The 137351-nt window shown below is 40.0% G+C and overlaps 1 protein-coding gene across 11 annotated transcripts; it reads left to right on the top strand.

Annotated features, from left to right (window-relative positions):
* The first annotated feature begins 15956 nt into the window (after positions 1-15956).
* Positions 15957-80241, top strand: UBE2U (ubiquitin conjugating enzyme E2 U). 11 transcript variants are annotated; one of them, XM_034966611.4, is made up of 10 exons: positions 15960-17066; positions 18593-18674; positions 19729-19821; positions 23678-23775; positions 27746-27863; positions 33795-33843; positions 45509-45597; positions 54483-54564; positions 73451-73545; positions 79885-80240. In XM_034966611.4, the coding sequence occupies exons 1-10, from the start codon at positions 17001-17003 to the stop codon at positions 80067-80069; spliced, it is 957 nt and encodes a 318-aa protein (XP_034822502.1). In that variant the 5' UTR covers positions 15960-17000; the 3' UTR covers positions 80070-80240. The 11 variants fall into 11 exon arrangements, with proteins under 11 accessions (XP_057154669.1, XP_034822502.1, XP_054973840.1 ...); XM_055117865.3 differs by lacking the exon at positions 73451-73545 and adding an exon at positions 50506-50605 and having other exon boundaries at positions 79885-80226; XM_055117870.3 differs by lacking the exon at positions 79885-80240 and adding an exon at positions 50506-50605.
* Positions 80242-137351: the final 57110 nt, after the last annotated feature.

The raw sequence follows: 137351 nt of genomic DNA, 5'->3' as shown, positions 1-137351 counted from the left end.
TGTCATCTCCTATAACAGTGCCTTCTTCCGGAATTCCTCCTGAGGGATCTGCCTGAGGCTGTTTACAGTTAACTTTTTGTTTTTAATAAGTAGAAGGAGTACAATCTAAAATAACAATCAAAAGTATAGTACAGCAAGTACATAAGCCACTAACATAGTTGTTTATTATTATCAAGTATTATGTACTATACATAATTGTATGTGCTATACTTTTATGCGACTGGCAGCACAGTACGTTTGTTTATACCAGCATCACCACAAATGCGAGTAATGCATTGCACTCACAATGTTACGATGGCTATGACATCACTAGGTGATAGGAATTTTTCAGCTCCATTAGTATCTTTTGGGACTACCATTTTAAATGTGGCCTGTTGTTGACTGGAATGTCATTATGCTGTGTGTTACTGAACTGAATTCTTATCTAATAATGCTTAAGAGAAAGTCCTCTCTTTAAAATTAGATGGGACGTTACTTACACTTTGAAAAAGGACAGTATCTTGACATCCTGAAATAAAGATAATTCAGAGAATATTCAATTTGAAGGAAAGCAGTTTTAAATGTCAATCTTCATGGACTTGTGCTCCCAGTTGTAAATCCAAACACACACAAAACAACAGAACTACCTACACAAAGCCATAGATTAATGCTTAAGCTCTGCCCAACCGTACGGGCATATGGACCTTGCATCAGAAATAGGTCCAGGACAGACCCCATCCTATGGCAGGTGCTCCTTACCTACTGCAGTCCTTGGGCATTAGAAAAAAATTAGTCCAGTTATTACTTGGGCCTATTTTAACACAATTCCCTGAAAGGCTTCTTTTGGGTCTACATGCATTAAAAATCACTTAAAAGGGACTGAAACTCCCTAATGGCATAACCTAGGTAGTTTACCAAGAGTCAGTCTAGTAAGACTAAAACTAATATTCAGACAAAATGACAGTTTAGGACTTATTTTTCATTCCAGAGTTCACTGGAATTGACTTTAACTGATCGATTTCAAATAGATCAATTCCAAATTGGCCAATGTTGATTGTATTGGTCAGCTTGGCTGCAGTGATAACTCCAAAATCTCAGTGGCTTGCCTTTCAAGAGCAAATGATTATTTCTCACTCATGTCTATCAGCAGAGTTGGTCTGCTGCAGTGGCCCTGTCTCCAGGTCTCTGAAGGACAAAATGTTCTCATGACAGAGGAAAACAGCAAGAGCAGAACTGAAACACAAGCACTCAAAAACTTCTGTGCAGACAAGTCAGATGTCACATCCTCTCAGTCAACACAAATTCTAAGGCCAAACCTGACTGCAGGACATGGACATATCTCCACCTGCGGAGAGGTACAGACAGTTGTATAGTCATAAGCAGGAATATAGAATCTTCTTGCAGGGAAGGAAGTGAATAGTTGGGAACAATAATATGATCCCCCAGGCAGCTGAATCCCTGAGTGAATAGAGGCTGTGTAGCAAACCCAGGTGGAAGGAAAATGGCTGTGCTTTAGTCAGGGGTAGGTTGAGGCGGCCTTCTGGTACAGCATGAATCAGCAGGTTTGGAGCACAGGTGCACACCCCCGCATGTTATGTAACCATGCCACGTGAGGCGCATTAGGTGATTACCCATGTGAGCTCGTGCTTGGCTCAGAGCCGCTATTGTCTGTAAAATCTCTAACTATACTGCTAATGCTGTACATACAGCTCACTCATGCCCAGAAAGAGAGTAAAGCCATGTCGAAGCTCTAAAATTCCTCGAGTGTTTTTCCAGCTACCTGCCACTCACCCTTCAACTCCCCTCGGACTTCAATTAGAACCTGATAATTGGCGTCACAAACAGGATCCTGAGGTGAGTGAGCCTTTTGTCCCTTCTGATTCTGGGTCGGCCATGTGGCCGCAACATGGGTTGTGGTACCCGGTGGCAGCTGTGCTGCTCAGACAGGCTCCAGTGGAAGGAAACCTGGGTGGCAGTAGATGGGTCTGCCACGAGCATGGAGAAGGTGCTGAAGCAGTGGAAGCACAGAACACCAAGAAGGAGCAAGCTTTTGCCCGCAGAGTTGGATGGGCATTTTTGACTGTGCTACAAGAAGTACACACCCAGTCCCTGAGGGATGCAGCACAGGTCAGGGCACTCCAGGCACAGGCGGGTCACCTAACACCCGGCTACACAGCTCAGAAAAAGAGTTAGAAGCTGCCGTGAATGGGGACTTCTAGGTGCAGGCGGGGCATTTGGAGGCTGGCTACAGAGCTTGGAAAAGTAATTCGAGGCTGCTGTGAATCCAGGCCTGGGTCTGTTGTCTCGGCTGGAGACCCCCCACTTAGTCTGATACCAACGAGGAAGAACCTCTGTTGTGGGCTTGCCCAGTGGTTCATCAGAAGGTAGTTCATGAAGAGCCATTGCGGCCCCAAGGGCAGGCTCAGGGACCCCCCCCACCATAACACAACATACTTCATATACTGCTTGTACCCCAACTGAGTTGCAGGAATTAGGCAAGCAGTGCCACGGCATCCAGGGCAAACTCTGCCCACATAGATGCTTTGTTTGTGGAATGAGGGAGCAGGTAGTATCTCCTATTCCACGTCTGAGATGGAAAAGCTGGTCTGTATCATGACTCACCCCTCCCTCTGTCAGCAGCTGCAAGTAAGTAGGTGGTTGGCACAAGGGCAAGGTGACCACACCCTGACTGAGTGGCTAAGGGCAGCCATATGGACTGTGTGGAATGATGCCGGTGAAATACCCAAAACCATGAGTAAATGGCAGTCGTATACTGATTTGGTGCAAGTCATCTGGGAGATGGGTATGCAGCAGGCTATGTTTGGCCTGAATACCCAGGGGCCAGATGATGAAAGTTTCACCTCCCACATGAGGGATCTCTTATTGAGTTCTGCCCCACTGAGTGCCTTTGGCTTCCTAGCTGCTGTCTTCACTCGGTACATAGAGCGCAGCGTACATGAAGTGACCACTGCTATGGCAGGTCTCAGGCAAGCTGAAGACCATCCACAGGACTGAGGGGTCTGTGCCATAAAGAAGGGGAAGATGCTCCACCTGAAGGGTGCCCCACCATGGAGAAAAGGGCCCCAATGAGTGACACACACAGATGTGGATAGATTTGATTTTGGCCAGGGTTGACTGAGGGAAAATCCATAAGCAGCCCAATGAAGGACTCTTAACTTTGTGGAGACAGTTGTCTCCGGAGCAGCAATTCCAGAAAATGTCCAAGGGGGAGAAGGACATTGCTGTGTGACCCAGTCCTGCCCAGGCACTTCAGCTTAAAGACTACTTGCTGCAACCAGGCAGAAATGTAGAGGCTTTTCTCTTTGATCAGGGAACTGGCCAAGGTGCCCAGCCTGGGGGGACACCAAACAACCAGAGGCCACATGTGGAATTAGCGATCCAATGTACAGCGGGTGCCAGCACTGGTGGATACTGGCGCCGATGGCAGCCTTGTTTATAGGAACCCAAATAAGTCTCTGGGCAAACCTGCTTACATTGATGGTTATGGAGGCTGGTCAGTGAAAGTGAAACCTGTATCTCTGCACCTTGGCATTGGCCGTTTGGCTCTCCGTTTACATACTGTGTGTATCTCTCCCACATCTGAATACATTCTGGGGGTGGACATTTTACATGGCCTGGTGTTACAAAGTATGGCCGCGGAATTCAGGCTCTGAGTGCATGTGGTGAAGCCAGTGCTGCATGGACATACGCATCACCAGCCTCAGGTCCTACCACAACCCCAGTGGGTTACTTCCACCCGTCAATACCATTTGCTGGGTGGGCATACAGAGATAACTGAGACAATTAAGATGCGGGAGGAGGTGCAGATAGTGCGTGGCACCCACAGCCCCTACAATTCTCCAGTGTGGCCAGTTAGAAAGCCTGATGGAACTTGGCAGATGGCGGTGGACTATCAGGAACTGAATAAATTAACACCCCCTTTGCATGCAGCTGTACCATCAATCATGGATTTGATGGACCATTTGACGATGGAACTGGGACAGTACCACTATGTAGTGGACTTGGCCAATGCATTTTTCTCCATAGAAATCGCTCCAGAGAACCAGAACAGTTCACCTTCTTGTGGAAAGGGCAACAGTGGACTTTTACAGTGTTGCCACAGGGCTATGTGCATAGCCTCACCATATGTCATGGTCTAGTTGCCATGGATTTAGCCACCTGACAATGTCAGAAGGGGTCTGCCTATTGCATTATATTACTGATATTAGGTTAACCTCTGATTCTCTTGCAGATTTAGAAGCAGTGATGCCCCTCTTGCAGCAACATTTGGCAGCATGTGGTTGGGCTGTCAATGAATCCAAGGTCCAAGGGCCTGGATTATCTGCCAGATTCTTGGGAGTTATCTGGTTGGGTAAGACAAAGGCCATCCCAGAGGCTATTATTGATAAGATTCAGGCATATCCCTGGCCCACCACGGTGAAGCAGCTGTAAACTTTTGTGGGACATTGTTGTGGGATATTGTTGGACATCTGTGCCCCATTTAGCTTAGATGATAAAACTGTTGCATGGTTAATAAAAAAAGGGACCTACTTGGGATTGGGATGATGCAGCTGAGACCACCTTCCTGGCAGCCAAATGGGCTATTCAGCAGGCACAAGCCCTACAGGTAGTTGACCAGGGGTGCCTGTTTGAGTTGGTATGCATGTGACCACAGATGGCTTCAGCTGGGGCCTGTGGCAGCACGTGGAGTGCTTGAGAACGCCAGTAGGCTTTTAGTCCTAACTATGGAAGGGAGTTGAGCTCTGGTATTCCTTCATAAAGAAACAGCTAGCAGCTGTGTATGCCACCTTTCAGGCTTGTAAGAGTGTGACAGGATGGGCTGCAGTCATCATGCAGATGACTTACCTAATAGCAGGATGGGTACATTCATGGGTAATGACCTCCTGGACTGGGATGGCTCAGACAGCCACTTTGCCAAAGTGGGGTGCCTACTTGGAGCAGTGGAGAACGCTGAGTACAAGTCCCTTAGCAGCAGAGTTGCAAGAGGTCTTAAAACCTGAACCTGTAGTCCTAATGTAAGATAAGGCCATGGGGCCTGAGGTGCCCCTAGACCCTGAGCCTTCACTGTTTAAGGGTGTCCCCCTATTCCCGATGGGGCATGGTACACAGATGGGTCTAGCCGAGGTGCTACTGCTGCCTGGACTGCTGTTGCAGTCCAACCTAGTACTGACACCGTATGGTTTGAAACCAGGTATGGACAAAGTAGCCAATGGGCTGAACTTAGAGTAGTATGGATGGTGATCACCAAGGAGGTGACACCTATAGTTATCTGTATCGGTAGCTGGGCAGTCTATCAAGGCTTAACCTTATGGTTAACTACCTGGAAAATACAAAAGGGGTTAGTCAGCCACTGACCCATTTGGGGCCAAGTCATGTGGCAAGACCTTTGGGAAATGGGTCATCAGAAAGAGGTAACTCTTTATCATGTCTCAGGCCATATGCCTTTCACTACCCCCGGCAATGATGAAGCAGATGCCTTGGTTAAGATCCGATGGTTAGTCAGCACCAACATGAGATGTGGCCTTGTGGCTACACTGGAAACTGGGACATGCCGGGGGGTGAACTGATTTAACGGGTCAATAAGCATTGGGGTCTATTCCTGCCCAAGCAAGGCATTTGAGAGGCTTGTCAGAAATGCCTGGCATATGCTCAGGCACACCCTAAATGGAGGCAGGGGCCCAATATTACACAACAAACGACAATAGGGTGAGTGCCCTTGACCAAGTGGCAAGTAGATTACATTAGGCTGCTGCTGAAGTTGCAAGGGTATATGCATGTGTTAACAGCTGTGGACACAGTCATGAGCCTGTTGTTCACCTATGCTTGCAGAGTGGCCAACTAACAGAACACCATCCAGGCCCTGCAACACTTATATGCCCTGTATGATCGCCCTCTGGCTGTTGAGAGTGATAAGAGAACACATATCACTGGACAACAGGCACAAAAATGGGCATAACAAGTGGACATAAAGTGGGGATTCCATGTACTATATAACCTGCAAGCTGCACATATAATTGAGTGGTATAAGAGGCTCTTAAAGAATGGGTTATGCTTGCATGTCACACCCCTGTCTTTGTGGGGCTGGAGTTCCAGGCTGGACCTGGTACTTCAATCCTTGAATTAACAGCCACAGAAAGTTGGCCCACTTCTGGTGGTGGCTTTGTTACACTGGGCCACCATCCCCATCCGGTTGCAGATACATACCAAGGGTGACCTCCTCCAACCAGGTATGGGGATGAACAGTAACCTGTTGTTACCAGCCCCAACGCCCTTGAAGGCAGGGGAACAGAAAACCTGGCTGTGGCCATGGACCCTCCAAGCCCCCCACTGCCAGTGGTTGACCATCGTAGCTCCCTGGGGGTAGGGCATACACTATGACTTGCATGTCACTCCTTGGGTATTCAATACATGGCCCCTGCAGTTGACTGTTTGTAGGGGAATGGCCAGGGAAGGCACCCTCCTCCAGGGAATATATGTATTGCTTGTGTGACCTATTATGAGTTCCCCTGTGACTTTGGCACAGATACAGGACTCAAAAGAACCATGGGGAGCTGAGAAGGTGTGGTACCATCATCCAGGGCAAAATCCCTTGTTGGCTGCATTGTTATCCAGGGATGAAAGGTTAGCCTGTATTTTGCTTGAGAGACGTGATTTACCTCTGTTAGTACCTATGCCTGCTCTGTCATTTCAACCACAGGTTAACATGCTCCAACTGCATCATGAACTGGGCCCACACGTAGGCTGAGGTGACCAATATTTCCAACGGTTGGCTCTGCACCACTCTTCCAGCAGCAGTTGTGGACAGCTTGCCTTGGCACAGGCATTCAGTGTCTGCAGAGAACTGGACATGGCTGGAGACTTGGGGTCCCATGGCTGACACCTGGAATGCAATGCAGCAAGCTTTGGACAAAAGACACTGCAAGACCCATGGCACACCTACCCCTGGCTGGCCTGTAGTGTTTATGATGGGTGGGGCTGGCTAGTGGGGGAACATGTAGTACCCCTAGCCCAGGCACCGCGGTGCATACAGCAACACTGGGGTAACACCACTGCGGGATGGGTACCTGTCATGGCCTGTGTAAACATAATACATGTCACTCCACTGAAGTTATGGTGGGTATTCCTGGGCTCTGGCCTATGCTGGGCCCTAACAGTCATAAGTAGCATAACTGGGATCCTAGTAGTGAGCTATTGCTCTCTGTATTGTTGTTTGAGCTATGGATTCAGGGCTCCGCCCTATGGGCATGTGTCCCTGCCCAGAGGATGCCCTGAGCCTAGCTGGTGGAGTGTAAGGGAAGTGGCTGTGCTTTACTCAGAAGTAGGCCAAGGCGGCCTTCTAGCGCAGCATGACTCAGTGGGTTTGGAGCGCAGGTGTACAACCCTGCACATTATGTAACCACACCGCATGAGGCATATTAGGTGATCACCCATGTGAGCTTGTGCTTGGCTTGGAGGGACTATTGTCTGTAAAACATATAATTACCCTGCTAACGCTGTATATATGGCTCGCTTGTGCCCAGAGAGAGAGTAAAGCCATGTCAAAACTGTCTACAATTCCTCTAGTGTTTTTCCAGCTACCTACCACTCACCCACTGACTCCCCTCAGACCTCAGTTAGAACCTGACACCAGGGCACCCATGTCCTTCTCTTTCCTCAAATTCATGACAGACATCACTAATTGGTGCTCTTCCCAACTGAACTCAGACTTAGCCTTAAAATTTTCAACATAGTTGCCTGAACAACCTACCACTCAGAAATGGCACTAGAAATAAAACTTGTTAGCCATCCCTGTGCTGGGGCAATAGTTGTCAAACCAGGTTATTATCACAATTGTCTGGGGGAGAACCTAAAAATTATAACTTCTCAGGACCATTCCAGAATGTACCAGAAAAGCTACCTTGAAAATCTCCTATAAATCCCTGACACATAGCATACAGCACTGTAATCTCTAGTTCCTCCTCCTTCCTGGGACTTGGACAAAGAGAATGCAAGCATACAGCATGTATTTTTCAACTGCACTGGCAGATGAGCTAGCTGATTGAGCAAGTAAGGCAATCTCTATTTTCTTATGCATCAAATGGTGTAAATATAGCATTTACACCATTCTGAACACCAAGAGTTCTGATGTCAGATTGTCTGGCTTAAATATCCCCTTCACCCCTTGGTAACCATGTGAACTCAGACAAGTTACTGAACTGCTGTTTCTTCACCTGAAAAAGTATCTGTTTTACAGAATTGTTATGAGATTTAAACAAGATAATTCATGTAATCTGAATAGAAGAGCACCTGACATAAAGTCCTCTAAAAACACAATCTATCTAATTTTATCATTTTTTTCTATAATATTTATCTCTCAGAATTTGTATGAGCATTTAATGAGAATATATGTGAGTATATGAGAGGTATCTGGGCACATAGTAGGTGCTCAAAGAGTGGTAAGATTGTTATTATTCAATGTGTTTTAAACAACTTTTGCTAAGGGATACATATTTTCTAGTATGGTAAACAGAGAACAAAATATTCCATTTAATTATTAATGTATATGCCATCACATAGAACACCCAGAGGACTGGTGCTAAGGAGGTGGGGGTGGGGTTAGCCAGCTCCTCATTCAGTTCTATCATCTCCCTTCAGTCCACCCCTAATAAACATAAACTAAGTAAAACAGATTCAAGACACATCCCTAAGCCATCCCTAAACCATATGTCATCCCTTAAACCCCCTCTTCCAAGATGATTGCCATCTCAAAGTCTCTCCATCGTCCAATTCCATATTTACCCTTGGGGGCAACTGAGAGCACTGTAAAAAGGTATATTAAACTGATATATATGAAAAGAGCCTAGAATAATTACATCTTTTAAACACCTGTATACACACACTGAATAGTCACAAATAGATGTTATTGAATGCAGTATCACTCAACAATTGAGATTCTCATGTGGGGAAATGAATGGAGAGCTGATTTTTCTAAAACACTTCAGTGCATGTAAAGCACACAAGCAGGCACTGCTTTCCTTCATCACAGACACCTCTAGAATCATCTCCTAACACAATTCTGAGCAAGATTTTTTATAACATTGATCACGGGCTTTGGGCACCAGCCTGCCATGGAAACCAAATTGGGTGCCTGTAAATACCAAGCTCCCAAAACAAGTAAACAGCTCTTGCCGAGTTGTTTACACAATTCCCACTCTAAAAAGGTCCTTGATGCCCAAGTTAGTCCCTGCTGGTTTGCCAGGGACTGTCCCAGTTTTAGCACTGAAAAGTTCTTTGTCTCAGGCAAACCAAGAGTGTTGGTCACCCTAGCTAAAGCAGAGACAGCAAACTAAAAACCGGTTAAGTATTGATTCTGAATTCCTCCCCGTAAACACAAATACAGATACAAATAATGATTAAGTGGCCCCTGCATGTCAGGTGCCTTACAGAGAGAGGCCTAATTATTTTGTAATTAACACACTTCTGAAAATGTGGGGGATTGTACAACTCCAACTTTAAAAAGAGGAACCAAGCATTTCTTGAGCCAAGGCTTTTATAAGCTAAAATAAAATGTTTAAATGAGAAATTTCAGGAATTCAAGTCAGTGAACTATGCTGCCCACCTCTTTCTTCCTGTTTGATCTTTGAAGATTAGCATTCAGTATTTTTCATGACATTTATATTGAGGAAGGAATATAAGATTATTAAAAGCAGAGAAACTCAATATTGGGAACTCACATCAAAAGGTCTTCAAGACAAAGAAGAGATCATAGGATTTGAAACTAGAGTTACTAGAAGCATGTGTGCTGCACTTCATTTTCTAGTTAACAGCATAACCTACGTCAAAATATGATTTAAAACACTTCTCACAGCTGAGTTGACATTTGGCAATCCCCAGCCTTCTTTTGCTCTCGAGGATGGGGGTTCAAATCCACACGACGTTAGCACTTTGTACTGCTACATATTCCTGGTGGAGGAGGAAAACAGTTTAAGTAAAATGAAAACATCTGTTTGAGTCCTGAGGGAAAGAATTATTTTTACATAGAGGGGAGAGGATGCCTGGTTGTTAAAGCTGGAGTCAGCCTCAGTAACATTACAAAAGGGAAATAGTTACACTGTCAGTTGCCTTGCCTTGCTCACTTGCCTTGCTCACTTGCCTGGCTCACTCTGTCAGTCTGATCTGGGCATGGCTTGACTAGATTCTCTGTGCAGGGTCTTACAAGGTATTGGCTGGGTTCTGCTGTGATCTGGAATTCAGGTCCTTTTCCTAGCTCATGTGGTTGTGGCAAAATTCAGTTCCTTGGAACTCTAGGACTAAGGCCCCAATTCTCTTGCTGGCTGTCAGCCAGTGGTCACTCTCAGCGCTTGCAGGCTACCGACATTCCTTGCCATGTGGCCCCTTCCATTTCCAAAGCTAGCAACAGACAGTCTCCCTTACATAGAATCCCTCTCATGCTTTGAGTCACTGACTTCAGTAAGGGCCTAGTCCCATTTAAGGGCTCACCTGATTAGGTCAGGCTTACCCAGAATAATCTCCCTTTCTTCAAGTCGAATGTGCCATATAACTTAATCACAGCAGTAAAATCCATCATCTTCACAGTCCTGAGGATTGTACAGCAAGTAGGGATCCTGGAGGTCATCTTAGAATCCTGCCTACCATAAAAATACAATGCAAGATTTTTCTTTTCAAACTTGTAGTTCTATTTTTAGGGGGAAGGACTGGGAGAGAAATTCCAAGAAAGCATATAGTAGGACTTAATTAAATCTACTTTCCCTTAAAGGTACAAATTTACTAAAAGTTAACATCTTAAAATTATTTTTATAAATAATAATAGTTGGTATTTTCTGAGCTACATACAGCGTATGATAAGTGTATTCATAAGTTGCAGAGGTCAAACTCAGTTCTCAAGGGATTTACAATCTAAAAGAGAAGATAGGATACACATTTAGTTAACAGATATGTATTTGGGCACTGTTTTAATTTTTTTAAGTTTTCAGACTTTGTTTCACAGGGATCAACATGGAAATGTACTGGAGTTAGTAATGCGGTGCCCAGCCTCCCCACAGCCTTCTTTATCTGATCCTGCTCCTAAGAGGACTGGGCTGGGGCTGGAGAAGGGATGGGGCTTTGCAGTTTAAGGCATTTCTGGCTTCAGAGCCATCCCTGCCGCCCCTCCACTTGCCCCTTGACCTTGGTCAGACACTGGCTGGCCCCTGGTTATTCTGAGACAAGGACAACCATCACTGACACTGAAGGGAGGGTTTGCAGTGAGGCAGCCCTCTGCCGCTCTCTGCCAAGATTAGAAGGATGAGACCCACCACTCCAGGGGTCAAATAAAATCAACACATGAAGAACACGGCTGGTGGCCAGGCCCAGATACCCAGGCAGGCAGCAGAGATTATTAACCCCACGGTACAGTGGGCTCCTCTTGGGGACTCCTCACAGGGCCTGGGGTGTGGCAGAGGGACAGAGCCATGTCCAGGGTGGCTGGGTGGCTGGGCAGGGCCAGCTGAGGGGCAGGGTACCCAGACTGGCCCTGGTCTGGCCTCTGCTTGCCAGCAGCCTGGAGCTGGCGCAGGCAGCACGGGGAGGGACGTAGAGCTGCCCAGCAGTAACATTGTTTCTAAGTCACAGTATTGGCACAGGAGGCTCAGGCAGGGCCAGGCCCTGGGGTCCAGCCAGCCTGGGAGAAGGCCAGCCACGGATGGGCACTATTTTATACAGCAGTGGTCTGGCTTTCTTGGGTTTACATTTTAACGGCAGGTAGAAATGCAGCCACAAATAGTTAACAAAAACAAAAATAACAGCCGGACAAAAATATTCTCACAGCTATTGAGAGTAGCAATAATTTACTGAAGGCCGGAGAGCTCACTTAGTAGAACATGAGATACTTGTGAGGCAGAGTAGCTTAGTGGCTAAAAGTATGGACTCAGGTTTGCATCCTGGCTCTGTTGCATTCCAGCTGTGCAACCTTGGGCAAATCATCCAGTGTCTCTGTGCCTTGGTTTTCCTCATCTGTAAATTAGAATCTTAAGAGTACCTACTGTACAGAGTTATTAGTGAGGATGAAATTAATTCCCATAGAGCACTTAGAACAGCATGCTCAGCACACGGAAAGTGCAGGTGTTGGCTATTACTTACTCTATGCCAGGTGTGACTGAGTCATTGGCAGGGATTATATCTTTTAATCCTCATAATGATCCTGCAAAGTAAGTATTACTATTGGCCACAAATTACAGATGAGAACATTGTAGGCACAGGGAAGCTAAGTAACTTCTTCAAGACTATCTTTACAGGTTAATAAGACACAGAACAGAACCCAGGTCTGCCTTGAAGGCACACTGTATTTATCAACAGACTTACTAATAAATTAATGCAGTGGAAGGACTGAAGATGGGGATTTATTTTCCCAATTGAGTTGGTTTGTCTAACCCACAACCAAACACAACAAAGCTGATGAACAAGGCAGAGAAAGACAACGTTCAGGAGTGAGAAGTGACAAAAAGATTATGACAGCAATAATATCATGTATGTGAAAAGTTTACTAAAACTAACATTTGTTGTAATAAATGGAAGGTGATGCCATGCAGAGAAAATATTTTCAGATGGGCCTCTCCTTATAAATTTCCAATTTTGAGTGACTCAGATGGCTGAACAGCTGATGCTATTAGTTTTCAGCTCCTGCTGCTGTAATATTAATTGTAGGAGGCAAACCTAGCCAGTTGCTACACAGATGCTAGATGCTAGGTACACACACACACGTACATACACACACACACACACACACATGCACACACGCATGCACAGGATAAGATATGCTATGACTGCGCCAAGGCACTCCAGACTAAGCAACAGAGGAAAACTCTCTAAAAAACAAAAAGATAGAGAGAAAAAATACAAGATGCTGGCCAGCCAGTGAGTGTATCTGTGATCTTGTTTAGTTAGCATCTCCAAACACAACAGTGCCAAACCCTCACATTGGCAGGAAGCTTTTTATTTCTCAAAAACTTCATTCCCAAAATATTTCTGGAAACCTTAACCTGTTTGTCCCCTCAGCCCCTCCGGGTGTGGGACCTTCATAAGTGTCTTTCCCTTCCTTTTTGGTGTCCTGGGGATTTTGCTTATAAAAGGTGCCTTGGCTGAAGCTCTGCAGCCCCTTCTGCTCTGGTGGCTCTTGCTCTCAGGGGTGCTTCTGATTCATTGTCTACTCTGTCACTGTCCTTCAGACTTTAGCCTCCTATGTGTCATGGACCTGGCTGAGCTTCTCTACATCACCCAGCTCTTCACATCTCTGCAACCCTCTTCCTTTGCTTACGCCTAGTTCTTTCATGGAAGGTCACTCTCCTGGCCCCAAAACTTTCTATTCTGCTAAGTTCAATTCAATCAGAATATACTGATACCTCCTCTGAGCCAGGTGCTTGGTTCTGGGAATGCAGCAATGAATAAACAGGTCTCCATGGCCTTAAGAACTTATATTCTAGTGAGTGAGAAAACCCCATAAACAAATAGTTTCAAAATAATGTGGTGATAATATACAAAGATGAACCCAGGTCAAATGAGAACACAACCCATTCTGGCAGTTCAGGATGGCTCCAAGGAGGCATTTATGTCTTTCAGGATGTGTTAACAGTTTTTAATTAGACTTAAAAAGAGGAAGAAAGGTCAGGGAGAAAAGATGATGAGCCTAGGCAAGATGGGTACATACAGGAAAAAGATAATGCAGTTTAATGGAGCGGGTACTTCAAGTACGAAGCAGAGTGAGCGTCAATAAAAGTAGGGATAAATAGGAAAATATTATGGAATGCTCTGCTTTGCCATGTTAAGAAACTTTGATTTAATTCTGTAGTGTGTGGTTTATCAAGTAAGAAAAAAAGTTCATTTGCATACACATACAAATGTAGAGACGGACTCATATAAAGTTGCCCGTGATTTCAGCCATCCCACCTACATCCCTGGAAGTAAATCCACATGTTGAAGATGGGATAGGTTGGGATGAAGGGGAATCCCTCAAAGTATTTTAAGTAGAGAATTTCATGATCACATGTTAGTTTAAATACATTACTATCAAGTTTCATGACAAGCAAGTCTGGAGTCAGGGAGTACAATACAAAGATGTTCTGTATCTAGGCAAGAGATGACAATGTTATGAAATTGAGCATTATTGGTAAGGCTTGAGAAGAAGCTAAGACAACAGCATGTCTTGTGAGTCATGAGGAAGAGGAAGAGTCATGAGGAAGAGGGGAGGAGTCAGAGATAACTTCAAATTTCCAACTGGGACAGAAGCTTGGTTGAGAGAAACAGTAATGAGTTGATTTTTGGACATTTGAGTTTGAAATGTGTTTGGGACAAGACAGCTGGGTGACAACCAGGCATTTGGATATAAATTAGTAGGTATACTAGTCAGAAGTCCCAAGAAGAGGTCAAAGCTAGTAATATAGGTTTGTTGTGGGGGGAGTCATATGAATATCTTCCAACTTGATTTTCATTGTGCTTAAGTATCATATAAATGCCATCTTCTAAAAATTCACAACAAAAAATGTTTTTCTTTACCTTAATTTTCTTTTACTTTACTTACTTTTATCTTTCTTTTACTTTAACATAATTTTCCCTAGAATGAAATTCTAAACAAAAGATGGAGGATTCTTATTGTATGACATGATGACTATAGTTAATAAAAATGTGTTGTATCCTTGAAAATAGATAAGAATAGATTTTAGGTTTCCTCAGCATATGAGGTAATGCTTATGTTAATTAGCTCAATTTAGCCATTCCATAACATATACATATTTCAAAATATCATGTTTTCCATGATAAATAAATAAATATTTTTTTTAAATACAAAAGATTCTGAATTCATTATCACAATAATCCATTAGGGTGGGAGAAAGGATTGTGGGACCACAGTGATATGGACAAACCTAGTTACGATCTCCAAATTGGGCCTATTCCCTTCTCACTGAAGTAGCCCTTTACTCACTTTCACCTGACATTTCCAGTCCTACGCAAGCCCATGTTGAAATCTGATGGGCTGGAAAGAAGGGCCAAAATATTCAATCCCAGATCCTGTTGATGTTTTCACAGGAAAAAAATCCTTTCTATTTAGTTTTAGGAAACATAGAATAATAGCATTTTATTGTGTCAACATTTTAGTACAGTTAATATGTTGTTGGTGATTTCTAAGCTACCATACCTGGAGGTGAAATTTACTGTGGGATCCTTCCAAGCGGTCCCCCCCACAATTCATTCTTCGTAGAGCAGCCAGAGTAATCAAGTAAATATAAATCAGAGCATGACACTCTCCTGTTTAAACCCATTAAATGGATTCCCATAGCTATTCAAATAAAGCCAAACTTCCTACTGTATAGTGCCCCATCTTTATCACACCCCTCCCAGGCTCCTCCACAACCTCCCTGACCTTCCCTTGTTCCCTTTTCAAGACAAGCTCTTTCCTCACTCAAAAATATCTTGTTTTCCTCTTCCTAGAACTCTCTGCCCTCAATATTTCATGTAGCAGGCTCCTTCTCATCTTTCATGTATGAGTTCAAAACCCCATTCCTTACAGAGGCATTTCCTGACTACCATTTCTAATCCTTAATGATCTACCCCAATCTCTATCATGGTACTGTTTTATTATTGTCCACATAACGTTTATCACCATCTGAAATCACGATTTTTGTTTTGCATACTTGTTTATTGTATGTTGGAGCCATAAAGACATTTACTTCATTTGAATCTTTCAAGTAAAAAAAAAGTATTTAATAAATATTTGTAAAATGAATGGACTAAATGAACATCCGGATTCCATAAAATTAGTAAGTAAAAAGTAAAAAAAGAAAGTATTCTGAACAAAGATGCCAGGCTCTGTAGTTGGCGCTGGCAATGGAACCGTGTCTTTCAGTAGTTCCCACTCTGGTGAAGATAATAGACAATTGTGATGCCGTATGGCAAATGTTAACTAGGAGGCAAATAGAAGGTCCTGTGGGATCACAAAAGAAAGGATCCCTTAAAGAGTCGTTAAAATCTGAAGGATGAGTGAGTGAAGGGGAAATGAGGGCTGAAGGGGTGGAAGGAATGTGGTAAACGCCTAGGTAGAAGGAACAGCAGGTGCGAAACTGTGCGGGAAGAGATGGGAATCAGAGAAATTTTAAGCAGTTCCCTGTTCCTGGAGCACTTTCCCAGGGTGATTGTAGGATTTGATGACATAATAGCATGCACACTACTGTGAATGGTAACTCGCCATGTAAGTTAAGATATTGTTATGCAGACCTGTACCTACCAGTCACTTACTATATCTTTTGATATTCAAAGAAAAAGGAAGGATAATTTCGAAGAGGGACTTCGTGGGACGGCTTCTGTGACTTACACGCTGGGTCCTGGGACCTCATCCCATCCTCTAGTTTTGTACAGTCCATGTTCGTGGCCTGAGAAGGCGTGGTGTTGCCTTGACCACGAATCTCATTGGCCTTTCAAAGGGGAAACTGTTGTAGGATTGGCTGTGGAGATAGTAAGAGGCCTGCCCCCTGTCGCTGATTGGGTGAGAGCGGCCAACCCCCTGCCTCCGTCTCTTGGCGGCCCCACGCGGGCCTGTAGCTTGGCAACCGATTTGCTTCCTCCGGTGCGTGGCTGCGGGGTTGCACCTGTGTAGCGGAGACAACCTGCTAGGACCTTAATAGGCGTACACCGCTCACTCCCACTCACGCGCTGACGACATGGGCTTGTCTCCGTTGCTCATCCAAGTTTGTCTTGAGACTGGGCTGTGAGCTGACACTGCAGTGAAACGCCGCAGATGAGGAAGTGCCCAAGTCTTCCTTCGGGAAGTTCTCGTTTAGAGGAGTCAGGAGAAAAAGTCATTGTTATATCCCAAATTTAGAAGCCACATATCTTGGTACCGTTCTGAGGTTCTAGAAAGCAAGTAACTTCTATCAGTTTACTAAGTGTGGGAAAGTGACCCATAACTTCAAACATCTGCCTCAGAGTAAACCTGAGGCATTTGGGGACAAGTGTCAGACCCTCCGCTGCCTATCATGCACGGCAGAGCTTACCTCTTGCTGCACAGAGACTTCTGTGATCTCAAGGAGAACAATTATAAGGTAAGTACTGGGCACGTGGAGGGATGTGTTTCATTGTGCAATAATTTTTAAGAGGCAGTTTAACCCATTTTATTCTATAAGTCGTAATTTAGTTAAACCTGATTTGCCACTACAGTATTGTTATTTAATAAATCCATTTCACTGAAGTAATGTGTTTCATATTAATAACAATTATTATTACTTCAAAATAATAATGCTTAACAATATTGAACATATTATGCAGAGTAATTTATGTGGATCTAGGCACTGAATATCAGGGTCTGTCATGTAGTTAGTGACTAGTAGGTGCAGACTTATGCTCATTAATTATAATACTATACAATAAGTAGTATTTCATTTTACCTACCAAAAACCTAAGCCTCAGAAATATTCTGTAAAGATTTTGTCCCATGATTCCATTACAGGGTTTTCGGACTTCAAAGCCCTAGTTCTTAATTCCTGTGTTCGTTCCACTGCTTACTGTCTGGTGCACTTTTACCAGCATAACACATAAATTCCTTCCCTTTATAGTTTTAACACAAAAGAAGCAATGTCCTTGGCCTTAAACGCCACCAATGAAGTTATCAGTGTCCATGGGTGCCACAGACTGATTTACGGAAAATGAAAAATGGAAGAGGGGGTGAAGAGGGAGTGCTTAAGAGAAAGAATAGAAAGAAAGCTGTCCATGAAAGGTATAGAGTGCTTCCCACAGTTGCTTCAGGTGTAGTTCAGTGGCATTGTTCAGTTTTTACGTCTGCTATAAAAGTACTGCCTTCACTGGAGATGTTAGGAACAATTATGCAGTCCAACAGCAAACATTCCAGGGGCATGGACCTAACATTTGATATTGTTTCTGCTCATCCTGAGCTTTGTAGTTCTCTGTTGAAAGAGAATCCAATGAAGGAATATATAAATATAGATAATAGAGAGACAGTGCTCACCCGGACAAGCACTAACATACTCAATAACTATGTGGGTGCTCAGAAGTGTTTTTATGTGTTTGTAAGTGTGTTACTTAACGTAATTCATAAGGTTTTCTATGAAATACATTCTTGTCCCTCCATTGGAACAACTCCTCAAGTATAGGAAAACTTTGCTTTTATATACAAGCGTAATTTTGGATTTTTTCCTAATGAAAATGTTCCCACTTCATGCCTTTCATATAGCATTCATATAGCTCTAAAATGTTTTGAAGAAACATGCGCTTTCCAACTATTTCTTTCTTTTAAAATTTGAATCTTAAATTGGTTATTGATTTACACATACAGTATATAAGTCACACATCCTAATCTTGACTTTCTAGTTCCACTTGTGATTTCTACACTTACGATTTATTTTTATTTACTATTGCATATGTTTTCTGGGATCTATATTAACTTCTGTGTAATAAGACATATAACACTTTCCCAGAGCAGCAAATAAATAAACTTATCAAGGAAAGAAAATTAAGAGTTTTTAGAATTCAGTGTGACCTGGTATATGATTTTCAAAACTTCAATAAATACTTAATAAGTTTCATCTGATTTAATTTTGTTTTTAACTTCAAGGGTATCACTGCTAGGCCTGTAAGTGAAGATATGATGGAATGGGAAGTCGAAATTGAAGGTCTACAGAATTCAGTTTGGCAGGGTTTGTATTTTCAAAACCAATCTATTTTTTAAAAAAGTCTTTATACCATTATTAGCCCATCCTCTTTTTATGTAGGATAAGGTCGCATTATATAAATTTCCTGAAATTCTTCTTCATATGCATAAGTTTGCATTATACCAGTTGTCTAAAATTCTAAAAATATTCCCATTATTTTTTCATTTATGACTCTTTTGCCATGTGTCAACATAGATGGAAATTTGGGGTATTTTTCTTTATGCCAAATCTTAATTTTATTACATTTTTAAGAAGCAGACACAATAAAGCATATCAACTGAGAATATCTTCTGTCTTCCATGAGATCAGGGAATAACTATCAAAATTCCTATTGGCTTCAAAATCCCACAGTTAATTCTCATTTTTTCCTTTATGATTTTCCCCCAAATTTTCATAAATCAAAAAATCTCAAGAACATTAAGCCACTATAAACTTTAACGATCATGTTTTCTTTCAATTGTGGATTAGTAAGATAGATTCCTTGAGTGAGGTAGGGGAGAAAAACACATCAGCTGATAATTACAATAAACTATACGTTATTATGGATTTTGAACAGAATGCTAAAGAGGAAGAGGATTAGTTAATTATGCCTGAGGGAGTCAGGAATGTCTTCCCAAGGAGATCACATTTGAGTTGAGTCCTGAAGAATGTGTAAGAGTCTGCCAGGTTCAGAAGAAGGAGAAGGAAATTCGGGCAGAGTAAACAGCGCAGCAAAGACTTGTAGACAAGAAAGGGTGTAGCAGATTCTGGGAACGTGAGTTCAGTCAATACGAGATACAACAGAGGCAGTGGATGTTAGGGGGACAAAGGTAGTAGATGGAAAGGACTAGTGGGAAAGAGACTGAAAACGTATGATTATAATAGATTGTGAAGTGTCTGTTATACTATCCAGAGGAGTCTGTGCACTCTATGAATTAATTTACTTAAAAATAAAACTGTGGAAAGACTAAACCGTAGAGAGAAACTCCAGTGTTAATCAGGTTACAGTTAATCAATACAACATGACACTTTAGTAAAAATGTTTATTTCTATATTATAGGTTTAGTCTTCCAACTGACAATACATTTTACATCGGAGTACAACTATGCTCCCCCAGTTGTGAAATTTATCACAATTCCTTTTCATCCAAATGGTAAGAACTAAATGACATTTTTATCATTAGAGGCTTTGTCCCTATTATCCTTGTTTCTTATAATAATCATGTTTCTTTTTAAGAACTTTATTATGATTCTAAAAGTAAGAACTCTCATTGGAGAAAATATGAAAAGGCTGGAAAAAATTAGCAATCACCTTAAATCCTAATGCAAAGAGAAAATACTGTCAACATTTTGCCAAATTTATTTTCCTTTTTTCTAAGTATGAATTTTTTCTATACAGTTGAGGTATTATGCATGAAGTTTTGCCTCTAGGTTTTTAATTTTATTTATTTTATGGTGTTTTTTTTGAGACAGAGTCTCTCTCTGTCACCCAGGCTGGAATGCAGTGGTGTGATCTCGACTCACTGCAACCTTCACCTCCCAGGTTCAATCGACTCTCCTGCCTCAGCCTCCCCAGTAGCTGGGACTACAGGCATGCACCACCACACCTGGCTAGTTTTTGTATTTTTAGCAGAGATGGGGTTTCACCATGTTGGCCAAGCTGGTCTTGAACTCCTGACCATCCGCCCGCTTTGGCCTCCCAAAATGCTGGGATTATAGCTGTGAACCACTGCGCCTGGCCTAGGTTTTTAATTTTAAAACTATATGTCTTTTTTCTGCATTACTAAACAGTCTTCAAAAGATCATCTTAAATGGTTCAACAATACACTTAACCATTTCTGTATTGTTCAATATTTTAGTTGGATCTAATTTTTCATTATTATAAAAAAATGATGCACTGGACAGATTAACTTTTTTTAAATAAAAGGTAAGTTAGATTGCTACTTAAAGTTATACACAAAACCAATTCCTGAAGGATCAAAAATCTAAAAATTTTAAATGCTGGAAAAGAAGGAAATCTAATAGAATTTTTATGGGCTTGGTGAGGAAGACGTTTCTCAGCATGATAAAACCCAGTAACTGTATGGAAAATATGACACATTAAACTGCAAAACCTGTTAAAACTTCTCTACGGCCCAGGACATTATACTCAGAGGTCAAAGACACTGACTTTTGCAAACTGAGGGAAAATATTTGCAATGCATGTAACAGAATATGTATATCATATGAAGAACACTTGTCAATCAATAAAAAAAGAACATAAAGCAATTAAAAAATGGAGAAAGGCTATAAACAAACACTGGATAGAATAAACAACAAAAATAAACATAAAAAGATTATCAATCTCACTACTAAGAAAATAAAAGCAAATTAAAACAAAAAGTATTGTTATTTATCACATATTCATAAAATGTCAAAATATAACATACATATTTAGTAGGCATGGGCAGACATTGTTCCTCTGATATAATCATGACCTTTTGAGGAAGTAGTGTGACAGTTTCTAATCAGGTATAATATGCATATATCCCTAAATTCCCATAGTACCATGTTTATAAACGATTCTGTAGAAATATTAGCACAAGTGTGCAAGAGTGTGTTATATTTAAAGATGTTTATTCCCACCAGGCTCAGTGGCTTATGCCTGTTATCCCAGTACTTTGGGTGGTCGGTGGGGAGTATTGCTTGGGTCCAGGAGTTTGACACCAGCCTGGGCAACATAGTGAGACCTGTCTCTACAGAAAATAAAAAAAAATTAGCTTGGCATGGTAGCATGTGCCTGTAGTCCCAGCTACTTCAGGTCTGAGGTAGGAGGATTGCTTGAGCCCAGGAGGTCGAGGCTGCAGTGAGCCATGATTGTGCCATTCATTGCACTCCAGCCTGGGCAACAGAACAAGACACTGTCTCAAAAAAAAAAAAAAAGATGTTTATTCCCAACAGCAATGTTAGAAATAGGAAAAATGGAAATAACTTCAATCTCCATTAACATAGGAATTTTAAGTGAAATATCCTACAGTTACATGTATTGCTTCTAAACAGAACGAGGAAGGTCTACGAACCTTTTAGGTCTAGATCATTGCTATATCCTTAGAATCTTCACTGCCTGGCATATAGTAGGTATTCAGATATTTTTTGAATAAATATTTGTGTCCAGAAATATGTTGAAAATACATTGTTAAGTGAAAAAATACATTGAACAATAAAATGTAAAATATATTCCCATTTAATAAACACACACATATGGGTGTGTATACATATATGTGTTTGTGTGTATATTTGTATAGACCAACTGGTAATATTGGTCTTGAATAGTAGAATTAGTAGGCAGGGGAACATTCATATTTTACATTAGATTTTTTATGTTTTTTTCCCTAGTACATTATTTTATTGTAATTAAAACCTATTTTTGGTATCTATAACACAAAATTAATTACATACATGTGCCTTTATTTGTTTAAAATAGTTAGAATTATTGGATTAAATTCAATGGGGGGAGGTATTCTTGTCCCCTAGTCCTCATCCCTCCCACTTCCATAAAGTAGAGGGAACTTTAGTCTCTAGGAGGGAAGGTAAAGGAAAACTTGTGACTGCTCTTTTTTTTCCCCCATCACTCCTCCTAGAAGTCACTTATCTGATTAGGGAGATGAAGGAAAGAATTGAGCATATGTGGCCCAGAACTTGCTCAACACTCTCTCCTTCTAACCATACTGGGTACAGTCTCTTTTGCTCCAGGCAGGAAACTTAGGCAGGCCTTCGGTTTGGGAGTTAAGTTTAAATCAGGGGGACTTTTGTGGAGCCTGATTAAAGCCATTCATCAAGTGCGTTCTCCATTTCAGTCTTATGTGCAATGAAGCTGACGTTTTTACTTCCACCTTTCAATACTTTGATCTATTTTATAATTACATATGAACTTGAGGGGAGAGAAGGGTTATTTACTAGCTTTCAACCCCCGCCCCCACCCGCCCCGCAAAAGATGGCTATGTACAGTTTTAAGTCTTTATATAAAAAGCCAAATTGCCTTTCGGTGGTATTTGTACTCCTACCAAAAAGTACATATAAAGTTCTTATTTTAGCACCTTCCAATTCTGGCCATTGAAACTTTGAAGAAAATTTTTTTGCCAATTTGGTAAGAGTCTTGCTATTATTTTAATAAGCACTTCTTTGAATACTTGAGAAGTAAACATTTCCCACATTTGTTGATTCTTATTTTGTGACTCGTATGATACAATTGACAATGCTATCACATTGTCCTAGATGTTGCAAATATTTCCTCTAATTTGTCATTAATTTTCAACTTTATGCTGTTTTTTCACATCTGGGATTTAGAGATTTTTATGATTTAAAATAAATCTATATTTAAGATCTATTAATCTTGTCCTTTGAGGTTTTTGCAGTTGTCTTTCATCTTAGATGATCCTTTCCCAAAAGAAAATCAAATAGTCATTTTAAGTTTCTTCTAGTCATTCTACAGTTTTATTTTTCTTATTTAACTCTATTATTTTTTCAAACACTAAATTACTTAACTGTGTTAGGGCATATGCCAAGCTCCTGTACATCTTTCCAACTTAATATAACAGGCCAGTGCTGGAGGGAAGTTGTGCCCATCCTCAATGTGAAGATTCCATTTCTGGGACTAAGGCATTTACTGTTTGTCACCATTTCCAGTCTGGGGGAAGGGGGAAGAAAAGAAGGAAAGCCAGCTTCCTTTAAAAAATGACCCAGAAATTGCACACTTATCCTTATGTCCCACAACAAAAACTTAGTCACAAGGCCACATCTTGCTAAAGGAGAGGATAGGAAAAACTGTAGGGGCACCTATGTATTCAGCTAAAACAACATGGTAATGGGTGGGAACCAGGGATGGGTATAGTGCTTCTCAGTACAGAGAGAAGAACTAGGAAAAAGGAAGAGTAAATGCAGATAATTTTTCTGGCTTATCATTTTGATGTTTGTAAGTTTTAAATAATAATTTATTATAAATGCAAATATTAATGTATTATTTTAATACAGTAGACCCACACACTGGTCAGCCCTGTATAGACTTTTTGGACAACCCTGAGAAGTGGAATACAAACTATACATTGAGCAGCATCTTACTTGCCCTACAGGTAAGAATGGATTTCATATAATCCTCTCTTTAATACTTTTAATTACCCTAATTATTCAAACTACAAAGATTAAAATATACAATGCATATTTAAGTGTTTAAAGAATTTGAGAAGTTTATTTAAATCCATACTTCTATATGAAGGCTACAAAGTGTAACTTACTTAAATTATAAAAACTATTATTTAAAGTGAAATTGATAGTTAAGGCCCCTCAAGACCAAAGAATACATATCTTATAAAAGAATAAAATAATTATTTAGATGGTTTCAATTCTGAAAATATAACCTTAGGTTTTCTTTTGGTTCCTAACTTCACTTCCTGATGTTGAGCAAGCCTTTTAGATCTTTCTTCATTTATGGATCTTGCCTTCCTGAGAGAGGTGGATCAAATGACTACAGCTTAAAATGTTCACTTTTGTTTTTTTGTTTCTGACAGTGCTAGTTAGCTACTTTCTGTCCCAATAGTGTTCACATCAAACCCAGTGAACAATTTATACCAAGGATTTTCTCCTCTCCTCAGATGCCTGTTTCTCAAATGCCACCTTTACCACTGGACCCATGGTCCTTAGAAGCATACCTCAGTGTTGTGCTATTTCTTTTCTTTTCTTTTTTTCTTTTTGAGACAGGATCTTGCTCTGTCACCCAGGCTAGAGTGCAATGGCACAATCCTGGCTCACTGCAGCCTCAACCTCCTGGGCTCAAGTGATCCTCCCACCTCAGCCTCTCAAGTAGCTGGGACCACCGGCATGCCCTACCATGGATGGCTAATTTTTTAAATTTTCTGTAGAGACGGGGTCTCACTGTGTTGCTCAGGTTGGCCTCAAACTCCTGGGCTCAAGCGATCCTCCCACCTCAGCCTCCCAAAATGCTGGAATTACAGGCAAGAGCCACCACATCCACCCAGTGTTGTGTTATTTCTGGTCCTTAAAAATGCCTCCTTTCTCATCTAATGCTAAAATGAATTATTTCAGTGAACTTGCTTTGACCTCTTAGAGCTAGCTTAGCAATAATCTATCCATGACCTACTTATCACTAATAATATCTGAAGATAAATAATTACATTTTGATTATCTAGAATACTTAGAATATAAAATACTCTGGCATAATTGAGTTTTTAAATATAGAATTATAATATAAATTGCATTTCTTCTATTTCTTGTATTTGAAAATAAATAAAATAATACTTTCCTGGCTAGTCATCTTAGCATACTAAGTAAAATATAATCTTTAGGAAAGATTCAATGTTCAGTTCATTCATTCATTCTACAAATATGTATTGAGGATCTACTTGTGTGAGGTTGTGTTCTAGGAAAGAGACATTTGAGCAAAAATTTTAAGGGAGTGAGTGAGTGTGATATGCAGAAATCTGGGGTTAATCCTTTGGATTCCTTTAAACTGAGACATATTCTGATCTCATCCACCTAAACTAGAGTCTGCCCTAAGAATAGCAAAATGATCCCAAAATGTAATGAGTAAGGGCAAACCAGAATGAACTGGTGAAAATTTTGAATTGCAGAATAATTTGATAAAAGGAAAATGTGGGGCTCTGAGTTAGCTTGCTTGGCTTCACATCCTGGTTCTGCCACTTGATACCTTTGTATCATTGGACAAATTTTTCCACTTCTCAATGTCTCAATTTCTTCATCAGTAAAATGGGGCTGTTGTTACCTCATGTAACCTGTGAGGAGGAAATTAATTAATGTGTGTAAAGAATTCGGAACTGTGCCTGGTCCAAGAAAATAACTCAATAGTTAATACAGGTCGAGTATTTCTTATCTGAAATGCTTAGGAATTGGAAATTTTTCCAATTTTTGAATATTTGCATTACATATACTTACCACTTGAGCATCCCAAATTTGAAAATTTGAAATCTGAAATACTCCAGTGAGCATTTCCTTTGCACATCATGTCGGTCCTCAAAAAGTTTTGAATTTTGGGGTATTTAGGATTTCAGACTTTCAGATTTAGGATGCTGAACCTCTAGTTAGTTAACATTATGATTGTTCTTACTATTAAAGAGTAATGCAAAGTGACACCAAAGTGTTGCCAAATATATCATGGAAAGCCAGTAGATAACACAATTTTGTCTTTTTATTTTTCGAAAACATTAATAAAACAAATATGCCCACATTACAAAAGATTTTTAAGATAATGGGAAGGAAAAGAAAATCACTGACAATTATAAAGAAAACCCTTAACTTTACTGTTACTAGGAAAGAGCTTTCTGCTCTTTTCTCCTGTTTTTCCATTTAAAATCTTTCAGTGGATCCCACCTTCTCCACAGGTGTAAGTTCTAGTTCTGTTGCATATCTAATCCTCACACCTAGACTCTCCCTAACACACCAGGCAATCCTGCTCATACTTATATCTTCATGCTTTTCTGCACTCACATTGCTTGGGTCAATTCAGATAAAAAAAACATTCATAGAGTTCTAAAGTTACCTTAGAAATGGTCAGTCTCCAGTTCCCCTCTGCCTGGCAACTCATTTTCTCCTCTTCTGTTCCTCAGTCTGTCCAGCAAGCAGCTGTTCATGTTGTTGTAAGAGTTAGAACAAATGAATCTTCCTCTAGGATACCTTTTCTGATATATTTTCCTAGGGAGAATTAATAGCTTTGGTTTTGGGGGAGCTTCCTTTGCTACACACCCAACAGTACCCTGAGCAGATTTCTGTTAAACACTAATACTATAAAGCACACACTGCTTACTTATCTGTCTTCCCCTATTGGACTGCAAGCTCCCCAAAATCAGGAAACAGGTCTAATTCATCCTTGATTTCCTGGAGCATACCAAAGACAATGCTGACATTTGGTAGATATTAAATAAAATGAATGAATGAATGAACCTGAATTTTTACATTATTGCAATTATGGTATGTATATTGCCATGTGCTTAGCAACAAGGATACATTCTGAGAAATGAGTTGTTACACATTTCATCGTTGTTTGAAAATCATGGAGTGTACTTACACAAACCAAGATGGTATAGCTTAATACATACGAAGGCTATGTTATAGCCTGTTGCTCCTAGGCTACAAACCTACACAACATGTTACTGTACTAAACACTATAGGCCATTGTAACACAATGGTAAATATTTGTGTATCTAAATATAGAAAAAGTACAGTAAAAATTTGGTATTATCATCTTATGGGACCACCATGATATATGCCGTCTGCTGTTGAGTGAAACATTGTTATGTGGCACATGAGTATGTAAACTATATAGCCTGTTTCTTTTTCACTTAGCACTGTCTCTCAAGTAACTTCCATATGGTTATAATCAATATTTTAATAGCTATTCAATATTCCTTTGAAGGTCAGTGCTGCGCAGTAGCACTTTCTGTATTGATGGAAATGTCCAATATATCTCACTGTTCAATACAGTACCTACTAGTCATATGTGGCTACTGAGCACTTGAAATTTTACCACTGTGACTAGGGAGCTGAATTTTTAATTTTACTTAATTTTAATTATTTTAAATGTAAATAACCACCTGTGACTGTGCCTACAGTGATGGGCAATGCAAGTTGAGACCATAATGACTAACTACTTCTTTCTTAATAACAAATGAGATACATTTTCAATTATCACACTGTTATTCAAGGGAAGTGTACTTGAAATGTTGTTTAAAATATTTTGAATTTTAAATACACTAACCACCATCAACTAAAATTTTTATAATCTTAATTTAAATTCAATTTAAATGTATATACTAGGAAGGAACAAGTTACAGAAAGGAACTTGTAACTTGCTTTTTGATCTATCACGGTTTTACACCGTACCTTCATGAGCCTAAGGTTAGGTTTCTTGAGAGTACAGACTATGTCTCATGTTATTTTTTAATCTATTTCCAGATCCATACATAGTAAGCATTTAATAAATGCTTATTGAAAGTTGTATATATTGGTTTGTCTTTTTGCTCTAAAAAAAGTTTACTTCTGAAATTATATGTTGTCTGTGTTTTCCTATAGGTTATGCTTTCTAATCCAGTGCTAGAGAATCCAGTGAATTTGGAAGCAGCCAGAATACTGGTTAAAGATGAATCTCTGTACAGAACAATTCTAAGACTTTTCAACAGGCCATTACAAAGTAAGAAGTGTCTACTTTTGTCAGGCGCAGTGGCTCACGCCTGTAATCCCAGCACTTTGGGAGGCTGAGGTGGGTGGATCATCTGAGGTCTGGAGTTTGAGACCAGCCTGACCAACATGGAGAAACCCTGTCTCTACTAAAATACAGAATTAGCTGGGCGTAGTGGCACATGCCAGTAATCCCACCTACTCGGGAGGCTGAGGCAGGAAAATCACTTGAACCTGTGAGGCAGAAGTTGCGGGGAGCCAAGATCATGCCATTGCACTCTAGCCCGGGCAACTAGAGTGAAACTCCGTCTCAAAAAAAAAAAGAAGTACCTACTTTTTGTTATTTGGCAATTATCAATTATACTTTAAACATTTATAGCATAGTGATCTAGGAAATAACTGTTATATAAGGGAATATTTGAAATATTTTCTGTATCCATTTTCAGTAATGAATGGTATTAAGATCTCTCCTACTGTAACTCTTTGTGAAACCAATCAGTGTGATCCTTTTTTAAAGATCATCAAAGATCTCAAGCTCCGTATCTTTAAATATTATGGTCATATGCATGGATGGTGCCAAATGAAACTAGTCCACCCATCATAAAGATATGACATCTAATTTTAACTCTTCAATCTGTAATGGACATTTCCCAGACTTCACCTGCAGTACTCCAGATCTTACTGATTTGTACCACTTTTCTTCTTGATTAGCAAGATGTCAATGTTTTTTTTCCGGAGAGTTCCCTCCCCAGGAATTCCTTCTAAGAGTCCATGTGGAAATAGAGCCTGAAGCTCTTCAGTCTTTCTGCTCCACTGAGCAGTGTTTTCCTGATACCCTTGGTATCCTGCCAGCAGCCTCGTTATGACTCCTAACTCCATTGCCTCCATTGCCCCTGTGCGCTCTCTCTCTCTTTCTCTCCAGGTAGTAGAGCGCTGCTTCTGGCTTCTTGTGCACAGTAGGGTCTCCCACAGCTGAGAGCTGGGCTCCTACTGACATAGTTATTTCCTTTATATCCTGCCCCACCTTCTTCTGGTAGCACACAGCAACCTTGCATAGTAGCTGGTATCATTACCTTCCCAATCAACAGGCCTTGATTTCTTATAGTACTTTTTCTCTCAGATTTACATTGCTTCTTTTTCTGTTTCCCTTCCAGGACTCCCAGTCCATTAGCTAGGTCTGTATAATTGTGACCAAGTTCAATTGCTCCTCCTCCACAGGATTTTTGGGTCTGATACAAATCAAATGGTGTTGATCAAGCATCTTTTCCAGTACCATAGAACTTTATTCTACGACAAAGTTCTTGGGGGAGCTATTTGATCACAAGCTTAAGGTGAAGCAGTAATAGAAAATTCCCTTCTTCTAAGTATGTGTTATATACTCATTTTACCCTTCTCTGGCTTGGTGGGCTTTCATCTGGAATACCAGTAGGCTCCACTTGGAACCTCACATTTCTAAAGGCTGAAGAAACTGTATATATTTAGCCAACAGAAGAAAAGATAAAGGGCAGTTGTAAAAGCTGTTTTCAAATATTCGAAGGGATTTCCCATGGAAAAAGATTTCTTCTGGGTTGCTTCAGAAAACTAACATAGGACAAACACTAAAGTTACACGTCAGTCATACTTTCCCGGGCCTGCTGGGTTGTAGCAGAACTGAAGTTCATATACACAGGCTTGGCCCTGCCTCATGTCAGAACATACCTTAAATGTATCAGGGACTTTACTCCATGATCAGTTGTCTGGAATTAATTTTATTGTCCTAAGTCTAAGCCTGGTATGTGATATGCAGACATGTAAATGTCGCTCATTACCCAAACTTTTCCCCAACATTTGTTATGTTTGCCTACCCTGAATAGCTAGGTCTTTGCCTCAGTGTATTGACAAGAAGACCAAGCTCTAAGCTCAAACCCAGTGTGGAGGTCTGATGACCTTCCCATTTCCTGACAGCCTCCTTTCCTTGTGGCCTGGCCCCTTTTCCTTTCTTAGAGGACTCACATACCCCAGACTGCCTGAGAAAGTCCTGGTATAATTATTCCCAGTACCTCCTTTCACTTGCAATGTACCAGTTTGAACAAACGATTATATAGCCAGTTGGGTGCCCAGCTGATCTTTCCTAAAAGCAAATGACTCTATAGTTGTGCCATTCTTAATGGTAAAGTCCATCCAGGTCCCAGTTGGCCAAACATGAGGAAGAATTGTTTGAAATAATTCAAGTTGCTTAAAAGAATGGACAAGGCCAGGCTGGCAGTTAGTAAACTCTCTATTACTAAAGGTATTCTTTGTATCTAGTGTTTATTTGATAGAGCTAAATGACCATTTTTCAGAGATGTTATCAAAGAGCTTCTTTGATAAAAAGCTCTGGTGCCAAGAATTGGATAAAGGGGCCTTTTCAATACCTTCCAACCTATTGTTCAACAAGTTTATGAAAACTCAGAGGAGGAAGGTCTGGAGACAATGTGCAACAACTGTTTGCCTCATAGATTCTGAGTATTGCTACTTACTTTCTAATTTGTTATGAGCTTTCATAGGTTTCATATGAGCAATTATCTGCCCCTTTTTTCAGTTCATCCTTGTGAATGTTGATTTCTATGTAGTTGTATTATCAAGTAATATTTATCTTCTGTTTGTCATAGTTGCTTTGATTTTTTAAAATGTAAGTTTTGTGTCATTTTTAAAACCTTTGGTTGAAGAAAAATACAAGAGTATAAAAAGAGTAAAGCTGAGTGATGGTAGCTAAGCCTGAGGTAATTATTTTTTCTTAGCCAAGTATATTCCTATAGTTTTTGATAAAAAAGGAGGATCATCTAATACATTTCAGATGCTCATCTAAATAAGCTATAATTGACATTGAGTCATAATACTAGAATAAAGGAGAATATAGAAATATTAGGGAGATTGTAATACTAATTTGTGTGATATACTTTTTAAAAACCTGATAATTCTACAAATACATCATATTCTGCTTGTGATTAAGAAAATGTTGTGACAGACATTTGATTCTTCTCCAATTCAAGTTCCCAGTTTGTTCACTGGGTTTAAAAAAATCCTTTTAATAATAGAGCAATTTTAAAGCAAATTGTCTCTACAATTGAAGCAGGTGGTGTCTCATAGGATTCCAGGTTGCCGTTTCTTTTTAAAGTGAGTATACTTCTTTGGTTAGGTGTAAGTGTACCCCTCCCCCTGAGAAATATACTTTGTGGGTGTCAGGGGAACACAAAATTTAGTCCAGTAGCATTGCTTACTTGTTCAAGAACATGAGCTTTTTTAGCACCATCATTCAGAACCAGTTTTGTTGTTGATGATTACAGTTTTGTTACAGATATTCTGTTACTTACAAATGTCATAAGATACTAAAAAACTGAGTTTAACAGCATGGTAGAGTGTGGATCTATTTGCTCGAGTTACGTACCTCTTTTTTCCTGTTTGTATTTCATTATACCAGATAGTCCAGTAACTTTTCGGCAAAGTTTCTAAGTTGCTAGTTTTAACGAGAAATGTTAAATATTTATTTTCTATCAAAGAAATATATGTTTATAGTTTTAGAGGACAAATAATAGGAATCAGTTTTTAATGAAATATGTCCTCTATCCCTGAGTGCTGCCTGCCAGAGGCAACACTAGCTTTCAACACATTTAGCTGTTTCCTCTGGCATTTACCACCACATTTCTAAGTTGATTCTATACTAATATTTCTAGGCTTTTCGGTTTTAGATATTATTTATAGACCTCATCTTATAAAATACAAAGATTTTGCTTTTATACTACTATTGCTACCCACATTTCCTCTCCCCCATCCTCCTAATATGATTTGGTTACATTAATATGACTTTATAAATACTTGCCACAGATAAACCATAAATGATTATCTTTCTTTTCTTGTACGAAAGGTCTGATTTTACATTCCTTTGTTTTTTATGTGTGTACTATCTTTTCTTCTTCTAAACTTTCTGACAAAGCTATAAAACAGCTACTAGGTATTCAGTCAGCATCGAGTCTGTTTTGTTTTGGGAGCCCTCTTTCCTGTGGCACTCTCTCCTTCCTCTCCATTTCTGAATTGGCAGTTCTCTTGCAGGTGTGCTGGGATGGCCTTTTTGGTGCCTGCTGGGTTGGAGCTCCTGCTTGCTGCTCAATCCCCATTTTCCTTGTGGTTGGTTTTGCTCCTTTGTTTTGTTGGAGCACATCTTCTAGGAGCTTCCTAGTACCTGGGAGCTAAACCTTTTATAACTTCGCATGCCTAAAAATGTAATTACGTTACTGTCATATGCTCATAGTTTGGTTAAATTTTAGTTTGGAAATAGTTTTCTTTCCAAATCGTAAATACTTTACTACATTTTAGTTTCTAGTGTTGCTCTTGAGAAGTCTAATTTCATTCCGATGTCCAATTTTTCACATGTGATTTATTCTTTTTTTTTTCTGGAAGCTTTTTAAACCTTCTTTTTATTCCCAGTGATTTGAAATTTTTGATAATATTTCTTTGTGTATCCTCCCCTTCCCTGCCTCCACATTACATAGGACATTTGATAAGCTATTGAAATCTCAATCTCTAATCATTCAGTTCTGGAAAACTTTCTTATGTGTTATCTTTTATAATTTCTTCTCTCTTCATTTTCCCTATTGACTCTTCTAGATCTGCTCTGATTTGAATGTTGGGTCTATTGATCTGATCCTCTAATTTTTTTTTTTTTTTTTAGACGGAGTCTCGCTCTGTCGCCCAGGCTGCCAGGCTGGAGTGTAGTGGTGTGGCAATCTGGGCTCACTGCAAGCTCCGCCTCCTGGGTTCACGCCATTCTCCTGCCTCAGCCTCCCAAGTAGCTGGGACTACAGGCGCCCGCCACCACGCCTGGCTAATTTTTTTGTATTTTTTTAGTAGAGATGGGGTTTCACCATGTTAACCAGGATGGTCCCGATCTCCTGACCTCATAATCTGCCTGCCTTGGCCTCCCAAAGTGCTGGGATTACAGGCGTGAGCCACTGCGCACAGCTGATCCTCTAATTTTTTAAAACCAAATTTCTCCTATTATCCATCTCTTTGTTCGTTGTATATTCTGGAAGATTTTGAGAAAAATATTTCTGTTTCCTATTTTCCTCTTTTTTGTGGTTAGGATTGTTCTCTTTTATGGTATTGACCTTGCTCAAATGTCTAGTGATCTTTGACTATCCATTCTTATGATGGACATATGATGAATGGACTATTAAAAAGACTGGAAGTTCTGAATACAGGCTGGGCTTGTTGACAGTTTTATTTCATTGTAGAATTATTCAGTGAGAACCTGGCCATTTCATTAGACTTAACTATTTCTCCTGAGAGGAATCTGCCAGGCTTGTGGAGAGAGAGAGAGAGAGAGAGAGAGCAAGTGCAAGCAAGAGAGAGAGAGAGCACTGCTAATACTCTGACAGCTGACGAGGGGAGAGAATCAGGAATCTTGTCTGTTCGATATGATTTATTCCATTTTCAGTTTCTTACTCCATCCTGTTTTGTTTCTACTGTCCTCCAGTCCTGAGTCTCTCTGGCCCAGTTTTTCCAGAGGTTAAATATCTTCCTTCTTGCGTGAGCAGTGGTCATCATCTGATTGCACAAGATGAGGGTATAAGTCTTTGGTGTCTGTGCTCTCCCTCTTACCCCTCCTTCCAGAGGTATCTGGCACATTCAATTCCTGAACTGTTTCACAGGTTCTGAAGTGTGAATCCATTTGCTTTTCGTTGGTCTCCTCTCATCAAGCAGTTTTTTTTTTTTCAAATTTCTATGGCCTGCTAAGACAGTTACCACTTGACATCTGCTTTCTATCTTGAAAAATTTTCTTGTCATCTTTCTTTTGCTCTCCTTGAGATTTTATATCTTATTTTTATTCCTTTATTACCATTTTGTTGAGGCTTTGGAAATAGTGCACATAAAGCCATATATTCAATCTCCAAGTAAACCAGAATCCTTTCATATTTTTTCTTTATAGTGAAAGATGACAGCCAGGAGTTACCTAAAGACCCACATAAATGTGTCAGGTAAGTTGTTCTTTATACAATTTTATGTCGATTTATTTACCAAAAGGACTATTTATTTAAACTCTTTATGTTTTTCATCATAATTACATCTTTGTTTTTAATTTAGAAATATCTTATAATATCTTTTTAAAATATTGTTTTCAGAAAGAACGTGGAAAATTTCGAATTCTTTCTAGTTGAATTAAAATTAAATGTAACTACATGATCTCGCTTTTTTTTTCTGAGATAGAGTTTTGCTCTTGTTGCCCAGGCTGGAATGCAATGGCGCAATCTCAGCTCACCACAACCTCAGCCTCCACGGTTCAAGCGATTCTCCTGCCTCAGCCTCCCAAGTAGCTGCGATTATAGGCACCTTCCACCACACCCGGCTAATTTTTTGTATTTTTAGTAGAGATGGGGTTTCACCATGTTGGTCAGGCTAGTCTTGAACTCCTGACCTCAGGTGATCCACCCTCCTCGGCCTCCCAAAGTGCTGGGATTATAGACGTGAGCCACTGTGCCCAGCCGATCTTGCCTTTTATATATTTTTGAAAAGAGAAGAATGTATTGTCAACAAAATCAGCATAGATCATTATAGATCACAAAAATTCAAGCAATTTAGGAGAAGATAAGGTCTAGATAAAAAATGGTAAGAGTTAGGGCTGAAGCCACTGTACCTTTTGGGAGACAGTCTATAAATGTGGCATCAGTTCATCTTGAACACCTGAACAAGGTGTAGGCCTAGAAACACACATATGGTTTGGCGGCATTTAATTTCTTGAGCATTTCCATCAGCTTTATCTTGATAGTCAATCAGATTTACAAAACAGCCAATTAACTATTGTTGTAACAGTGTTTACTTTAGCTCATATTTCCTTGACTAGCTCTGTATAAAAGTTGAGTAAAATTAAATAACTTATGGCCGAGAGCAGTGGCTCACGCCTGTAATCCCAGCACTTTGGGAGGCCGAGGCGGGTGGATCAGGAGGTCAGAAGATCGAGACCATCCTGGCTAACATGGTGAAACCTGTCTCTACTAAAAAATACAAAAAAATTAGCCAAGCGTGGTGACAGCCACCTGTAGTCCCAGCTACTCGGGAGGCTGAGGCAGGAGAATGGTGTGAACCCAGGAGGCAGAGCTTGCAGTGAGCCAAGCCGAGATGGTGCCACTGCACTCCAGCCTGGGCGACAGAGCGAGACTCCATCTCAAAAAAAAAAAAAAAAAAAAAACTTAAGTGGCTTATCTTCATGAAAAAATGTTGAAAAATTGCAGAAAGGTAAGCATAATCTAGTTAATGGTACACTAAGTTGGTATTCAATAGAGGGCATTGCCGCCCCTTAAATGTGTCAATGTGGTTGACCATCCTGGCATAAAATAGGCCTATGATAAATATTCAATGCATAAAGGTGGTTTTATCACCTAAAACATGAATGTCCTTAGATATCAAAAGTTATTACTCTTTATGGTATAGTTATTTGCAGTTCATAAAGATACAGTGCCCATATTTACTAATAAGGCAGTAAGAACAGAGCAGAAGACCTTCTGTGGTCTCAGCTTCAGCAGGTCCTCTGAGCCAAACCAAGGATAAATGGTGCTAGAATCCGGTCTGATTTGTGGTATTCACCTTGTGCCAGCCTGAACTTCCTAGAGAAGCCTTTAGGTAGTACTTATTTGAGGCAATGCAGTCTAGATTTCAATGATACTCTAGACTCATGCTGTGTATCAGGCTGCACTTTGTTGTGTGTCTGTGAATTCTAATGTTTGCCCCTGGTACAGTTGCTCTGAAACAGAGCTCAGTTATGTCTAGTTCTTAGTTTTTAAATAATGCAGTCACAATAAGCTCTTGCAGAAATTATTCAAAGAAAGATGCTGCTGTTAATATTGTGTGTCTGGTGCCATATGCTTAGAACTTTGCATTACTTCATGAGCTGAAAGAACTGGCCTAGCTGTAGAAATGTATTCCAAAGATATATCCAGGCATTTGGACCCCCGGTTTCTAAAAGACATAGCAAAACTTAGGCAAGGTCTATTCAACTGGGTACAATATAGTTGGGGGAATCTAGGTGATGTTCAGGAATTGAAGGTGACTTGAACTTGTGCTAGTCATCTGGGATGTTTGCAGTGGTCTATAGGATACCACTTACAGACAGGTTTTCAGCCCTTGGGAGAACAGCTAGTACTTAGAATGTACTTAGAATGTACTGTAGTCATCCATGTACTTAGAATGAATTCACTGAGCATATGTTGTATACCAGGCATTGTGCCCCAGTGTGAGGATACACACCTGATTAATATGTCATCCCTAACCTCACGAGATTTATATTCTAGCATTGGAAGCCCTCTTCTTTTTTCCCCATTCCATAAATACAAATTATTTGTTTTATTTTGTATTAATCGTTGCACAGTATCAGAAGATGTTCCTCTTCTGAAAGGGAGACAGTGCAAGAAGTAGGCCTGTCGATCCATTAGGTCAATGTAGACGGTATTTGCCACCAGAGAATGTAGTTGGAAGACCACAGGGAAGGTATCAAGATCGTGGCTAAGGGAAGAATGCTGAGGGCAGATTGAATCATATCTAAAAGGAGTCATATTTAGCAGAAACCTTGCCCCTGTGGTTTTTATTTTTTCTAGGCTTCCTTCAGAGGCCTTCAGTTTTTCACTAAGTCATCCATCTCTGGGGCCTCTTTTAAATGGAACTGTCTCTTTTAAATGCAATCAGTATTTTATTGGGCCATGACTGTTTATTGTTGTAGTACATAAATATAATATGGTAAGTGCTATGACAGAGGTAAGATCAAGATGCTGGGGGAGCACAGAGGGAGAAACATCTTACTCAGGCTTGGCAGGGATTGGGAGACGAACATATAAAGACAAGTTTTCATAGGAGGTGATGCCGAAGTGACTTCTAGAGGCAAAATGGGGATTCACCTATAGACTATGGGGCCAGGGGATCCTAGGCAGAGGCAACAGCACATTCAACAGGAATGGAGCTACAGCAGGACATCTTTCCAACAGCCTGACACAGGGGAATGCATTTTGACAACCTAAATAAAAAGTTAAAATGAATCATGAATGCCAGGGGCAACCAAAATAAGATTATCAGGAGCTGAGATAAAAACTAGAAGAGGAAAGGGGGGGAGGATTGGTTGCTCGGTAATCATGAGAGGAGATGAAAATGAAACATAGATGGTGAACATGCTAAATATACACCTGTATGCGAGTGGCTAAATCATTTAAAGGGGCAGGCACAAGACAAAACTTAAGGGATACAGACAGAAGAGTGTAACTTTTGCATTTCGTATTAAAAATCCTAAGACAAATGCAAGCCTTTGACACAGCATTTCCACTTCTAGAAATTTATCTTTAAAGATATATTTAAACAAATATATAGAGATTCCAAAAATGTTCATCATAGAATTATACATCATGAGAAATTGAAAACAGAATGTCCAACAAAACTGATTAAGTAAACATTGGTTTAGGCAATCATGTCCAAAAAGCAGCCTTTGGGTATGATTCTGGAGACATAGTTGCTAACATTAAAAGTAAGCGGGCCGGGTGCAGTGGCTCTTGCCTGTAATCCCAGCACTTTGGGAGGCCGAGACGGGCGGATCACCTGAGGTCAGCAGTTTAAAACCAGCCTGGTCAACATGATGAAACCCCGTCTCTACTAAAAATACAAAAATTAGTTGGGCATGGTGGCGCGTGCCTGTAATCCCAGCTACTCGGGAGGCTGAGTCAGGAGAATCGCTTGAACCCGGGAGGTGGAGGTTGCAGTGAGCCGAGATTGTGCCATTGCACTCCAGCCTGGGCAACAGAGCGAGACTCTGTGTCAAAAAAAATAAATAAAAAATTAAGTGAAAAGTTGGACACAGAAATTCAGTGTTGCAAGATGAAAAAGTTCTAGAGATCTCTTGCACAACAATGTAACTACACTTAACACTACTGAACTGTATACTTAGAAATGGTTAAGATGATAAAGTTATGTGTTTTGCCACAATAAAAAATAAATGAAAAGAGTGCCTTATAAAATACTGTATAGGATATTATCACACACACACACACACACACACAACTGAAAGGCATTTCTAGAATAGCAAGTGAGAGAATCCCAATTCTTCCATTTACTATGTGACTAAGAAAAGTTAATTTCTCTGTGTCTCAGTTTCTTTATATATTAAATGCTAGTAATAATGGTACTGATTTCATAGAATTACTATGAAGATTAAATGAGTTAAGTACATAGAAAGTAATTATAATAACTTTAGTCAAAGATAACTCGAGAACCATTATGAAGTAAACTTGTAAATGGTATTATCTTGAAAAATCAAAATTTGTGAAATTGAAAGGAAAAATGAGTAAAAAATTGGGAGAGTAATGTGAAGACCCTAAATTTAGTATTTGTATGCTGTGAGAGAATCAGTAAGAAGGCTGCTGTTGCTAGAACACAGCAAGGGGGAAAAGAGAAGAGAGGTAGATGGAGGTAAGAGAAGTAGGCTGGGCCAAATCACTTAGGACTTTATAAACCGTGTAAGGAATTTAGATTAATTTTATTATACCAGGTAAGGAAATTGGGGCACTGTTGAACAGCTTTTAGGAAAAGGAGAGACAGAATCAGATTTAACTTTTAAAAGGAGTACTTTTAACTGCCATGAGGGCAATAGTTTGTGAAGGATCTAAGGTGGAAGCAAAGAGAAGAGTTATTAGGTTATTTTGGTTGATCAGGGGCAAGACAATGGTGGTTCGGTCAAGGGTTTGGGCATAGGTATGGAGGAGGAGAAATGAGTGGATTCAAGGCTTGCGCCGAAGGAGAATTACTGATTCGATGTGGGGTGTGAGAAAAAGTGGGACCAAGGGTAATTACTAGATTTGGGGTTGAACTGGGTGGGTTCTGCTGTCATTTACTGAGATGGAGAAGATTGAAAGAAGACATCATTGACTCAAATTAAGATGAATAATTCCATTTTTTGGTAAAGATATGGAGTAATTGGAGCTTTCGTACATTGCTGCATAACTTGTTTTATCACTTTACATGCCCACAACCAGTTTGAAACAGTTTAAGTTTCTTATAATGTCAAACATTACCTTTCCTGTAATCCAGTAATTCTACTCCTAAGTATATACCTAAAAGAAATGAAAAATATATGTTCACAGGAAGAGTTGTACACAAATGTTCATAGCAGCTTTATTTATAATATCGCAAACTAGAAACAACCAAAATGTCCATCAACAGTTGAATGCATAAATAAATTGTGCTTTATTAATATATAGAATACTATCAGCAAATAAAAATGAATTAATTATTGATACATGCAACAATAGGGAATAAGTATGCAGGCATTATGTTGAGTGAAAAAAAACACAGTAACAAAAGAGTACATACTATGTGATTCAATTTATACGAAGTTCTAGGACAGGCAAAACTAATCTGTCAGATTAATCCGATCGGTGATTGCCCAGAATGTCAAGGGAGATTGACTGGGAAGGGGCAGTAGGAAACTATCTGGAATAATGAAAATACTCTACATCTTGTATGAGGTAATGCTTATGCAGATGTACACTTTTGTATCAAAACTCATCAATCTGTACACTTAAAACGTGTGCATTTTATTGAGTGTAAATTATGCTGCAATAAAATTTACTTTAAAAAGCTATTCAAGCCAGGTGAGATGGCTTGGGCCTGTAATCCCAGCTATTTGGCCAAGGTGGAAGGATTGCTTGAGCCCAGGATTTCAAGACCAGCCTGGGCAATATATTGAGACCCATCTCTTAAAAGAAGAAAAAGATATTCAATTATCTTTACAACTCTCTTATATTTCTAAAGTTGTTTCAAAATAAAACTTAAAAAAAAAAAAAGGTATTCAAACCTTTTCAGTGAGTAGAGAAAATGACTACATTTCCAAACCTCCAAACTCAGATTCTAAAATCTGCGATTACTACAAGAAAGGAAATTATAGGTCAATACCTTTTATTAGCATAGATGCATAAACTCTAATCAAAATATTACCGAATTGAATCCACACTGGGATAACAATGACCAAATGGGTCTGATTATAAGAAAGCAAGGTTGGTTTAATATTCAAAAATCAATTTGTTTAACACATTTACTAGCCAAATAAAGGGAAAAGCCATAAAATTATCTCAGTGAATCCAGCAAAAGTATTTGTTAAAATTTAACACCCATTCATGATAAAAATTCCTAGCAAACTGAAACAGAAATTCCCTTATTTCAGTAATAGGAATCTACAAAAGTCCAACAGCCAACCTCATACTAAAATGTGAAATGTTTAATGCTTTTCTCCTGAGTTTTGGAATAAGGTAAGTATGTCTACTACCACCACTTCTATTCAACATTGTACTGGAGGTTCTAGCCAGTGCAATGAGGCAAGGAAAATAAATAAAAATTTTAAGGTTTGGAAAGGATGAAGCAAATTGTCTTTATTCATAGATAACATGATTATGTGCATAGTGAAATCCAAATGAATATAAAAAAACTTGAAAATTAATTAGTGAATTTAGCAAAGACTCATGGTATAAGATTAAAGTTAAGATTAAAAATTAACTATGTTTCTATATACTCATAATCAACAGATAGAAATTGAAATTTTAAAAATACCACTTACGGCCAGGCGCCATGGCTCATGCCTGTAATCCCACCACTTTGGGAGGCCAAGGTGGGCAGATCATCTGAGGTCGGGAGTTTGAGACCAGCCTAACCAACATGCAGAAACCCTGTCTCTACTAAAAATACAAAATTAGCCGGGCGTGGGTGGCACATGCCTGTGGTCCCAGCTACTCGGGAGGCTGAGGCAGGAGAATCACTTGAACCTGGGAGGCAGAGGTTGCTGCAGTGAGCCAAGATCACACCATTGCACTCCAGCCTGGGCAACAAGAGCAAAATTTCATCTCACAAAAAAAAAAAAAAAAAAAAAAAAAAGGTAATAAAATACCATTTACAACAGCATCAAAATGTAATGAAACATGTACAAGACATCTATACTGAAAACCACAAATATTTCTGAGAGAAAATTTAAAAGACTTAAAGAAGTAGAAATATCCAACATTTGTGGCTTGGGAAAAACTCAATATTATTATATTGTCAATTCTTCCCAAATTAAACTGTAGATTAAATTCAGTCTCAATCAAAATCTCAGCAGTTGTTTTTTTTCTGGAAATTTGTAAGCAAGCTCTAAATATATATCTAAAAGCACAAAGGACATAGAATGAGAAGGCAATTTTGAAGAACAAAGTTACAGCATAGATACCCCTAGATATTAAGATGTACTAGAAAACGACTATAACTTTGCTCTAATTGGATCTTTTTAGGTCAAATTCGTGTTCCTGAATTAGGCACCATGGTCAGACAGCCCTGAACCCATCAGGCTCTAATTTAGAGCCAGAGGTGGGGTCAGTCCCATCAGAGTGTATGGTATCTACATAACGGGGGAAGAATGCAAGAGCTGTTGAGGAGGCGACCACAATGTCCACTGTGACAACCTTCATATGCAAAATATTTTTACTGGACCCAAACTTTGATGAGTAAGAGTTTGACAGGCACAGAGGAGACAGGAGTCTCTAGAACAGCTTTCATAGAAAGAGGAGTGTAATACCATGGTGTGCTTGGATTAGTAAGAAATTCTGTGTGATGGAGCCTCTGGATGTGGGGATGGATAACAGAAGAAAAGGATGGAAATGGCCAGATGGTGAAGAGCTTCAAGTTCTATTTGAAAGTATTTAGATGTTTTCATATAGAATTACATAACCAAATATGGTTTTCTTTTTCTTTTCTTTCTCTCTCTCTCTTTTTTTTTTTTTTTTTTTAAGACAGAGTCTTGCTCTGTCGCCCAGGTTGGAGTGCAGTGGCGTAATCTCAGCTCACAGCAACCTCTGCCTCTGGGTTCAAGCAATTCTCCTGCCTCAGCCTCCTGAGTGGCTGGGATTACAGGTACGTGCCACCTTGCCCAGGTAATTTTTTTTTTTTTTTTTTTTTTGAGTACGGAATCTTGTTCTGTCTCCAGGCTGGATTGTAGTGGCGCCATCTCAGCTCACTGCAACCTCCCTGGTTCAGGCAATTCTCCTGTCTCAGCCTCCCGAGTAGCTGGGATTACAGGCACACGCCATCATGCTCAGCTTATTTTTGTATTTTTAGTAGAGACAGGGTTTCACCATGTTGGCCAGGATGGTCGCGATCTCCTGACCTCATGATCTGCCCGCCTCAGCTTCCCAAAGTGCTCAGATTGCAGGCGTGAGCCACTGCGCCTGGCCTAATTTTTGTATTTTTAATAGAGACGGGGGTTTCACCATGTTGGCCAGGCTGGTCTCGAACTCCTGACCTCAGGTGATCCTCTTGCCTCAGTACCAAATACAGTTTCCAAGCAGAGGTATGATAACCTAGAATAGGGAGAGTTAGGGGTAGAAAAACTACAAGGAAGCTGTTTAGAGTTAATAGGAGAGAAATGATGAGGTACGTATCAAGGCAATGGAGACCAGCTGACACCTAAGTGCTGAAGAGGCGCTAAACTTGGCTCTTTTCATGCATGATTTCACTGAGTGCTCAAAACAACCACTTGAGAAAGTTTTATCTCCTGATTTTATAGATGGGGAAACAGATGGGGAAACAGACCTGGAGAGGTTAGATAACTTGCTCCAGAGCCACACACTTAACAAGTAGAAGCGCCGGAGGGTTTTAACCCAGGCCAGCTGATTCCAGACCCTGAGTATCCATGGTACTAAACAACTAGGTCATGATGGACAGGAAGGTTCCAACCAGAGATATTTAGGGGTTTAATTGTTAGGCTTTGGTTGTGGCTGGGATGTTGCTTCCTTGAAATAGCACTGCCATGATTTTCTTCTTCCCCTAATGAACCTTTCTCTTTCTTTCATTGGCTCCTCTTAATTACAAGTTGGTTTCTGCTCTTTCTTTTCAAAATACTTACTAACTTTTTTGGAGGTGGTTTTCTCTAGTAGCTTCCTCTATCAATGATTTTGTTGATTTGACCCAAATCTCTTATTTCTAATCTCAGTGTCTTAATCACACTCCTGAAGATCATTTTGACTTGTCTGTACTAACAGCACCTGAAATCTATATCTAAAATTAAACTCGTATTTTACTTCAGTTTCTCTTGCTGCTTTCTATTAACAGCAAAACTAACCAGATTTCTGGGCTTTAGAATAATATTTGACTGTAATATTCCTTCACTTTTCACACCCTGTCAGGCAACCAACCAGTCCAGTCAATTTTTTAGCATTGCCTTCAACTCATCTCCTCCCTTTCATAACGTTTGCTGCCACTCTGCTATTAGCTCTCAGTAGTTAATCCCTGAATTACTGCGTTTGTTTCCTATCTGGTCCCCTGGCATTTAATCTCCCTTCTATACTCCACCCTGCTTATTACTTTCAAGGAAAAGTCTTGCTCCAACATGGATTTCATAATTTACTTGCCTTATTCGAGAACTACTGATGGCTGTCTATTACCCAACAAATCAAGATCAAGATTACAGAATCAACTCTAAACCGTTCTCTGCCTAAATTTGAGGACCCTGCACTGCCCAGTTTCACTTATCAATTCCAGCTCCTGTGAATATGAAGTCTCCATTCTAGTCAATTGTTCTATAATTTCTTCCCCCAACATCCTCTGTATGTACATATGTGCACGCCATGCTCTCTCCCATCTGAGCAATTACTATTACTCTTCCCTTGGCCTACAGTGCCCCCTTATTTTTTTTCCAGACCTGTATCCCAAATGACTCTTTCCCTGACGACTGAAAAAAAATTACATCTCCCTCCTCCGACTTCTTTGCTTATTGCCACTGCCAGAGGAGAGAAGTATCTGTTCTTGTATTCTCCAAATGTCTCCGTTAAACCATATAACACTTTATCGCGTTAATATATAAAGCTATTCAATTCACTAGTCCAGGTATATATCTTATTTTTTCCAACAGGATAACAAACTCTAATGTTCAGTTTAAAATTATGTCTTCTACTTTTTTGTATTCATGACGTCAATGATAATACTCAGTAAATTCCCATCATTGGTTGAAACTATAAACACATGTATTTTTATGCTGCATATATCCCTGTAAGCTTACTTTATCTGAATAATAGTAAAATATAGTTACAGTTCTCTTTTTTTAAGGGGCTGTTTCCTTTATAGAATTGAAAATTCAAATACTCCCAAATGTGTAAGACATTTTGCTTTGTATATTCAAACCACACTAAAGTTATACCTTTTAGGGTAATATTTTTAATTATTATGGAGGAAAAAACAGAAAGCCCCTGAAGGCTAACAGTTTGAAATTGAACAGGACACCCTGGGAAGGGAAAAGGTCATGGGTAGTGGTCAAACAGACAAAAAACAATGGAGACGATTGTGCCTGAAGATGGTGTATTTTTTTTCACGAGACAGTGTGTTGACAGTTTCCTTCCTCTTGAGTCATTGTTGTCTGCTAAATGATCTGTGACAGCAAATTGATCACAAGCTTTTTCATGCAGGAGATATAATGCAGCCTTTCATTTTGTTACCTCTGTTGCCAAATGCTGAGACATTTCATTGGCAAATTCATGTTAGTTTAGTATATCATTTAGTCATCTACAGCACAGCATGCGGCTCTGGAAGCAATAATAGTAATGATTAATTTATCTTCCTCAAGTTTCAAATTTCTACTTAAGTGTGATTGTAAAAGTAACAACACATTCGAAAAATGTTAGTCTTAAAATTAGGTGTGCATAATTGTTATTTAAATAAATGAATGAATTAACACATTTAGATAATGCCTCATTAATTTAAAAGTTGAGTCAAATACTCAATTTAAGGTACCTATGATTTACCTATAAAAACTAATGCTAATATACTTGTTCTGACTGAAAACTTGCTTCTTCTTCTAAAGAGCTAAGAACTTCAATTGGAAAACAGGCATAAGGCATATTGCACTGGATGTCTAAGCAGCTGTTTAAGCCAGTTAATTAGTGATTTCACATGTCTGAAAAAATATGCTTAAGTAATGTTTTGTTTATAGAGTGTTGAGAATCTCTGCAAGTTTGTGGAAAAATGCCTGGAAATGCAGTTATTTAAGGGACTGCTTTATAGTTTTCATTTAACACCTTATAACAATCTTTGCTCTCCATTAGGACATAGTAATATTAGCACAGGGAGGGGAAAGTAGCAGCCAGGAGTATTAGAAAAGAGCTGGTTTTCCCCTCTTTGAAAATAGCCAGATTCTCTGTAAAAACTAAACTAATCTTAATTCTAATACTTGTATTCTGTCCCCATTATAAGAAATAAGGGTTTTTTACTAGAATTTGGCATTGAAGTTCAAGAAAAATGTTTATTGTTTCTTATAGAATGAGAAATTGACAGGTATAACACTTTGCTTAAAGTTCTTTTTTAATGTTAGTCATGAAAGACAGATGTCTTAAACCTGTATTTTTCTTTTTATAATATACACGTGGGTCCATATTTACATTTATCATTGAAAAATGATTTGAACATTTTCTTTTTCGTTATTTGTATTCATTATTGGTGGAATCAATATATTGGATACAATTGTTAAAAATACATGTTACAATTTGCAAGTCAGTTTAATATCTTGTGACAAGATATTATGTGAACAGTCCGTATAGCAGTACAATAATTTTAAAAATAAAATTTACAAACTGCCCATCGTCTGATTTTTATTTATATTTTCAGACCAATTAAAACAACCTCATTTAGTGATTACTACCAGACATGGTCCAGAATAGCTACATCAAAAGCCACAGAATACTACAGAACTCCATGTAAGGTGAACTATCCTTATCCTATGTCCTTTTGGTATATGTTAATCTGTTAACATTTATCTTTCTTTCAAAGACTAATTGACACACATCTGCTATGTAAGAGTGATAAACTTCTCTGTAGGCTCTATATACTATTCATTCAACAACTATTACTTTAGTTCTTTTTTTCAAAAAAAATTAATTTTAACTTTTTGTCTTGGAGACAGAGTCTAACTCTGTCATCCAGGCTGGAGGGCAGTGGCACAATAATAGCTAACTGCAGCCTCAAACTCCTGAACTCAAGCGATCTTCTTGCTTCAGCCTCCTGAGTAGCTAGGATTATAGGCAAAAGCCACCATGCATGGCTAATTTTTTTATTTTTACTTTTTTTTTTTTTTTTAAGAGATGGAGTCTGGCTCTGTCGCCCAGGCTGAAGTGCAGTGACGCAATCTCGGCTCACTACAAGCTCCGCCTCCCAGGTTCATGCCATTCTCCTGCCTCAGCCTCTCGAGTAGCTGGGACTACAGGTGCCTGCCACCACGCCCAGCTAATTTTTTGTATTTTTAATAGAGACGGGGTTTCGGTGTGTTAGCCAGGATGGTCTCGATCTCCTGACCTCGTGATCCACCTGCCTCAGCCTCCCAAAGTGCTGGGATTACAGGCATGAGCCACCACACCCGGCCTTATTTTTACCTTTTAGAGATGGGGTCTCACTATGTTGTCCAGGCTGGTTTGGAACTCCTGGCCTCAAGCAATCCTCCCGCCTCAGCCTCTCAAAGAAGAATACAAAGTTCTTTTGTATAGAGCCCTGGACTGAAGTCTGATTAAAAGCCAGAAAGAAAGATAGTCAATTGGAGGAATAACAGAAAAGTTCCTAATCTTATGAGGTTTACTTTATTTCCTTTACCCCAGAGAAAAGCTTTCACACCAGAGAGAACCTTTTTATTTCTCCTCTACGCCACAAGAAATATTAGGTAGAAATTCAGCAAGAAAACATAAGAACATAGAGCTGTTCAATTATATCAATCTAAAAGGAAAAATCATCTGGTACCATCATACATCAGGAGCTAAAAAGACAGATTGAGAGAGCTGGACAACTTTCCGGTTCCATTTAATTGGATCTTTAGAGTACTATTTCATTATCTGGATGAAAGTAGGTTGTCCAGTCTGCATACACTTACTGAAATACGACTTTGCTTCAGCCATCCTTCTAAAATGGTGCATTCTGCAGTAGCAGAGACTTCTGAATTCCCAGATGCAGTGATTATGTTTTAGTCCTCTTCTTATTTGCACTCTCATTAGCTGTGCTGTCCTTGATTTACATGATACCATACATCCATGGCTTTTCATCTCCCTTCCTAAGCACTCTGCTGCCTCTTCCCTTGGCAATATCTTCTTCATTCAGTCCTCTCTACTTACTCTCTCTGAAAGACCTCTTCCACTACCATGGTTTTCATTTGCTTACAGTCCAGCGATTCCTAAATCTGCATCTCTAGCCAGACCCCTCTTCTGAATTTTCCATGCATATTTATAACTGTGCAGGGGACATCTCACCTATATGTATTATAGGCATCTCATATTCAAGATATCTCAAAGTGAATTCATCATCTTGCCCCCAAATCTATCTTTCTTCCTTTATTCCCTCTCTTGGTTAGTGGTAGATCACTATTTTTACATTTTCTTACCAAAGCCAGAATCTTAGATGTTTCCTACATCTCTGTATCTCTCTCATTAAGCCTTGTTGATTTTATCTGCTGCAACATTATGAATGCTTCCACTCTACTACACCCCCATGACCATTGCCTTAATTTGAAGTCTCTTTATATTTCATCTCATCATTATGATAGTTTCCTATAGTGAAAAATAGTATCAAGTTTTAAGGTACAAATGAGGGCAAAAAATAGTACTAAGCTTAATAAATATCCTTAAAAGGTAAATTAGATCAATAACTTTTAAGAAATCACATGTTCTTTCAGGAGGTTGGCTATTAATTATTTTGTGATTATATATTACCATCCTCACTCATAGGTCAAAACAATTTAAGGTACATCAAGATATACAATCTTTAGCAGCTCTATCAGTATAAAATATTATTTTTGATACCAGAGTACCTGAATGGTTAATTCAGGTCAAAGATTTGTTGTTGAGTGCTGCCTAGTCAATTCAGCAAACACATCTGCTGCGTGTACCTACTATGTATGAGGCACTGAGCAGCTCACATAGGCTGCAGGGGCAATAACCCTTAATTACACAAACACTGTGTTGAGAGACATTAATTGGCACACTCTAGGGAACCATTCAGAGTCAAACTCCTTCCACCAAAAAACAGATTGTTACAGGAGGGTGCTTTCTAGAATAACATGTAAATATATAGGGCCACTTGGAAACTCCAAACTGCTAGAGGAAAAAAAAAATAGAAGCATGTGACAAAACTTAAGGAGATTTGGGAATAATTGTCTTGCAATGAAGAATAATTAAAAAATGGAAGGAAATAATAAGGCACCACTGACCACAGTTTCTTCTTCAAAAAGAGTTTGGCCCCAAAATGTTTAATTTTGTTGTTTCTACATCTTTCACTAACCTAGTATGTAATTCATCCCTGTTTGTAAAGGTAATAACTGGCCATTGTTATCTCTAGCCCAAATGAACTTCTGAGACTTTGAATCTAGCACTTGGTGCATGATTTCACAATCACCCTGCCTCTTCTTCCTCTAGGGAATTGTTATAAGAATGTTTCAAGAGCTTTCCTTGAATAATAACCAGCACTTAATTTAAAAAAATTAAATGTAAACTTTACATGTGCTGCTGGCCATTTTATCTTTTGATAGTTCAGCTGGATGAGATCCAACGCTATCTTTTTTAATGGCCTAATTTCCTGGCAATAATAAAGATGAAGCTTTTAGATTATAGAATGCTTCTTCAACAACTCAGAAATAAAAGAGAAACTTCTAATAACTTCATTTTCTACAGTTACATTCTTAGCATTGGAAAGATTATTAAACTCTTGTGCATATTTTTAAGAGCTTTATCTTTTATGAGTAGTGGTAAGTAGTTAAATTTTGATTTGGGGTATTAACTCTTTTCCCTATCTTGTGCCACAAATCTATACATAGTCACTGGCATCATCATAATAGTAAGTTTATTCTTGTATAATGCAGTTTATGAAGTATGCTCCTATATATTTTTAGCCATCGCAATCTATCTTTCTTTTATTCAATTATTCAACCAACATTATTAAGCACCTAATATATGTCATGCACAGTGGTATATCAACCCTACGTGCCAGGCATTATTATTATTATTACTTTGTTTGAAGATGAGAAAACTAAGACAGAAAAGCTAAGTAATTTACCTAAGGTTACACATGTGAGGGAGAATATCATATGTTGGTAAAGAATGTACATCCTGGAGTCAGATTTACCAGAGTTTCATCCTGGGTCTGCCATTTACTGGCTGTGTGACTTTGGTTAAGTTTCTTAACCTCTCTGTGTCCCAGTTTTCTCATCCATAAAATAAGAATAATCACAGCACATACTTTATAGGGTTGAAGCACTTAAAACAGTGCCCAGCATATAGTGAGTTCTCAACAAGTGAACAATAAGTTCTCAATAAGTGTGTTCTCAATTAATTCGGTAGGCTGTGGTCCAGAGACGGGAACCACATCTTCTCACTCCACGTTTGTTGCTCTTTCTCTGATACTCTACTGCCTCCGTAATATGACATCAAATTGTTATCTCTGTATGTATGAGATTTAAATTCAAACTCGGAAGTACATGCAGCATATTTGTAAATAATTATAATTTTTAGTTCATAAGCATAGGCAGTCGTATGGAAAATGTACCAAGGACCCACTGTTCTCTCTCCACTGCTATAGAATGGCAAGTAAAAGGTTTGGCAGAGAACAAACCAATACATATGGTTGTGGGCAACAGAGCCTTAATGACAGAATATGATCCCCATAAGGAAATGTTTATGTTAGAGGAAAAGAATTCCTCCAGACCAGTGTACTCTGTAATACTGAGCCTAGGCTTCCTGATGTTTGTTTGCTGTCATCGAGACAGACCAAACAGCCTGAAGCATGATGGGGATGTTTGCTTCACCCTAGGAGACTTTTATTCTTTGAGTCGTTAAGCCAGCAATAAGGGCAAGTGTCTCCAAAACACATTTAGATGCAAGAAGCAGTATCATCTGACTCTAATGCAGTGGTTCTCAGTCTTGACTGCTCATGAGAACCACCTGAGGAGCTTGTAAAACTTTCAATATAGACGGCACACCCAAGACCAATTACATCAGGATCTCTGGGAGTAGGACCAGGCAGTAGTAGTTTTTAAAGCTCCCCAGGTGACTACAATGTGCAACCAAGGCTGGGAAGGTCCTAGTGGGAAAAGCATGGTGTCAGAAGTTAGAAACTCCTTAGCCCTGTATCAGTTTTGCCATGTCCAGGTAAGTGAATTTAAGGTAGTCACTTAACTGTTTGTACTTTGGTTTTCATTTCTATTGATTGACAAAAATATCCTATCCTCCTTTATGTTGCTCTATGGTTAGCATGTGTGAAAATAGAACATGCTGAGGCAAGTTGGTACTATTGGTTTTTTTGGATGTGACCATCCTAGCAGTGGAAAAAAAAAATTCAGGGCAACCCATACAGATGTTGGACAAGAGATGTATCATAGAAAAAAAAAAAAAAAAAAGCAGAGTAGAAGCAATGCCCTGGAATCTGCAGAAGGCACAACAGAAAAGCAAGAAGAACTATACTGTGGATGCAATAGAGGATGCTTTCCTACCACAGATTACAAAATTGCCACAAATGCAAGATATCGTAGTGATGAAGGAATTTCAACGTGCAAAACTTCTGCTAAAATTACATGGTTCCTTTCTTCTCTCTGTCTCTCTCCTGTCCTCATTCTTTCATTGTTTCTCTCCGATCAGTGTCATTCGTTGAGCACCTTCTATATCTAGACAATTGGCTGTGTGTGGGAGACAAGAAGACACATTGTGCTAAGCTCTTCAAGGAGTTTACAGACAAGTGGTAAGAGACAGATGAGTGAAAAAAAACCATGGGGATAAAATATGAGATGTGTTAAAATTTGTACAAAGTACTGTGGCATTTTCATCTCTCAGATGATGGAGAAAGCAATGAAGAAAATGAGTCAATGATATAAAACTAATGGGACTATTCAGGAAAGATGACCGTGTCATTTGGGGTTTCATAATATATAAGGAAGAGACAGCCATACATATTCAAATATAAAATGAGGAAAGGCAATCTCAAAAAGTTTAAGAAAAGATATGAATTATCCTTAAATAGAAACCTCAAAAGGAAATAGCATTCGTGAGAGATTAAATTTTAAATTTTGGCTAAGAGTAATGAAGAGTCCCAATGAGAAGACATTACTCAACCTCTCTATGTCTGTTTGACCATCTGTACAGTGGGTATTCTAATGGTAACCATATCTATTTTACATGTGCCTAGCATATAATAAAAATTCTGGCTGGACACAGCGGGCTTACACTTGTAATCCCAGCACTTTGGGAGGCCAAGACAGGTGGATCAGTTGAGGCCAGAAGTTCGAGACCAGCCTGGCCAACATGGCGAAACCCCATCTCTACTAAAAATACAAAAATTAGCCCGGCATGGTGGCGCATGCCTATAATTCCAGCTGCTCACTGGCTGAGGCATGAGAATCACTTGAACCTGGAAGATGGAGGTTGCAGTGAGCCAAGATTGCACCACTGCACTCCAGCCTGGGTGACAGAGTGAGACTATCTTAAAAAAAAAAAAAAAAGAAAAGGAAAAAAAGAAAAATCTGCTAATGTTAATTATTATAATCATCTAAAGGAAATAATGAGACCTCATAAGAACTCTGGGGAGCTAAGATTTACTTCTTTAATGGAAGAGAGGAGCATATATCCAAATACCAATAAAAAGTATTAATAATGTCTGTAAGAATATGTATGTATGTGTGCTTACATGTGTTTGAAGCAAGAAAATTAAGGAACAGACAAAAATATTACTGGTGAAAATCATGTAAAAAAGGAAACTATTCAGTTAAAAATTTTTTTTTCTATCAATGGCAAATGTCATCAAGCTAAAAGGGGTAAATTCATCATTATTAAGAAGAAAGCACCAGGCTGGGCACAGTGGTTCACATCTGTAATCCCAACACTTTGGGAGGCCAAAGCAGGAGGATTTCTCGAGCCCAGGAATTTGAGATCACCCTGGGCAAAATAGGGAGACCCCATCTCTACGAAAAAGTTAAAAATTAGCCAGGCATGGTGGCATGTGCCTATAGTCCCAGCTACTTGGGAGGCTTGAGTGGGAAGATCCCTTGAGCTCAGGAACTGGAGGTGGCAGTGAGCGATGATCATGCCACTGCACTCCAGCCTGGGTGACAAAGTGAGACCCCCATCTCAAAAAAAAGAAGAAGAAGAAGAAGAAGAAAAAGAAGAAAGCCCCAGACAAGGACAAGACTGGTGGAGAGCATCTAGCTGGTTAAATAGTTCGACTGTAAGCTAAGCTCAGAACAATAATAAGAAATAGGAAAATAGATAAAGTATATATGGGCATATGATCTGGCTTAATAATATTTCATGTAAAAATTACCAGTGCCTTAAACATAGTAGGGTTTTTAAAAATTATTATTATACTTTAAGTTCTAGGGTAGATGTGCACAACGTGCAGGTTTGTTACATATGCATACATTTGCCTGTTGGTGTGCTGCACCCATTAACTTATCATTTACATTAGGTATATCTCCTAATGCTATCCCTCCCCCCTCCCCCCACCCCACGACAGGCCTTGGTGTGTGATGTTCCCCTTCCTGTGTCCAAGTGTTCTCATTGTTCAATTCCCACCTATAAGTGAGAACATGCGGTGTTTGGTTTTCTGTCCTTGTGATAGTTTGCTGAGAATGATGGTTTCCAGCTTCATCCGTGTCCCTACAAAGGACATGAACTCATCATTTTTTATGGCTGCATAGTATTCCATGGTGTATATGTGTCACATTTTCTTAATCCAGTCTATCATTGGTGGACATTTGGCTTGGTTCCAAGTCTTGGCTATTGTGAATAGTGCCACAGTAAACATACGTGTGCATGTGTCTTTATAGCAGCATGATTTATAATCCTTTGGGGTATATACCCAGTAATGGGATGGCTGGGTCAAGTGGTATTTCTAGTTCTAGACCCTTGAGGAATCACCACTCTGTCTTCCACAATGGTTGAACTAGTTTACAGTCCCACCAACAGTGTAAAAGTGTTCCTATTTCTCCACATCCTCTCCAGCACCTGTTGTTAATCATAGTAGGTTTTTAATAAATCTTATGTGAATTTGATTGAAGGTATAGGCTTGTAATTAACCACAAACTTAAGAGCCAGTGGTGATGTAATATGAGTTCCAGAAAATAATAAGGTCTGAGCTGAATTGATAGTCCACAGAGCAAGGGAAGTAGTAAGCCCATTTGCATCTTTGCTTCAAACCAATTCAAGGTCCTGATCCAGTTTGGGACACTAACTTTAATAGGAACATCAAAAGAGTTTATCACCAGGGCATTAAGGATGGTTAAGTTTCTAGAAAATCATATCCTAAGAACAAGTTAAAAGAACTGAGGCTTCCCTGTGAGCTATTAGAGGGCTCTCTCTTGTGGGAGAGGGATGAACTTAGTATTGCTCCAGAGGTTAGAACTAAGACCAGTGGAAACTCACAGCAGTCAGATTAAGGAAGGACATTGTAACCCTTATCTGCCAATGGAATGGGCAGTCTCCCAACTACAAAGTGGTGTGTTTTCTGCAGTTCGCAAGTAATTCATTCAGAACCTGGATGATCATCTGTTGGAGATTCTTGCTTTGTGAAGGATCAAGCAAGGTCTTTAATGTCATTTCCAACTTCAAAATTCTAATTTTCTACTTGAAGTGCTGAATTAGAATTTTGTTAAACTATGATGTCTTGGTTTTATATGAGTTATTTTAATACTTTCTTCATTATTGTTGCTCAAAACAAAATTTCTCTTTTTAAATTTTTATTTATTTATTTTTGAGACAGGGTCTCACTCTGTCACACAGGCTGGAGTGCAGTGGCGCAATCTCAGCTCACTGCAACCTCTGACTACTGAGTAGCTGGGATTACAGGTGTGTGTCACCACGCCTGGCTAATTTTTGTATTTTTAGTGGAGATGGGGTTTCACCACATTGGCCAGGCTATATTTCAATAAATTTAAAGATCTAATTGGCTTGCATTAGTGATTCATGAATCAGGCAGCATCTCATCTTAAAAACAGATAAGTGATCTACTGAGCATAGCAGAACAGTTAGTTTTTATAAGGTAACTAGAGCAGGAATAAGAAAACAGAATAATACAAAAAGTGGATTGGTTAACATAAGGCACTTCAGTTACTTTCCTTGTAAGGGTTAAAGCACAGGGACTTCCTTATCATGCCACTTCAAGTTGACTGGGCCCCTTCTGACTGGTGGCTGTGAATCTCTTCTTTTGAAAAAACTGATCTGCTTAAGATTGTCCTGCTTCCTTAAAGTTTCAGTTTTATTGCATGACACTTAGCATGAGTAACTCCATTTTGTTTGGTCTGTTAATGCCTAAGGTAGGTGCTCAGTCCAAAACAATGGTCTCCTATAAATTTTATTTAACATGATAAAGGATATATAATGTTTTTCATTATAATGAAAATAACTTCCAAGTCATAATCTATTTCAAACAATATCTAATATTATGATGTTCCAATAAAAGCAAGTAATTTGGAAAGTTTCTAAGGATTGTAATATGACTTGAATTATATAGTGCATGTTATTGCCACATATCAACTTAACGAGAAGTGAATGATTTTTAACTTTTAACTATTAACTATTATTAAAGAATGTATGTATAGCTTCTTTTTTTAATATTCTAATTTCAGTGCTCAAAGTTCCAAATTTCATTGGACAGTATTACAAATGGAAGAAAATGGATCTACAGCATCAGAAAGAATGGAATTTAAAGTAAGAAATATGAAGTGCCTTGAATGTGTACATTAACTTGAATTGTCTATTATTCCACTTTCTACTATCCAACTTGGAAATAACAGAAGAAACCCTTGGAAATAACAACTTATACCCTTTTCTCAGTATAAGAACAAGAATAAAAGAAACAATCATTTCTTGCTTTCATATGAACCCAGGTAGGAAATATCTTTCCTACATATTTGCTGCCAAAGATGGAGATAGAACATGATCCGCAGTGAAGAAATCTCATAATATCCTCCCCATTATTTCTCTTACTCTCATTTCCATCATCCTTATCAACATGTGACTTAGAAATAGCTTTTTTTTAAAAAAAAAAAAGCAAAAAACTATATATCATCAATTAGCTTTTCATCCTTTTTGTAGCTCCAAACATTGTTTCTTCTCCCACAGATTTCTCATTCAAGACCAAATATATTAAATCTAATGAAGAAGGATATAGTAAAATACAAACATAAATTATTATATCTTTAGAAATCATTGACTCTTAGACCACATTAAGGAAGGAACCTTAATCTCATCTTTGGTCTCTTGACCCCTGAAGGCAGTTTTTCTGCTTTATCATGTTACAGCAAAGATGCCATTTCAGTTCTGTGGTATTGGCTGTGTTGTGCTAGTCATTTTTTCTGGTGTGCTCATTCCAAGGTACTCAGTGAGTGTGCGACCATAAAGGTAGGGGAATTAAAGATCCTATTTTTTGCATTTATCTCATTTATCTCAATTTTTAGCTCTTCAATTTACTGTTAACGAAGTGCCCCCTTTTCTAGATGGAAGTACACGATGAATAAAGATAACGTGCTGTATTTTGAATTTGTGAAGCAATTGAGGAATTGAATATATTTTTTTAAATTGAGTATATTAAAATGTAATTCCCTATCCTTTAACATCGTATAGTTCAGACTGAGTTTTTCAGTTGGATTTTCTTTCTTCTGTTGATTCTGTAACAACTTTCTTTCAAGCTAAAGTAGAGAAAAGCTTTTGCATTTGATATACTTTTCTGCTTTCAGGATAAATTACAGGGAGTAGAAAGTTTTTATCCAGCAAAATTTGAGGAGTATAAGCATGTTTTTTTCCTGAAGGCATGTTTTAAGTTTCTTTTAGAGTTGAAGAAACCTACTTAGAATATAAGGTTAATTTTTCTTTGACGTGACTTCCTTTTTTATTTCCTTTAACAGAACTGTTTTATTTGTTTGATCATCGATTCATTATGTAATGCCAACGTCCCGCAGAACCCAAAAATTTAGAAAAAGTAGAACCGTGTCATTTTCAATTTATCCATCCACTTCTACTTATGGCTAAAATAATTGTGAGCTGTTTGAGCGCTGGAACATTTTTCCAAATACATTATTTCAAAGTTACAGGTCAAATTATCATGTGCATAGTGACCCTGTCAGAATAAAACCCTCACACCTTATGCTATCTGGTGGTTGATAAGAATATATTTAGATCAAATGATATTTGCTGCTTCAAAACGCTGGTGTTGATTAGTCAAAAACTCCACTATTTAAATGCAGTTTTAAAAAGATATTATATTTATCTGCATTTTATTGTGGCATAAATATTGACTGTGCAAATGTTAGAGGTATAGTAAAATCTAAAAAATCTAAAGAATGGCAAAATTCAACTTCTCTTCAAATAATTATCAAAAGTCTTGTGTTCATCAAAATACATGGGGTATGATAAGGAGGACAATTCATAGAGAATCAAGTAGAAAATGTTTGGGGATCTATGCACATGAGTAATTGGTCTATATTGTGCATGCCATATTAAGCATCTCTCAGTTTTTAATATTCGAAAATGCTTTCCTGACGCTGAAATTTCCTGTTTCAAAAAAACAGGAAATGTAAATTGAGAACCCTGTATTTGCATAGCATTGAAGAAAAAGAGAAACCTGTCTCTCCTGCTACTTCCTTCCCTCCCCTCATCAATCAATACCTTATTCTTAAGCCACACTGAATTCTTTTTTCTCACTATTATTTGGGGACCTAAGACCTCCTTACCGCTTTGTACCTTCTGCCTCGGATCAGCAAGGTCTTTGCTGCTGGTCTAGAGCTAGGATTTTGTCAGTTAAAAGGTGGAATGTGGAGCTCTTAGGCGCAGGGGCACTGGAGCCAGACTGTCTGGATTTGAATTCTGGCTCTGCCAATTACCAGCTCTTTGACCTTGAGCAAGGTCACTGATTTTTTTTGTGCCTCAGATTTATCTGTTAAGTGGCAGTAATAAGTGTACCTACCTCCCAGGGAAGGTGTGAGGATTAAATAAATTAGTATATGTAAAATGCTTCAAACAGTATCTGGTGCATGGCAAGCACTCATAAAGTTCGCTATTATTCATGCTTTTAAAACTTTACTGTGGCCCTCATTCAATTTGCAGATGAAAAATCTTTCTTTGGAAGCAGCATGGGGGAAGAGCATGAGCTTCAGAGTCAAACAGATGTTGGAGAAATTCTTAACCACTCTGAACTTGTTTTTTTATCTGTTAAATGGAGATAACCTTACCTATCTTGCAAAGTTGTTTTGCATTTGACGCTTATTATTTTATATATATAATTTCATTCAAGAGATATAAATAAAAATTATATATAAATGTGTATATTATATATCTGTTATATATATAAAATAAAAATTAATGTAGCGTCACACATAGGCATTCAATAAATTTTAGTTCCTGGGGAGAGGAGGAGATGAAAGTTCATGCCACCCTACTTTTCAGAGAATAAAAACAATCTGTTGGAAACATGTAAAATTTGTCTTTTCTCAGGTTAGAAAACAACACCTATCATAACTACATTTATTTTAGTTCCTATATGCCTCTGGTTCTTTTTCCTTCTCTACTCCACCTCCATCATTTCTTCTGCCTGGTGAAGTGCTTCACAAAGATGTTGTGAAGAGCTGGCCCAAATGTCTTTTTGTGGAGACAGTCACTGACAAGCTCAGGCATTCACAGTTACCCCATCCTGTCTCTCCATATTCTCTGTTCCCATGTCTTTCAGCATGTGTGATGTGGAAATTCATCTGTTCATGAAGAGGGACCAGGGCAGGGATGTTTGTGTCCCTTTGCATTCTCTGTACCTAGCATGGTGCCTGGCAAATAGTAGGCACTCAATTAATGTTAGTTGAAAAACGCATCCTCACCCTGTTTTCTCAATTAGTATTAGGATTAAATGTGAAGGCAGTTCATTTTAGAAAAATAAAATTTAGTTGCAAACTTTTAAGGTTCATTCTAATGTAAAGATTTAGGATTCTATTTTGGGAGTTCTAAGGTGTAGTTGGAAACAGTGATTGAAAACTGGAAATGTAAATGGCTTTCATGAATATTTTATGCAAAATCTCTAATTTGGCAAGTCTTTGTTACTATTAATAGAAACATTGTCATTATAAGCAGCTCATAAATATTCATTAATCAATTATTTGGTTTGGTGTTCCTTTCTAAAGCCTTTTTTCTTTCCTATTGGCTTGAGTGTCTTTTGTATTCATGAAAGTGCTTTCTTTCCGTTAAAGGATATGAATCTGTAATCTAATCAGTAGTTTGTATTTAAGTTCTCCAGAGAAATAGTAAAAGATATAAAATCAGAAAGCAATGAAAGCTGTTCTTTCGAGTGTTCTTGGTTATGCACATATAAAACTATGTTTGTGCCATACTCTAGCTAATGATTGCTTCTGTGACAACAGAAAAATCTTTATCAGTATTCTAAGCTTTGGCAGCTAGCAAGTTGTCTAAATAAAACTTATCAGTCCTGGTGGTGGTTTACATTAGGTGTCGCTTTAGAAAAGAATATTGCTTCTTGTTTATACCGAGGAGGTATAGAGGGAACCGGAACTAACATGGCTGAGTACTTCCTGTATGCCCGGCGTTCTCCCTTCATTTCCTAATTCATGTTGGCCATCCTGTGGAGTTGACAGTCACACGTGTAAGTGTAACCCACAATAATACCCATCAGCCTCCTTCAAAGCCACAACAAATCAACCTGTACTCCAAGTCAGACCACTTTGCTTGCCTTGTTGACAGCCCAAGACCTGATTCCTAACCTCCTTTTCAATGGATGACCGCTCCTGAGACCCATCCCCCAACCCCTGACGCCCCAGACATTCCGTAAAGGTGGAGATGGATATTATCTCTAGTTTACCAGTGAGAGAAACGGAGCCACAGAGATTAGCGAGTTTTCCTGAGGTTACTGATAAACATAAATTTTATTTGCAAATTGAAACTAAACTGTTTCTTACTTGCCTACTAATATGTACTTAAAAGTTTAAATTGTTCAGATAAGTGTAAAAATATTGCCTATCCAATCGCAAGCACAATCAAGTGTACCTTTTGTGAAAAAGTTGTGTTTTTTCTCAATATTAAATTCTATTATTAAACAATGTTAGTTCTTTTTTTTCTTATATGTAAAAAAAGAACATCTGTGCAATACCAAATACCAATAAAAAACTTTCTTATATTTGTAAATCCCACTCTGGACTTAGTTGTCCTGTCTTTTAAATTAAGGGACTAATACATATTTTTTCTACATTTCTTTGGTGTCTGATTTTGTGAGCATGTTTTAACTCACAAAAGATAAGTAATCTTTCTTTTGGTATACCTATGTTTGATCCCCTTTATATGGAAAACGTTCATGCTGAGTAGATTCTTTTAATATATGTTCGTGCTGTCCTTTCAGGGTTATTGAATTTAAACATGTTTTTTATAAGTTTACTTAATTATGTATTTAATGCATTTTTTAAGGAGTGCTAGCTTTATTCCCCAAAATTAAACCTTGACTGCCATCTTGTGGTTAACAAGTGAATTAGCATTAGAATGGACACTGCCTGTATTTTTAAATACAGACGTGGGAAAAATTATAAACAAAGGGAGGAAAATCCTTTAGGAAAAAATGACTTTTGCCAAGCAACTATTTAGTCTCTGCTTGGATGTTTTTAGAGATAGGAAGCTTGGTAATTCAAGAAGCATTAAATAGCTCTAATCTTCTTCAGTTCTAGCTTGTATCTAACACCTTTTGATAGTCAACCATTCCAGAAATGGGAAATTATCTCCATTTCATAAAGAAGATGTGCAGAAAAGGTTAAAGAAAATTCCCTAAGGTTATATACTTAGTAACAAAGCTGAAATTCAAATGCAGGCCTGCCAGATACCACAAGCCACGCTTTTTTCCTTAAATCAAGCAGGCACCATGTCAGACACTGAGGACCTGGGGATGGCCTTGGGGATTGGTGGAAGGCGGGATTCAAAGGAGGCTATTAGGGCAGAAAAGAAACTATTGCCACTTGTCCTTGGAAACAACACAAATAAGGCCATTTCTGCTTTGTGAAATTGCCCTTGAAGTCTCAGAAGATAGTTATCATGTCTTTCTCCTACCTCCTCTTACATCTCTTTTTTAGAATAAACACACTCCGTTCTTTCAGCTGATTTTTATGAATTCAGTATTCTTTATTGGTTCCCTCTTATGGATATAATTCATTCCATCAATTTCTCTCTCCAATGTAGCCTCAAAAAGTTACCATGGATTTCTGGTTGTAGCACAAAATCCAGTGGAACCACCCCTACTATAAACACCATGGCTTAGGGCTTCTCCCTTCCTCTCTCCTGAAAAAGCGGAATTTTAATATGAGTCACAAACATATATGGTGCTAGTTTAGATGTTCCCCAAATCTTATGTTGATATTTGATCCCAGTGTTGGAAAATAGGAGGTGTTTGGGTCATGGGGGCAGATCCCTTATGAAGAGACTAATGCCTTCCCTTGGGCAGGGAAGGAGGGTGGAGGAGTATGGCGGATAAGTAAGTTCTCCATTAGTTCCCGGGAGTGCTAGTTGTTAAAAAGAGCTTGGCAGCTGGGAATGGAGGCTCAAGCCTGTAATCCCAGCACTTTGGGAGGCCAAGGCAAGAAGAATGCTTGAAGCCAGTATTTGAGACCAGCCTGAGCAATATAGTGAGACCTCATCTCTACAAAAAATTAAAAACTTAGCCAGGCATAATGGCACATGCCTGTGGTCCTAGCTAAGTGGGAGGCTGAGGTGAGAGGAACATTTGAGCCCAGTAGGTCGAGGCTGCAGTGAGCCATGGTTGTGCCACTGCACTCCAGCCTGGGTGACAGAGCAAGACCTGTCTCACAAAAAAAAAAAAAAAAAAAAAAATGAGCTTGACATTTCCCCTCCCTCTCTTGCCTCCTCTCTCGCCTCCTCTCTCGCCTGTGACCTCTGCACACACCGGCTCCCCTTTACCTCTGCCATGAGTGGAAACAGCTTTCACCAGATGCCCAGTCTTCCAGCCAGCAGAATTGTGAGCTAAATAAACCTGTTTTCCTTATAAATTACCCACTCCCAGGTATTTGTAGCAACACTAAATGAACTAAGACAGTTTTAATATGAGTTACAAATACATATGATTTTTTTTCCTAGGAGAACTCCTTCTTTGGTGTTCTGCTCCCACATTTTAATGGGTTCGCGCTCCCTCTACGGCCTTGCTCCCTCTCCTGTCCCTCTTTCTCTCCCCTCAGTCCCCCTCCCTGTGACCAGAGAAATACGATACATGGGTTGGCTTAGGTCCTGCTCAGGTTCTCTGTCTGAGCAGGGTTGAGGCGGGAAGGGCTATATTCCCCAGAGTCATATGAGATTGCATTTTATCAGAAGAAGGCATTCCTGCCTTCTTCTGATAAAGTTCCTTTAGAAAATGTTACCAAAAGTCAAATTACTAATGGAAGGATACAGTAAGTTTTATTTTTCTTATTATACATGTAAAGCTCCTTTTCAAGAACATGTTACAATTTGTGGTGCCCCAATCTATGTGAGAAATTTAAAAATGAACAAGCATTAGGGTTTTTCATTTTACTTTTTTTTTTTACTTAATATTATGACATTTTACTTCACAGTCATTTGATTTGCATATTTTAGTGACATTAAAATTTTTGTTTTTATAGTTTGTGGTTTTAATTATATAAAGGCAAATGGTTGAATAAAGAAGGAAATACTGCTTATACAATTTTTTGAAGACAAAGATTTGTCAATAGGGAAGAAAAGGTGTAAATCAAGTTATGTTGTTTTCTAAAGTCATATTTGCCCTGAGGAAAATAAAATCCTAACGGTTTTTTTAAACTTACACAAGCCTCACGAAGAGCTGGAAATCCTGCCAGCTAGAGTGGAGAGACATTATAATTTAACAGACATTGACTAAAATTTAGAAGAGCTGTGCTTTATAGTGGGGCCATATTAGGTATCAAACTGATTTTCACAAAAAACTGAACTGTGAGCCAGAATGAAGAACAATCAGATTTAAAGAAACATAACAAAATTTAGCACCTAATAACCTAAAATTTACAATGTCCAGCAACCCATTGAAAAATCACCAGTCGGCCAGGTGCGGTGGCTCACGCCTGTTAGTTATCCCAGCACTTTGGGAGGACAAGGCAGACAGATCACCTGAGGTCAGGAGTTTGAAACCAGCCTGGCCAACATGGCAAAACCCTGTCTCTATTAAAAATACAAAAAATTAGCCAGGCGCAATGGTGGGCACCTGTAATCCTAGCTACTCAGGAGGCTGAAGCAGGAGAATCACTTGAACCTGGGAGGCGGAGGTTGCAGTGAGCCGAGATCATGCCATTGCACTCCAGCCTGGGGACAGAGTGAGACTCTGTCTCAAAAAAAAAAAAAAAAAAAAAAAAAAATCACCAGTCATACAAATAAGCAGAAAAATATGACCCACAACCAAAAGAAATTAAATCAATACAAATAGATCCATAAGTGATAGAGAGGATAGAATTAACAGATACAGACTTTAAAGCAGCTACTATACATCTTATAAAATATACTGAATTATCTAAAGAAAAACATGAATATGATGAAAGAAATGGAAGATATACCAGTGGAATATCTAGAGATAAAAATAAATCAAATATTTAAAAATATATATACTTAATGGGAAGAACAGCAAGTTAGACACTGCAGAAGAAATGACCCATGAACTTGAAAGTGTAGCAATATAATCTCTTTAAAAAAAGATAGAAAAAAAGACTGAAAAGAAACGAAAGAGCCTCAGTGAGCTGTGGGACAATATCAAGAGATAGAAGATACATATAAATGGTGTTCCAGAGGAGGGGAGAGAAAAAATATTTGAAGAAATAATTATGACTGAAAATTTTCCCAATTTGATGAAGTCTGCAAATTCACAGACCAAGAAGTTCAATGAATCCCAAGAAACAGAAATATAAAGAAGACATACCAAAGCACATCATAATCAAATTGTTGAAACTCAGAAATGAAGAGAAAAATCTTAAAAGTAGCAAAGGATAAAAAGAAACCCCACATGTTACACATAAAGGAGCAATGATAAGAATAGCCAAAAACTTCATGTCAGAAGCCTTGCAAGTCAAAATATAATAAATGACAACTTCAAAGTGCTTGAAAGAAATTATTAAACATAGAATTTTATAACAAGTGAAAAGCTCTCTCTAAAATGAAGGTAAAATAAAAACATTTTTTGACCAATAAATCCAACCACATAGTTGAAATGAACAAATTTCTTGAAAGGCAACATCTACCAAGTCTCACTTAAAAAGAAATGAATAACCTGAGTAATCCTATATCTAATAAAGGAATTTATAGTTAAAAGCCTTCACACAAAGACAACTTTAAACCCAGATGGCTTCACTGGAGAATTTTCCCACACATTTAAGGAAAACATGAATATACACAAACTCAGAAAAAAGAAGGAAACACTTCCCAGCACGTTACAGGGTCAGCATTACCTCAATAACAAAACCAAAGACAGTATACGAAAACTACAAATCAAGAACTGGAAATACCATTTGGCCCAGCCATCCCATTACTGGGTATATACCCAAAGGATTATAAATCATGCTGCTATAAAGACACATGCACACATATGTTTAGTGTGGCACTATTCACAATAGCCAAGACTTGGAACCAAGCCAAATGTCCAACAATGATAGACTGGATTAAGAAAATGTGGCACATATACACCATGGAATACTATGCAGCCATAAAAAATGATGAGTTCATGTCCTTTGTAGGGACATGGATGAAGGTGGAAACCATCATTCTCAGCAAACTATCGCAAGGACAAAAAACCAAACACCGTATGTTCTCACTCATAGGTGGGAATTGAACAATGAGAACACAGGGACACAGGAAGGGGAACATCACACACCAAGGCCTGTTGTGGGGTGGGGGGAGGGGGAGGTATACCATTAGGAGATATACCTAATGTTAAATGAGGAGTTAATGGGTGCAGCACACCAACATGGCACATGTATACATATGTAACCAATCTGCACGTTGTGCACATGTACCCTAAAACTTAAAGTATAATAAAAATAAATAAATAAATAAATTGCGAATCCTTCCCCGCCCCCCCTAAAAAAAGAAAACTACAGATAAATATGCCTCATAGACATAGATGCAAAAATTTTAGTATATTTAATCTAAATATATATATAACATATATAATATAGTTTTAAAATGTGTTAGATTTTTTTGAATGTTAAATCAAGGTTACATTCCTGATATAAACTATACTTGGTCAGGATTAATTATGATAAATAATTATAAATAATTATGATAATTCATCATGACTATATGGAGTTTATACTAGAAATGTAACATTGGTTTAACATTTGAAAATTTCAAATAATGTAAATTAGTATAAGAAAGAAGAACCATATGATCCTCTCAATAGATGAAAAGAAATTCTGTATCCATTTCTGATTTTAAAAAGAGAAAAACTCAGAACAGGGAGTGAATTTGGCATGTTCAAGTGAAGTATCCAGGTTCTCACATTGGGACTGACTAGGCAATCAGTTCAACCCATGGAGAGCAAAGAAAAGCAGGGTGAGGTGAGAGCCCACCCAGGAGCAGCATGAAGCCAACAAAATCCCCACCCCAAGACAAGGGAGGCAGTGAGTGAGTGTGTGACCCTGCCCAGGAAACCATGCTTCTCCCACGGATCTTTGCAACTCGTGGATCAGGAGATCCCCTCATGAGCCCCTGCTACCAGGGCCTTGGGTCCAATATACAGAGCTGTGTGTAATCTTAGCAGAACAGCCGCACACACACACACAGAGACTCCGGTGTTTTACATAATCTGGTCCTAAAATCCTCCAGTGAGGCACCAGATCCATCCATACATTCCCCTAGGAAGGGGGCTGAATCCAGAGAGCCAAGCAGCACCATCCTGAGGGCCCCACTTTCACAGCACCTCACAAATTGGGGCCCGCTAGCTTGGAGCTCCAGCCAACCAGCAGCAACAGGCTGAGTCTGCTTAAGACAGAAGGGAGTTCCTGGGGGAAAATGTGGTCACCATTTCTGCAGTTCTGTTGACTCAGCATTCCAGCCTGCCAGCTCTGGAGAGTCCAGGCATTCCAGACGAGGAGGGGTCTCCCCACCAACACAACACACCTGCTTTGCCAGACTGTGCCCAGACTGCTTCTTTAAGTGACATCCCAGTCCATTCCTTTTCACTGCCTCCTGTAGGGAGCCTTCAGTCACTCTAGCCAGGCTTATATGGACAGAACTCTGATCTCACCCTGGGATGGAGCTCCTGAGGGGAGGGGTGGCCACCATCTCTGTGGTTCAGTTGACTCAGTTGTTCCAGGCTGCTGGCTCTGGAGAGGCCAGGTGGTCTGGACGAGGAAGGGTCCCCCTCAATGCAGCACATCTTCTCTACTAAAAAGCAGCCAGATGGCTTCTATAAGTGGGTCCTTGATCCTGTTCCTCCTGACTGGGAGAGACCTTCCAATAGGGGTCTCCAGACACCTCCTACAGGAGTGTTTGGGCCAGCAATAGGTCAGTATCCCTCTAGGATGGAGCTTCCAGAGAAAGGAACAGGCTGCCATCTTTGCTGTTTTGCAGCCCGCACTGGTGATACTTCCAAGTACAGGAAAAGCAGAGGCAACTAGGTTCTGGAGTGGACCCCCATCAAACCATAGCAGCCCTACATTTGCTAACAGTCAGTGGCCTACCTGTTAAAAGAAAAACAAACAAACAGAAAACAACAACAACAACAAAGACCCCACAAAAACCTCATTCAAAGGTCAGCAACCTCAAAGATTGAAGGTAGATGAGCCCATAAAGATGAGAAAAAGTCAATACAAAAATGCTGAAAGCTCAAAAAGCCAGCATGTCTCTTCTCCTCCAAATGACTGCAACACCTTTCCAGCAAGGGTACAGAACTGGGCTGAGGCTGAGATGGTTGAATTGACAGAAGTAGGCTTCAGAAGGTGGGTTATAACAAACTTCACTGAGCTAAAGGAACAGGTTGTAAACCAATGCAAAGAAGCTGAGAATCATGATAAAACAATACAGAAGATGATAACCAGAATATCCAGTTTAGAGAGGAACATAACCAACCTGATGGAGCTGAAAAACACAACTTTAGAACTTCACAATGCAATCACAAGTATCAATAGCAGAATAGATCAAGTGGAGGGTAGAATTTCAGAGCTTGAAGACTATCTTTCTGAAATAAGATAGGCAGATAAGAATAAAGAAAAAAGAATGAAAAGGAATGAACAAAACCTCCGAGATATATGGGATTATGTAAGGACACCAAACTTACAACTGATTGGGATAACTGAAAGAGACGGGGAGAATGGAAGCAAGTTGGAAAACATACTTCAGGATATCATCCAGGAGAACTTCCCCAACCTGGCAAGACAGGCAAATATTCAAATTCAGGAAATCCAGAGAACCCCAGTAAGATACTAAGATACTCCACAGGAAATCAACCCCAAGACACATAATCATCAGATTCTCCAAGGTCGAAATGAAGGAAAAAATGTTCAGGGAAGACAGAGAGAAAGGCCAAGGCACCTGTAGGGAAACCCATCAGACTAACAGTGGGCCTCTCAGCAGAAACCCTACAAACTGGAAGAGATTGGGGACCAATATTCAACATTTTTAAAGAAAAGAATTTCCAACCCAGAATTTCATATCTGCCTAAACTAACCTTCATAAGTGAAGGAGAAACAAGATCCTTTTCAGACAAGCAAATGCTGAGGGAATTCATCACCACCAGGCCTGCCTTGCAAGAACTCCTGAAGAAAGCACTAAATATGGAAAGGAAAAATCATTACCAGCCACTACAAAAACATACTGAAGTACACAGACCAGTGATACTATGAAGCAACCGCATAAACAAGTCTGCAAAATAACCAGCTAGCATCATGATGACAGGATCAAAATCACACATAACAATACTAATCTTAAATGCAAATGTGCTACACGCCCCAAATAGAAGACATAGAGTGGTAAGCTGAATAAAGAGCCAAGACCCATTGGTATGCTCTCTTCAAGAGACCCATCTCACATGCACGGATACACATAGGCTCAAAATAAAGGGATGGAGGAAAATTTACCAAGCAAATGGAAAATAGAAAAAGGCAGGGGTTGCAATCCTAGTTTCTGAAAACAGACTTTAAACCAACAAAGATCAAAAGACAAAGAAGGGCATTACACAATGGTAAAGGGTTCAATTTGACAACAAGAGCTAACTATCCTAAATATATATCCACCTAATACAGGAGCACCCAGATTCATAAAGCAAGTTCTTAGAGGCCTACAAAGAGACTTAGACTCCCACACAGTAATAGTGGGAGACTTTAACACCCCACTGGCAATATTAGACATATCATCAAGACAGAAAAATAACAAAGATATTCAATACCTGAATTCAGCTCTGGGTCAGGTGGACCTAATAGATATCTACACAACTCTCCACCCAAAAACAACAAAATATACATTGTTCTCATTGACACACAGCACTTACTTTAAAATTCATTGCATAATCAGAAGTAAAACACTCAGCAAATGCAAAGGAACTGAAGTCATAACAGACTTTCAGACCACAGCGCAATCAAATTAGAACTCAAGATTAAGAAATTCACTCAAAATTATACAACTAAATGGAAATTGAGCAACCTGCTCCTGAAATTGAACAACGTGCTCTTGAATGACTCCTGGGTAAATAATGAAATTAAGGGAGAAATCAAGAAGTTACTTGAAAGAAATAAGAACCAAGAGATGATGTACCAGAGTCTCTGGGATACAGCTAAAGTGGTGTTGAGAGGGAAATTTATAGCACTAAATCATCAAAAAGCTAGAAAGATCTCAAGTTAACAATCTAACGTCACAACTAAAAGAACTAGAGAACCAAGAGCAAACAAACCCCAAAGCTAATAGAAGACAAGAAATAACCAAGATCAGAGTGGAACTGAATGAGATAGAGACACAAAAAACCCTTAAAAAATCAACAAATTCAGGAGCTGTGTTTTTGGAAAAAAAATTAATAAAATAGACCACTAGCTAGACTAATAAAGAAGAAAAGAGAGTAGAATCAAATAAACACAGTCAGAAATGATAAGGGAGATATCACCACTTACCCCACAGAAATACAAACAACAACCAGAGAATACTATAAACACCCCTGTGCACATAAACTGGAAAATCTAGAAGAAATGGATAAATTTCTGGACACACACACCTTCCCAAGACTGAACCAGGAAGAAATCGAATCCCTGAATTGACCAATAATGAGTTCTGAAATTGAGGCAATAATAGCCTACCAACCAAAAAAAAAGCTCAGAACCAGACAGATTCACAGCTGAATTCTACCAGAGGTACAGAGAAGGGCTGGTACCATTTCTACTGAAACTATTCCAAAAAAAATTAAAGAGACTCCTCCTTAACTCATTTTATGAAGTCAGCATCATCCTGATGCCAAAACCTGGCAGAGATACAACAAGAAACAAGAAAACTTCAGGCCAATGTCCCTGATGAACATTGACGCAAAAATCCTCAATAAAATACTGGCCAACTGAATCTAGCAGCACATCAAAAAACGTATCGACCACAATCAAGTTGGCTTCATCCTAGGGTGCAAGGTTGGCTCAACATACACAAATCAATAAATGTGATTCATCACATAAACAGAACTACTGAATAGGCAAAAGCTGGAAGCATTCCCCTTGAAAACCGTCACAAGACAAGGATGCCCTCTCTCACCGCTCTTATTCAACATAGTATTGGAAGTTCTGGCCAGGGCAATTAGGCAAGAGAAAGAAATAAAGGGTATTCAAATAGGAAGAGAGGGAGTTATCTTCAAATTATCTTTGTTTGCTGATACCATGATCCTATGTCTAGAAAACCCCATGGTCTCAGCCCAAAAGCTTCTTAAGCTGATAAGCAACTTCAGCAAAGTCTCAGGATACAAAATCAATGTGCAAAAATTGCTATTATTCCTATACACCAATCAACAGGCAAGCAGAGTCAAATCATGAATGAACTCCCATTCACAATTGCTACAAAAAGAATAAAATACCTAGGAATACAGCTAACAAGGGAAGTGAAGGACCTCTTCACAGAGAACCACAAACCACTGTTCAAAAAAATCAGAGGACACGAACAAATGGAAAAACATTCCATGCTCATGGATAGACAGAATCAATATTGTGAAAATGGCCATACTGCCCAAAGTGATTTATAGATTCAATGCTATTCCCATTAAACTACCATTGACATTCTTCACAGAATTAGAAGAAATTATTTTAAAATATGTATGGACCAAAAAAGAACCCAAGTAGCCAAGACAATCCTAAGCAAAAAGAAAAAAGCTGGAGGCATCATGCTACCCAACTTCAAACTACACTGCAAGGCTACTGTAACCAAAACAGCATGATACTAGTACAAGAACAGAGACATAGACCAATGGAACAGAATAGAGAACTCAGAAATAAGACCACATACCTACAACTGTCTGATCTTCAACAAACTTGACAAAAACAAGCAATGGGGAAAGAATTCCCTATTTAATAAATGGTGCTGGGAAAACTAGCTAGCCATATGCAGAAAATTGAAAGTGGACCCCTTCCTTCCACCTTACACAAAAATTAACTCAAGATGGATTAGAGACTTAAATGTAAAACTCAAAACTATAAAAACCCTAGATGAAAATCTAGGCAATACCATTCAGGACATAGGCACGGGCAAAGATTTCATGATGAAAATGCCAAAAGCAATTGCAACAAAAACAAAAATTGACAAATGGGATCTAATGAAAGAGCTTCTGCACAGCAAAGGAAACTATCATCAGAGTGAACAGACAACCTAAAGAAAGAGAGAAAAATTTTGCCATCTATCCATCTGATGTCTATCCAGCATCTACAAGGGACTTAAACAAATTTACAGGAAAAAAAAACCATTAAAATATGGGCAAAGGACATGAACAGAAGCTTCTCAAAAGAAGATATACATGCAGCCAACAAACATATGGAAAAAAGCTCAACTTGACTGATCATTAGAGAAATGTAAATCAAAACCACAATGAGATAATCAAAACCACAGCTCATGCCAGTCAGAATGGCGATTATTAAAAAATCAAAAAACAACAGATGCTGGCAAGGTTGCAGAAAAAAAGGAACACTTTTACACTGTTGGTGGGTGTGTAAATTAGTTCAACCATTGTGGAAGACAGTGTGGTGATTCCTCAAAGACCTAGAGGCAGAAATACTATTTGACTCAGCAGTTCAAATCCTGGGTATATACCCAAAGGAATATAAATCATTCTGTTATAAGGACACATGCATGCCTATGTTCATTGCAGCACTATTCACAAGAGCAAAGACATGGAATCAACCCAAATGCCCTTCAATGATAGACTGGAAAAAGAAAATGTGGTACATACACACCATGGAATACTATGCAGCCACAAAAAAGAACGAGATCATGTCCTTTGCAGGGTCATGGATGGAGTCAGAAGCCATTATCCTCAGCAAACTAACACAGGAACAGAAAACCAAACACCATATGTTCTCACCTAGAAGTGGGAGCTGAATGATGAGAGCTTATGGACACATGACAGGGAACAACACACACTGAGGCCTGTTGGTGAGGGGGGTGTGTTGGGGGATGGAGAGCATCAGGAAGAATAGCTAATGGATGCTGGGCTTAGTACATAGGTGATGGGATGATCTGTGCAGTAATCCACCATGGCACACGTTTACCTATGTAACAAACCTGCACATCTTGTACATGTACCCCTGAACTTAAAATAAAAGTTGAAGATAAAAAAGACTAACTATATGTTATGTGAATTTCACCCCAATAAACTTTTCATATAAAATTAAAATTAAAATCTCTCAAAGATGGGAGAGAGTTTTAAAATAAAAGATAAAGGAGATTTTCACACATTGAAAAAAAAAACTCTCAGTAAATTAAGAATAGGAAAGAACTTCCTCAACCTGATAAAGCATATTTATTTCCATAACTATAGCCAACATCATATATAATGCTAAAAAAACTGAATGTTTGCCCTGAATGTCAGAAACAAGGCAAGGATGTCTGTTCTCACTACTTTCACACATTTTATTGGAGGCTTTATTTTCACTATAGCATGTATCACTACTGATTTATCTTGATTTTTATATTTGTTCATTTTTGTCTCTTCCATGAAGTCAGAGACCTTGTCTGTCTTGTTCTTCCTATATTATTAGCTTCTAAAATAGTGTCTGGCACAAGGTTGGTGTTCAATGAATATTTATTAAATGAATGAACTTTCTGGTAGTATTGTATAAGTGAGGTACACTTGTGTGACAAAAACGTTTCTTTTTTTTTATACTTTAAGTTCTAGTGTACATGTGCACAACGTGCAGGTTTGTTACATAGGTATATATGTGCCGTGTTGTTTTGCTGCACCCATTAACTCGTCATTTACATTAGGTATTTCTTTTAATGCTATCCCTCCCCCATCCCCCCACCCCATGACAGGTCCCCTTGTGTGATGTTCCCCGCCCCGTGTCCAGTTGTTCTCATTGTTCAGTTCCCAGCTATGAGTGAGAACATGCAGTGTTTGGTTTTCTGTCCTTGTGATAGTTTGCTCAGAATGATGGTTTCCAGCTTCATCCATGTCCCTGCAAAGGACATGAACTCATCCTTTTTTATGGTTGCATAGTATTCCATGGTATATATGTGCCACATTTTCTTAATCCAGTCTATCATAGATGGACATTTGGGTTGGTTCCAAGTCTTTGCTATTGTGAATAGTGCCACAATAAACATATGTGTGCCTGTGTCTTTATAGTAGCATGATTTACAATCCTTTGGGTATATACCCAGTAATGGGATTGCTGGATCAAATGGTATTTCTAGTTCTAGATCCTTGAGGAATTGCCACACTGTCTTCCACAATGGTTGAACTAGTTTACACTCCCACCAACAGTGTAAAAGCGTTTCTATTTCCCCACATCCTCTCCAACATCTGTTGTTTCCTGACTTTTTAATGATCGTCATTCTAACTGGTGTGAGATGGTATCTCATTGTGGTTTTGATTTGCATTTCTCTGATGGCCAGTGATGATGAGCATTTTTTCACGTGTCTGTTGGCTGCATAAATGTCTTCTTTTGAGAAGTGTCTGTTCATATCCTTTGCCCACTTTTTGATGGGGTTGTTTGTTTTTTTCTTGTAAATTTGTTTAAGTTCTTTGTAGATTCTGGGTATTACCCCTTTGTCAGATGGGTAGGTTGCAAAAATGTTCTCCCATTCTGTAGGTTGCCTGTTCACTCTGATGGTAGTTTCTTTTGCTGTGCAGAAGCTCTTTAGTTTAATTAGATCCCATTTGTCAAGTTTGGCTTTTGTTGCCGTTGCTTTTGGTGTTTTAGTCATGAAGTCCTTGCCCATGCCTATGTCCTGAATGGTATTGCCTAGATTTTCTTCTAGGGTTTTTATGGTTTTAGGTCTAACATTTAAGTCTTTAATTCATCTTGAATTAATTTTTGTATAAGATGTAAGGAAGGGATCCAGTTTCAGCTTTCTACATATGGCTAGCCAGTTTTCCCAGCACCATTTATTAAATAGGGAATCCTTTCCCCATTTCTTGTTTTTGACAAAAACATTTCTATGCCACCTACTTTTCTTCAAGAAAACTTTGTTGCCGAAAGTTTTCTTTTCATTATGTACCCCAAAAAGTAGTCGTCCCCCAAAAAAATTTTGTAAAATTTTTGATTTCCATATGTAAACTCTTTCTCCAAGGAAATGCTCTCATAGCTTGACTTGGGCTCATTGATGTCTCCCATAAGCCTGTTGTTTTATCCAGGATGAGTCATTAATTTTTCTGATAGAATTTCTCCCCTGTGTAGTGGGTTGAATCATGTCCCCACAAAACAAACACCTGTCCCCCCAGAACCTCAGCATATGACCTTATTTCAAAATAGGGTCTTTGCAGATATAAATAGTAATTAGTTAAGATTAGGCTATACTAGATTTAGGTGGACCCTGAGTCCAATGACTGTTGTCCTTATAAGAGAGCAGAACTACAGAGACCCACACGGAAAAGGTCATGTGACATTGGAAGCAGAGACTGGAGTGATGCAGCTATAAGCCATACAATGTAAAGGATTGCTGACAGCCAGCAGAAGCTAGGAAGAGGCAATAGAAGATTCTTCCCTAGGGCTTTCCGAGGGAGGGAGGCCCTGCTGCCACCTTGATCCCCAACATCTAGCCTCCAGAACTATGAGAGAATACATTTCTGTTATTTTAAGTCACCAAGTTTGTGGTCATTTGTTAAGGTGGCCCAAGGAAACTAATATACCTTGCTATACCACATGATGTTTTTATTACTTTTACAATAGTAAACTTATGTCATATTCATTTGCTTTTCCAACTTCTATTCTGTTGGAAAGCACATACTGAAATAATTTTACTTTACCATTAAATTAGTCAAGACTCAGAATGGTTCCATATTCAAAGCCTATTGTTCTACTTTTATGTTTCATTTCATTTGTTTCACTTATTTTTCTCAGAAGTAAATATACCCTTACCAAAATTCATTTGGGAATTTAGTTAATTTTTCTTTGTCTCTTTCTAGGTATTCTGTTATCAAGTGTTGGCTTGCTAGAAAAAATAGAATGCCTCATGAAGTCAATCACTCAATGGAAGAAATTAAGCTCTGCCCAACTCTAAGTAAATCGATTCACTCTATTTGTTTTGCTTTTATAACTAACATATTATGCATAATATGCATAACTTTAAACTTTTTTCCATTTAAGTAAGTTGGAATATATGAGGGCTAATCCTTGTGTTCTCCTTTTAAGATTGCTTTAACTTTTTCTGACTTTCCAAATTAATTTGGTAAATTAGTCACATAGGAATTGGAACTTTAACAGAATTGAATTACTTATATTTTCAAGCTTACTACCCTTTAATAGGTTGATATACAATTTGAAATTTTAAGGCTAAGTTTCAAAATATGAAAAAGCAGCCAAAACACACAGAGCACTAATAAACTGATCCCTAAAACTCATTGTGTATTCAAAGATATATGCAATATGGCTGAAAAGAAAGAAACAATGCTGAGTTGTTTTTCGTGCTCTTTTAAAAATTACCATTTACTTGTTGGGATAGGTTGAGAGCGAGTCTTCAGCCGGGAGAGCTGGTAACTTACCATGGAAGTCAGCTGGTATAGAGGGGAAAGCATGACATTTGGGCATAGAGAACTTAGGTTCAGATTCCAGTTCTGTGCTATTATGGAAAGGTCACTCAACCTCTGAACTTAGTTTTTTTCATCCTTAGCTGGTACTGTGTATGTGGAAGATGTTCAACAAATCCTAGTTGCTAAAAATCTGCCCTTACTCACAGGATTCTTATGACTAAGTGACTCCATGTATAGACAATTTCTTTGTGAACTGAAAAGTATAAAAAAAAATAGTTACTGTTTTTTCCTGTCACCTGGCCACTAAACATAACAGCATATAAATGCCAGGCACAGGCAATCACCTTCATTCAGTGATTCTCCAAGGGCCCTGCCCCCATATCTCCAAGTTTCTTTTCCCTGCTCAGTATCCACCTCTCTCCCTCCTAATTGTTTGGTGTGCCACGCAGATTTCCTCCTCTGTATTATCAGCCTCAGCCTTCTCTATTCAACTCTGCCTTCTTCCAGATTTCAGGGTACCTGTGAGGTAAGAAATGTTGCCTTCTCCAGCCTTGCTCTTTGCTTTCTCCATGATTTCCCTACTCCCCTCTGCAATCTCTTTCAACATCCCCACCATCTTCACCAGTGGAAGAGATCAGTTGGTTAAGTTGATGTGATTACAGTAATTTTTGTCTATGCTTTGTCAGACTGGTGACAAAGCTATGTCTCTATAGCTCAGCTCTGCTTATGTTTTTACCAGGTCTAAAATACTTTGTTTCCCATTTTCCTTCAGGATAAAATTTAGACTCTTTGACACAGAAAATCCTTAATGCTCTAATACTTGTCTCTGTCTTTGCAGTGACATTCCCTCCCTCTCCCCTTCACAACCTAAATGCTACACTAAGCTAGTGGGTCACGATTGTTTGTTCCCTACCTCATTTCATAAAAAAATTTGAGCAGTACACTGTGTTTTCTCATACCCCTACTCTAAATGCTCTTCTCTCCCCTTCTTTACTTTCTAATGCCTATGCATCCTTTGAGATTCAGTTCGGGTATTACCTTTTTTAGGAAACTTTCTTTGTGGGTTATCATAGCACTTCTACCATAGCCATATCATGCTCTATTTGTTTTCTATTGCTGTGTCACAAATTAGCACACATTGAATGGTTTAAAACAACACACATTTATTATTTTACTGTTTCTGTGGGCCTGGAGTACAGGCACAGCTTAGCTGAATCCTCTGCTTAAGGTCTCAGAAAGCTGCAATCAAGGCTTTGGCTGGGCTGCATTCTCATCCTAGTGGTTTGAATGGGGGAGGAATCTGCTTCCCAGCCCAGTGAGGTTGTCGACAGAATTCATTTTCTTCTGTCTTTAGGAATGAGGGCCCTGGCTTCTGGCTGGGTATATGTGGGAGGCCTCCCTCAGCTGCTGAGGGCTGCACACAGTTCCTTGCCATGTGGGCTCTCCCAGCCTGGCCTCCTACTTTATCCAGCAAGAGTCTTTAGAGCAAGTCTGATAGCAAGATGGAGTCGTATGTGATGTAACATAATCATGTGAGTGAGACCTTATCACTTGCATCCTATTTTATTTGTTAGAAGTCATGGGTCCTAACCACACTCAGAAAGGAGGAGTTTACACTGAGGTGTAAATACCAGGATGCAGGGATTCTAGGGGCCATCTTGGAGTCTGTCCGGCACACATGCTGTGTTATTACTCTCTTTACTGCCTGTCTCCTTTGAAAAAGAGTGAGATTCTTGAGGGAAGGGACTGCTCACCTCCCAATCTTCCACAGCACAGTGGCTGGCATACAGTAGCTATCAATGAGTAAGTAAATAGTAGGATGAAGTAAAATCGTCATGTTTTTATCTGCCTTGTGATTTGGGGGAAAAAAAGGTGAAAACCCATGATGTGGGAAAAAGGCAAGCTGGAAGAGACAACATTTTAAGTTTAATGTCCAGAAACTGGTTAACGCTCCAGTGCTGAGCCTTGTCCTCTTTAATCATGGAATAGACTCCTTTCTGTCTACTCTGGAAGAAACTATACCTGAGAGGTTGTGTTAAATTTGATTATTGTTCAGAAATATTCATTCCTGCTCCACCTACATGAACAAAATGTATTTCCTTGTGCCTTGACTTTGAGCTTTTCCCTGTGACCTGTTTTCATCAGTGGAATATTAGTGGGTGCAGTGTGCCCCCAGGGTTTGGAAAGGGTTTGCATGATTTGGCTTGCTCTTTTTCTCTTCTGCCATCATCACAAGAGCGTGCCTGGACCGGCCCTGTGATCACAGAGAAAGATTCAAGACATAGATCTGAGCTTGCCCACCCATGTTTCCCAGCCATTCCCCAGCCAAAGAAGCCAACCACCTATTGACCTGCTGACATGTGACCAAAACAAATACTTATTGCTGTATGTCACTAAGATTTTGTGGTTGTTTATTATGTAGCAAGAGAGTTATTATGTAGCGAGAATGAACTTATATAGGATATCAAAGGGAAGTATGACTCAGAAAAGGAAAGAACTGTGTGTCCCTCTTTTGCAGAGAAGGATGGCATGTCATAGTTTGTCAGTGGGAGAAACTCACCAGAGATTTGGCAGGTGGGAGGGAAGTCGAGGACATTATGCTTGGGAAGTTGTTCATATCAGGCATGGTGAGTTCCTCAGATATGGCATTTTCACACATCTCTCCACAGCCTCACTTCACAGACATGATGGCTGCACAAATATCCCCATGAACTCATTGTTTTTGTCCCACTTTGGGTGGCTAAATGTGTGCAGCTTCTTGTACTCTATGAGCTCCTGGTTTCCCACTCGTGTCAGTGCATCAGGCTAAAGTGGGTCACGACTCTTTTTTCAATTCTCCAGCTGTAGCTTCCAGATCTTCACTCCCCTGGGTCCTCCAACAGCTGGATAATCCCACATTCCTGTGTTAGACTCTCACTCTGGTATTACTTGTAGTGGCCCTGTTTTCCTAACTGAACCCAGGCTGAAAACAGGACTGAATAGAAATAAACCATTTGGCAATCATCAAAGCCCATCAGTCAGCACAGATTTTAATATCTTTATTAGCTAAACTATTTTCAGATTAAAAATAAATTATCAGAGGCAGAGTTTCCATGATCCAACCCAAGAAAGGCATGGAAAATATAAGGCAGTTAGAATTTGTGCTTCCATAACTTATTTTGTTAACATAGTAACAAAATCCCCACCTTTATTACTGATTCCAACCACCAAATCCAAGGTGTCTCAGAGAGATTTATAATGCTTAAGATTTCCTGGAGGAGAGAAATTCAAAATAATATTGTTTTTTATGTTCTAAAGAAACATTTCTATATTTATTTTGCATTATAGTCTGCTGATCTAGCCAGGTTTCTTTTTATGCTTCCTGGGAGTTTTTAACAGGGCAGGAACTAAGAAGGCAGATAGTCAAGGTGGTTGATTCCCAACTTTCATTCCACGCCAGCAACTCACGTCAGCCAATCATGGTGATCCCATTTCCCTTCCCAGTAACTAGTTTAGAAATAGGGCGAGGCGCGATGGCTCACGCCTGTAATCCCAACACTTTGGGAGGCCAAGGTGGGTGGATCACCTGAGGTCAGGAGTTTGAGACCAGCCTGGCCAACATGGTAAAACCCCATCCCTACTAAAAAAAAAAATTAGCTGGGCATGGTGGTGAATGCCTGTAGTCCCAGTTACTTGGGAGGCTGAGGTGAGAGAATCACTTGATCCCAGGAGGCAGAGGTTGCAGTGAGCTGAAAGCACGCCACCGCACTCCAGCCTGGACAATGGGAGTGAAACCCTGCCTCAAAAAAAAAATTAAATTAAATTAAATTAAATTAAATTAAATTAAAAGAAATGGCATGTGACAGGATCCTGCTTGAGGGGAAATATGCTGGGCGCTTCAGGGGATGGTTTTGCCGTCCACTCTTAAAAATGAGATCTTGGTGAGAAGATCGCTTTTTCCTCTGGATGTTGCTGTGTCCGGTGTGGTTACTAGAATGGCCGTAGCTCTCTTGCTATGCACCTGAAGATGAAGACAACACCTCAGTTAGCAAAGCAAGCAGTAAGAAGAGCTGTGTCCTTCGTGACATTGTGGAGTCACTGCAACATTCAATCTTGCTCTCCACTCTGGCTTTTCTCTTATGTGAGATAAAACACTCTCCTATTGTTTAAACTGGGTTGACTTGGCTTTATATTTCTTGTAATCAAAAGCATGTGGAGTCAGAAAGGCCCAAACATTGTTAGAAAGAACTGGAGTTAGTCCATCAATAATATGTTCATGGAAAGTAAAGTAGATGCTTTTCTCAAGGCACAGACAGAATTTAGTTTTAAATTAATTACAACTAAATATTAGTACCAAAAGTACAAAAAATTAAAAATCACTGTGGGCCTCAGGATAACCATAGGATAATGGTGACTGTGTAAACTCAAATCTCTCTGTGTATCTTTCTCTCTTTGTTTTGTTTTGAGAGGGAGTCTCACTCTGTCACCCAGGCTGGAGTGCAGTGGGTCAATCTCAGCTCACTGCAACCTCTGCCTTCCGGGTTCAAGTGAGTCTCCTGCCTCAGCCTCCAGAGCAGCTGAAATTACAGGCTCCTGCCACCACACCCAGCTAATTTTTGTATTTTAGTAGAGACAGGGTTTCACCATGTTGGGCAGGCTGGTCTCGAACCCCTGACCTCAAGGGATCCACCTGCCTTGGCTTCCCAAAATGCTGGGATTACAGGTGTAAGCCACCATGCCCAGTCTGTCTGTGTATCTTTCTATAAACCAAAGACAGAAGGAAAACAAGTCACTTGTAGCCCATGTCTATAACATTAGAAGACAGCAAATATTACAGGGTTTATTTCATGTGTGAGGGAAATAAACATATGAGGCAAACAAAATTTGTCCTGGAACCCATAATCGGCAGTGAATCCGGTGACAACTAGAAAAAAGGGAAGAGAATGCAGTGAGATTTTAGAGTTAACAGAACATAAATAGTACCAGCTAGAGTTCATCCCCAGAAAGCAAGGTCCCCATGCTGTGTGGAAATATAGATCTAGAAATATAGACATTGTATCTATATTCTCCTTTTGAAAAGTATAATCAGTTTATTTCCCTGTTTACAAGGCCTATAAGATAAAGATGAAAGTCCTTTGCATGATATATGAGGCTTTCCTGATCTGGCTTCAGCCTCCCTTCCAGCTCCACGAAACTTTCTGTATACTATAACATTGTGTTTTTGGATAGACAGATCTGGGACGAGTCTTGTTATTAGCTGGATATCTTTGATCAAGTTACTACAGGTTGCTCAGCCTCAGTTTCCTCATCTGTAAAATAAGAATAATAATACCTGCCCATCACATGGGTTGTGTCTGAGTTAAATAATATTATAGCTGTCGACTGCTTAGCACTGCACCTGGCACAGTGGAAGCGTGGGAGAATCCATTCTGATCACCCCTAACCCTGTCAAGTCCTCTCATACCTTTGTGCTTATATGATGTGTGCTGTTTCTTCTATCTAACGTGTTCTGACCTCCCTTCTCTGTCTAACAAACTGGTCTTCCTGTTTCAAAGTCCGAGTCAGTTTTCACTTAGACACAGTGATTCCCTCCCTGTGCTCCCAAAGCAGCTTTTCCCTTGCACATCAACTGGCCCTTAGCAGAGACCCAGTAAATATATATGCTAAATGAATGAACTAACAAAGCATCAAAAGATTGAGCAAGATGGAAAGAATGATTTTTGACAAATAAAGTTACTTATAAAACATGAAGTTTAGAAAGTGTAAAAAAGGTTGCTCACATTCATTCAGATGGTCTTTGGCATTATCCTACAAATGCAGGAACGCTTCTCTTTTTATTGTTTTTCTTATTATGTCTATTAAATTTCTATTTTTTATAATTCCCACCACAGATGAAATTTTTCTTGAGTCACCAACTGCAATAAATAGCATCACAGACATTTATGAAAGAGAAGAGGAGGGGTGGAAGAGTGACACTTCATTATATGAAAATGACACAGATGAGCCCAGGGAAGAGGAAGTGGAAGATCTGATCTCTTGGACCAATACTCTCAATATAAATACTTTAGAAGATTAAGCAGAACATTATCAGATTCAAAAAATAAACAGCCTCCGCCATAGCCCAGCGTTGTGGAGCAATTTTGGAAGACTCTCAGAACTTGGATTTCATTTTGTTCAAGTTGTTCTCACCCACTCACTGCAAGTACAAATTAGAAATATAAGTACAAATCAGTAAAGATGTTGCTATGACTTTTTTGAGTGCTACTCCTTTAGAACGAAGTTACCAAAGTTAGGGGTGTTCATTGCCATATGCCAATCAATGGTGTGACACTCCCACAGTTGTTAGGCTACTGGACACAAGTTTTTGCAGGCAGAGAATGGGTCAGAAAGAGGTTGGGATAGGAGGGGAGCAATTAAGAGCTTCAGAGGCTGGACATGACCCCAAGTAGCGGGATCTATACATGGACCTACATCTGCCTAGTTTCTTGTCTTGTTTCCTCCATATTCAAGGAATGAGATGTCGCTATTTACTAATGTTTCTCTTCTGTTTTATCCCAGAGTACGTGCCATTTTCTCTTAAACCTTGACCTTCTATCTCCTCGTATTCTTATAACTTTTTTCTCTGTCTCTTTTTGCCATATTGTCTCAACCTACACATGTGCTTGGGTCTCTCCTATTCTAAAATATGTCTCTGCCTTTGACCCCCAACTCTGCTTGCCTCACCAGTATTCACTCATTTTTCCAGTCAGATTTATTGATCTGCCTTCCGGGTTCAATATTTAGCTGAATATTTAGCTAGCCAGGAAAGTGTCAAGAGACCAGATATGTGTAGTAGAGCTTTCGGGTGGCACATGCCCATAGTCCTAGCTACTCAGGAGGCTGTGGTGGGAGGATTGCTTGAGCCTGGGAGATCGAGGCTGCAGTGATCTGTGATCATGTCACTGCACTCCACTCTGGGCAACAGAGCAAGACCTTGTCTCAAAAAAAAAAAAAAAAAAAAAAAAACAGAACAAACACACCTAGGTTTCTATGGTTGTTGAGAAAAACCAAATAAATGCATCAATACATTAATATTTATGAAGTTCTAATAATAGCACCTGGCCTATAGTAAGCACTATATTTGTGTTTGATCAAATAAAAAACAAAATTTACTTCTATTTAGTTAATTGATCCCATGCACTATGAAAGAAATTCAGATTCAGGGGGCCTGAACTGAAGTCTATAAACCTGCAGTTTTAAAAATTACCCCAGCTGGCCGGGCACGGTGGCTCACGCCTGTAATCCCAGCACTTTGGGAGGCTGAGGCGGGCGGATCATGAGGTCAGGAGATCGAGACCATCCTGGCTGACACGGTGAAACCCCGTCTCTACTAAAGATACAAAAAATTAGCCGGGCATGGTGGCGGGTGCCTGTAGTCCCAGCTACTTGGGAGGCTGAAGCAGGAGAATAGCGTGAACCCGGGAAGCGGAGCTTGCAGTGAGCCGAGATCGCGCCACTGCACTCCAGCCTAGGCGACAGAGGGAGACTCCGTCAAAAAAACCCAAAAAACAAAAAACAAAAAAACAGCTGATTCTGATGAAGATGATTAGTGGATGACACTTTGAGACACAATGTAATTCTGAGATTAATTTCAAATATGATTAACATGGCATGCCAAATCGTGCCATTTGATAACGGAGTGTGTCATGTATAGTAAAACTCCACAACTGACGCATACCCTCCACTGGATATGACGTCAGATCTGAAGTTAAGGTTCTATAGGAACGCGAGGCCCCAGCCCCCTTGTGATCAGTCTGGATGGATTCTGAAAAGAGAGGAGAAGAGAGAAGCAGGGAATTTCATTTTTTAAAATGTTCTAAATTAGCCGGGAGTGGTGGCGCATTCTTGTAGTCCCAGCTGCTAGGGAGGCCTGGGGCACGAGATTCGCTTGAACCCGGGAGGCGGAGGTTGTAGTGGGCAGAGACCGCGCCACTGCACTCCAAACTGGGCGACAGAGCAGGATTCCGTCTTAAAAGTATAAAATAAAAATAAAAGTAAATAAAATAAATATTATAAAATTTTGCATTTACGTCATTGTCAGTATTTTTTAAACTTGCGTTGTTATTTAGACTCCGCTTCCCCTCCAGATGGCGCCAGTTAGCTATTTCATGCACTTCAGTCTTAAGGGACACTCTTCACTGGAAGCCAGGCACCAAGCCTCCTTATGCTTTTTAAAGGCTCGTATGGCACATGACCACTTTATAAGAGCGGAATACTTTGTTTTCCCTCCCAAGGAAGATGTTTACTCAGTACTAGGAAAGATTTACTAAAAGAAAAATAGCCCAGAGCTTACAAATTACTCACGTTGATAAAATCATAGAGCCAACCTGGAGAAATCAGTCAGTCCTCACCACTGGCTTCAGGCAGGACCACACAGAAACCACCCTCTTGTAGATGAGAATGAGCCTGAGTTTTGTTTAATGACTTCCAGACAGCAGTGCATCCACTGAGAACTGCTGTCCCTCCTACCTGAGGGAGGGAGGGACTTCCCTAGGGGCTGACAGTTAGAAGGCTCCGGGGCCTGCCTGCCACCTAGACCTCCTTTGCCTCCCTGCTGCTCCCTTACAGGCCATGGATGCCCCTAACGAGGAGATGGCAGCGATGGTGTTGGCTGGGAGATGAAGGGGGATCCTGTGCCTCTCTGTTATTTGGCAGTTAACTAAGAATATACAGAGACCCAGAGTTAAATTTAAGCCACTCTCTCCAGAGGGTGAGATCTCAAACCTTATCTAAATATTCAACTCCAGTATTTAACCACCTCCCAGGAGAGAGTTCTTTTTGGTTAATCTGATTCCTAGATGCAAAAGTATAAGCCCACTTGATTTGGGGTTTTCATCATAAAAGATGGAGTGCAGCTGGCTCTCATTTTCTGAGCAATATCCCTTAAGAGATCTGAAGGCTAATTTTAAATGTTCTATACCCTTCTGCGATCTGTACTAACCAACCCCAGACCTTTTCATTCTTTGTTATGGCCTCTCAATGTTCAAACCCTCTCCCCGACTCTTCATCTCACTTTCAAGTTCTAAGGACCAGACTGGAATCTAAATGAAAAGTGATCACTTGAACAGCCAAGGGTAATTATATTTACAAGTTGAATTCTGTTTCAACAAATACAATTACAACATCCATCCTGATCTCCTGAGGCTTTTTGCATGTCTCAATAACTAGCTCATGTTAACAATGCTTCACCGATAGAAAAAAAATGTTTTCTATAGAGGAGAAAATTGTATATACTAGATGTGTTCACAAGTTGCCATCCATTTTTAAGTAAAACTTCATAACTAAGATATTGTTCTCATTAAGTAAGTGTATGTACAATAATTAACTTAGAATATGTCTAAAATAAACCTCAATGTCACCAGTGAGGGCTACTAATAAGATGATATTACTTTAGTGTTCAAAATTGTTTAAATAACTCTGAGTTCTCATATTGTGTCATATAAGTCAACTTTTTCCTACGTTCCGTGGCAAATAACAAAAGACCTACTAGAGGATTAAAGAGGTAGAGACTCATTTTTTTTTTCTTCCCACAAAATAAGGAGCCCTTAGGTGGGCAGTTGCTGGCATTGGTTCAGCTAGTTGGGCAATGAAGCCATCAAAGACCAAGCTTTTTCTCTTTCCTCGCTACCATTTTTAGGATGTTGGCTTTTGTCTCCATGCCTTTTGCTTCTTGATTACAAGATGGCTGCTAGAAGGCTGGGCATAGTGGCTCACACCTGTAATCCCAGCACTTTGGAAGACCGAGGCAGAAGGATTGCTTGAGCCCAGGAGTTTGAGGCCAACCTAGGCAACATAGTGAGATCCTGTTTCTACTAAAAAATTTTTTTACAGTTAGCCGGGCATGGTGGCCTGCACCTCAGGAAGGTGAGGCAGGAGGATAGCTTGAGCCCAAGAGCTCTAGGTTGCAGTAAGTTATGATCATACACCACTGCACTCTAGCCTGGGCAACAGAGTAAGACTGTCTTACAAAAAAAAAAAAAAAAAAAAAAAGGCTGATACAGTTCCAGACTTCGTCTGTTTGTTCAAGATAGGAGGAAGGGAAGAAGAGGGAAGGGAAGTGATGCTGGCTGCTACTTCTGTTCTAGAGCAAAGGGTGACTCAGTGTCCTCAATGCTAGAAACCAAACTGGTAGCAAAATTTTTAAAAGTCGGTTCTGTTAATAATATAGTTTATCCATACTCACTTAGTCGTTCATTGATGATTCAATGGGTAGTTTACAGTAGCCTTTACCACATTTTAATATGCATTAATAATTGATAAGTGAGAGAAAGGATAATTTTATATATTTTTTAAAATATTTTACATTATTGTATTTTTGCACTTGCAGAAATGTCTGACTCACTTTGAAGAGGATGGGAGACAGAGAATTCTAGGCACGTACATCTTGGTTAGGTGACCAAATATTCTGGGTGGGCTAGGACAGGGGTTTCTAAGATTTTCTGTGAAATTCATCAACATAAAAGGGACCTAATCCTGGATTTTCCTTTAAGTACTTTCTTCCCAGTCTTAAAATAGATTAGAATAAATGAACTGTGGGATGATTAGGCCCACGCTGCATTTCAGAATTTGTAGGCTTCAATGGTGTAAACAGTCCATTAACACGTCATAAACTAGGATGTTCTTAGGTCATAATGCATTGGAACACAGGTAGCAGCAGTCAGGCTGGTCAGTCCAGGTGGCCCCAGAAAGAGATGGCCTAATGTCAGCCTTCAATGTAAGATGCAGGTCTAGAATCCAAGAGACCTAGACAGGGCCTGGGAGAACAGGTGCTCTATGATCAAGAGCAATTTGGTTAATATTTAGGGGGAGTAAACTATAGTGCTCTGGACCTGGGGGTTTGGTGGGGAATAAGATTCAACATTCAAGACTTTGCCATGTTAGAAAAGCTCTGAGTTGCACAGCTGATTTCACTCTGTCAATAAGAACATTCTGAGACTTAAGTATCCAGGTCCTCTAGACCTGGGGACCCCCAGTTGATAGCCTGATTGATAAAATTTTAAGTCCTGTGCCATTTTCCCATGTAAAACATTTAATTTTCACAAAGAAAGAATCAGAAAAGTTCAATACTTCTTTTTTATCTTTAACTTGGGGTTGAATATGTAATTTTATTAATTTGGCCAAAAGTGAGAAGAGAGCCATATCAAAGGAAATCTAAAGAATGTTCTTAGGCTCTCAAGAAAGCTTAAATGGATGTGAACCCCAGGAGCACCCCAGGAGTTTGGTTTGAGCATCTAAATGATATCCTGTCTCCTTCTGGCAAAAAAAAAAAAAAAAAAAACACAATTAATTATGAATAAAAGATTTGGACTTTTTTTTAGTCTGAATTTTATTACAAAGCTTGGGAAACTTAGATCCAAGTAGATGGAATCTTCCAAACTCAATTTGTCTTTCAGTTTAAAAAGAGATCATGTGAATTTAAAGAAAAACATTAATTTCTATGCTTCAAAAAACCAGCTCACGATTTTCCCCAAATCTGAATTTTCCCCACATTCAGTTTGTTCTAAAGTTAAGTCGTAAGTACAATCTTTCTGTGAACAAGGGTTCTCTGGTTTTAGATACACACAAATCCTCATTAATCCATCCTAACATCTATAAGGGCACGGCAGTGGATTTATTGATCACAAAAGCTAACTTTTGCTATGTAACAAAGCACCCTCAAACTTTGTGGCTTGAACAACAGCCATTTATTTAACTCACAATCCTTCATATCAGCAATTTGGGTCAGAGTCAGCTTCTCAGATTGTAGCAGTGGGGCTCATCCATGTATCTGCAGTCAGCATCCAGCTTAGCTGAAGTCTGTCTGGTCTAGGGGGACTCAACTGGGACAGCTTGTCTTTGTTCGTCTTGGTCTTTCATCCTTCAACAGACTAGCACAGGCTTGGTCATGGGGCAACTGGACTGGTATCCAGAGGGAGAGAGGAAATGTTCAAGGTCTCTTGAGGCCTGGGTTCAGAACTGGCACATCATTACTTCTGCTAAATTATTGGCCAAAACAGGTCCAGACTAGACTTGAGGGGAGGGCGAATCGAGTCTTTATAGGAAAACTCTTTAAGGAAGGACCACAAAGCCATATTACCAAGGACATAAATGCAAGGAGGAGTTAAGAATTTTGGTTACTTTTGCAATCTAGTACAGAAAGCATAGATAAATCAATATAAACCTCTCTCTACTACTAGGGTGAAAAAAAGTCTCCAGTTGTTCATTTATGTGCCAGGCCTTGTACTAGGCAATAGGGATAGTCCAGGAGATACTTCAATAATAGATCATTATGGGGGGAGGAGCCAAGATGGCCGAATAGGAACAGCTCCGGTCTATAGCTCCCACGTGAGCGAGGCAGAAGACGGGTGATTTCTGCATTTCCATCTGAGGTACCAGGTTCATCTCACTAGGGAGTGCCAGACAGTGGGTGCAGGACAGTGGGTGCAGTGCACTGTGCGCCAGCCGAAGCAGGGCAAGGCATTGCCTCACTGGGGAAGCACAAGGGATCAGGGAGTTCCCTTTCCTGGTCAAGGAAAGGGGTGACAGACAGCACCTGGAAAATCGGGTCACTCCCACCCGAATATGGTGCTTTTCCGACGGGCTTAGGAAATGGCGCACCAGGAGATTATATCCCGCACCTGGCTCGGAGGGTCCTACGCCCACGGAGTCTCACTGATTGCTAGCACAGCAGTCTGAGATCAAACTGCAAGGTGGCAGTGAGGCTGGGGGAGGGGCGCCCGCCATTGCCCAGGTTTGCTTAGGTAAACAAAGCAGCCTGGAAGCTCCAACTGGGTGGAGCCTACCACAGCTCAAGGAGGCTTGCCTGCCTCTGTAGGCTCCACCTCTGGGGGCAGGGCACAGACAAACAAAAAGACAGCAGTAACCTCTGCAGACTTAAATGTCCCTGTCTGACAGCTTTGAAGAGAGCAGTGGTTCTCCCAGCACGCAGCTGGAGATCTGAGAACGGGCAGACGGCTTCCTCAAATGGGTCCCTGACCCCGACCCCCGAGCAGCCTAACTGGGAGGCACCCCCCAGTAGGGGCAGACTGACACCTCACACGGCCAGGTACTCCTCTGAGACAAAACTTCCAGAGGAACGATCAGACAGCAGCATTCACGGATCACGAAAATCCACGGTTCTGCAGACACTGCTGCTGATACCCAGGCAAACAGGGTCTGGAGTGGACCTCTAGCAAACTCCAACAGACCTGCAGCTGAGGGTCCTGTCTGTTAGAGGAAAACTAACAAACAGAAAGGACATCCACACCAAAAACCCATCTGTACACCACCATCATCAAAGACCAAAAGTAGATAAAACCACAAAGATGGGGAAAAAACAGAGCAGAAAAACTGGAAACTCTAAAAAGCAGAGTGCCTCTCCTCCTCCAAAGGAACACAGTTCCTCACCAGCAACGGAACAAAGCTGGATGGAGAATGACTTTGACGAGTTGAGAGAAGAAGGCTTCAGACGATCAAACTACTCCGAGCTACAGGAGGAAATTCAAACCAAAGGCAAAGAAGTTGAAAACTTTGAAAAAAATTTAGACGAATGTATAATGAGAATAACCAATACAGAGAAGTGCTTAAAGGAGCCGATGGAGCTGGAAGCCAAGGCTCGAGAACTACATGAAGAATGCAGAAGCCTCAGGAGCTGATGCGATCAACTGGAAGAAAGGGTATCAGTGATGGAAGATGAAATGAATGAAATGAAGCGAGAAGGGAAGTTTAGAGAAAAAAGAATAAAAAGAAATGAACAAAGCCTCCAAGAAATATGGGACTATGTGAAAAGACCAAATCTGCATCTGATTGGTGTACCTGAAAGTGACAGGGAGAATGGAACCAAGTTGGAAAACACTCTGCAGGATATTATCCAGGAGAACTTCCCCAATCTAGCAAGGCAGGCCAACATTCAGATTCAGGAAATACAGAGAACGCCACAAAGATACTCCTCAAGAAGAGCAACTCCAAGACACATAATTGTCAGATTCACCAAAGTTGAAATGAAGGAAAAAATGTTAAGGGCAGCCAGAGAGAAAGGTCGGGTTACCCACAAAGGGAAGCCCATCAGACTAACAGTGGATCTCTCGGCAGAAACTCTACAAGCCAGAAGAGAGTGGGGGCCAATATTCAACATTCTTAAAGAAAAGAATTTTCAACCCAGAATTTCATATCCAGCCAAACTAAGCTTCACAAGTGAAGGAGAAATAAAATACTTTACAGACAAGCAAATGCTGAGAGATTTTGCCACCACCAGGCCTGCCCTAAAAGAGCTCCTGAAGGAAGCACTAAACATGGAAAGGCACAACCGGTACCAGCCGCTGCAAAATCATGCCAAAATGTAAAGACCATCAAGACTAGGAAGAAACTGCATCAACTAACGAGCAAAATAACCAGCTAACATCATAATCACAGGATCAAATTCACACATAACAATATAACTTTAAATGTAAATGGACTAAATGCTCCAATTAAAAGACACAGACTGGCAAAGTGGATAAAGAGTTAAGACCCATCAGTGTGCTGTATTCAGGAAACCCATCTCATGTGCAGAGACACACATAGGCTCAAAATAAAAGGATGCAGGAAGATCTACCAAGCAAATGGGAAACAAAAAAAGGCAGGGGTTGCAATCCTAGTCTCTGATAAAACAGACTTTAAACCAACAAAGATCAAAAGAGACAAAGAAGGCCATTACATAATGGTAAAGGGATCAATTCAACAAGAAGAGCTAACTATCCTAAATATATATGCACCAAATACAGGAGCACCCAGATTCATAAAGCAAGTCCTGAGTGACCTACAAAGAGACTTAGACTCCCATACAATAATAATGGGAGATTTTAACACCCCACTGTCAACATTAGACAGATCAATGAGACAGAAAGTTAACAAGGATACCCAGGAATTGAACTCAGCTCTGCACCAAGTGGACCTAATAGACATCTACAGAACTCTCCACCCCAAATCAACAGAATATACACTTTTTTCAGCACCACACCACACCTATTCCAAAATTGACCACATACTTGGAAGTAAAGCTCTCCTCAGCAAATGTAAAAGAACAGAAATTATAACAAACTGTCTCTTAGAACACAGCGCAATCAAACTAGAACTCAGGATTCAGAAACTCACTCAAAACCGCTCAACTACATGGGAACTGAACAACCTGCTCCTGAATGACTACTGGGTACATAACGAAATGAAGGCAGAAATAAAGATGTTCTTTGAAACCAACGAGAACAAAGACACAACATACCATAATCTCTGGTACACATTCAAAGCAGTGTGTAGAGGGAAATGTATAGCACTAAATGCCCACAAGAGAAAGCAGGAAAGATCCAAAATTGACACCCTAACATCACAATGAAAAGAACTAGAGAAGCAAGAGCAAACACATTCAAAAGCTAGCAGAAGGCAAGAAATAACTAAAATCAGAGCAGAACTGAAGGAAATAGAGACACAAAAAACTCTTCAAAAAATTAATGAATCCAGGAGCTGGTTTTTTGAAAGGATCAACAAAATTGATAGACCGCTAGCAAGACTAATAAAGAAAAAAAGAGAGGAGAATCAAATAGATGCAATAAAAAATGATAAAGGGGATATCACCACCGATCCCACAGAAATACAAACTACCATCAGAGAATACTACAAACACCTCTATGCAAATAAACTAGAAAATCTAGAAGAAATGGATAAATTCCTCGACACATACACTCTCCCAAGACTAAACCAGGAAGAAGTTGAATCTCTGAATAGATCAATAACAGGATCTGAAATTGTGGCAATAATCAATAGCTTACCAACCAAAAAGAGTCCAGGACCAGATGGATTCACAGCCGAATTCTACCAGAGGTACAAGGAGGAGCTGGTACCATTCCTTCTGAAACTATTCCAATCAATAGAAAAAGAGGGAATCCTCCCTGACTCATTTTATGAGGCCAGCATCATCCTGATAACAAAGCCTGGCAGAGACACAACCAAAAAAGAGAATTTTAGACCAATATCCTTGATGAACATTGATGCAAAAATCCTCAATAAAATACTGGCAAACCGAATCCAGTAGCACATCAAAAAGCTTATCCACCATGATCAAGTGGGCTTCATCCCTGGGATGCAAGGCTGGTTCAATATACACAAATCAATAAATGTAATCCGCATATAAACAGAACCAGAGACAAAAACCACACGATTATCTCAATAGATGCAGAAAAGGCCTTTGACAAAATTCAACAACCCTTCATGCTAAAAACTCTCAATAAATTAGGTATTGATGGGACATATCTCAAAATAATAAGAGCTATCTATGACAAAACCACAGCCAATATCACACTGAATGGGCAAAAACTGGAAGCATTTCCTTTGAAAACTGGCACAAGACAGGGATGCCCTCTCTCACCACTCCTATTCAACATAGTGTTGGAAGTTCTGGCCAGGGCAATTAGGCAGAAGAAGGAAATAAAGGGTATTCAATTAGGAAAAGAGGAAGTCAAATTGTCCCTGTTTGCAGACGACATGATTGTATATCTAGAAAACCCCATTGTCTCAGCCCAAAATCTCCTTAAGCTGATAAGCAACTTCAGCAAAGTCTCAGGATACAAAATCAATGTACAAAAATCACAAGCATTCTTATACACCAATAACAGACAAACAGAGAGCCAAATCATGAGTGAACTCCCATTCACAATTGCTTCAAAGAGAATAAAATACTTAGGAATCCAACTTAGGGATGTGAAGGACCTCTTCAAGGAGAACTACAAACCACTGCTCAATGAAATAAAAGAGGATACAAACAAATGGAAGAACATTCCATGCTCATGGGTAGGAAGAATCAATATCGTGAAAATGGCCATACTGCCCAAGGTAATTTATAGATTCAACGCCATCCCCATCAAGCTACCAATGACTTTCTTCACAGAATTGGAAAAAACTACTTTAAAGTTCATATGGAACCAAAAAAGAGCCCACATCGCCAAGTCAATCCTAAGCCAAAAGAACAAAGCTGGAGGCATCACGCTACCTGACTTCAAACTATACTACAAGGCTACAGTAACCAAAACAGCATGGTACTGGTACCAAAACAGAGATATAGATGAATGGAACAGAATAGAGCCCTCAGAAATAATGCCGCATATCTACAACTATCTGATCTTTGACAAACCTGAGAAAAACAAGCAATGGAGAAAGGATTCCCTATTTAATAAATGGTGCTGGGAAAACTGGCTAGCCATGTGTAGAAAGCTGAAACTGGATCCCTTCCTTACACCTTATACAAAAATTAATTCAAGATGGATTAAAGACTTAAATGTTAGACCTAAAACCATAAAAACCCTAGAAGAAAACCTAGGCATTACCATTCAGGACATAGGCATGGGCAAGGACTTCATGTCTAAAACACCAAAAGCAATGGCAACGAAAGCCAAAATTGACAAATGGGATCTAATTAAACTAAAGAGCTTCTGCACAGCAAAAGAAACTACCATCAGAGTGAACAGGCAACCTACAAAATGGGAGAAAATTTTCGCAACCTACTCATCTGACAAAGGGCTAATATCCAGAATCTACAAAGAACTCAAACAAATTTACAAGAAAAAAACAAACAACCCCATCAAAAAGTGGGCAAAGGATATGAACAGACACTTCTCAAAAGAAGACATTTATGCAGCCAAAAGACACATGAAAAAATGCTCATCATCACTGGCCATCAGAGAAATGCAAATCAAAACCACAATGAGATACCATCTCACACCAGTTAGAATGGCAATCATTAAAAAGTCAGGAAACAACAGGTGCTGGAGAGGATGTGGAGAAATAGGAACACTTTTACACTGTTGGTGGGACTGTAAACTAGTTCAACCATTGTGGAAGTCAGTGTGGCGATTCCTCAGGGATCTAGAACTAGAAATACCATTTGACCCAGCCATCCCATTACTGGGTATATACCCAAAGGACTATAAATCATGCTGCTAAAAAGACACATGCACACATACGTTTATTGAGGCACTATTCACAATAGCAAAGACTTGGAACCAACCTAAATGTCCAACAATGATAGACTGGATTAAGAAAATGTGGCACATATACACCATGGAATACTATGCAGCCATAAAAAATGATGAGTTCATGTCCTTTGTAGGGACATGGATGAAATTGGAAATCATAATTCTCAATAAGCTATCGCAAGGACAAAAAACCAAACACCGCATGTTCTCACTCATAGATGGGAATTGAACAATGAGAACACATGGACACAGGAAGGGGAACATCACACTCTGGGGACTGTTGTGGGGTGGGGGGAAGGAGGAGGGATAGCATTAGGAGATATACCTAATGCTAAATGATGAGTTAATGGGTGCAGCACACCAGCATGGCACATGTATACATATGTAACTAACCTGCACATTGTGCACATGTATCCTAAAACTTAAATAATAATTAAAAAAAAAAAGAAAAAAAAAGAACATTTAAACATTTATAAACATTTTGATAAATTTTAAAAATAATAATAATAATAGATCATTACTATGCAATGTGAATTGTGAAAGGATAGGCCTGTCCTAGATAACTAGAAGCAACTTGCCCCCAAATGTTATGCCAAGACAGGTTCTTTGTCTATTTGGTAAAAAGTAAGACACTTCTAATTTTTAATATGTATAGATCTTTTTTTAAAAAAATTGATCATAATAACCATATTTGGAGATCTGTCTTCATTTCTCCTGGCTCTAGAATTTATGTTCCATACAGACTGGAATTCTGTTTTCCTCAGTGCTGTAGCCCTTGCACCTTCAACAGTGTCTGACATGTACTAGCTACTCAATAATTATTTAAATGTGGCCTTAAGTCCCTTTGTAATGCATCTACATGGACAGCAGAGAAGAGAAGGCAGCGACAACGGTGCTGTCGTGGTGGAGGCAGAATCATTCTATGTGTTCTCATTGGTGTACACAAGTATCTTTGTTCTTTTTTGTTGCTTAATCTTTTTTTCTGGTGTTATGATTTAATAAGAGGAAGTGTAGCAGAGTAAATATTGCTCATCTGATGCAGTGATCACCATTCCCAGCTATGGTTGGCTGGAATTGAGGTAGGATAAGGGATTGGCCTCATACATTTTTGGTGTTTGAATCAATGTGTTTGTAAATTGGAGAATATGGCAGTCATAGCAGAGAACAAACAGAAGAGCGGATGCTCCATTTTTATTCTTCAGGAACTTCAAGTCTAGGTTTTACTTTCTCACTCCTGACCAATAGCAGTGACTTTGAAGGGGACAAGGGACCATCGGCTCATTCTTTTGTTTATTCACTCATTTATGTACATATTCAACAAATATTTATTGAGTTGGAATAAAGTGAAGTGGTGTGATGGGTGAAGTTCAAGCTGGGTTGGGAGTCATGGGGGCAGGAGGACACTTAATCCAGATTTAAGAGCTCAGGAAAAGCTCCCTGCATGAAGCAGCATTTAATCTGAGTTCTGAAGAATAAATGGAGTTAACTGGGCAATAAAGGGAATTGGGGAAGAGTGCATGGGCCAAGGGAACAGCTTGCCTTGCCACCTACCAGACACAGCTGAGGGGACACAACACCTGAGAAGACCTGAAAATAGTTGGCTATAACTGTATTGCAGAATTGATGGGCAAGAGATAAGAGAAATGAGGTAAGAGAAAGAGGCAGGGGCCAGACCATGCTTGAGACAGGAACCACATGAGAAGTGATGGAGACCTGCCAAGGGCAGAGCAGAGAGAAGACAAAAAGCGGATGGATTCCAGGTTGTGTAGAAGACTTGGTGATGAATTGGACTCCAGGAGAGAGGAGTCAGGGATTCTGGTTGACATGAGGGATGATGGACCCATTTACTAAAATAAAGGATTAAGACATTTTGAATGGGAAAAGATATTGCTAATAAGTTGAGATCCCCACAGACAGGCTGACTGACTATTTTTTCCTGCCAGGGCCAAACTTGATATCCATTTTAATCTGATCGCAAATGGAAAAAGCTGGGTTCTGGATTCAGCCAGATTCAGTTCAGACCCGTGCGCCAAGCTATGTGATATGATCCTAGACAAATTACAGAGGCTTTCTGAGCCTTACCTCCCTCATTGTAAAATAGAGAAAAGAATAATATTTCACAGCGTCATTATTGGAGTTAAATAATAAAATGCATATAAAGTGCTTCACACAGTATCAGGTTCAATAAATGTTAGCTAGAATTATTGTGTCTGAAGATGGTGGAAAGAGGAGGCAAGAGAATTAGGCACAAAGGCTGCTCAGAAAACTTAAGAGGAGTGGAGCTAGGCAGGAAGCTTGGGAAGTGGGGAAGGGACCAGGCCTGGGGAAATGTAGTGGGCTCTGACCCCTAGACTTTTGCCAAGGCACTTCATCCCAGTGAAAGTCTGATCGCAAGATGTGCTTGCTCCCCACCCCGGAACAATCTGAGCTGCATCCCCTCCCCAATCCCTTATTACTCCTGCAGTATCTGTCTTTTATCTGTTTCCCAAATCCCCAGCACTGCATTAGATGGTAATGCTCTGAAAAGTACACATTAAAAACTTCCTTCTTTCAACAAGAAAGAGTTTGGGTTCTACAGCACTGCATTCAAGTGCACAGCTCTGGAGCCACACTGCCTGGACTCCCCTCTGAACACCACCAAACATTGGCCATTGGGTGAGCAACACCTCTCTGTGTCCTGGTTCCTAATCTGATAAGAGTAGTAACCACTAAGAAGTTTTATGTGAGGATTAAATGAGTTAATAGTTCTAAAGCACCTAGAGCAATTGCTGGTCCAAATTCAAGTAAGCCCTGAGTAAGTGTCAGCTATTATCACAGTGTCAGAAGAAACCCAGGAGAGCCAGGCCAGTGCCTCTTTAGGCCTTGTGCCCTGAACCAAAGCAGCGTCCAAACCAGTGGTTAATGAGAGGCAGCCAGTTGCCTGGGATAGCCCATCCTGTGGTGGAAGGAGATAACAATGGCAATACTCATCAGTTCTCAGTTGTTATTTCATTTAAGTTCACAATTCATGGGGTAGGTATTATTCGCCATGTAGAGATGAGGTAACTGAGGCTCAAAGAAGTTAAGGATCTTTGTTGACGTTAGAACCCAAGACCCTGTAAGAGTATTAACATTTTATTCTGCTGGGAAAAATCAGAGATTTTGAAATATAGTTTGGGAGCCCATGAATGGCCAGAATCCAAATGGCACACCCCGGAAAACCTAAAAATGTCAGGGATTGGGAAACCACAATTCTGGTGTTCTTGATGGAGATTCTTTTGTTTGTATGACAGTTGCTTCTCTAGGACCCTGCAGTGCTCCCCGCCTCCTGCCTGGCTTGAGTAGGGGCTGCACGATCACATCTGCTCATCTCCTTCTCTTCCAGCCCTGCTGACCTGGCAGGCTGCCAGCCTAACAGCCAGGGCATTTTGGGAGGCCTGATTTTAATAAATTTCTATTTCCTGTAGAAAACCGGTTTTTTCAGTGGCTTTGTAACCCAACCATTTTTGATCACATCAGGACTAAACCTGGCAGCCAGCTTGGCAGCTTGTGCACAAATTGCATACAAAGGCAGATTGTTTAGACTTTATTGTAATTCAAAGCAACTTAAGGAAAAGGGAGGGACAAAAAGAAAAGAAAAAAGTGAAAGAAAAAAATAAATCCAATTATATTATATAATTACATAACACAGTGAACTCCTAATTCTCTTTAAGGAAAATACAGAATCAATTAACCTTTCTGTCTCTCTGTTTCCTTTTTCTCTCTGTCTTAAAGTTTCTCACACATGCACACACACACACACACACAATAGTAGAGCAGACAAATAATTCCAACTTGAAATCTTTTTTCCCTGTCTTTTTTTTTTTTTTTCTTTACCAACAACATCTCACATTCAAGGAGAGTTGGAGAAGTAAAAATCAGGAAAATCCTGAGGGAAAAGAGCATGTTTAAAAGATTTTAGAGACAAGGAAAAGAAATAAGAGTGGGTCTGAGACAGTGAATGAGAGGATGAAAAAAACTAAATGAGCAGCAATAAGAATGGGCATCTTAAAATCATCAGATTAAGAGAGTTTGTGGAGTTAGAAATTATATAAATCAAATGACTAGAAAGTGTTAGATTTCTAATTCTCAGAAAGTGTTACATGGCAAGCTAAGTTTTGGGTCTTCCTTTTTCAACTTGATCAAATATCTCTGCCCTTTTCTATGTCCTTCTTGGGTCATGAATGCTTGTATCTCAGAGTGCCTATTAGAGTCTCTGCCTACGTGCCAGACAGGCCATCTGACTAGAGCCATGTTTTACACTTAGGCCTTCTTCTCAGCTGCCTGGATAAACTAGTGTGTTCATGAGGATGTTAATATGCTCCCATGTCGTGTTCGCATTGTTCTGGAGAGATGTACAGGCATTGTATTAGAAATTCTAGACACCTGGGCAGGTCTGTTGGGGAGATGTTTTCTGCATGAGCACTCCGTGTGTTTGATCATATCATAGGGTGATCCATGATTCATTTATAGCAGAACAGACCTTGTTGGGTATATATCATTAAGAAGGGCAATGGCCAGGTGCAGTAGCTCATGCCTGTAATCCCAGCACTTTAGGAGGCCAAGGCAGGAAGATCACTTATGCCCAGGAGTTCAAGGCCAGCCTGGGCAACATAGCAAGACTCCATCTCTACTTTTATTAAAACAAATAAATTATATTTTTAAAAAAGAAGGACAAGCGCAGAGGCTTATTGGCATTGAGGGTCAATGAATGGCCTGAATTAATAGGGTGTGCAAATTGAAATAATGTAGGATTCCAATGAGGGTGGGTTTTGAAGGCACTGACTATGGATTCCAGGGTAGGGAGATAGCTAAGTGGCAAAAGACACAAGTGAATTAAACCAAAAGATTGGACACATGGCCAGGTAGTTAGGCAGAAAATGAGTAACTAAGTTATAAAATGAGTAAATAAGAAATCCAAACAAGCTAATCATAGTTTAAACTTGAACCAAGGGATGGATAAGGGAATAAAACAGAAATTTTAATTCAACTGAACAACCATTATGCCATTATGTCCTTGGCATGTGTTGGATTCAAAATTATAAGACACAGAGCTTACCATCCATATTTCATTTTCTTTTTTTTTTGCAACGGAGTCTCGCTCTGTCGCCCAGGCTGGAGTGCAGTGGCGCCATCTTGGCTCACTGCAAGCTCCACCTCCCGGGTTCACGCCGTTCTCCTGCCTCAGCCTCCCGAGTAGCTGGGACTACAGGGTCCACCACCATGCCCGGCTAATTTTTTGTATTTTTTAGTAGAGACAGGGTTTCACCGTGTTAGCCAGGATGGTCTCGACCTGCTGACCTCGTGATCCGCCCGCCTTGGCCTCCCAAAGCATCCATATTTCAGTCTCTTTTGGGGTGGAAGTGTGAAGTTGTGGACCACAGTGTATACATTATACATGAAACAAGTAGAAATGGGTTTTTAACTGAGGAAGGGATGGGAAAGGGAAGCATAAGAATCACCTAAGAAGTTTTTTCAATACATATTCTAGACTTTTTCAGAATCTCTGAAGGCAGGTGGAGATAAAAATGGGTTTGCCTGGTTTGAAAAGCTTCCCGGGAGATTCAGATGTATTGAATTAGACTGGTACTTGCCAGCCTTACCTGATTAAAACAATCACCTGAGGAACTTATAAAACACTAGATTTATCTAGTTCCACCCACCTCCAGAGTTACCGATTCACAGCTGGTCTCACATAGAGCACAGAAATGCATACTTTTATTTTTCTAAAAATGACAAATAAAATTATATATATTTATTGCATATGGAATGGTATTTTGGTATATGTATACATTGTGGAATGGCTAAATCAAGCTAATTAACATATGCATTTCCTCACATATTTATCATTTTTTGTGTGGTGAGAACACTTAAAATCTAATCACTTGGCAATTTTCAAGTAGACAAAATATGTCAGTAACTATAGTCACCATGATGTATGATAGATTTCTTGAACTTAGTCCCCCTCTCTACCTGAAGTTCCGTACCTTTTGATCCACATCCCCTCAGGTGCCCCCAACCCCTAGCATCTGGTGACTGCCATTACGCTCTCAGCTTCTGAGTTCAGCTTTTTTAGATTCCCATGAAAATGAGATCATGCAGCATTTGACTTTCTGTGCCTGGCTTATTTCACTTTTCTTTTCTTTTCTTTTTTTTTTTTTTTTGAGACAGAGTTTCACTCTCGTTGCCCAGGCTGGAGTGCAGTGGCACGATTTCTGCTCGCTGCAACCTCTGCCTCCCAGGTTCAAGTGATTCTCCTGCCTCAGCCTCCCAAGTATCTGGAATTACAGGCATGTGCCACCACCCCTGGCTAATCTTTGTATTTTTAGTAGAGATGGGGTTTCACCATGCTGGCCAGGCTGTTCTCAAACTCCTGACATCTGGTGATCCACCCGCCTTGGCATGCCAAAGTGCTGTACAGGCTTAAGCCACCATGCCCAGCCTTCACTTATGTTCTTTATGTTTGTTTATGTTGTTTTAAATGACAAGATTTCTTTCTTTTTTAAGGCTGAATGGTATTCCATTGTGTATGTATCCCACATTTTCTTCATTCATTCATCCCTTGATAAACACTAGGTTGATTTTAAATCTTGGCTATTGTGACTAGTGCTGTAATGAACATCGGAGTGCAGATCTCTTCGACAAACTGATTTCATATCCTTTAAATATATACCCAGGAATTCCTGGATTACATGGTGGTTCTATTTTTAGTGTTTTGAGGAAACTCCATACTGTTTTCCCTAATTGCTGTACTAATTTCTATTCCCTCCAACAGTATACAAGGATTTTCTTTTCTCCCCATCCTTGTCAACATTTGTTATCTTCAGTCTTCTTAATTGTAGCCATTCTGAGAGGTGAGAGGGATGATACCTCATTGTGGTTTTAATGGGCAAGAAATGTGTATTTTTAACAAGTGCCCAGGGTGAGTCTTATAAATGGGTAAGTTTGAAGAATACGGAATTAGATAATACTCACTTATTCAAGAAATGATCATTGAGCACCATCTATCTTGTTGAATGCTGGAAAACAGAGGAATTATTAATAGATCCATCTAATGAGTGTGTTTGCTCCAGAAGATTGCGAACAGAGAACTAACTGGCATGGGAGCCTGAATGAATGTCTCTTTGTCAGGAAGGGGCAGTCATCACATCCAGTGGCAGTGCCACAGAGTGGTGAGAGCATGGACTCTGGGCCACCCTACCTGAGTCATCATGTCCAGTGGCCATGCCACAGAGTGGTGAGAGCATGGGCTCTGGGCCACACGCCTGGGTTTGACTTCTAGCTGTGCCACTGCCTGACTGTGTAACCAGGATGCCTTATTTAACCCAAGTGTACCTCATTTGTTTATAAAATGGAAATGGTAATAAGTCTTCTAGGTTGCTGGGAGGTTCGGATTCATACAAGTATTCAATAAATGCTATTACTATTATTGTATTTTACAGTGCCTACTGTCTAGAGTGCTCTCACAAGCATGGATTCATTTGATCCTCACAATAACGTTGAGAGATAGGCATTATTATAAATCTCATTTTACAAAGGGATGAGACAATTGAAGCTAAAAGAGATCAAGAAATCCAAACAAGCTAATCATAGTTGAAGCTTGAACCCAGGTCTCTAAACACCACGTACTCTACTTTCTCTTATGACAAAATGAGGGAAACAGATTACAGAAGAAGCCTTGAGTACCAATTTTACAAAGTTAAACTTTATTCTGCATCTCTTAGGAAACACTTAAGCAGAAGACAGACATGTTGAAATTAGTGATGTGGAAAGTTGAATCTTCTGGGGGTACATGGAAAATTGATACCAGCGAGGACCTTGAGAGAGAGAGCTCAGCAGTTGATTCTGAGGGTAAACAGGGCTTTACAGGATGAGGTTGGTGAGTGCAAATGGAAATAGACAGACAGAGACTGAAAAGAAAAGGAAACGTGCACTAATAAGCAATGACAGTTGATATACAAAATGCTTGCAATGTGATTGCTGAACGTTCAAAATTACAGCTGCTGTTTTTACTTCTAATTTTTAGGATCAAAAACTGAGAAAGTTATATTATATATATTATCTTGTTTATTCTGCATGCTTGAGTATTCTTTCTACAACTTTGCCTAGAGCTTTATATTTGCCAAGTGCTGTAGTCATTATTATTTATTGTTTCTCACATCAAGGGCCCAAGGTCTCAGCACTCAACTCTAAAAAGTGATATTAGAATGCCTTAGGGACCTGACTGCAGAGAAAGCTTTTCAGCATCCTAAGCATAAATATTTTCCAAGTAAAAGCATTGATTGGGAAGCTTGAATGGATAAAATTAACTGCTGCAATCTTAAAGATGTCTGGTTCACATCCTGGATGAAAAGGGAAGAAGCTTTATGGAGCCTATTAATGTCAATATCAAATGACATGAAACAGCATTATGCTAACCTCCTCTCCAAAAGCTCATCTATTCAGTTATCTACTATTCCTTAGTGTGGTTCAGTGTCCAAAAAGGTTCCCCATTGTACAACCAGGTGGGAGTCATATGCTGCCTGCCTCCTTGTCAAGTAATGGATGTGATTTCTAGAGAGATTAAATTGATAGCTAAAGGTCACATAGCTAGTAAGTTACAGAGCCAATATTCAAACCAAGTCCTCATATCGATCTTTATTGCTCTTTTAGGCTTTCTGAGAAACATGGCATTGAAAAATAATTTTTAAATAAAGTAAAAATGTTTAATTTCCATCATTTAAAATAATGATGAAAAAACTCAAATAGCTGAGAAGTGCTCAAATCAGAGAGCAAAATCACCCTCCCACGCCCCTCAGAGATAATCACCAGTCCGAGCTGATGACATCCTACCATCTAATGTGTGTAAGCATGTGTACCTGTAAATCTATGTAATGTTCTCTTTGAAAAAAATAAGAAGGACCATTCTATTCATGTACTTCTACAACCTACTATTTTTTTCCTCAACACCAGATCCCAGGCAGCATTAACATAGAGATCTGCCTTGTTTGCTTTCAAAACTGTTTTCCAATACAACGAAATCTATTTAACTAATTCCCTATTGATGGGCATTAAGGTTGTTTTTATTTATTTTATTCTTGAAAAAAATACTTCTCTAACTGTTGTGTGGCCATATTTCTTTGTAAACTAGTACTGTTATGGGGGAAACTCCTAGAAATTCAGTTGCTGGAGCAAAGGGAATATTTATGTTTTATTTTGATGGATATTTCCAAGTGTCAATTAGCTATCTAAAATAATTCATCCTCCAACGGAGTATAATGCTAGTTCTCCATATCCTCACCATTATGAAGTATTATTAATCTTTTCAATTTTTGCAGTATGATAAGTAATACATTCATTTATTCATTCATTTATTCAATCAACACATATGTACTGAGTGCCTACCAAGGGCCAGGTACATTTTAGTTCCTCCAGATACTTCAGGGTAAAATACTAAGTTTCTTTTCACACAGATATTAATTTTGTTTTAGAGGTAAAAGAGGTAATAAATGTAATAACAAATATATACTGTGTATATAACAGATCAGGTGGTAATAAGAATTATAAAGAAAAATACAACTAGATAACCTTTGAAATTGTTCCAAACACTTACATAGTTTGCTACATGAGTGACAAGTTTTGCTTTGATTAGAATTTGAAGTGTAATCTCCTTCCCCTTGAGAATGTTATGTCACACATTATCAGACCTCATCCATTAGTTACTGACCTTAACTCATCCATGAATTACTGACTCCAAAATACATATAAACTCAAGAGCTTGGCAGACATTGAATGCTCAGCCTGTGGCAGTATACACTCTATCAGTCGCTTCTTCAAGATTGCTGGCTCAGGCTGTAACAAGGCCGTGCTTAGTTAGCCTTTGAGCTTAAAGCCTCCTCAGCTGACACTAGCACTGCCCTCTAGCATCGCGAGACCTTAGGTGCCTTCATGGATCTCTCCTGTGTTGGTCAAGTCATCTCTCTTGAGAACCTCTCCTTTGACAGTATGCCTCAAATTTCACTTAGACTTTGCTTTCCACAGAGGCCCTGCTTCTATCCTAATTGAGCAACTAGACTAATAACTGGACTCTAACAAAATTGGAACTCACTCTGTGGTTAATGTACGTCATCTATCAAGTGTATTCCCTCTAGATTTGTTCTCATTATTCTTCCCTTCTTTAGGTGATTCAAAAAGAAACAAAATATCTTTGTATGGCAATACTCTTTGTGATTTGTGAAATCATACTTTGATTATCCCTTATTTTAACTATACAAAATAGAGTGATAGGAAATGCAGGGAAAGAGGGCTGGAACTTAGTAGACTGTGCACAGGACGCCTCTCTCATCTTAGACACTTGAACAGAAACCTGAAGAAAAAGAATGGTCCAAGCATATGTCTATGGGAAGAGCCTTCCTGGCCTAGAGAAGAGCAGGAAGGAAAACCATGGGGCAGGAGTCTATTCATGTGTTTTATAATAGAACAAGGAGAAGGCCCACATGGCTGAGGCAGAATGAACACAGTGAGGTCAGTGGCAGGAGGTCATGTAAAAACCCTGTACATTTTTAAATTTTAAACAAGTGAAATGAAAACCTTCGGAATGTTTTGAGCTGAGGTAGGACATGATCTGACATAGTTTAAAGGATCCCTCCAGCTGCTGGGTAGTGAATAGGCTGCAGAGGCAAAGCTGTGAGTTGAGTTAGGAGACTAGTGTAAAAATCTAAGGGAAGGATGGTAATGGCTTCAACCGGGATAGTAGCAGTGAAGATGAGGACAGTGGTCAGATATTCTGAATGCAGAATTTACAAAATTTCTAATGGTTTGGATATAGGATATGAGAAAAATAGGCAAGTCAAGAATGACCCCAAGGTTTTTGACCTGAACAACTAAAAAGATAGAATTTTTGTTTACTGAGATAGGGATTGCAGGAGGAACAGGTTGGGAATTGGGGAGAAATGAAGTTTAGCTTGGGTCATGGTAAGTTTTGGAGAAGATGAAAAATATGGTGGGCCAGGTGGTCTCAGAGTTTCTCTTTGGGTTGCCTGGTGACCCAAGTGGCACAATCGACCCCCATTCCTGAACAGAGGAGTCAGGGTTCTAGGTGCTACTATTAGTACAACACCCCTTTTCTCAATGAAGTAGGAAAAAAGAAAAGGAAAAGGTACTAATTGTCCAACTAGGAGAAAGGAAGGGTAACTGCTGGAATAGAGAAATGTAGTAATAGGATTACTATGTTACTCTTATTCGCATTGTTTGCATTAGTAGTGAAATTCAGTATCATGTGTGAGTGTGTGTGTGTGTGTGTGTGTGTAATAATTACACCTTAGGACTGACCTAGACAATTGTTTGTGTTTTATCTACCTCTAATTATCTGCTTCTAGGAATAAAGCATCTTTGATTTAAACTTTTTATAAAATTACTATTCTCTTTTAATAAAAGTATAATTTGCTTATTTCAACATTTCAGACTATCTCTATTTAGTTGCCTCTTCTTTACTAGGAAGATTTTACTGTATTCTGTCTTTACTACATCTTCCAGTCCAGACTAAGGGGGATGGCAGATGGACTGATGTAACCAGTGAGCAACTTCTCTTATCTACCAATTGCAACCCTTAAAATATATAAGACCTATAATGGTCTGTCATATACTGTCCTGAGCCTCACTTCAGGGGTGATTATGTTTTTAATGAACCTGGTCATTTGTACAGCCCTCAGCACTTTCTATGTGAGAGGTGCCAGAGAAAAATAAAACCTAGTTCCTTCCCTCATTTGACTTACAGTTTAAGAAAGGAAAGAGGCTCATAAACATGAGTATACTAAAATGAGGAAAATACAATTAGCATATTATGGAAACATAGAGGAGGAAAAGGTAATTGATTCTGGTAGAGTCTGTAAAGCTTCCAATAGGAAGTAGAATAGCCAAGTCTTAAAGATGATAGGCGGTTGTCTGGTTAAATGGGACAAAAGTACATTTCAGGCAGAGAAGACAACTTAGGCAAAGGTGAGAAACTATGTGAAGTGCATGAGGAACTGCAAGTGCCAATGTACTGTGGGAGCTCAAGGATGAGAATGGCAAACATAAAGCCAAAGTTTCTGGCAAAAACCACCAGAGATGGAAGACCTCATTTACTAGGTCCAGGAACTTGGACTTCATCCAGGGCTTGAGAAGCCGGTAAAATGATTTGGATGTGACATAAGCAGGTCAGCCTTCCCTGACAGGACAAATGCATATGTTCTTGGACTTAACATTTGCTTTAGTGAGTTTGGGCTGCTGTAGCAAAATACCATAGACTGTATGGCTTGAATAACAGGCATTTATTCTCATAGTCCTCGATGCTGGGAAATCCAAGATCAAAGTGCTGACAGATTAGGCACCTGCTGAGGACCCTCTTCCTAGTTCATAGATGGCCACCTTCTTGCTGTATCCTCACATGGTGGAGAGAGAGGGCTCTGGTCTCTTCTTCTTTTATAAGGGCACGAATCTTATCATGGGGCTTTACCCTCATGGAGACAAACTTAATTATCTCCCAAAGGTTCCCAGTGGGTCCCAAATGTCCCACTTCAAAATACCATCACATTGGAAATTAGGGCTTCAACACATGAATTTTGCAGAAACAAAAATTCAGTCCATAGCATTACTTAAAGAGAACTCACTAATGCCCTGTCCTTTCATGTTATATACAAAAAGCAGAATAATACAAAGAATTGAGTGAAAGACTTGGAGCCTGACTCTCCTTCTTATTTGTTATATAATCTTAGGGTAGTCAAAAACTCTGAACCACAATGTTCTGTAAAACTGAGATAACAATCTTCATATACTTCATGGATTTTTGTGGGATCTAAATGAATAAGAATGGAACATAAAAGTCCTTTGTAAACTGTATTAGTTCGTTCTCACACTGCTTTAAAGATACTACATGATACTTGGGAATTTATGAAGAAAAGAGGTTTAATTGACTCACAGTTCTGCATGGCTATGGAGGCCTCAGGAAACTTACAATCATGGCAAAAGGCGAAGGGGAAGCAGGGTACATATTACGTGGTGGCAGTGTGTTGGTGGTGGAGGGGGTGGGGGCGGGCAGGGGAAATGCCAAGCACTTTTAAAGCATCAGATTTCATGAGAACAACAGTATGGGGGAAGCCACCACATGATCTAATTACTTCCCACCAGGTTTCTCCTTAACACATGAGGATTACAATTCAAGATGAGATTTGGGTAGGGACACAGAGCCAAACCATATCATGAACCATAAAAGCATAATTGAAATGAAAGTTATATTTTCATAGGTGCCCATATATCAATACCATTTTTGTATGCATTTGTCTCTATCATACTATGAGATCACAGAACCATTTATCTACCTTTGTATCCTCATGTGCTGCATCTTGTTCTGTCTTCACTGAATAGGTGCTTAAATAATGTTTATCAAATTAAATCAATGTTGGTGGTCACTTATTCTCCTTGTTGCTAAATTTTATAATGTGTGTATAAGAAAAATACTTGGCTCATTGAAGGATAAGTCTAGTTAGTCATATACAGAACAATACTCAGATGTTTTCAGGGAAAATGAGTCATATGCATTTGTTTGTTTGGCTTTCTGCTTAGAATTAATTCTCTCCCTTTTTCAAAAAACCTAGAGACATATTGCACAATTAAACAAAATATTAAAGGACAATTAACATCAAAACAAAATTAGACCCATTAAGATGAACAAAGGACCCCAAAGAGCAGAGGAATATTATTAAGCACCTGAAATAGGTTAGTTACTACATTGAAAGCAATTAGTGCTGAAAGCATTAATATTTTTCTTTGTTTTATTTCTTCCTTAGTGAACAGTAGTTTTCAGGGAGGGGAAACCATTGTTTCATCTCACGTGCTAGAATCTCAGGTTTGTGTTTGTTCTAAGCATTCATCAATTAAATCTCTATATTCCACGGCAACTATGTATAACATGTTTGAGACTTCCCATTCCTGGCCCTGAACATGTCATCTCCTTTGGTAACAAGCTATACTCATTCCTGAAGCAATAGTGCCTTAAAGTCATGGTATGATAATTGTTAAAGCACTGCAGAATTCCCTTGGAAAAGCATATTAGAGCCTTATTAAAACCACATTATTTTATCATGATTTCCAGTAAGAGGACTAGGAAATGAATTACTGAGTAACTTCTTGTTAACACAAAAGAAGCCTGTCACACTACATTATATACTGTAGTTTAAGATATTAATTATAGGCTTTTCAAGTAGAGTATACAATGATGCTCTCCAATACAAATGCCCCACTACCCAAGAATGGTCATAGGCTTCCTGAGTGTTAGTGTCTGCAGAAAGATGTACTTCCCAGTTAGGCTCTTCACAAATTATTTATACATAAATGAGATTTACACAAAGTTGTTATAATAAATATATGTATATGTGCAGGGCCTGGTATGTTTCTATGGATGGGAAGCAATGAGGTTTCAGTCTGCTTAACATTTCCAAGGATCAACTTCGTATTGGCACAAGTAAAAAACTCGTGAAAAGAAAAGAAGCCAACAGCTATAGAGAACCCACCAGCACAGCATATACATCTGATTTACTCTTCAAAACTACTTACTCAGTGTATTAGTCTGTTCTCGCATTGCTATAAAGAAATACTTGAGACCAAGTAATCTATAAAGAAAAGAGGTTTAATTGGCTCATGGTTCTGCAGGTTGTACAGGAAGCATGATCCTGGCATCTGCTCAGCTTCTGGGGAGGCCTCAGGAAACTTACAATCATGACAGGGGCAGAAAGCAGAGGGGGAGCAGGCACATCATATGGTGAAAGCAGGCACAAGAGAAAGAGAAGGCAAGGTGCTGCACTTTCAAACAGCCAGATCTTGTGAGAAGTCACAGCACCAAGTGGGTGGTGCTAAACCATTCATAAGAAGTCTACCTCCATTATCTAATCACCTCCAAGCAGGCCCCACCTCCAACACTGTGGATTGAATTTCAACATGAAATGTAGGTGGGGCAAATATCCAAACTATCTCACTCAGCAACCTATTTTTAGAGACAAAGAAACTGAAGCACAGAGGGCTTAAAAAATTGGCCTTCAGCCGGGCACGGTGGCTCACGCCTGTAATCCCAGCACTTTGGGAGGCTGAGGTGGGTGGATCACCTGAGGTCAGGAGTTCGAGACCAGACTGACCAACATGGAGAAACCTCATCTCTACTAAAAGTACAAAATTAGCTGGGCATGGTAGCACACACCTGTAATCCAAGCAACTCAGGAGGCTGAGGCAGGAGAATCGCTTGGCAGAGGTTGCAGTGAGCCAAGATCACGCCATTGCACTCCAGCCTGGGCAACAAGAGTGAAACTCTGTCTCAAAAAAAAAAAAAAAAAAAATTGACTTCCTTAGGGACAAAGTTGAGAAATTCAGCTTGATCTCTGTCTGATTCCAAAGAACATCCTTTCTCCAGCTTTTATACTGCAATACATCCTTTACCCATGATGCTTGGAGGGAGAGGTATATAAGATCAAGTTTCCCCTTTAGGCACAGAGAATTAAAAATGGAAGTATTTTTAAAATATGTTGCTTTTCTACCTTAATAAACAGGATATATTGAACTTAGTTTAACCTTTTTTTTTTTTAAACTGGAAGACCATTTTGCTTATTATACTGTAGATGTAGATTGACTGGAACGTCATGCAGACCTCATGGTGAGCCTGGACTATGAAGACAAAAGCAACATCTTACAGAAGGTTAAGTGACGAGATAGAAAGATCCTGGGGCCCTGAGGACTTCACAAAGAAGAGCCCCTATAACTGCTCATAGGTTTACACAAAAGAGAAATGGCTATACCAGGGGTTGGCAACTATTTTCTGTAAAAGATCAGATGGTAAATATTTTAGGCTTTGCAGCCCACACAATCTCTATCACAGCTACCACCTCTACAACAGCTACAGACAATTCATAAAAGAACGGGTGTGGCTATATTCCAATAAAAATTTATTTACAAAAACAGGTGGCGGGCCAGATTTGTTCCCAAAACCATGGTTTGCTGTTTCCTGATCTATGTAATTGAAAGCATGTTATTTTAGGTCTGTCAAAGCAGTTGAATCTATATTCTGAGGTATTTAAGTGCTAATCTGAGATTTGTTAAACCCGTTTTTCTTACCATCTGGTTGCTATCTTGCCATTTTTTTCCTCATAAAAGTAGAGATAAATTTCAGTTGCATGACTTTTGTGTAGAGTAATATGACCATCCTTCCGTAAAATTATTCACTGAATGAAAGATCAAAGTAGCTTGTTCTTTCACTCAAAGGAATCATCATCTTCACAGTCCTTATCAGTTTCTTTTTTAATTTTGGCAGAACTCAAGCATTGTGGTTTTTCAGTATCAGAATCCCCTTTACAAGCTTGTCAGCTCCAACCCATTTTCTTTTATTTATTTTATAAACATTTTTAGGCACACATACATCAGGCACTGGGCTAATCCTCTTTCTTTCACTTACTGCTCTGTAAAGTGAGATTAATTTTCATGGGTAAAATTTTACCCCTTATGGATTTTTTTAAAGAATTTGCCCTAAAACCATCAGAGCCATTTTTGGAACTGTATTATTAAGACTTCCCATCTTAGGTAACATTTATAGTGTCTAGTTATTTGAACCTCTTTGGTTATATCCAAGTTCATTCTGGTAACCTGAGAATCTAAGATTTCTGTATATATATTTGAGGTTTTATTGTAAGACAGAACTAATAGATGGCTTTATGAGGGAATACATGAGTCATGTATGTGGAATCTTTCTACAATTAAAATTAAATTAACTGTGGTTATAATGGAGTAACTTGCAGCAACACAATCAAGATAAGGGAAAAAAAAGCTATATTAAAAAATATTCATGAAGCCATAAGAGTTGAAGAGGCATCCAGGATATGAAGGATCAAGATCCTAGAAAGAAGGAAATATTACTGACTTGAATCTGACAATTGGATCAGGACTTTTTCCTATTTGCTAAATATTAAAGAGTGAGTTGAGAGGCTAAGAAGATGGGTGGAAGACAGCTAATCATAGAAAGAGAATACAACAGAGCTTCCAACAATGTCATGAGACTGAAAAAGTAAAAGTTGGGTTCACATGTCTATGGGAATTAACACCTGAGGAGCTCAAAGCCACATGGAAAGGGTAGATGGGAGTGCTTCTCTTCTCTGTTCCCCTCACTCCTCTGACATTCTGCTGACTGCTAAACTGTTGGGGAGCCCCTGTGCCCTCATGACCCAGGGCAATACTGTCAGTGGCAATTTGAGGATTTCCCAAGGGCAGAACCAGGTGTCCAGCCCACTCTGGTGGGTTCACACACCCCTCAGACCCCAACTGAGATGGTAGGTGCTATAGTGGTGGTGCCACTGCCCCACCTGGGGATTTTAAACCCTTAAACCACCACACCACCAGATTCCCCACAAACATACCCCGCAACCTGCTCTGACTTTGGCAAGCATGGCAGGGCCCTGGGGAGTTGTGGGACCCGTGGAGATCTAACCTTTGGTGTGCGCTGTCCCTAAGGGAGGAAGGAGTGCAGCTCACCAAATCCCCCTTGAAACAAACGAAATGTGAACGCAACACCAACCACTGAAGGTGGCAACACCAAAGTCCAGGAACAGATGCAGGGCGGGGTCATCTCCTGCCTCCACCCCCATACGCTATTGTGGGTGCAGCAGTGGTTCTTCCTGCTGGGGACAGTGAACATGCACTCAAAGAAAGCACTTTCCACACTTTTTGTGTGGCTCCACCCCTGCTGAAATGTCTGCCTGGACTTCCATGAAGAATGAAGCCCAACTCCCCTTCCGTACATAAAGCAGCAGTACCCCAACAACAGAGGACAGACTGCAGAGTTGTGAGCCCTGGAGGAAGAGGCTCTGCCCCAAGCCCCATATTAGTAGTAGCCCTCAGAGTCATTTACCCATGGCCCCTGGCCACATTGCAGCTGGGAATCAAAAGACAAAGACTTTATAAACAGGTCATGAGCCCTGTGACAGTGTCATAATAGGAAAGCAGATCGTGTTCCTACCAGCTCAGGACAAAGAGCTGGTGCATCCCTCATCCTTCCCCTGAGACCTTAGTGCACCCCATCATCATCTCTTCCTACCACCCTAGTCAGAACAGGTGCTTCCACTCAGCACTGGCCTTCATGCTAGCTCTTACTGTTAAGTGTCTGGACTGCAGCCTGAACTGCACCACCAAACAAAAAAGCCTGCTATCACAAGGGCTTTGTGCTAATCCATGAGATAAGCCTCCTGAGACCTCTACAACCTCAACCCTGCAGGAGATAGTGTGTCAGCCCTTACATCAAATATATTGCTACAAGCAGCATCTGAGAAAGGAACACATACAGAGCCTTGGCTCCCTGAAAACAACCAGAAGCAAAGCCAAACAATCACACACCATACAACATACACCATATACAATATACACCTTAGTCATATCCTGAAGGGAAGAAATAATTAAAAAATTTTAAAAGCCCAATCAAATGATAGCAAATTCAAAGATAAGAAGTGGCAGCTTCCTCAGGTGAAAAGGAATCTATGCAAGAACTCAAACTGTATAAAAAGCCAGAGTGATTCAATACCTCCAAGGGATCACACTACCTCTCTAGCAATGAATCCTCACCAGACTGAAATGTCTGAGATGACAGAAAAAGAATTCAAAATATGGATTACAAGGAAAGTCAACAAGATCCAAGACAAAATTGAAACCCAATACAAAGAAATCAGAAAAATTATTCAGGTTATGAAAGACCAGATAGCTATATTAAGAAAAAACAAATAAAATGTCTGTAATTGAAAAGCTTACTATAGGAATTTCAAAGTACAGTTTGAAGCTAGAGCAATAGACTAGACCAAGCAGAAGAAAGAATTTCAGAACTTGAAGATCAGTCTTTCAAATTAACCCTGTAAGACAAAAATAATTTTTAAAAGGACAAAGCCTTTGAGAAATATGGGATTATATAAAGTGACTGAACCTATAACTTAATGATATTCCTGAGAGAGAAGAAAAAGCAACTTGGAGAACATATTTGAGGGAATAATTCAGGAAAATTTCCCTAATCTTGCTAGAGAGATCAACATCTGGATATGAGAAATTCAGAGAGCTTCTGTGAGATACTATTCGAGATGACCATCCCCAAGACATATAGTCATCAGACTATCCAAAGTCAATGCAAAAGAAAAACTCTTAAAGGCAGCTAGAGAAAAGGGCCAAATGACATGAAAAGGAAATCCCATCAGACTAACAGCAGACTTCTCAGCAGAAACCTTACAAGCCAGAGGAGATTGGGGGCATATTTTTAGCTTTCTTTTAAAAAAAAAATGCCAGCCAAGAATTTCATATCCCTAAGCTTCATAAATGAAGCTTCATAAACTGAGCTTCATAAATGAAGAAGAAATAAAGTCTTTTCCAGGCAAGCAAACACTAAGAAAATTTGTCACTACCAGACCAGTCCTATATGAAATGCTCAAAGAAGTTCTAAACATGGAAACAAATAAATAATACTTGCTGCCATAAAAGCACACGTAAGTACAAAGCCCACAGACCCTATAAAACAATTACACAATTAAGACTACAAAGCAACTAGCTATCAACACTATGACAGGAACAAAACCTCACATATCAATATTAACCTAGAACATAAATGGCCCAAATGCTCCACTTAAAAGACATAGAGTGACAAACTCAATTAGAAAAAAACAAGGTGGAATCTTCTGCTGCCTTTAAGAGACTCATCTCACATGTAATTACATCCATAGGCTCAAAGTAAAGAGATGGAGAAAGTTTTATCATGCAAATAGAAAACAAAAGAGAACAAAGGTTTCTATTCCTGTGTCAGATAAAACAGATTTTAAACAAACAATAGTTTATTTTATTTATATATATATTTTTTATTATACTTTAAGTTCTAGGGTACATATGCACAACGTGCAGGTTTGTTACATATGTATACATGTGCCATGTTGGTGTGCTGCACCCATTAACTCGTCATTTGCATTAGGTATATCTCCTAATGCTATCCCTCCCCCCTCCCCCAACCCCACAACAGGCCCTGGTGTGTGATGTTCCCCTTCCTGTGTCCAAGTGTTCTCATTGTTCAGTTCCCACCTATGAGTGAGAACATGCAGTGTTTGGTTTTTTGTCCTTGTGATAGTTTGCTGAGAATGATGTAAACCAACAATAGTTAAAAAAAAAAAGACAAATAAGGGCATTATGTAATAATAAAGAGTTCAATGCAACAAAAAGATTTTTTATTTGAAATGGAGTCTCTGTTGCCCAGGCTGGAGTGCAGTGGCAGAATCACAGTTCACTGCAGCCTTAACTACCCAGGCTCAAGTGATCTTCCAACCTAAGCCTCCTACTAGCTGAGACCACAGGCACAGGACAGCATGCCCAGAAATTTTTTTTTAATTATTTGTAGAGATGAGATCTCACTATGTTGTCTAGGCTGGTCTCAAGCTCCTGGGCTTAAGCTACCCTCCAGCATCAGCCCCGCAAAGTGCTGGGATTACAGACGTGAGTCACTGTGCCTGGTCCAAGGAGATTTAACTATTCTAAATATGTGTGCACCCAACATCAGAGCACCAAGATTTATAAAACAAATAAGACTAGACCTAAGAAAAGAGATAGCCATATAATAGTGGAGGACTTTAACATTCCACCAACACCATTAGACAGATCATCAAGGCAGAAAACTAACAAACTCTGGACTTGAATTCAGCACTTTACCAAATAGACCTAATAAACAGACATCTATAGAATTATCCACCCAACAATCAAAGAAGATAAATTCTTCTCATCTGCACATAGAACATTCTCTAAGATTGACCACGTTTGGTCATAAAGCAAATCCCAATAAATTCAATAAGATTGAAATCATCTCAAACATCTTCTCTCGACTGCAGTGAAATAAAATTAGAAATTAATGCCAAGAGGAACTCTCAAAACCACACAAATACATGGAAACTAAACAACTTGCTCTTGAATGATTTTTGGGGAAACAATGAAATTAAGGCAGAAATCAAACAATTCTTTGAAACAAATGAAAGTAGAGACACAACATACCAAAACCTTTGGGATATAACAACAGCAGGGTTAAGAGGAAAGTTTATGGTGCTAGATGCCTACATAAAAAAGAAAGAAAAAATTAACAACCTAATGTTGCACCTAAAGGAGCTAGAAAAACAAGAACAAACTAAATGCAAACCTAGCAGAAGAAAAGAACTAAGACCAGAGCAATATGAAATGAAATTGAGACCAAAAAAACAAAAACAGAAACAAACAAAAAAACATAGAATCTTTGAAAAAGAAAGTTGGTTATTTGAAAGCACAAACAAGATTGAAAGACTGGTAGCTAAATTAATCAAGAAAAAAACAGGGAAGATCCAAATAAGCATGATCAGAAATGACAAAGGTGACATTACAACTGATACTACAGATATACAAATGATCCTCAGAGACTACTATGAACATCTCTATGTGCACAAACTAGGACATGGATAGGTTTCTGGAAACACACAAACTCCCAAGATTGAAGCAGGAAGAAATTGAATTGAAGTTTTTTTCTGAGACAGTGTCTCACTCTGTCGCCCAGGCTGGGGTGCAGTGGTGCAATCTTAGCTCACTGCAACCTCTGCCTCCTGGGCTCAAGCGACCCTCCCACCTCAGCCTCCTGAGTAGCTGGGATTACAGGAGTGTGCCACCATGCCTGGCTAATTTCTGTAACCAGGTTGAGATAATTTCTGTATCCAGGTTGCAGCTATTGCTGAGATATTATTAGAGCCTGAAATGCATATATTAGAAATAAAGGGTGAAAACAATCAATAGTCTAATTTTTAACTTTAAGAATATAAAGGGGCTGGGAGAGGGATAGCATTAGGAGAAATACCTAATGTAAATGACGAGGTGATGGGTGCAGCAAACCAACATGGCACATGTATACCTATGTAACAAACCTGCATGTTGTGCACATGTACACTAGAACTTAAAGTATAATAATAATAAAAAAGAATATAAAAACACAACAAAGTAAACCTAAAGAAAATAGAAGACAATAATAATAATCAGAGAATGGATTAAATAGAAAACAAATGCAAAATAGAGAAAATCAAGAAAACCAAATATTCTTTGAAAACCTTTAGCAATGTGATCAAGAAAAGAAAAAGACAAATTACCAAATCTGAAATGAAAAGGGGATCATTACAAATTCAGTAGACATTAAAAAGATAATATGATAAGTACTTGATGCCAACAAAGTAGACATTTTAAATAAAATGGCCGACATCTTTGAAAAACACAGCCTAGCAAACTGGCACAAGAGGAAATAAAAAATCTGAATAGTTCTATTCCTAATAAAGAAATTAATTTTTTACTTAGAAACATTCTCACAATTAAATATACAGGCCCAGCTGGCTTCACTGGTAAATTCTTCAATTATTAAAGGAAGAAATTATATCATTTTGTACCAAGTTTCCTATATAACAATAATAAAGGGGAATACTTTCCAACTCATCTTATGATGCCAACATAGCCTTGAGATAAACAACTACAAGAACATTACTTATAAGATAGGAAAATTCAGGCCAATCTCTCTCCTGAACATAAATATAAAAAAATCTTAAAATGTTAGCAGATCAAATCCAGCAACATATTAAAAGTATGTCATTATCAAATCAGATTTATTCCAGGATTGTGAAGGTGGTTTAATATTGAAAATCAATGTAATTCATTACATTAACAGAATAAAGGAAAAAAATCATATCGTACGTATAAATACAGAAAAAGCATTTGGCAAAATTCAATACTCATTCAAGATTAAATATATTAAGAAATAGAGGGGATTTCCTTAGTTTGATATGGCATTCATAAAACAAAAATGAAAACAAAAACCTCATCCTCTACAGTATTTAAAACTTTTCCTCTGAGATTAGAAATGAGACAAGGATGTTTTCTATTCCTACCTCTAGTCAACATTTTCTTGTCAGAAGCTGAGGACTAGAAGAAATAGTAGGTAGCAGCTGGGTGCAGTGGCTCACGCCTGCAATCCCAGCACCTTGGGAGGCCGAGGCGGGTGGATCACACTTGAGGTCAGGAGTTCGAGATCAGTCTGGCCAACATGGTGAAACTCCATCTCTACTAAAAATACAAAAATTAGCTGGACATGGTGGTGGGCACCTGTAACACCAGCTACTCGGGAGGCTGAGGCAGGAGACTCACTTGAACCTGGGAGGTGGAAGTTGCAGTGAGCTGAGATCATGCCACTGAACTCAGGCCTGAGTAAAAAGTGAGATTTTGTCAAGAAAAGGAAAAAGAAAAAGAGAAAGAAGAGAAGAGAAGAAGGGAGGGAGGGAGGGAAAGAAAGAAAAAAAGAAAGAAAGGAAGAAAAAGAAAGAAAGAAAAGAAAGAAAGAGAGAAAGAAAGAGAGAAAGAAAGAAAGAGAAAGAAGAAAGAAAGAAGAAAGAAAAGGTAGCAAAACTTCTAGAATAATGAGTGACTTGTTTCCCATTCCTACTTTATGCCCCCCAATATTATTTCATATATATTTCTACCACAGCACCTATAAAATTATTTGGTTGTATTTATCTTATCTGCAAGTCGACTTACATTAAGTGATCTAGAAGCTCCTTGCAAATAGGGGTCTCATCTGACTGTTTGCTGTAATTCCCAGAATTTTTATAGTGCCCAACATATAGATGACACTATATTAGTTGAATGTTTCTTAAAATTGTAATGTTCCCCAAGCTCCTCGTTCCAGTTACTGGTGCTGTGGGACAAACTCAAAGTTTAGACGATTAAAACATTATCCACTTTATTATACCTTATGGATTCTGTGGGCAAAGTATTTCAGTGGGGCATGGCTGGGTCACTCCTCTGCTCCCTGGCTGCAGTACTCAGCTGGCAGATAGGCTAGTCTGAAGAGTGTGAGACTGTTTCATTAACATGCTTGGTGCCATAGTGGGGATGGCTAGAAGACTAGACACATCTGTGATTGTCAGCTGAAGTGTCTACATGTGGCCTCTCCAGCACAGAGGTCTCAAGGCTCTTGTTAAGGCTTACTCAAGGAGAAGCCCAAGAAAGCCAGGGGGAAGATACAGGATGTGTTTTGACTTAGCCTTGGAAATTACACAGTACCACTTCTGCTGCATTCTACTAGTTACTAGTAACTGACTCATAGACCAGCTCAGATTCTAAGTGAGAGGCTCTACCTCTTGATGGGGGGCATAGCAAGGTCACGTCGTAAAGCAGCATGTGGGATGGGAGACATTGTGCTGACCGTCTGTGGAAAACACAGCCTACCACTTCTATCTTGTCTCAGATGGTCTCCCCTACGATAGACCAGAGTTTATGACATTGCATCATTAAAAATATATTTAAACAAATATTCATAATATGTTCAAAATAAAAAATAATAGTGTAAAAAGTACTTGGAATTAACTAGGTTGTACCCTTAAAAAAAGTAGATCAGATTTTTCTCTAAGAAACAGACTATAAAATCAGCAATTTTTTTTTTTTTTTTTTGAGACAGAGTCTTACTCTGTCACCCAGGCTGGGGTGCAGTGGTGTGATCTTGGCTCACTGCAACCTCTGCCCCCAGGGTTCAAGCAATTCTCCTGCCTCAGCCTCCCGAGTGGCTGGGATTGCAGGCATCCGCCACCACACCTGGCTAATTTTTTTGTATTTTTAGTGGGGTTTCACCATGTTGGCCAGGCTGGTCTCGAACTCCTGACCTCAGGTGATCTACCCGCCTCAGCCTCCCAAAGTGCTAGGGTTACAGGCGTGAGCCACCGTGCCTGGCAAAATCGGCATGCTTTAATCAATACACCTTCTGTGTGAGGAACTTGACTTAGCACCAATAAAATGAAAGCTGATTTCTTTCTTTGCTCACTTCAAAATCAAAGTCGCATGTTGTTGTGTCTGATATCAGTATGTGGAAACATAAATTATAAACTTAAAATCTTTCTTTCAGCCTTCACTAAAATTAAATGAAAATATAGGCCATAAGGCACAATGGCATTTAATCGGAAGGCTTGAGAGGAAATCATCTTGTTGACACAGGTACCATGACCATTCACAGTAATGGGCTAGTCAGTTCCCTCCTCGGTGAGATAAGGAAAGGCAGCTGGAAGACATTTACATTTCAGAGTCCTCAGAAGCACAAGGACCCAGAGTCTAGACAGGTGGGCAAGAGGATGTATTTAACTGTAATATAGCCTGTTTACTTGTGTATGCATGAAATATCTCTGAAAGAATGGGTAAAAAAAACTAACAGAAGTGATTTCCCGTAAGAAGGGAGAGTGGGTGACTTCTACACAGGTAGAAAGGAGACCCATGATTGCTATGCCATTTATACTTTCGATTTTTTAATCATGTGCCTATACTACCCACATAGTAAATGATAGATTTAGAATGATACATTTAAATAAATATGACTTTTAAAATATTACGTTATCAAGAAGTATCAAGAAGCTTCTAGGGCTGGTTGCAGTGGCTCATGCCTGTAATCTAAGCACTTTGGGAGGGCAAGGTGGGAAGATTGCTTGAGCCCAGTAGTTGGAGACCAGGCTAGGCAACGTGGAGAGACCCAATCTCTACAAAAATTTAAAAAACGAGCTGAGTGTGGTAGTACACAACTGTGGCCCTGCTACTCTGGAGGCCGAGGCAAGAGGATCCCCTGAGCTCAGGAGGTTGAGGCTGCAGTGAGCCATGATCACACCACTGCACTCCAGCCTGGGCAACAGGGTGAGACCATGTTTAAAAAAAAAAAAAAAAAAAAAAAGGAAGATTCTAAAGATATTCAAGATTTCAAAAAATTCTTCTAAGACTCTTCATTTCAGACTTCCTGTTTAATCTAACAGGAAAGTAACTTCCAACTATAAAACATGGAATGACCACAAAAGCTGGAAAGCTGATAAGCATCTTATTGTTCATTAATCTCCTAGCATGACTGTTGTAGGAAAAAAATTTGTTCTCTTAAACTGCAAATCAACCATCCATTCTTATGTTAAACCAACTCATCACTATATAAATCAGGAAAGCCCTTCTCTTAGTTAGAAAACGGCTAAGAGACCTTAGACCTTTGACCCTTTGATCTATATTTCTTTCTCTCTCTCTTTTTATTGTACAAGGGAGACAGCTATATTTCTCTCAGTAAATCAACAAATTGACATTTGGGTTTATATTTCAGCCTTCTATGAGCTTGACTAATATAAATAAATTTCTGAGAGACTGATAATGCTACCCTAGCACTTAGCAGCCAGCCAGCCAGTGCCTCCCAGTGTCAAAAATTCTACATGGGACAGGCACGGTGGCTCATGCTTGTAATCCCAGCACTTTGGGAGGCTGAGGTGGATGGATCACTTGAGGTCAGGAGTTTGAGACCAGCCTGGCCAACAAGGCAAAACCTCGTCTCTATTAAAAATACAAAAATTAGCCAGTGTGGTAGTACACGCCTGTAATTCCAGGTACTCAGGAGGCTGAGGCAGGAGAATTGCTTGAGCCTGGGAGGTGGAAGCTTCAGTGAGCCAAGATCGTGCCACTGCACTCCAGCCTGGGTGACAGAGTGAGACTCCGCATAAAAAAAAAAAAAGAATTCTATATGTAAGTAAACCATTCTTTCAATTATATGGAAATTTGGATGTCTATAAACAAGGGCTGAAGGAAAATAGGGAAATATAATAGTGATGATAATATTAATAGCTTCCATTAATTGAGAATGTACTTTGTGCTAGACATCACGAAGAGCTACATTATTTTCTCATTTTCAAAACAACATTAAGCAGGAATTGTCACCTTATAGATAAGGAAAATGAGGCACAGAGAGATTGTGATTTTCCACACTCACATAGTGAGCAAGTGTCTTCCAGGGGGAGGGAAGGCAGACAGGGGCAAGGAGAAATGAGACAGCACAGTAATCAAATCATAGTTGGCCGGGTGCGGTGGCTCACGCCTGTAATCCTAGCACTTTGGGAGGCCAAAGCAGGCAAATCACCTGAGGTCAGGAGTTGGAGACCAGCCTGGCCAACAGGGTGAAACCCTGTCTCTACTAAAAATACAAAAATAAAATTAGCTGGACATGGTGGTGGGCACCTAATCCCAGCTACTCAGGAGGCTGAGGCAGGAGAATTCCTTGAACCTGGGAGGCGGAGGTTGCAGTGAGCGGAGATCACGCCGCTGCACTCCAGCCTGGATGACAGAGCAAGACTCCATCTCAAAAAAATAAAAATAAAAAATTGTAGCATTTGGGAGCATGACCCAATGAGTTTTTGCTTTGTCCTCTCCTCTGCCCCTTGCCACGCCACCCCTATACTCCATGACCACAGACATGGCAATGAAGTGGGGGGAGCCACAGCCCAGCAGCACTTGCCCAGGAGTTCATTGGTTCAGAGTAAGAAGAGGAGGTCTTGATGCCTGTACATACCCTCAGACAGGGTCTCTGGCCTCTGGATACTTTCTCTTGTTTACTTTATATTTGATTCTACCAGAGATGAAATCCTTTTTATTATTAATATAAAAAATTCAAACATACAGTAAAGTGAAATAACATTACAATGAACACCCATACACCCACCACTTAGATGCTATTATTAACATTTTGCTGTGTTTACCACTTGTCTATTCATTTCTCTGTTCACCCACAATTGAATCCTTTTTGTGTTTTTGAAACGGAGCCCTGTTCTGTCACCCAGGCTGGAGTGCAGTGGCCTGATCTCGGCTCACTGGAACCTCCACCTCCTAGGTTCTAGCAATTCTTCTGCCTCAGCCTCCCAAGTAGCTGGGACTACAGGTATGTGCCACCATACCCAGCTAATTTTTGTATTTTTTTGTAGAGATGGGGTTTCACCATGTTGGTCAGGCTGGTCTTGAACTCCTGAACTCGGGTGATCCGCCCGCCTCAGCCTCCCAAAGTGCTGAGATAACAGGCATGAGCCACCACACCTGGCCAAAATTGAGTCTTGATTCTGGAAGTTTGGGATGGAGCAGAAGAGAGACCTATCTTCAGAAAGGAAGCAGCCTCCCATCAGAACATCTGTGGAAGCACTCTGTCCTGTTGTTTGTCTTGGGGTCTTAGCCCCTTCCCAACTCGTCAGCTCTGGCTACTCTCAGCCTTTCTTTCCTTTTCCCCATCATCAACACTGGTTCTCAGCATCCTCACTTGTAAGATGTTGGATCCATAAAATCCTAAGCAGTAAAAAGGATTTTCAAGGTCAATAAGGTCCAATTTCTACAGAGTAAAGACACCTGTCCTGGTGTATTTACATTCTCAGAGGGACAGGTCTGTACCATAATAACAGCTTGCATTTGCACAATGCCTTGGAGTACAGAAGGCTTTCATGTACAATCTGGCATACAGAGAAAATGATGACATCTATGAAGTACGCTGGGTAAACTGAGATAACTAGTTCATGGGTCTGGCACACCAGCCTCTGCCAGCCACCCCTAAGTTTAGAAAATTGGTATCTCAGCATATCAGTAACCTATTCCAGGCATGGTCGGGAAGTTCCTTTTCTCTAGGAATTAACATCATAGGCCACTTACTAATTATGGAAGTCATCCAATGTCCCTAAGTTTCAATTTTCTCTTCTGAAAAATGGGGATATTGTTATTAACCACCTCAAACAATTACTATGAAAACAAAATAGGATAATTCCTTAAGACTCTTGTCATTGTTTGTTGTTGTTGGTTTTTTTTTTTTTTTTTTTTTGAGACAGAGTCTCGCTCTGTCGCCCAGGCTGGAGTGCAGTGGCGCAATCTCAGCTCACGGCAACCTCTGCCTCCTGGGTTCAAGCAATTCTCTGCCTCAGCTTCCAGAGTAGCTGGGACTACAGGCACCTGCCACCATGCCCAGCTAATTTTTTTGTATTTTCAGTACAGATGGGGTTTCACCATCTTGGCCAGGCTGGTCTTGAACTCCTGACCTCGTAATCCACCCACCTCAGCCTCCCAAAGTGCTGGGATTACAGGCGTGAGCCACTGCACCCGGCCTGAGTCTCTTGTTAAGCAATGAACTTCCCTCATAATATTTAATCCTCTCATCAACCCCTTGTGGTAGATATAGTTGCTTCCCCCATTGTAAAGATGAGGAAATTGAGGACCAAAACTGTTCACATAACCTTGCTAAGGTCACACAGTTAAGCAAGGGTCAGTGCCAGTACCTGGGCTCAGACTGGTCTGGCTGCAATGCTCACCCTGTTAACCTCTACCCCAGTGGTTCTCAATCGGGGGTGACATTGCTTGCCAGGGACATTTGGCAAATGTCTGGAGATATTTTTGGTTGTCATACCGAGGGACATACTATTGGCATCTAGTGGATAGACACCAGGATGCTTCTAAGTGTCATGTAATGCACACAATAGCCCCTCACAACAAAGAATTATGCAGTCCAAATATCAATAGTGTCAAGCTTGAGAAATCATGGGCTATTTTTATTCCCTCCAACTAGATGAAAAACAAAAATCCAAAGAGGAAGCATAGGTTTGGGAACACTGGTTGTTGTTTTGGGACAAGCCACTGATGAGGGAGTCAGGCCCCCATTAGGACAAACGTTCCAGTGGGGATGCCAACAGCAGCCCCCCGCACCCATCAGGCATCTCCCCTGTGAATCAGGCACCCTTCCTCCTGCTGAGGAGCCACAGCTCTCATCTGCCAAGCGTCTATGGGTCCAAAGCCACGTTCATCCATTTTCTATAGTGTCTACATTCCCTTGACAAGTGGTTGGAAGCATGGCTTTGCTCTGAAGCTCTGGGTGCTAGATAATTAGAGACAAACAAGGAATTCCATAAAGAAGGAGCAAGACAAGGCAGCCAAGGAGCCAAAAGAAATTTCTGTTGTCACTTTCTTTCACTGTGATTTTCTGGCAGCCGGTCTCTGCAAAGCCTCAGCAGGAAGGTTGTGGCAGAGAAGGGTTGAGCAGCCTCTGGGCAGTGGGCGGCTGCCTTGGTGCCCAGCCCCGAGTCTGTGGAGGCTTTTGTTCAATTATTGATGTCTCAGGGAAGGAAGCCCGTTTGGCTGGCTGGGCTAGACAGGCAATCCACATGAAGCAGGAAAACCATCAGGAAGCGAGAAGAGGGGGAAGTGAGGAGCGTCAGGGCTGTCTGTGTTTATCGACATATAACAACATGTCTGGGAGAGGTGATTAAGTGAAAAAGCAGGTTACACAACAGCTCCAAGGATGAGATCATTAAATGAGAGATGTGTGTGAGAGAGGGGCCTTGGGTTCACCAAAAAAGTGAGTACTAGCTATTTCTGAGCGGTAGGATTTTGAATCATTTCTATTTTCTTTAGGTTTTTCAGAATGTCTTTACTAAGAAGTCATTATTGCTTTTAGAACCTGAGACAGCTACAATATTTGTGGGGATGGAGAGAAGGAGAATATGTATGCAAGAGTGTGTGGAGTCCCAGAAGCCAGCCATCAGGCTCTCAGACACTACAGGGACTTAATTGCCCTTCAGGGGCCAGAGGAGCTGTGTCGTATGCTGTGTCTCGGTCACCAGAGAGAAGCTCATTAACATGCCCACGGAACTGGCCAGCTCATCATGGCAGGTGGGAGGAAGAAACACTGTTTATTGAAACAAGAAAGGCCCTGGCTCCTGCCTCCACACTGACAGTGCAGGGCCCATGCAGCCAGCATCTTCTCACAGCCCCTCTCATGCATAGGCAGCTGGTACAACTGTGTGTTCTACACCAGGCATGCCTTCCTCACCAGAAACAAAGAGCCGGCTGAAAACTGTCCAGGCCTCAGTCCAGAGTCACAGGATCACAAAACCTCAGTGTGGAAGCCACACCAGAAGTCATCCCTGGTCACTCCTGCTCCTCCTGAAGCTTGAATTTCCTCTGTCACATGGTTGATTATTCTGGGCTTGCACCAAGAAAGTGCCAGGGAATCTTACAATTCAGGAATCAAGTTGTTCTGTTTTTGGACAGCATTAATTTAGGGAGTTCTTCTTTTTTATGAGTCCAGATTGGCCTCCCTGTAATCTCCACCCTTTGGTACAGACAAGACAGTTTTGTCCCCTCTTTCTCTTACCTGTTTTTAAATCGTTCTGAGGGCCCCTGTCACCTTCAAATACAGTTTAAGCTCATGATCTGGGTGTACAAAATCCCTAGGAGTTTGGAGCAAGTGCCACGTATCAATGCGCCCTAATATAAGAAGGAAAAGGGGGAATTGGGAGGCCCTCACAGAGCTGAAGGCTGGAATGCAGGGATCTGCTGGGACCTAGAACAGAAGGAGACTCATCGTCAATCTTCCCTGCTCTCCCCTGCACTTATAGTTCTTTTTCTGTCAAGGCCAGGTGTGTCAAGGCCACAGGTGGGCAGAACGTGGCTCCCACTCTTCCTGAATGTACTCCCTTTAGTTCTAACAGTCCTGTCCAGACCAATCCAGAACTTCTCAGTCCTAATTCCAAATTCCTAAAAGATTACTATTGGCCCAAGTTGGATCCAGTTCAACCAACTGGTCCAGGGGAGAGGGGTAAAATGTGCACATACATAGATCCTGAGAGTCTCTGTTTGAAAGAAGCACTTAAGCGGGTTATGTGAACTTTGCAGACACTCATAAAATTCATTATGATCTGGGCGCTGAAGACCTCTCTTGTATCCATCCGTTAGCTCCTCCCTGTCTTGCTCATTTCCCCACCACTTCCTTTCCTTTTTAGAAAGTCAGTAAAGCATAGTGGTTACATCTCAAATTCTACAGTCAGATCACCTGGGTGCAAACTCAGACCTTTCATTGGTGGCTGTGTGTCCTTGGACAAGTTACTTACCCACTCTGTATCTCCAATTCATCTTTTTTAACTGGCTACAATAAAAATGCCTACATTGTAGAATTGTTATGGTAATTAAATAAGTTAATAGAAGTAAGCCACTTAGAACATTGCCTGGGGTGTAATCACTTGATCAATGTTAAGCATTATGATGATTCCCTGTACCCATCCCACAGCTCCAGGAATACTGGAAGTATTAGTCAGTATTCTCCAGGGAACAGAACCAAAAGAATATGTAGGAATATGCATATGCACACCCAAACATGTATAAATGTGCATGCACCAACCAAGTCCATATGTTTTATATGCTATAAAATATATAACATGAAAATGCATATGTATATATGGAAAGAACTTTATTATAAGGAATTGGCTCACATAAATATGGAGGTTGAGAAGTCCCAAGAGCTTCAGTCGGCAAGCTGGAGACCCAGGAGAGCTAATGGTGTAGTTACAATCTGAGTCCCAAAACCTGAGAACCAAGAGAGCCAATGTTGTAAGTTCCACTCCAAATCTGAAGGCCTGAGAACAAGGAGAGCTGGTAGCATAAGTTCCATAAGTTCCTGGTAGCATAAGTTCCAAGGGCAGGAAAAGATGGATGTTCCACCTTAAAGACAGGCAGAAGTTCTCTCTTATTCAGCCACACCAGGGTTTGTTCTATTCAGGTCTTCAGGATACAGTGTCACAGAAGCCTAATCTCAAAATATCTATGAGTAAGCCAAGAAAGAAAGGTCTGCCTTGCAAAGAATGTTGAGTGTAGTTTTTGTCTAATGGAGTGTGCTATACTCTTGTACAAAGTTTCCAAGGGAGTTACATTAGCATGAACTAAAACAGACAGTGACAATTCAAAATAAAGAGAAGTTTCTTTGCTCCTGAGTTTTTAGGAGTGAGAAGCAGTCTGAGGACACTACTCAGCTGTAGACATGGCTATTCCTTACAGAAAAGAACGTCACAGAGGGCTCTCGGTCATGAACCCAGGGTTAGCAGCTGAGAGTAAGTGCCTCCCTGAACTGTACATCCTGGGTGCCTTGCTCACCCTACCCTAGCCCTGGCCCTGGGTTCTAGCACCACTTCTGTCACTAACTATTGTATGTCCATAGCAAGTGACTATCTTCCTGGGCCTCTCTTTTGTCATCAGTAAAATGAGAGACGTGGACTATTGAATCTTAAAGTTCTCTGCGAAATCTTTAAAATAATGGGATCCTCTCTGGCACAGTCTTACTCTAGAGCTCTGAGGATGGAAAAATTAGACATAAACAAAAGAGGGAGAACCATGTGGCCAAAAGGCAGGAAGAAAATGGCTAAATCAATTTAAGCTCTCTTCCAAGCAAGAGTGGAGAGAATGCTTCGCAGTTATCAATTTGGCTATAAGTAGAAAACAAATAATTAGGGTGATAACAGAGTTGGGATGGTGGCAGCCAAAGGTTCCTAATTACTACATACAGGTGAATGAGGTCTTGGACCAGGTTTCAGAATATTATGGTGTGAGCCTTGTTGTGAAGCAAGGCCTGGTTCAAACACGAGCCTTTTATTTATAAACAAGTTCCAGCAGGAGGGGGAGAGTATGCTGTGGATTAACTAGGAAATTTCATTGACTCTAGCAAAGTTGAATTGGTAGAGGGCATGAGGATGGGTGTTCTGCCTCACAGAATCTTTCAGGGACCCAGACTGATGGAGGCTCTGCCATTGTCAACATGTGGCTTCCGAGGTCCTCCTGGGGGCAGATATCCAGCCAGCAGACAGGGAAGAGAGAAAGCGAAGCACTGGGCCCAATGTGGCACACAGCATTCTCTCTGCCTCAGAGAGAACAATTCGGAGAGGCCACCTGCCAGCACTCAGTCACATGGCCACTCAAGCACATGGAAGGTGGGGACAGGTGGTCTAGCCGGATGCCTGGGAAGAAGGGAAATAGGTGGATGTGGTGGTGAGAAACAACTGGGAGGAATTCTGAATGACAATGGAGTGGAGTACATTTCAAAGTCATTATCACAATCGATATGGTTTGGATATTTGTCCCCTCCAAATCTCATGTTGAATTGTAATCCCCAGTGTTGGAGGTGGGGTCTGGTGGGAAGTGTTCAGATTATGGGGGCAGATTCCTCATGAATGACTTTGTGCCATCCCTGGGTGATGAATGAGTTCTCACTCTGAGTTCACCTGAGCTCTGGTTGTTTAAAAGTGTATGGCACCTCCCCTTCTCTCTCACTCCCACTCTCTCCATGTGACACGTCTGTACTGGCTTTGCCTTCCGCCATGATTGTAAGCTTCTGAGGGCCCCACCAGAAGCAGATCCTGTACAGCCTGAGAGCCACAAGCCAATTATACCTCTTTTCCTTATAAATTACCCAGCCTTGGGTACTTCTTTACAGCAATGCGAGAGCAGCTTAATACAACAATTATTACAGTTTTTGCTTTGAAGCTTTAAAAAAACAATGTTATGTAGAACCTAAATTTATAAAGCATATAAAAGCAGAGTGTTCTCTTTGAAGCACAGGTTTTGGAATAGGTAAAATTGGGTTCATAGCTAACTTTTGCTCCACATGTCCACTCCAGGCTTAGGACACCCTGAACCCAATGATTAAGAGCATTCACTTTGGGGCCAACCAAATCTGGGTTAACTGATTAAATGACAGTTCTGCTATTTATTAGCTGTGGGATCTTGCTCTATTTTTGTAGATCTCAGTGACCCTGAATGGGGACCATAAAATGGGGACTATATTACTCTATCTCATGGGGTTGTGAGGAAAATTAAATGAATATTATTAGATAAATTGTTTACTACCTGCCTGACACATTGCAAGGTAATCAATAAATAATAATATGTGTATTATTGCTCTTAAAAGGCAGTACCTGGCCGGGCATGGTGGCTCACGCCTGTAATCCCAGCACTTTGGGAGGCCGAGGCGGGCGGATCACAAGGTCAGGAGATCGAGAGCATCTTGGCTAACACGGTGAAACCCCATCTCTGCTAAAAATACAAAAAATATTAGCCGGGCCTGGTGGCGGGCGCCTGTAGTCCCAGCTACTCAGGAGGCTGAGGCAGGAGAATGGTGTGAACCCGGGAGGCGGAGCTTGCAGTGAGCCGAGATAGCGCCACTGCAGTCCGGCCTGGGCGAAAGAGGGAGACTCCGTCACAAAAAAAAAAAAAAAAAAAAAAAAAAAAAGGCAGTACCTCTGAAAGAATTCGATTCTCCAGGCAGCAGTGCCCCAGGGATGAAAGCTGAAAGCCTTGGTCAGGATTTACTCAAACACTACCAAGTCAGCCAAAGACATGGCCTATACCAGTCAATGAAATAAAAGGCATTCCTGACATTTCAATAGTAGAGGGCTACTCATGCAGATGCCTGGGACTGCCTGTGACTACAGTTACACTGGAAACCTCAGTCAGATTCCCAGCCCCCACCCCAGATGGCCTCAATAGTGGAGTCTGATGCTTCTCATTAAAGACTAGCCAGACCACACTTCATGAGCCTTCCTCTTTTTTATTGTGAGGGTCTTAATTTCTCTCCATTCTCCCCATTTTCAAGTGAAATATATCTTCGAGAATAAAAGGAGATCCAATGTGGTATGCTTTTTAGAAGTGCAACATCTTATTGGCCATATAATGAAACAAAGCTAACATTGGGAGATGGAAATAATTACCAAGAAACATGGGAATGTGGAGTTTTTTGTTTTTTGTTTTTTAAACACAATGATATAAATGTCCTGGTATTGGTTGATGTTAGGACCAGAGAATCCTTAGTACCATCTAGTTGGATGCTGGGATTTCAAGCCATGATATTGAGAGTTGAGTCCTGATTCCACCACTTAATTGTAATGTGACTTTGAGCTAGCTTTATTTTCCTCAGATGTAAACCGAGAGTAATAATAATACCTACTTCTTGCAGTTCTATGAGAGTCCAATGAGATCATGCATATGAAGACTTCAATGTAAACTGTAAAGAGCTATGTGGACATTCAATGTTGTTTTTATTTTGTATCCTTTCAGTTCCACAAGTATTGTGATTTCTGAGACCCTCTGCTGGGCACAGGAGATGCAAAGATGAAGGAGGAACTCACAGTGTGGTGTGGGAGCAATGGAACTGAAGTTGATCCAACGCCAGGAAAGGATGAGTACCAGAATGGTTTTCCCATCCTACCCCTACTGCACTCTGCCAAAGGACAGGGACTAGCCTCCACTGTGGGATCATTACTCACAGATGGTCAGACCAAGCATCTTCCCCTGGCCATGGGTGGGCCAATCATATTTCCCTCCCAAGACTGTGGAATTGGGGCACAAATTGAGTTAGTGAGTGGTAGGAGATGCATCTGTGAAGTATGGGAACCAAGGCAGGGTTGTTTTTTTGTGGGTGGGCTGCATGTTTTGAGGCTTTGTATATTAAAGAACAAGCAGAGAGATCTTGTTTGCAAAGAGAAATGAGAGGCAAGCAGACATGTAGCAAGAAACAGCAACTATAGAGCCAAACAGAGAGAGAGAGGGAGAGAGAGAGAGAATTCTCCTTGGGCTTTTCCAGTTATGAAGCCAGAATGTTTTTCTGTTCTTGGGTAAAAGTGAGGTATATATTCCTAGAGTCATGTAATATATACTTCCCCTCACCTCTCTAAACATTTTTTTTAGACAGTCTCGCTCTGTCACCCATACTGGAATGCAGTGACGTGATCACTGCTCACTGTACCCTCGACCACCTAGGCTCAAGTGATCTCCCACCTCAGCCTCCAGAGTAGCTGAGACAACAGGCATGTGCCACCATGCCTGCCTGGCTAATTTTTTTTTTTTTTTTTTTTTTTGTAGAGACAGGGACTTGCTACGGTGCCAGGGTTGGTCTCAAACTCCTGGGCTCAAGTGATCCTCCCACCTCGGCTGTCCTAAGTGCTGGGATTATAGGCATGAGTCACTGCACCTGGCCTCTAAACTGATTTTGATTGGGTTTCTCTTACTTAGAATCAACAAACCCAAAGTAAAACAAGATAACCCTACAAAATGTCGTGGGACCATGAAAATAGCACTACATTCTCCCAGGACAAGCTGAAGTTGAGGGGAGTCTAACTCCCTCTTTTTATTAAACTGGATACCAAGACCCAGACTGAGGTGAAGTGATGCCCCAAGTTCACATACCTGGTAAGTGCAAAGCCAGGACTTCAACCTAAGTCTGCAACCATAGTTCAAGAGAAAGATTTGGCTCCAGGATGTCCGTCAATTAAGGGAATAAGTGCAAACAAGAAGCCCCTTGCTCCCTCCTGTCTGCTTATCAAATCTCAAGTTAAACCTAATTTAAGCCTCCCCTCATCTCTGTGCTACCCTGGTACTTCCTTTTCCTCTTATTTGGCCTCTTATCACGTGCTTCCTTTCATTGCTCTTTGGGGTCTGGTTTATCCCCCCACCTCACCTGTTGGATGAAAATAACCGAGTCTTTGTTCTTTTTCTGGCTGGCAAGTATGTAAAGCAAAGAAACAAGTCTTGAATCTTTCACCCAGCTGGAAGGCAGAATTCTGTGTAGAAAGGGCAGAGGGTTTCGTAGTCTTGTCTGGGGTCAAATCTTTTTTTGCTTCTTTCTTATTTATAACTATTTTATTTACATTATAGAAGATTTGAAAATCCATCAAACAAAATTGTTATTATCCCACCTTCAAGCAATAAGTATTTTTAACAGAGTGATATCTACTTCCCTGTATGGATCTATTTCCTCAGCTGTATATTATGCATGTATGTGTGTATATCATTTGTTTTGTTTTTACAGATTTATTGAGGTATAATTGACAGATAAAAATTGTAGGCTGGGCGTGGTGGCTCACGCCTGTAATCCCAGCTACTTGGTAAGCTGAGGTACGAAAATCACTTGAACCCAGGAGGCAGAGGTTGCAGTGAGCCAAGATCGTGCCACTGCACTCCAGCCTGGGCAACAGAGCAAGACTCTGTCTCAAAAAGAAAAAAAAAATGTATATATTTAAGGTACACATTGTGATGTTTTGATACATGCATACATTGTAAAATCATTGCCACAATCAGGCTAATTAACATATCTATCACTTTACAGAGTTACCATTTCTGTGTGTGCATGGTGAGAATTCTTAAGATCTGTTCCCTTAGCAAATTTTGAGTATATAATACGTTATTATTAACCATAGTCATCATACTGGACATTAGGTCTCTAGAACTTATTCATGTTATGACTGAAAGTTTTTACACTTTGACCAACATCTCCCTATTTTCCCCACCCCCTGACTCCTAATAACCACCCTTCTACTCTCTGCTTCTATGAGTTCAACTTTTTTAGATTCTACATTTGCAAGATTATAAGGTGTTTGTCTTTCTGCATCTGGCTTATTTCACTTAGCATAATGTTCTCCAGCTTTATCCATGTTGTCGCAAATGGCGACATTTTTAAGACTGAAAAATATTCCATGATCTATACACATTTTCTTTAATCATCCACCAATGAAAACTTAGGTTGTCTTCATATCTTGGCTATTGTGAATAATGCTGCAATAAACATGGGAGTGCAGATATCTCTTCGGGGTAGTGATCTTATTTTCTTTGGTTATATACACAGGAATGAGATTGCCAGATCAATTTCATGGTAATTCTACTTTTCATTTTTTGCGGAACCTCTCTACTGTTTTCCATAATGGCTATACGAATCACCATTCTCATCAACCAGTGTATAAATGTTTCCTTTTTCTCTACATCCTTGTCAACCCTTATTACCCTTTGACTTTTGAGAACAGTCATCCTAACAGGTGTGAGGTGGTATCTCATTGTGGTCTTGATTTGCATTTCCCTGATGATTAATGATGTTGAATGCTTTTTCATAAATCTGTAGGTCATTTGTATATCTTTTTTTGAAAAATGTCTGTTCAGGTTCTTCTCCCATTAAAAAACTTTTTTTTTTTTTTTTTTTTTTTTTTTTTACTATTGAGTTGTATGAGTACCTAATATATTTTGGACATTAACCCCTAATCGATCTATGGTTTGCAAACATTTTCTCCCATTCCATGGTTTGCCTTTTTGTTTTGTTGATTGTTTCCTTTGCTGTACAGAAATGTCTTAGGTTGATGTATATGATCAAATTTTGATTCTGCCTTTTACTAATTGTATGATGTTGGGACTAATGCTGGTTAGCTATGATGATAATTATTTACTAAGCATTTTCTATTTGTCAAATACCATGCTGTGTGCTTTATATGTTACCTATTTAATATCCATAACAACTCCGAGAAATAGGGGAGGTTATTCCATGTTCACAGAAGACAAAACTGAAGCCTACAGAAGTGACATAGATAACTACACAGTTAACAAGAGGCAGAGCTGTGATGAAAAGCACCAGCTCCTCAATTTCTATTCAGGATCAGGGGTTGCAGCCTAGTTGCAAAGGAAATTGACTTAAATCCAAATGTGTATAACAAACACATTACTTTAAGTTAGAATGTGTTAAAAATTAGTACAAATTGCAAAACTTATTTCTACAAATGCTTGGACTTGATTGAGAAAACATCGAGTTCCCATATCAAAAACTAAGGACACCGAAATGGGTGGCTTTGGGGGTGCTGAAGACCAGGATGTAGCCCTCTCAGAAGTGTGGCCCTGAATTCCTGCTCTCCTTGGGGGCAGCCTGGTGCTTCTCCAAGACTGCCCGAGATGTGCGTGATGGAGTGTCTGTTCCCAAAGCAAAGGACAGGAACAGAGAAGTGTGTGAGTATGTTTGCTCCGGAAACAGTAAGGGAAAAAATCATGAAGTGAGTTGAAATATTTCATCTGTGATTAATCACTGGGAAAAAAATATTTTCCAATAATTAGACCAAGTTAATGGGCCTAGCAAAGCCCACAGTCTCTGCTCTTCATCTGTTAGTTATAAATGGAGCCACAGAAGCCTCCAGGGCTGGAGCTGGGGCCCAAGAAAAGCCTCAGTGTTTACATTATTGTTTTAATATTTGGCAAAAAAAAAAAAGTATCTAAATCTTTGGTCATCATTCAGATGTTAGCATTCAGAGCCTTTATAGACTCAGCACTTGTTTTTATTTCCTGTCCTCCAATTTAAACAGAGACAGCAGGAAGGAGGCTGTTGACAAGATGATGGTTATGCCAACTCCAAGCCTAGTGTTCTCCTGGGGCCTGCCAGGCCACCCCCACTGTAGCCCTTCACCTGGGGTCCTGCATCTTGGCCTTTCTCTCTAACCTTCTAGACCCTTCCTTGAATTCATGTCTCTTACTCTTCTGTTCCTCCTCATGTTTCCCCTCCCAATTGGGCTAGTCACATGTCATCATGTATGTTGAAGTATTTTGTGATTGGTATTGAATAAAAAGAGCCCCCACCTCTTAAGTATTTCCTGGGTATTTTATAGGTTTTACTTAATTTAATTCTCACCACAAGCCTACAAGGAAGATTCTATTATCTCCATCCCAGTGAGAAATCTTTATCCTGGTCAGGAGGCTAAACAACTTCCCCAAAGTCACAGATCAGACATTCACACCTAGGTTTCTAGAATTCTAAAACTCATGATCATACTGATTGACTTATGCTGTTGTTGTCACTATGAATAATAATTACTGTTAATAGTTAATGTTATTAAAGACAAGACTAATAATTCTTTTGAAGATCTTAACTATCTGTCACGTGAATTGTTAGCCCTCCAAAGAATATCGTATCATAATAAGCAAACGCAAGTTCCCTTTAAGATTAGCCATAAGAATCTGAGTGTCAATCACCTACACCAGATAATGTCTTTTGACGGTCAGTATGCTCCCCATCACTGTCTTTTGTACCACAGACACTGAAAACCTAGAAATTAGATTTCCCAGAGTCCCTTCCAGCAGGGGCTCTGCCAATGAGAGATATTCAGATGACATTTGGAAGATGAATAAGGGGAAGACGTTGTTTTCTGGAGGCAGCTGCGGGGTTTCTAGGTACCATCCTGAGAATCATCACTAGGTGCTGCGGGTAGCCTAGGTCCTGGTAGCGGCTTTGCCAGGATTCCTGGTAAACAGATTCCTTGGTAGTGAGCAGCAGTCTTCCCAATCATTGCTCCCCAGCCCTTCCAAGGATTGTGTAAGCCTCTATCTCCTCATACTAAATTCGCTTCCAACCTGAAATGCCTACAGTAACTTCTATTTTCCTGACAACCATGACTGATACATTGCCCAAGGTAATGAATCATTAATAATAAAATTAAAGCAATCAAAAAATAAGATATATTGATTACCTACTATGTTCAAGACATTGTTTTTAATGTTTGAATAGCAACATTAATAAGAAAGAATCCTTTCCTTTGAAGAAGTTAATGTTTTTACGCTTCTAAAATATTCATTGAATAAATGAATACAAACAGTGAGAGAAAGAGAAATTTAGAAACTCTATTGTCCAGAACAATAGAATGAGTTTGGACTAGAGGGCAAGAAATAACTGGGATCACATCCTGGTTCTGCAATCCACTTACTGTTTAACTACGGACTGTCACTGCAGAGCCTCTTAACATATTTTCCTGTCTTTAGTCTCACCCTGTGGAAGCTATGTGGGTTTCGGATTTGGGTGGACCAAGGTCAGCCACTCCTTAATGGTTATTGACATAGACTAATATTTTCCATCTGTAAAATAGGTTTTAAAGGCACCAAAATGAGCGCATAAAGACAGAAGTCAAAATTGTTCAGTTTCCGTGCAGCAAAGCATTTAATGAATGTGGCCTATAATGAAAAGTTTTAATTCCTTCTTCAGGTCTTCCTCAAACATTTAAGGATCTCTGTGATGGCTGGCCTCCAAGGCCCCCAGTGATTCTCACTTCTCGATATTCATACTCTTATATAGGTCCCTTCCCCCAACACCAGAGAGGTCTGACTTGTGTTACTAGTTGGATATTGCTAAAATGACTGTGTGTGACTTCTGACATTGCCACATCCATCTTGCTATTTCCTGGATTACTCAATCTGGGCGTGGGGGGGTGGGGGGATGCAAGTTACCATGCCATGAGGATGCTCAGTGGAGAGATCCATGTGGTGGGGAACTGAGGCCTCTTGCCCACAGCCATGTGGGTAGGTCATCATGAAAGTGGCTCTTGTCAGCCTACTCAAGCCTGGCCAATACCTCACTGCATGATGGACTCTGAGCCAGAACCTCCCAGCTAAGCTACTATCAAACCCCTGACCCACTGAAACTGTGTGAGATAAATATTTATATTATTTTAGGCCAAGTTTTGCAATACTTAGGTGCATATAATGAATACAGGGTCCAAAAATTCAGTTGACAGAAATGCATTAAATCACTTGCCCTGCCCTCTGCTCTAGCACTCCATTCTTGGGAGCCTCTTACCCTTCCACCCTAACAGAACCTTCTCACCAGCTTTCCCTGTTGCAGCTGGTTATACTCGCATCCCCTTTAACCTCGCCACAGCGACTCCCACATGACAAGTGCCTGAGAAGTCACGTCTTCTCACAGAGAACAGCCTGTCCAGGGATTATATTTCTTCTGTTTTTGTTGCTTTTCCCCTAAAAAAAATCTGTTTCTGCCACTTTCATCTTTTCTATACTTACAGACGTTGGGGGGTCGGGGGGGGTGGTGCGGCAGGGGATAGACAGTGGAGAATGACGCCAAGTGGACTAAGGAGGAGTGACAGCTGTGAAGTGGTTTATCCATGACAGAATACATCAGGTCATTGTAGGAATTAACAGTGGCTTATCCATTACAGAACACATCGGGTCATTGTAAGAACTAAACAGGGTGGTGCGTTTACCATGCCCGGTAGCGTGTCTGACAAACAGTCTGTCTTAGTTCCTTCCTGTCTCGCCAGGCCCTATCACCTCTCTTACAGCCATACAGAACCACTTGGAGTTCACCTCCATCTTTCACATCTACTTGCATTGGGATTTTCTGTTCCCTCTGAAAGGAATGCTGTGTCTGTTCTTGACTATTTGGTGACCTCTTAGGCAATCTACAAAATCAGCTCAAGTTCTAACAGTTTTGGAAAGCCTTCTTTGACCTCCCCAGGACAATAATACTGTCCACCTCTCTGCTGTGTTCCCATTTCTCAATTATTAGCATTTTACCATTGCTATAATTACATTCTTACATGTTACCCGTTGACTGACCCAGGAGGACCTCAGGGGCAGGGAATATATTCTCATGTTTATAGCCTCTACTCCTAGCACAGAACTTTTCATAGAGGGGAGAGGTAGAGAAGATGATAAAGAAAGAGAGAAAGGAAGAGAAGGAGGTAGTAGACACTGGTTGGTTGCTCTCCAACATCTGTTTCCCCTTCTCTCTCCAGCCTTCCCATGTCAGCCCTGCTGATTGAGTGTGATTGATGCCACCCCCAGGAGTGGGTTAGATTGGTCCAAAGAATTAGCCAGGCATGGTGGCAGGCACCTGTAGTCCCAGCTACTTGGGAGGCTAAGGCAGGAGAATCACTTGAACTCGAGAGGTGGAGGTTGTAGTAAGCGGAGATCTCGCCATTGCACTCCAGCCTGGGCAACAGAGCAAGACTCCATCTCCAAAAAAAAAAAAGAAAAGAAAAAGAAAAAAAAAGGAAAGGAAAAAAAAGCACAGTATTCCAATTTCCTTACTACCAATCGGTTCAGAGATGGGTATGTAAACCCATCAGGGACTGGTTTACCTGAGTCTGCAGGTAAAGACAAGCCTCTTCCTTTTATGAAAGCTAACAGAGATCCTCTTCTCTTCCTACTGAATATGAATAAGGCAGAGGGTAGCCCTGGGAGCCGCTGGCACCATTTTGTACTTCAAAGGGAAACCTGTCTGAGAATGAAGCAAACATTTAGCAAGAAAAGACCAGAGATGGAGAGGGGAAAAAAAAAACAACAACTACATCCTGATGAGATTGTCTGGGCTCTGAAACAATCCACACCTCTAAGTGCGAACCCAATGGTTTCAGATAAGAAAATTCTCTTATTATTAAAGCCAGTTTCAGTTAAGTTTTCTACTACTGGGAACATAAAGAGTCCTAACTGATATAAGAAGAAATTAAAAAAAGAAGTTAAATTTTCTCATCTAAAGTGTCTAAGAAATATAATTAGATATTTAAAGGAATAAATTTCATTTATCTGGGAAATTCACTTGTCTAGAATTTTTTTAATCCCCCAGTGATGTCCAGTGAGAAAGACACGCTGTACCTATCTGCCCAACTAGATGGTAAGCCTGTTGAAGGCAGAAATTATTTGTTCATTCATTTATTCATTCAGCAAATATAGAGCATCTTCCAAAAGTTAGGTATAGAGCATCTTCTAAAAGTTAGGCACTGGGCTGACACAAAAAGAAGATAAGGTCTTTGTCAAGTGCAGGAGACAGACACATCTGCCCATCCTCTGTGGTGTCTGGGAGGGACATCGGGGTGGCAATTAAGATCAACAGATCGTTTCATGACTGCTTAAGTGCAGCTGCACTGCAGCTGAGAGTGGGTTACCAGGAATAGGAAGAGCAAAGAAGAGAACAGGAAATTGGGGCCTGGAAAGAATGCTAATTTGATCCAGGTTGAAGACACTGTAAAGGCAGTTATGAAAGAGAATGCCAGTTGAGAGCCCTGGTCAGTTAGTAAAGAAGTGCATTCAGGGATCAGCTGAAGGAAAGGCTGACTCATTAGGAACTTGCCAAGAGAGTGAGAGAGCCCAGAAAGAAAGGACAGTGGGTTCCCAATGGTCAGAGTGAAGAAAGTGTTTGGGAAGCTGAGGTGGGTGGATCACCTGAGGTCAGGAACTCGAGACCAGCCTGACCAACATGGCAAAACCCCGTCTCTATTAAAAATACAAAAATTAGCTGGGCATGGTGGCACGCGCCTGTAATCCCGGCTACTTAGGGGGCTATGGCACGAGAACCTCTTGAACCTAGAAAGCAGAGGTTGCAGTGAGCCGAGATCACGCCACTGCACTCCAGCTTGGGTGACAGAGTGAGACTCCGTCTCAAAAAGAAAAGAAAAAGAAAAGAAAGAAAGTGTGAGGGGACCAGGCTAGGGAGGCAATAGCCAGCCAGCTGTTAACCCCTAAGCATCCTCAGAAACCAAGTCAGATGGAGTCAAAGAAGATTCTGTCTGCATTCCCTACCCCCAGCTGTCCCTGAAATCCCATCCATCAGTCACCCTGCCGCCAGGATGCCCTTTCTTCAGAGTCCTGCCTATAAGCTTTCTGTGGCCCTGCCCTGCCTGCACAGTAACCTCCTTCATCTGGCATTAACGCCTACACACATCAGTCTCTAACCAATATCTAGACTTGTTTCTGACCTTCGATCCATGTAGAATTTGGTTAATCATATTATATATATTTTTGCATATTTTATCTCTCCCACTGTCCCGTGGGCAGGGTCTATATTGTATTCATCCTTGTGGACCAGCAGCTAACTCAGCACTTGCTAAGTGACTGGCGAGGCAGTGTGGTCACATGACCAAGTGGTTAGTGAGGGCACCCTGGTTTGATGCCTGGTTCCTGCACTTAGTCACTGTAGAATCTAGGTTAAGTTATCTGACTTCTCTACATTCAAAATTCAGGGTCTTAGTTGCATGTGCCTCTTGGTTGTTATGAGGTCACACGAAATAACACATGTAAAGCAGAAAGACCAGATGCTTAGCACAAAGACCTTTTTTTTTGAACGA

Source organism: Pan paniscus, chromosome 1, assembly GCF_029289425.2.
Source record: "Pan paniscus chromosome 1, NHGRI_mPanPan1-v2.0_pri, whole genome shotgun sequence".
Classification (NCBI taxonomy): domain Eukaryota; kingdom Metazoa; phylum Chordata; class Mammalia; order Primates; family Hominidae; genus Pan; species Pan paniscus.
Note: the sequence above shows the minus strand (reverse complement) of the source record. Positions and strands in the feature narration are given on the sequence as shown.

Coding starts and splice junctions, on each gene's coding strand:
- UBE2U (XM_034966611.4), top strand. CDS start 17,001: ATGCACGGCAGAGCTTACCTCTTGCTGCACAGAGACTTCTGTGATCTC. Junction 17,067..18,592: donor TCAAGGAGAACAATTATAAG/GTAAGTACTGGG, acceptor TTTAACTTCAAG/GGTATCACTGCTAGGCCTGT. Junction 45,598..54,482: donor AGAATACTACAGAACTCCAT/GTAAGGTGAACT, acceptor TTCTAATTTCAG/TGCTCAAAGTTCCAAATTTC.